Source organism: Pipistrellus hanaki (assembly GCF_964339955.1).
Source record: "Pipistrellus hanaki genome assembly, chromosome: 2".
Taxonomy (NCBI): Eukaryota; Metazoa; Chordata; class Mammalia; order Chiroptera; family Vespertilionidae; genus Pipistrellus; species Pipistrellus hanaki.
The window spans coordinates 136,438,026-136,569,539 of NC_140504.1; the positions used below are offsets into that span (position 1 = coordinate 136,438,026).

The window sequence follows — 131,514 nt, forward strand, 5'->3', positions numbered from 1 at the left end:
TGAGAGCATCACATTAGGGTTGAGGGTTAAGCGTTTTGTGGGGATGAACATTCTGTCCATAACGCTGACAATAACAGAATAATGTGTGCATACCGAGTGCGGCAAGGTTCACACCAGCCGCCTCAAGTGCCTCTCAGGGTTGTCACTGGTAAGTTGGCTGTGCTTGTTTTCCCCGTTTCACAGATGAGGAAGCTCAGCGGAGAAGGCGCCAGTGATTTCCCCAAGGTCACGCAGCTAGGAAGTGGCAGGGGGTGGAGTGCAAATTCTGGGTTTCTTATTAAAATCCCTGTTCTTTCAGCCGCATCAGGAATCAGGCCGTGCTGCCTCTAGTGTTAACAGCAGTGTTCCCCAAACAGGAAGAGCAACAAAAATTTATTTAGTGCTTTGCTATGTGCCAGTCTCCTTGAGCTCATTATCTCCTGGGGTGGGTACTGTTACTCTCCCTTGTGTGTCTCTGAGAGAACCTAAAATCATCAGGGTTAAGACACTTTCCAAGATCACACAGCTAGTCCATGATAGAACGAGTCCCGGAACCGGGTCTAGCTGATCCCCGAGATTATGTTATTAAATGCTGTGCTCAAGTGGCCTTTGAAATCCTCTTTGAAAGCAGTGTAAGACGTAGAGGGGCTACTTAAAGATGGAAAAAATAAAACAACAAAAGAAGAAAGGTGGCATGGAAGATGATAATATTTTGTTACACATATTTATTGAGATTTTTAGCCAGAAATGCATTTCTTGCCCTTTAAAAGCATCAGTGTCCTACAATGTACTCCATTGAAAGTCCTATTTTCGGGGCACGCAGATGGAGGACAGATGTTTCTTTATGCTCTGAAAGGTCCACTCTAAGTAGCTGACCATAATGAGATTGTATCTTGTTCTGAATGTTTCAGAAAAATGGCAACCGACAGATCATTCCAATTCAAAGCCAAATCAGAGCAGTTACTGCATGGATTTGATGAAAACAACAACAGGATGTTACTCAGTGGTTTGGGTGGGAACTTTTCATGTCAGACTTCATTCTGACACACACGGACATTTTCAGAGAGGCAAGCGTTCTACCCTAAATTCAGCCTGAAGTCAGAGAACTGCATGATTGAGACTGACATGATGGGGTTGGGGGGTGGGGGCGGCTATAGGCGCCAGAGCCATGGAGAGTGGGTGGGAACTTTGCTGTGGCCTGAGCATGACTTCAGATAAAAGACACTCTCTGTGTGTGCAGCAGTTGAACTTCAGTGACGCAGCATATTTTAAATGCCCATTTGGGAAGGAGGCTTAGAACTCAGAGAGTATTTCACAACCTTCCCTGTGTTTTGGAGTCATGATTACAACCTGCGAAAAAGTTTTTAGGGTCAATGCACAAGTGCATGTATGTTTTGACTGAGCTGATTTCCGGGTCAGGGAGTCTGTATTCTGCAGAGAACCATAGCACTGCTGAGCCTGGCATTGGCCTTGCCGTTACCTGGCTCACTGTTCATTTTGTTGAGGAGGAAACTGAGGTGGGCCCAGGGAGGGTTAGTGACATTCTGGAGGAACTCAGCCCGGTGGGGAGCATTCCTGCAGACCTAAAGGACCCTAGTTCTAAGCGGTGTTTGCAAATTCAGTTGTGTTTTTCAGAGTATCTAAGAACACACTCTCTGAGATCTGATCTGGATTCTAAACCAGCTTTCTTTGCTTATTAGCTGTGTTTTGGTAAGACACTTAACTTCGTAATGCTTCAGTTTTCTCATCTGTAGAATGGACACAAGATTTTCATCCTTCACCCTCATTACACCCATTAAACCCTCAGATAAGGTACCCGAATTCCTATTCCTCATGATGTTTCCTGCGCACAAGTCCCTAATAACTTCTCATTGTTTTAACAGTTTGCTCACAAAGGGTACCCTCTAGTAGTTCCTGGCACATGCACTGCCCCTTGGGCATTCTGGCTGACCCACTGTCCCACTGCACCATTTGCCAATGCCTGGTTTCCTGCTTTTTATTGGTTCTGCTCCTACAATGTGCTGGCCACTATGCTAGTTGGAGGGGATTAAAGCGATGGAAGATATGGTTTCTGTCATCCATTTAGTGAGGAGAAAATTTATAAATAACCTCATTACATTATTGTAAGGGCTGGGATAAAAGCACCTAACTCCTGCTTGGGAGAAAGTAGGTGATCAGAGGTATTAGAAACAACTATTTCATCTTAGTCTTAAAGAATAAAGAGAGGATAGATAGATAGATAGATAGATAGGTGATAGATCTTCCATATTTAAGCGGAAGGAAGGAACTTCTGACTGAGATCAGCATGGGCAGAGGCTGCCGGCCAGTTCCGTATGGTGGGCCTGCAGGAATGCACATGGAAGTCCAGCCCCGCCCAGAGATTGGATTCTGGCCAATAGAAAACCAATGGGGTCAGGCCCTATTGCTGCTTTGTTAAATCCCATGGGGACAAAAGAGCACAAGAACATTTAACATTCCCAGTGACTCACAAGTAAATGACTGTGTTTGATGAGGTTTCTTTTCTCAAGGTACGGAGGCACTTAGAGGCAGGGACATCTTTTATAGCAGGCGACAGAGTGAGAAATCAATATGGTGACATTTCTGCTGCTGGCATCATCCCAGTTATGTGGCACTGCATTTAATCTTCTTGAGCTTCTTCTCTGTACTGTTTCAAGAACAACTCCTTTTCCTTTAAGTCCTGCTCCCTGCCTCAGGGAGAAGAGACAAGGGTGTGACTGTGGCATGTGTTCTCCAAGAGACTCTTCCTGCCCTGCTCTCAGCAGTGCCCTGAGTGGGGATGGATAAATGCTTATCAGTGGGGAACAATCTGCCATCCCTGGTACCCTGACTTGGCTACCTGATCGCTTCCAGGGAGATGTGGGGCTGCCCAGGGCATGGCCAGTTTCTTCAATCATCTCTTGGCTGTCCCTTCTTTTTGGATTAGGAAAGGGGAAAGAGGAAGGAAATAAAGGGCCATGTGCTCCTGCTGGGCCTGATATTCATATTCTCTCTCTCTCTGTCTCTGTCTCTGTCTCTGTCTCTCTCTCTTTTTCTGGTCCAGTGCTCTTTTCTCATTCAGAAGGTAATATCCCCTTCACATGTCAGCCAGTTGGATGGTCAAATATTTAGGGAGAATCACAAAGCCAGGTGCCGAGACATCAGATAGACGTGGATGGTGTCTGCACCAGGTTTACAGTCTAGTCAGGAACACAGACGTTAAACAAGCAGTAATTACCAAAGTGATGGAGGACTCAGAGTAGAGTGCTGGTTGCCACGAGAATGCCCAACAGAAGAACCTAAATATGGACCTGGTCAGGGAGGTGCTGTCCTGAGGAAGCGACCTTGAACCTGAGAACTCTGACGCACAGGAGTTAGCTAAGCAAAGGGAGCAAGGAAGAGTCTCCCAGACAGAGAAATACATGTGCGAAGACTGGGGTGGGAAAGGGCATGTGCTAAAAGATTTTCTACCAATGTTGGAGGGAAACTCATTAGAGCTAACATGCGGTGAGCACTCACCAGGGTCAGACGAGATGCCAAGCATCTTACATATCATCATGGAATCCTCTTCAGATCCTGAGATGTTTGTTTCCATGAGGACAGGTTCCTGTTTGTCTTGTTCCCATTGACTCCACTGTGTTGCTATCGAAGATACCGTGGCATCAATGGGGGACAAGGACCTGTGTAGGAGCCGGCACCTGTGTAGGAGCAGGCACTTGATTTTCGTAGAATAGTTCACGTTTCACTGAAGAGGACATTGAGGCTCAGAGAGATAGGGTTACTCTCGTGTTACTCCTGGAGATAGGACTCCAACTCAGAGTAAAGATGAGTGCCTCCCCTGCCACCAAGCTGCCAGTCCAGCTTTGTCTAGGCCAGTGGTCGGCCAACTCATCAGTCAACAGAGCCAAATATCAACAGTACAACAATTGAAATTTTTTTGAGAGTCAAATTTTTTAAACTTAAACTTCTTCTAATGCTACTTCTTCAAAACAGACTCCCCCAAGCTGTGGTATTTTGTAGAAAAGTCACACTCAAGGGGCCAAAGAGCCGCATGTGGCTCGGCAGTTTGCCGACCATGGGTCTGGGACAATGTCTTGCTTTCTCTTGTAGACACAGCAGAGCCCAGGTCTAGGTCTAGAGCAGTCTTGGGCTGGGCACCAGAACACAGAGTTGGTGCCCAACACACAGCTCTAAGACAGCCCACTGTGGGTGAGCTGAGCCTCATGGTGCACAGTCAGCCCTGAGAGCTGGCTCCCAGGTGGGGCTGTACCCTCAGTGCAGGGAGGAGCTGACATCTCTCAGTGTATCTGAGCTGGAGGTGTGTCTCTCCCACTGGGAGCCTGCTAGCTGATTGGACAGTTAGGCCCAGAGGCCCATGGACCAGAAACCTGAGAACTGAGGACTTGGAGGCATCGGTTGGCTCAGGTCAGACTCTGGGCTGCATGTCAGTGGTGATGGATCAGCCTCAGATTTCAAGCTTTGGTGTTAAAGCTCAAGAGGGCCGAGCACCTCACCGGTCACCTCTTTACCTGCGCAACCTCAGGACACTTCTCCGTACTGGGAACTGTAATCTGAGCACGACGAAGGCTCTCCTGGGAATGCTCCTCTCTGCCCTGCCCTAGTTACTCCTCCCCGCCTCTGAGGCCGAGGTGCTGCAGCACAGACCTTAAGATCATTCCATCCTCCTCCTCCTGTTTGTATGCTTTAGGTGTTTTAATGAATAAAAAGGTCATGTTCACATGTCATAAAAGTGAGTCATTTCAAAAACTGAAAAATAAATGTACGACATGCTCAAGCTCTTAGGAACATTACTCAATATTATCCCCGATCAACACTTCCCACTCGCTGAGCATTCCATGTAGATCAGAATAATGGTGTTGGAAGGCACCTTAGGACACATCTAGGCTCTTATGAGGCTCAGGCCGGCGGGGCCCTGGGCACGCTGACATACACAGATCACATTGGAAATGGCAGCATCAGGAGTGCCGGTGCAGAGTCCCAGAAGTCACATGAATTTAGCCTGAACTGGGATTGGTAGTCATTTTGCAAGTCTAAACATCTGCCAGTATTCCCCTATAATAAATCTGGATTCTTGCTGAAACCGGTTTGGCTCAGTGGATAGAGCGGCAGTCTGTGGGCTGAAAGGTCCCAGGTTCGATTTCGGTCAAGGGCATGTACATTGGTTGCGGGCACATCCCCGGTAGGGAATGTGCAAGAGGCAGCTGGTCGATGTTTCTCTCTCATAGATGTTTCTAGCTCTCTATCTCTCTCCCTTCCTCTCTGTAAGAAAATCAATAAAATATATTTTTTTAAAAATGGATTCTCTGGGAGCTAAGCTGGACAATAACACCCGAGCTGACTCCAAGCCTCCTCTGGACTTTCAAACCAAAACCATGTTAATGACACAAGTTAATGACAAATGTTCATCTCAGAAGTAACAAGGACCCCTCATTTTCTCTTTTTGTGAGCTGGGGTCTCCAGCACCTTCAACACCGCCAGTTCCCGGAGCCACAGATCCCACTGAGAAGCATGTTCACTTCCCGCAGGCCCCTCTAGAACTGGGCTCAGCCGGGCCTCGGCTGGGGGTCTGAGGCAGCACCAAAGCCATTTGGCTCATTTCCAGCCTTGCATGACATCATGCTGGCGGGCACTCTTTTCTAGGCTGGAGGAATTAGACTCACCACCAGAAAGAAAAAGGGAAGGCCGGTTGTTTTCCTCTTCTAGAAGAATATAAAAAGCAGCGAGTGCGATTGTGCAAAGTCAGTTGGTAAGTCATCTTCCCTTCATTTGCAGTTTAGTGGGGGCGGGAGGGGAGGACACGTGAGAGTCGCACTCCCATGGTGTGAGCCGGACTTGGCGACCACCGATCAGGCTCGCAGCGGGCCTGACATGCCCTGGGCTTGAATGGCGGGCATTTTGAAGCATCCAAAGGGAAATGCCACGTGAACCAGTGCTTCGGAAGGGGGCCCTCTTAGATCCTGGGGAAGGCTTCCTCTAATCTCAGCCGTGTGTGTTCAGCCCAAAGACAATGCCAGGGAGAAACACTCGTCAGCTTGGGGTGAGGAAGGCAGCTTCTCATTCTCCAGAGCATGGCGTGAATTCCATAAGGGCAACTAAACCCGCCCCGCCTCACTCTGCAAACGTCTAAATCAGCAGAACGAATTTAGAATGCATTTAGCCTGAACTGGGATTTTGCAAGTCTAAAATGACGGCCAGCATTTCCCTATAATAAATCCACTCTCGGGGAGCTGAGCTAGCTGCACAATAACACCCAAGCTGACTGCAAGCCTCCTCCGTACTTTAAAACCAAAATCAAGGTGCTAATGACTCTCTTTACCAGGATGTGGTCTTTATTCAGCATCTCCCATAGAGTCTGAAATTCTGAACAGCACGCCATTCTTCTAATGAGAGCGCATGTGCTCACAGATTAGGCTACAGTATTAAAATTAGAACTATATTTTCAATAAATATCCATGAAGTTTAAAAGTACATTGGTCCTTTGAATGAAACGACTTATTTATACTAAAGGGTGCTTAAAACTGTTTGTGTATATGTGTGTCTGAATGTATATCAATCCTTTTTTAGCTTCTATAGCGTCTCCCATTATAAAGGACAGAGTACTGAATTCGATGTTGGAATCCTAAGCTGTGATCACAACCCGTCACTTTCTTGCCTTATGATCTTGGCAGCGGGCACGGTACAAAAACAGGGAGTCAGTGCTACAGTCTGTAGTTCCAAACCTGACCCTGCCATTTCCTGGAAATGTAATCTCATACGTAACCCAATATGCTATTTAACCTGCCCAGACCTATTTCTTTTTCTATGGAATAGAGATAATGCCTACACTAATATGTTTTCAGCATTGGTGATGCTTATAAAGTATATGACAGAAACTTGAGTCGGTTTTCAATAATGGTAATTATTGAAGATGGCTCTTTCAGACTCTACTTTCCTTTTATTTAAAAAGTTTAAAAAAAAATTGATTTCAGAGAGAGGCTGGGAGAGAGCAAAACATCAATGCGAGAGAGAAACATCAGTCGGCTGCCTCCTACATGTGCCCCAGCCGGAGATTAAACCTGCAGCCTGGGTATGTGCCCTCTGACTGAGAACTCGAACCCACCGCCTCTTGGTGTACGGGATGAGGCTCCACCTGATAACCGTGGCAATTTCACCTGGTTATGAATAACTGGAAAGAAGCAAAGGGAATGCCAGGTAGTGTAGGCATGCCATTTTGCAGGTTTGCCAGTAAGCCTCAGTTTAACACTCCCCAGAAGTCTGGGTGACATAGGGAAGGCACTTATCTGTTGGTCACACCTGGGAACAGATCATTGGCCAGAGTAGGCATGGTCACTTCCAGTGTGGGAAGATATGAGATATATAATCCCCTAAACAAAGGAGTTCGCTCTCTTGCCTCTTGCTTTCTTGTTCGCGCTTAACTCCTGATCTGTGGGGCGCCACGTGCCTGCATTTTCCCACACACATGGACTACTGGATTGCAACGAGGTGTTTTTTTTTTAAAATAAATATATTTTATTGATTTTTTTACAGATAGGAAGAGAGAGGGATAGAGTTAGAAACATCGATGAAAGAGAACCATCAATCAGCTGCCTCTTGCACACTCCCTACTGGGGATGTGCCCACAACCAAGGCACATGCCCTTGACCGGAATCAAACCTGGGACCTTTCAGTTGGCAGGCTGATGCTCCATCCGCTGAGCCAAAGCGGTTTCGGAATGGACTGCAACTAGTTTAATGCTAAACCAGGCCCAGCTACAATATGGAATGGAAACTGGACACTGGCTTTGTTTCTAGCGCTACTGAATCCCCAGCTGCACATCTTCCAGGACCGGATTAAGGGAAATGGGACTTTGCAAACTGGGGGATGTAATTCCATGCAAATAAAACTTTCTACCCCATCTCATCCTCTCACGGGGATCTCTGAAAATGCTTATCCCATCGGTATTCCAAAAACCTCTCTCCCGTGCATTTCTCTGATAACACAATGAACTCAGCCACACTGGCCAGGTACTAGTTTTCTTATAAGTGAAGTGGAGACAGGAGCTTGCAGTGCTCTGGGCCCAGCAATGCACTGTGCACAGGCAGGGGTCATTATCAGGTGCAGGACGGAATTAAAAGGAACCAGCTTGCTAGAGAATGCACAGGATGAGGAGCTAGGAAGAGGTCGTGGCTCCCCCACCAGGCTTTGGCTGCATGTAGGTGATCTGTGCTCCCGAGACCAGCCCAGAAGAATGAAAGTGATCTCACTGGGGCTGTGCAGACTTGCATGCCATCTTCAGACATGGGTTTTCGGTTGTCAACTAGTCACTTAGGCTTTCTCCTTCAGAAAAGTCCACGGTTCCTTCCGCTTGGAAAACTGCAATTCTAGAATGACATTAGGGGACGTGGGGAAGGGTGTGTGTGGAATGGATGGAGAGTGACTCACTGGCTCAGGAGATGACGAACTGGATAGATCCGGGGCAGGAGGAAGCACTGGGCTTATAGCTGACGGGAAGAGACCGATGAACAGTGTGTCACCTGTGAGTCTTCAGCGCCAGGAGGGTGAGAGGGAAGGAAGGGCTGATGTTGTTTCCCCAAACCTCTGCAGAAACAAACTTTGCAGACCTGTAGGTTGACTTCGATGCCACTTCTGAACAGTCACGAGGCCTTGGGAAAGCTAACCTTTTTAAATGTCTGAAAAACGGGAATAGCACATCAAACGAAGTTGTCGGTGGGCTGAGATACAAACAGAGAACCCAGTAGAGTGCCCAGCATGCAGCAGGTGCTAAATAGCATTATTGCTGTATTTGGCTCCACTGTGCTCTTTTCCCTGTGGTGACAGACTCCACGCCGAAGGAGCATGGACAAGCAATGATTAGATGTTTTATCTTTTTTCAGGTTAAAGCCATTAATGAGGCTCTGCTGAGCTATCACAAGCCCAGCAAATTTTCCTCAGGCCTCTTAATGGAGACGATCCGTTTTCCTTCCCTTAGTGAATTCTTCAGCCTTTCCCTTCCACTGAGCAATTGCCTGAGACTGGCTCAGTCTATTGTTAAAAAGATGATGGAACTGCTCTTTTCTCCCCATATGATCTGAGTAGTCCCTCTATGAAGTTCCCACAGAGGCAACAGGCAAGGATGGGAATACAAACCCAGTTCAGGGAAAGACTAGTTGGAAACCCCCTTCACTCAGTTGGCATTTGTTTAAACATTTGCATTTGCCGGGGTGGGTACTAATTTACAAGCAACACCCTATGTCACTGGAATAATTGGAAATAGGGAACCAGTTAACTCAGGTTCCCACATGAATGCAAATTGGTCCTGCTCCCAGTCAGCACATTGGAAATTGTGAAAAGAAACCACCTTGTAGAAAGGAAGAATCTTGGTAACTGAAAGACATTTTTGTGAGGAAAGCTAAAATCTCACCTTCAGTATGATGGGTACTTAATACTCTTGAAGTATGTGGTTAGGACAGCAATAATAAACGAGAGGGAGAAGGAGAGGGAGGAGAGGAAGGGAGGGAGAAAGGAAGAAAGGAAGGAAGGAAGGAAGGAAGGAAGGAAGGGAGGAAGGAAGGGAGGAAGGAAGGGAGGAAGGGAGGAAGGAAAGGAGGGAGGGAGAGAGATCCTAGGAAGGAAGTGGGACCAGGAGAATAGGGTGCATTTAGGGGAAAGAGGGGAGATCCAGCAGCTGACAGGCCTGCTCTTGATGCCTGGAGAAGAGATGGTCTATTGTGATGTTTGAAGAAAGGCTCTGAGCCATACTAACTTTCCTTTGCCCTACAGCTTCCACTTACCTCTGCTCAGTCATCTCTAAACTCGCACCCTTGTGGGAGTTTTTATATTGGAAAAGGAAATAACTAGACAGCTTATATCAAGGTTCATGGTTTTCAGCAATAGAAAACCAGTTCCCTCATCTCTAACAAATACACATTGAATAAATCAAAGAATGTTTTTTTAAGGGGTGCTAAATTCTTGCCTGCCCACCTCCTGTCTGGCCCTGCTGCCAGGCACTGCAGGGGGCTTCCTAAGGCATCTCATTTGAGATGGAGCCACTAGGATTAAGTGAGGCCCATTGAATTCTCAAGATCCTCCCGTGGAGGCTGCATTTGATAACGGCAAGGCAAAGAGACACTGAATAAAAGGGAGGGGAAGGAAGCTTCTATTTGGTTTGTTCTAATCTCAGCAGCAGAGGGAGACAGAGAGTAAAAAATAACGTGATGAGCTTTATACCAACAAATGCCTGTGCCAAAAGGCGAACAAACTTGAAGGTGTTTATTGTAAGTGTCGACGAAAAGGGGCCACATGCTGACCTGACTAACTCAGGGAATGCCTGCTTGGTGGCCTTGCAAACTCAGATACCTAAAGTAACTACAAAGGATGGGCTGAAATGAAAACTTTTAAAATTAAAAGCAGTTTATGGTGGTAGTAATGTCCTAGGCCATTATCTTCCCTGACAAAGGTAAAACCTTACTTATCTGAGCCTATTGTCTTTGTGAATGTATGATAACATATCGTTGGAATGTCAAAGTAATTTTCGTTTTTTTCTGGACCCTCTGAAAGCACAGGCACTGCTCTGGGGAGACCACAAATCCTCACTGAGTTAATTGACTGTTAACTATCTTGTACCCACTTAAGTAACAGAAGTGTATGTCACTTTATTTTTTATCCAATCCCAGAGGTTTCCCTGCTTTGCTTCCTCCCACCTCCCTAATCTATTACTAATGGAGTTCATGTAACTCACTTAATCTCCTCCTTTGACTGTAATGTATAAAACAAGGTGAAAAACCGCCATTCTCTGGACTATTAATTCATTAAGATTCTGCTTCCCAGCAATTGTCGACAGTTTGGCTCAAATAAACTCACAAATTATTTTATTTTTTACAGTTTGAATATTTCTTACGTCAACAAAAATCATTTGAAAAGCTCTTAGTAACACACAGTCCTATAGAATCATTGGTATTTATGAGGCAGGCCTTGATGATGAGATAACACAAGGTGAGAAGAGATTTGAATTTTAAAAAGGACTGCATACTTTTTCCTGATCTCCTTCTTTGGCCTATAGTTATATATTCCTCTGTAAACATGTGGCTTCAGTACCTTTGCACCTTTGGATGAACAGCTGGCCTCCGGACCTCGGAGATGAGGGGGACAGAGTTGACAAGCTAGGATTTCAGAGAATCCAGAGGAGAAAGAGGCAGAAGCCCCACAGAAGCTGAAGCTCCAGACTCACACTGTGCCCTCGACCACATCACAAAGGGCTCCCCCGTACAGGCAGCTCCTTCACCACGTTTTTGATAAGCCATTTTGCAATGTGAAAGTGAATGCTGAAGAACATACAAAGCCTCACTTAATATGGTGCTCGTGGGGCATGTCGCCGCCCTGCAGGCCGTTAGGACCAGCATCCCCAAACGCCCAGCAGTCCCTGGGTGGCTGCGAATGCCTTGGGTCTGGTGCAGAGTTTATTTTCTCAACATATAGGGAGGTAGAGGAAAGTCGTCTTGAAGAACCACTTTTCCAGGAAAAAATATGTCCATCTGGTTTCAGCAGTTAATTTCCTTCATAATCTGGCTCAGTACGTATCAAGTTCTGTCCTTCAGCAGAGAAAAGATCTGAGTATCAGCTTTCTGATGTGTTCTTGACGGTGTGTGTGTGTGTGTGTGTGTGTGTGTGTGTGTGTAAGCTAAATAGAGAGGTGGTGGTGGGGAGAGATATATCAAAATAATGATTTAAAAATAAAACAAACATAAAGGTCAAATGACTATGTGTCTATTTTCCCCAATAATTCTGTTTTTTCTCCCTTTACAAAATCTCCTGAAAATGTCATCTTGCAGCTCATTGTGTTTTTCTGAGAGGCAGAGATGGGCTGGCTGGTGATCTCAGGTCCTCTAGGAGGCACGCTGTTGGAAAGATGAACCTTTTAGGAGAGTGACAAGTTCCACCTTCCCCTCCCCCTCTGGCATTCATGGATCAATCCAGCTCTTTTAGGGGCTTGCTATTTTGTGACAATTGTAGCTTATTTTGAACACTCATGCGACTGTTATGAGATTCATGTGTAAACCTAAAATGATCATTTGGTGAGTTATGTAACCGTACAGCTGGCTGCACAGGGAGGTGTGGAAGGAGGGAGGGAATCACTTTGGGAACCTGGTCACTGACGGGCAGACACAGGTAAGAAACAGGACAGTCAACTTCTTTCAACTTTTAATCTGTTTTTATTTGCCATTTGTTATAAAAGTTGAATCTTCCTTTTACACAAAACATACTTTAAAAACAGTAAAGTGTACCAAAACTAATGGATCTCAGGCAAAGGGATTTACCACCAAAATGCAGGTTTTCATGGCAAACCTGAGGGCTGAAAACATTCAACTCAAGCCAAAGTCTTACATTTTCTAATAATTTATTGCCAGAGGCAAAAGCTGATTATGTATGTTTCAAAATATGGGACGAAGATAAAATAAGCAATGCTACCCTTCACTGGGATGCTAACAAGAAAATGGCTCTATTTCAGATTGGCCCAGTACTTTTCTGAAAGTGAAACATTTGATAAACATATTTAGTATTATACACAACACATATATGCACAGAGACATCCATTCTAATTTTATGCTCCTTTGTATTTTTTAAATTGCACCATCTCTGTTGATAATATATGACATGCAGGAGGCACTCATAATTGTTTTTCTCAGCAGTAGTGTATTATACAAGTCAAATGCAAAACTTGAGTATAATTAAGTTCAACTGGAAACCATCTCAATTCAGTGCTTTGGCTTACATTTTCTATGTTAATGCTTTCGTGGTGATGAAATTGTTCATGTAAAAAAAAAAGTTTAAGAGAATGTAGTACATTACCAACAAAGGAATTTAATAGGTAGTTCCAAGTGGATAGAGAGGTGATGGACCAGAAACAGGAAGAAAGCAATTAAATAGGACTGCCGTTTTTTCACTGCTTCGGCTTTCATATCCGGCTGAAGATGAGAACTATATTTAGGGCATTTTGCAAGTTTCATGTCTGTGTCATCATAATTCAAACAAGGGTACAAAATAACTCCTCCCCTCTCCCATCAGCCTTCCTCTTGTTTCCAGAAAAAATAAACAGATTCTGAAGCATTTATACAGCTTCTGAAAACAGACTTACACTTACATTCTCATGCTTTTGGGAGAGATGGGGAACCATTGGATTAGCTCTAACTACTGCAGGGTTGGGCAAAGTAGAACTACTCAGCTGGGCATGATTCTAGGCTCTGGATTCTTACCAGGCATCACTGCGAGCTCCCAAGCACAAATATACTGTTACTGTACAAGTGCTGATCAAATTTAAGGAGTTGAGTGTGAGTGGAGGGAGATAACAAAATACCTTATGTATATAGGACAATGATAAGAGAACAAAGATGGAAAGAGCATTTTATTGAAAATACAAGGAAATAAAGCTATAAATCCACAGAATTGTTTATTATAATAGTTTCTGAACCCATCAATATTATGCAATTTTAATAAACATATAAAATTTGAATCATGAAGCACTTGAAGAACAAAAACAAATATTTTCATCATCAAACAAAGGTCTGCAAATAGCTCACTGCAGTTCACCACAGCACACACATGCTGTGTATGCCACAGTGCTGAGATTCTGAGGATCTCTACCCTGTTTCACACAAACATGCGTTAAGGAACAGTGAAATATGGTGACATCCAGGGGGAAATTAAGACTGAGGGTGAAGAATGAAAACACACTATCTATGTGTCACATACAGGTACCCAGATGTAGGTTAGGAAATGAACACAAATATCTATAAATGCTTAAAACTGCTTAGGTTCTCAGGCTAAGGTTGAACAGTCAGTTTTTTAAAAAAATATATAACTAAGAGAAAAAACGCTCCATAACTACGAGAAATAAAAAATATCCTCTTGCAATTTTGGGAACAAATACTAAACGTATCCAACACTAATGTTACATTTTGCATATATAGGTAGCTGTGTGTGTCTATGTGTGTGCATGCAAATAAAATGAACCAATGCCATTAACTTTGTTCTGAATAACATCCATGTTTATTTTTTGGAAAATGTACTGCACAGTCTTGGAAATCAAATGCCAACTAAAGTCTCAAAATTTAAGTGAACCAACTTCATTTTCTCCACTTAAATTCCCCCTAAGTGAATATGAACACATGTAAAATGATCTGTTCCAACCACGCAGGAAAAGTGGCATTAAACCCCTTTTGTACGTCAGGTGGTGGTCTCAGAGTTCATTGCACTGGTGCAACGTCATTTCAAAAGCTACCTAAACTCTGGTGTGTAAGGATGAAAAAAGAAATCTGAGAACTTTTTAATGGCATCGAGAACAGAGTTTGCACCAGTTACTATACCCTTATGTTTGGAAAGAGGCTTACAATATTCACTCTTAATCCTGATAGTAACTCACTTCCAGAAATTGAGAGTGGTGATAAGGAAGATTCAGCCAATGCCTTTTGCATGTGAATACAACCAGTGACTAGCCAGGGAGAACTAGTTTGTCAGGAAAATAACAATTTAAAATTCATTTTGAAAACTCTTCTTTAGAAAAGAGGATGAAAATTTTCATACAAATTATGGCTAATTATTTGTCCCCAATCATTTAAGATTCTGAGAACATTTAAACACCTCTTCATGTATCTCATTCACATCCAAAACTTAAGATAATCCTATCTAACACGAGATCCACACACATGACAATTCTATTGTGAAATATGAAAATGACCATCAACTCACATTAAAAATAGGAAAATGACAAAAAGAACTCTAGATATAGTCAGAATCTGTTTTCTGAAGTCCTAGAAGAAAGTTTCATCAGTTATGCCTGGGTCCCTGAGAACTTGAATGTTCTGACTAAAGGCAAGTTTTGGTAAGAATTACATTTTTACACCATTCCTTCTCATTCAGAATAAACCATAAGGTTTAGGCAGCCTTTGGTGTTTTATAATTTTTATAGCTAATATTATTCAAATTCACTTGACGCAAACAATTCTTTCTCTGAGATTCAGTCCAGGTGTGTGTGGCAGGAGAGGGAAGCTACATTTTGTTATAAAGACGCACTTTAACCTTTTTGGAATGGGCAAAGCAAGAAAAACAGCAAACATCCCAACTCCATGTTTGCGGTACTCTTTACCCATAGTGTTTTCCAGTTTTGTCTAGGTGTGGTTAATCAATTACTTCATAGTCACACCAAAAATTGGATGACATCGTAATGCCTAGAGAAAAACACATTAAAAATGTAACATTTACCCAAAATGAGTCCGTTGATTTTCATGTTAACAATACGCACGGTAAAAGGCCAAACACAAAGGCTCTTTACATAAAAAGAGCAAACTGTATTCCAGAAAAGTTAACCAGAGGCATGAGATGAATTCCAGTTAAATGGGTTTATTTCTTTGTGAGCTCTGAGAACTCATTTTAAACAATGAATAGAGGCTGAGTGTTTTACATTATAATCATATCTACAGATCATGCAGATGGAGAAGAAAGTAAAGTGTTTTGGTTTAACTCTTAATTTCTACAAGATATTTTGTTGAAGTCAGTTTTAAAGATTTGAAATCTCTACCTCTCCCCTCCATCACAGTTTCTGAAGTTAGTAAGAATTGTACCCGTACGATAATAGCACAGCAACAAGGGAAGAGAGAGGTAGATGATGTGGCCATCCTTTTATAAGGAAACCCTTACATATTTTAGGGCATGAAACACAAGGCTTTTTGTTACCCAGAAGTAATTAGTTGCAGAGTACAAAAACATTTTGGAGAATGCACACAAACATGAGAATCATAAGCAGGCAAAAAAAACCCAAGCATGTTAATAGTAAATTCTTAGAGAAATGCATGTGTTCTCTGTACCTTACAAAAATGATTCCCACAGATTTTTGAATCCAAGATTATGCAATAAAAATATTTAAGTTTTACATTTAATATAAACACGAGCAAATAAAAAAAAAGCTTTGATGATGCACAAGAATAAATCTTGGAGAATACATGGATTTTCAGGATGTCCCAAGGGTGACACGTCCTAAGTACCCTGCTCCTGTCCTATGCAGAGGCCCAAAGCAGGCACTTTCTCAGGTTCATCATTGTTAAGAGAAAACCAGATGAAGGAAGGAAGACTCAATCAAGCTGACACAGGAAGTAAAAAACCAAGAAAAAATTCTGCCAAGCACCAGACACCCTGCCTAAAAATAATTAAGAACATAAATCAAAGACAGTGTTAAGTGTACATCAAGGACATTTATATTGATGAGTTTATGGTCTAGCTGATAAATAGCCAAACAAGACGTCAGTTAAAACAAGTGTGCAAATAAGTAATGGGGCTGGGGAGGGAGAGGAAAGAATCATCTTCAAGGTAATAACCGCAGGGTGGACATTCAATTATTTCATGTCCCCCATTCCACCCTTACAAGTCAATAAGTAAAAGATCGATTATTCACAAAACTCATTTCAGTGTTAACACCTTTTACCTGTTTACTTAGACACTGAGAGGCTTTAATAAAACATTTGATTATAGTTAGTCATAATTATTACCCATTTAAAAAATCTTTATAAGTTAGGAAATTTTAGTTCTCATTTAAAGCCCTGGGGCACACTTTTAGTTTTCTCTTTAGGTCAACATTTATCTAAGCATGTCTGCAAGCGTTCTGTGACGGGGGGAGGAAGAGTATTGAGCAAGTTCTCCTCGACAATCAGGCAGCTCCGCTTTAGGGACTGACACCCTTCCAGTTCAGGAGGAAGTGTTTCCAGGTAATTACCAATGAGCTCCAGATGAGTAAGGTTCGACAGCTCACCCACGAGAGGGGACAGACTCATCAGGCTGTTTTTCCCCAAAAGTAAACACTGCAGCTTTTTGCACTGAAACAGCCCATCTGGTAGCATCTCAATCTGGAAACGGAAAGAAAGAAGCCAGTAAGACCAGTTTGGGATGGCCTGTTAGAACACAATTACTTATGTATACCTCTACCCTTTTCCAAAAACATTTCTGAAGTTTACATGTAACACTGATGATAAATTTGAAGCAGATGGAAAATATAAAGGAAAAACAAGGACATCCCAACATGGAGTCAGAATTGAGGCTACCATAAACTTTTAAACCCTTGTTACACGTGGGTGGGCAACACATTTGGCTCCGAACATTCTAATAAGCAATTCTCAGAGAAAACCTAATCAGTTACATACTCATTGTCCCAAAGGGGTGGAGGTGGGGTCGGGGGGAGAGACAAGCTAGTAACTCAGGAAAATCATATTTTTTCTTGAGTCCTAGATCAGAAATAAATTGCTCTCAAGAGTTCTTGTGAAGAGTTTACTGTCTTATATAACAAGCAACACCCTAAAAAACATCCTGAGAACAGACATGAGGCTATTTCCTTAGGGTTTCACAGTACAGACTGAAAACATTATTCTGTTAAAAAAAAAAAAAAAAAAGTTGACAGAAGCAGAGACAAGAAGATGCGTATGATAACATATTTCATTGCCCTCTACATACGCACGAGTATATTCTTTACCCCTCTTCCTGTTTTCTGGCTGGTTCGATTAAATAATGTAGCACAGAGAAGTAATTTAAAATATGATAAATAGCCTGCAATTAAGTGAACTCCTGGAGCCACTCAACAGAACCGCTCCCCTACCTGGTGGGTAGGCTGCGTGTGAATTTCTACGAGAGCCGCCGGGTGTATATGAGGCAGGGTTTGATGGGGAAAGAGGTCCACAGGAGCGTGGAGCCTGCCCAGTGCCTTCAACTCTCACCCTGCCACTGAGGGGGAGTTTGGGCCAAGCAGAGCTGGGCTGCACACACCTCACTACTCTACAACACTCCACGTATTGATACAAGGTGGGGTCAGGGCATATTTGCTACCATGAAACATGGCTCTTGGTCCCGGAAGTGGCTGTGTTAGAAAGAAGGAGGATAGGAGCAGTCTGGAGGAGGATAGCCGCAAAAGATAAACATGTTCTATACAAACTAAAGAATTACCATACTACAATATATTCATAAATGCTCATTATGCTGGCACCTCCCCTCCATCCCCCACACGTACACTCAGTAAAAGAGTGCTGATAATAAACCTAACGACCACCGTCACTAAAACCAGCTTTCACTGTAGCTCATCACTGTCCATCAAAATATAATACTAGGTGCAAGCGATGAAAAAAAATCTACCCTTTTATTTCCACCTCTTCTCAAGAATGCAAATGCAGCACCGTGCATATGTAGATTTCAACACAGAGATATGACAGAGAGATGAGACAGAAGAAATGTCACTCCTTCAGAGACACTGGCAGCTGGAAGTGGAGTCAGTGAGACATGGGTAGAGGAAACATTAAGTCCTGTGCAATATGCTCAGGATAGTGCCTGCTGGTGCCTAAGCAATACGTAGCTTGTAAATGGGTGCTGAGAGCCTCCTTTTGTGCTTTGGTGTTGGGGATAAAGTGCTGAGTATGACAGATGTGTCTTTAAGAATCTTAGTCTAACGCAGGGTTTCTTAACCTTGCACTGTTGACATTTGGATAGGATAATACTTTGTGTGGTGGGTGCCCTAAACAGTATAAGATGTTTAGCAGCATCCTTGGCTTCCACCTGCTAGATGCTGGTGCCACTCCCCTCCCCAGGTGTGACAGCCAACAATGTCTCCAGGCAAATGTCTCTTGGGGGACAAAGTTGTCCCCGTTTGAGAAAGAGTAGTCTAATGGGAGAGAAAGATATTAAACAATTATTTATGTAAAGGGTGGTATGAAGAAGAGAGCCCTAACCAGAGGTGCATCTGGGTACCCACATCTCACTTCTTTGGTCTGCTTTCAGATGCCATTAAGAACCTTGCTCACTGGAACTGACTGCCTAGTGGTTGGATACCCTGAAGCCATGGCCCCCCACTCTCCTGTTGGGCTGTCAGCACTATCAGGTTTTCACCAATCTTGTTCCAAATCTCAGACGCTGTGATTTTAGCGACTTCCAGGAGAGGGATTTCACAAGGCAAAGGAAGTGAGCCTCTGAGGCCCGGCTGTCAACATGTCTGTGCTGCTGCCGTGACAGTGAGTCAGGGCTGTGGTTATGGAACCACTTCCCCAGAGCCAGTGTCCATCTCGGGCCTTTTCTCAGCATCAGCACCCGTGAAAGCACAAGCCCTAACTCATCTACTGGGATTCAATTTTGCTAAAGGAGGCTGGGCAGCTATGTTAGAGACCCAAGACCTCCTTTTAACTCTGCAATCTCATCCTGAAAAATCTACTTACACCTTTAAATAATAGTCTGCACGAAGCTTACAAGAACACCAAACATTTTTTTGACTGGGCCAATGAATTTTATTTATAAAAATTTTGTATAGCATTTACTTATACTAAATTCATTCAGCATATTCTTTCTTAGACTATATAATATGTGAACCAGAAAGAAAAGAATTACCTTGGTGGACCAGTGATTTCTTTTCAAAAAGAGAGGTAATAAAGTTCATAAACAGGAAGGTTTTATAGACTAAACTATAATATACACATATAATAAACTACAAAATGAACAACAAAACCAATGACTACAATATCACTCTATATCCTAGAATCCTCTAGCAACCAAATATTTTCAACAAAATTGAACTGATATCCCCAGGACATCCGAAGGAGGGTGATTCTATATCTATGGCTGACGTAGATAATGAAATACTCCACTGTTTCCCAGAGGCTGGGCCTTACTTCAGAATTCTAATCATTTCAAGAAACAAAGCTGAAGATTTCGTTTCTAAGTAGTGATGGTAAAAACAATAAGCCCTGCCACATAAGTGACCTTCCGCATCCTATCGCATTACTGTGTGAAATAAGGAGGGATTTCCATTGTTCACCTTTTGGCTAGACGTCTTTAAGTTAATTCAAGAAATGCTTTAAATGCAGAAAAGTAGAAGTCAGAAGACCTATGTTTACAAGATTTGAGTGAAGCTATTAATCCCCCCTGGCTCCCTTCCTTGTGCTTCTCCATCACGTTGCTTACGGATGAGCATCAGATGACACTTTAGCACAGGGACAGAGATGGATGCTGCTTTCCTCTCCTGTCTTCCACACACACCCTCTTCGTAGTAACGCCAGTTGGATCTAAGATGCACTAGAAAGCTCTAGAATAGGGGTTGAATCGCTTGGGTTCCATCTTCAGGTAGCTTCAGACCTCAGTTCAAATTACTAGGAGCCTAAGGTTTAGTACAGGAAAAGGAGGGCAGTGGACTAGAGCAGGGGCTGGATAGCAAATATCTTAGGTTTTGTGGGTGCTTATATAACCAGAGAGAAAAAAATTCATACAGATTTAAGTGATGAAAGTCAAAATATAGTAATAACAATTGAACATAAGTTTTTTTGTAATATAGGCCCACAAATGAGAATGGAATTTATTCATGAACTACTGAAATTTGAATTTCATATAATTTTTATGTGTGACAAATATCATTATTCTTTTGAGTTTTACTCCCAACTGTTTAAAAAAATGAAAACCATTCTTAGCTCAGATTTGGCACCCATATCTTTCAGATATGAGTCTATGTCTCTTCGTTTAGATCTGTATTCCTAATTGTAAATCATAACTGATTAAACCTTTTCATGGGGTCTTGTTTTTTGACTGTCCTTTCCCAACTCCTCGTTTTTTAAAAAGTTTTATTTGTTGATGAGAGAGAGAGAGAGAGAGAGAGAGAGAGAGAGAGAGAGAGAGAGAGAGAAACACTGATTTGTTTCCCTTATTTATGAATTCATAAATGGGATCAAATTCACAATCTTTTATGTTCTCTGACCTGGGATCAAATTTACAACCTTGGTATATTGTGACAACACTCTAACCATCTGAGCTTTCTGACCAGGGTCCAATCTTCTATGCACTATAATCAGAGTCACCTTTGAAACTACCAGTTCAAGCTAACTAGAACTAACTTTCTTTCTTTCTTTTTTTTAAAATATATTTTATTGATTTTGTATAGAGAGGAAGGGAGAGAGATAGAGAGTTAGAAACATCGATGAGAGAGAGTCATTGATCAGCTGCCTCTTGCACACCCCCTACTGGGGATATGCCCGCAACCAAGGTACATGCCCTTGACCGGAATCGAACCTGGGACTCTTCAGTCCCCAAGCCGATGCTCTATCCATTGAGCCAAACCGGTTTCGGCTCAAGCTAACTAGAACTTTCAAGCTCAAGTCTCACCACAGCTACTTTCCAATGAATCAAATATGAACTTGGCTTGCAGACCTCAAGGCACTCTCCATTCTGCCCACTTCATTAAATGTCCTCACTTCTTATTACATCTGGACATGTCTGTTGCAATCCTTTGTGCGTGATCTCTATCTTTTTTAGATTCCCTGCCTCCAGCGTTCTCAGGATATGTTCCATGAAACTCAGCGTTACTATGAAAAAAGTGTCTTGCTCAAGTAAGTTTGACAAACATTGCACACCATACCTCCCTCTCAGAGAAGCATAATGCATACTCATATTTTAAAAGCTCTGAAGTATCCTGCTGCAAAGCATGATAAAAAGAAATGATGAATACTTTGTGATAACCCCCATTACTATCCTGTGGAAGAAACTCTGGAGTGCCCTCCGGTTGAATGTCTATCATTTGGGGAACTGCCCGATAGCTTTGCTATCTAGATAATTCCCTATCTTATCTTGGTGCTCAAGTACAAGCATTCATAACTCTATCAGTCAATGCTCAGACTTGGACTTTGAATTGGGATAGTGTCACCAAGAAGCAGAACTCACTAAGAACCTACTTGGTGGAAGGGCAAGGGCTGCAGTGGCAGCAGAATGGAGTTTTCAGGGGCAGCCCTGTGCCCAGGGTTGGTCGGTGGCACGGTATCTCTACCATTTTGCTTTTGTACTATGATTTTGGCTGTGGTGCTTTTTGCTATCTAACTAACTTGGTGCTTGTTTTCCAAGTTTAATTCTTTTTCAGTGATAACATTAGCTACCCAACGTTCTTTAAAAAAAAAAGGTCTTTAATACCAAGGTTAGTATTTATTGCCTCATTTATGAATGTGATACATTTCTTAAGTCCTTTGAAGAATCTTTAAAACATCTTCTCTCAGGAATCTTTACCAACTTCTATTCCAAATACATGAATCAACTCACATTTCTGAGTATATGCATATGTAAATACTTATGCATCGAATTTGATATATTATTTTATTTTTTAAAAATATATATTTTTCTAATAGATTCCAGTGGCTATGCTTATGGGTAGATCAGCATTGCCATGATCTGAAGGGGGAGGATTTGTGTGTGTCCTCCTTCTATATGAAATGGCTAAAACAGAAAAAAAAAAAAGAAGAAGAAAAAAATATATATATATATTATTTATTTTAGTGAGGGAGGGGAGAGAAAAATAGGAACATCAATGATGTGAGAGAATCATTGATTGGCTGCCTCTTGCATGCCCCCCACTGGGGATCAACTCAGCAACCCAGGCATGTGCCCTTAATTGGAATCGAACCCAGGACTCTCTGGTCTGCAGGCCAATGCTCTATCCACTGAGCCAAATTGGCTAGGGCTATTTCTAATTTTTACATATATTTTGGTCTACTTTATAGAATCATGAGGATATCAAGATTAGAAGGAACCTTAAGATTAAATTCCACATGAAACCTGAATCTCTAATTCCCTTTAACAACCTTCCTACCAAGAGACTGATAATCTATATCTAGACAGTTTTATTAATAAGAAAATCACCTCTCCCTTCTTAATTGTTCAATCTTTAGACAGCTTTTTTGGGAAAGATGAGAAGTCTTTTGTTTGTTTTATTAATATTAATATTAGTTAACTGCATAATTTAACAACACTAATGATAAATCTCTAGAGCCATAGACTTCAAAGTATGGTCATAAAATTAACAGTATCAGCTTCACCTGGGACATTTTAAAAAGGACAACGCTTGGATCCTACACCAGACCTACTGAGATGGGAACCCCGGAGTGGGGCACAAGCCCTTCAGGTAATCCTGAAGTGAAGCACTATTAATATAAGTGAAGACTAAAGAGTTTTAAAATCTCCTTATCCTTTAAGACCTGAAGATTTCTTATCTAAGAATGGGCTCTAGCCTTTTATATATGTGTAAAGTCTTAAGAGCTCTAAAAATCAGAGCCCTCATTAAACTGAATGAATTTTGTGCCATGAATTTTGCCCTCACTCCCTGACTTTCTGGTATTCCTCTGGCAAGCCATGGTTTTCAAATATAATACCAGGTGATTAATATGTTTATTAGCAACACCATGATCACAGCTATATTTAGCATGAGATATGAATGATAAAAGGTCTAAGAGATAACGCATTTGTGAGTGGGATACAAGAAAACAGCTCCCATTTCCCACTAGAGGAAGACCCCTTTCCTCTCCTGGCAGACCTGAGTTCCAGGTTTCCCCGCCTCCCTCTTTTGGACATGACCATCACTTTCTTGCCGCGTTTGGATTTTTTTTTTTTCTTTTTCCTCCTCCTTCACATTTTAACCTAGGAAACTAGTCATTTATTTTGTTTTTTCTTGTTTCAGAGATGTTAAGTTTTCCTTAACTTGGCTTTACTGTTGCAAATTATGGTTCATTTGTAAAGCATGGGTGCTGGAAAAAGCTTCCAAGAAGCCCTAGTGTTGCATTATGGAACCAGGCCTTTCATTTCGCACTGCCTTTCTAGACATGCACGTAGATTTCAAATCTGCCTTACCGCATCACAAAAAAAGATTTATGAATAACTCATGCTCACAGCATATTTACCAAAAACTCCTATGACAGAGCGCTGAAAAGCTTTATGAAACTTTTCTAAGTAGTTAAGACCTTTCCAAAACGAAAAGTTAAGTTCTGTTATACCTAATTAGTTTAACATACTTCAACTGTGGTGTTTATGTAAAATATAGGAAAAGAGAATAAGGAAAACATGTTGAGCAACTACTACATATAAGGAACTGTGCCGAGTGCTTATATAGTTTTTCATAAAAATCTCCCTGACACTTGCAAGTTAGCTTAAAAACTGCTGCTCAGTGTTTTGGTAATTTGTCCAAGGCCACATGTCTAGTAAGTGCTGGTCAGGCTGTTCTCAGAGGATGCTTAGTGTGATTTAATGTCCATTTTCTCTATCTGCATTGCACACTGCAACAGCAGACACTCAAATGACTAAATAAAGAGAAGAAATTTACTTACATTGTTGTTGGTCACAGCAAAGTACTGCAAATTACTCAAATATTGGATTTCTTCTGGAATGAAGGTCAGGTGGTTATAGCTTAGATCCAAATAATGTAGTTTAGTGCATAGAAAAAGCTGCAGGGGTAGATTCTCAATATTATTATGGTCCAAAGACAGCTGCTCTAGATTAGATAATGCCCCAATTTGGGCAGGAATATAAGCAATGTTATTGTGCCACAATTTTAAGCAAGAAAGGTTCTGGAGATGCTGAAAGCTGATGATCTCCTCCACAGTTTTAAGGTTGTTTTCTTTTAGGTCTAACTCATGCAGATTGTTCAGGCTGAAAATGGAGTGTGGAATGCGTTCAAGGTCACAGCTGAGCAGCTCTAGGCTTTTCAGATTGACCATTTTTTTCAGGTTGTTCAGCACAACCAGTTTGCTTCCCTCGTTATTGAGGGACAGTTTCTGCAGGAAGGGCAGGAGGTCTGTGATGACTTGTGGGATCCGGGGCAGGTTGCTCTTCAAGTAGAGGGTCCTCAGGTTTTTTAAGTCCTGAAAGCCCTCCAATTGCATGGTGCTCAGCTGCTCAGGGAGGACACAGCCCGACAGATACAGTTCCTTGAGATTCTTCAGGTGAAATACCCAGCGTGGAATTTTCCCCATTTCGGTAAATTTCAGGCGGAGAACTTTTAAATTCTCCTCTAGGAAGGCCAGGGCGGGATGGTCTACCACCAGGGACGAATGGTACATATGGAGCTCCTTGAGGTTGACCAGCTGGGACACGGTGGAGGGCAGCTTGACTTCAGGAATCAGCTCCAGGCTGAGCACTTCAATTTCAGTCAGCTCAAACACATTGTCTGGAAGACCGTTCAGCATGAAGAGATGCAGTTCTACCTTGTCCTGGGCGTTCTTCACCAGCTTACTTTTCAGTTTCTCCACCGTCCACTCGTTATTGAGGTTGATCTGCTTCAGTTTGTTCTCGCTGACCTCTGACAGGAATATGGAGAAGCGCTTGGAATAAAGAGGATCGTACTGGTCAGCCAGATGGAGGATGAAGGCAAAGTCGTTCTTGACATCCGGTATGTCGCTGTAGTTGCTTTTCTCTCTCAAAGCCTCAAAGGAATATTGCTTGAGGGAGCTCCTCAGCATCCACCACAAGCTGTAGGAGGAGGTGAAGCCATAAAGTATAACCAGAATGACATAGAAGGAAGCCAGGACCTTAAATATTTCTGCCAAGGAGTAGACGCACTGGTAACGCTTATATCCCGTGAAAGCCTGCACGTCAACCGAACAGTCGATTTCAAGAGTGATGTAGGTTAAAAAATATGGAACGTAGCTAATGATGAAGACAAACAAGATGACTTTGACTATTATCTGCTTCAGATACACTCTGTAAATGATATCCTTCTGCTCCACGTGCATGCGGAACCTTTTCACCTTTTCAAAGATGGCTTTGGCCTGCTCGCCCTCCTTCTTGTCCAGGACGCTGGAGGTCGGGCTTTCTATGCCAGCCGACTCCATGCCGGGCTGCGGGTAGGGCAGTGACTGCTTATTGGTATCCACGTCGGCCGAACACCCTGAGGACGAAAGCAGAACCTTGGACTTGGAGTGCGTCAGCGGCCTCACCGACTGCTCGGCCACCGTTTCCGACAGGGCGCGGGTGGTCCACGGGGAGTCGAAGCACTTGTGCAGGATGGCCACAAAGTGCTCGAGCCTGGAGCTCGTGCTGGGGTAGTGAAGCCAAAAGTTGCTGCAGGCTGCGAAGATGAGCGTGTGCAAGAGCACCAGGTAGGGGAAGAACTTGGCGAACCAGTGGAGCTGCTTCTCGTAGCAGACGGCGTCGATGTAGGAGTACTGCTGGCGGTGGAGGTCGTTCTGGATTCGGAGGGGGAGCGGAAGCGGCGGCCCAAGGTCGGAGGAGGCGTTCGCGCTGGCTCTCAGGAGGTGCCAGGGCACGGTGCAGTGATTGTCGAATTCCACCTTACACGGAAGACAGCACAGAACCCGGCTCTGCGTCAGCTGCAGCGCGCCCGCCAGCACGGCCACCAGCAGCATGACCAGGGTGATGTAATACCAGAAGACGTCCCACCAGGGTTTTAGGATGTGATAAGATGACTGGGCGTCTGCTAAACATTTTAGCTCCGTTAGTGTGATCATGACTTTCCCTTGGAGGAGGAATACAGAAACTGGAAGAGAAAAATAAAAAGGGCTGAGCTAAAAGTATCCAAAATGAGCATTTAATTGCTAACGTTCATATACACATATCCTGCGTAGGATTCAGTTCAGGGGCAAACCCTTGAAGGCAGGACTGAGCAGGGAATACAGAAGTCACCTGGTTTCATTAGATCATGTCCACTTTAAAGCGCCATAGGTGAGATACTGTTTGGTGATAACCCAACCGGGGCAGGATGTGAAGCAACAGTCTCATTTCCTCCTGCATTTTGACTCCATGCTGAGCTATTAAAAACCGGATTTTCTTCAATCAACACTGGGACAACTTGTTCTTATGCTACTTGTTCCTAGCTACACTTTACAATCTCCCAAAAACGGTTTGAGTAAGCTTTGTTCCACGCCCTGTCCCCCACGCCTGGAGCATTGGCTTTAGCCTAAGAGTTGTGTTTCAGTTACTAAGAAGAACCTCTTTTGAGCAAGCACTGTCTTATAAAATTACCCCTTTTGAAAATCCTAGAGGGATCCGCCAATTCTATGTTCAAAACAAAATGTAATTTAATGCATTTGTTCCTCTCCTTCCTTTAGTCTCTCCCTCCCCCGCGCGCCCCCCCCCCCCAGCTCCTGTGATGTAATTAAAATTCATGTCCAACTCAGAGGGCTTAAAAGCTGACAAACAATAGTAATGGCTTAAAAAAGGATTGGGAATAAAAATCCAGTTAGAGCAATATTCTACTACAGAGACTCTCATGTTTAACGTTTCCATGCCAAAATACAATAGGATAAACGATGAAGGGCATAATCTATTCTTAAATTATCTTTGCCATCAGAAAAACAAGGTGGATTTTTCAGTTTCTTTAAAAGTACTCGATGTTCCTTATATAAATGGTTTATGTAAAGTTCAGGAGGCATTACATAAAACATTAAGTCATTTAAAAATATTTTTAAATCACTTTTAAAAATTGTTAATTAGTAAAATCCAGACTTTCTATAAGAGGGCACAGAGCAAGAGAGATAAAAGGACATTTTGAACCTAACAGTGCATTTGGCAAGAAAAAAGAAGAAAAACCATAGCAGGCATGGTTGTCTCTTGCTGGTGGTTCAGTTCTAACCTATGTTCATGGGCTTCTCTTGTAGTTTCTTGAATCTGAAGTCTTAGCATCTTTCCTAGGTCTGAGTTTCTCTTTCTAGATATCCTAGTATTGGTAGCACCCCCAAGGAAGCCTTTTTTGAGCTCATTCGTCCCCCTAGAGAGACGGACTGCCTCGAACCCCAGAATTCCATTACAAATGCTCTGTTATCTGTTAATCAGTGTGCTCTCTTTTGCTGGTCAGCTCCAACATACTCCTTATCCTCTGATCCTGAGCCCCATACCTTCTTGCTCTCCCACTTGTTAGGGCATCCATGACACTGATTTTAACTGCCGGACTGGAGCACCACTTTCTCCCTGCATCCTCGCTGAACATCATATTATATGGATGCGACTTCCTTTTAGGATGTGGGTCTTGATTATACAACTCGTCAGCCCTTCCCTCCTTTTGTTTAGTGGGTCTAATTCTAATTCTCAGTTCCTCTCATTCTGCCTCATCCAACTGCAGTCAGCCATAATTGTTTGTCAAGACAAGACAAAAACCAAAACCATGAGGAGTATATGAGACAAACAGAAAGTCCTGCACGTAGACCCCAAAATGCCATAAATGTGGTAGCAGGCTGGATGGTAGAACATATTAATGGATGATCATGAGAAAAATACTTAAGGTTTTTATTTGGCATGAATATATACTTTTAGCTAATAGTGTGATAGCTATTATGATGAATATAGCTATGTGCTATATTAGTGCCAACTACAGTTACGATATTACTATAATCTGGGGCCACATTGATAGGTGAACCCAGATAAAGGGACAACAGTCATTCTATACCTGCCTGGTGAGATCACACCTAGAATTCAATACTGAGTCATAGGTTAAAAATTAAGTGGGCAACAAAAAAAATCAGGAGCTACTTGTCTGCAAACCATTATCTACAGAGAAACACAGGTAACTGACGATATTCAGCTGAGATAAGGGCAGTGAAGTAGATGGAAACTACTCACCTCCTCCCAGGACTGATCGGAATTACAACAAATCATAGAACAATCATCCTGAAAAACCCACTGAAGACCGGTGGAAGATAAGCCTTATAATCAAGGATTTGCAGAAGAGACTGGTAGGAAGGGCCGAGATGTGAAAAGGGCTGTCAGATAAAAGTCTGGAGGGATCTCTTAGTTGCAAAGATCCTTCCTTAAGAGCAAGGGTTCTCAACCCTGTATTGGGATCCCCTGCCCTGAGCATCTGAGCCAGGAAGACGAGCCCAAATAAGATGTGGCTGTGAAAATCAGTGGCGATTCGGACCACCAGGGAGAGACAGCAGTTTGCTAGAAACCCGGGCACCCTCTTAAAGAGCCAGAGGAAAAAAATCTCATTCATGGCCACTCACTGTGGGTTCCGGTAGAAGGAAGATGGATCAGAGAGGACTGGAGTCATCCAGGGGGACACTGGGTCGTGTGCCTTAGGGAAGAGAGCTAAAGGGACAGCTGTACTAAATCCCTCCTGACACCATCCACAGGCACCGTCTTTCCTGGGTCCACCGTTCTCCATGCTGTCAGCCTGGGGAGTGCACTAGCCTCACCCACCTGACTTCCTGTGGCTCTACAAGGCTGAGCTCACGCCCGCACAGGAGCTGGCTGTCTGTGGTCAGTCTGGCAGCAGCACAGACTTCTTTGGGAAACTCTCAAGAAGATCTGAGCACATTCGAGGGGTGGAGAAGACAACGGGGAAGGATGGAGTTGTGTGACTCTAGGGCAAGGTCCCTCACACGCTGACCAGAGCCACCACCGACCCTGTGCAGAGCCCTCCTTCCACACACCCATATCTTGGTCTGTGTTCATCTGTTGAATTCTGCTGTCGTCACCCTCGCAACTCCCTGAGACTCCACCCACCACACAGATCTGCTGCTCCCAGGCAGGTGGTGGTTGGCCTTGGTGTACACTGAGGCTTTTGTTGAATGGCCTCAAACCTAGAAACTCGATGAATCCTACTTGCCCCTACCTGGTGATTCACTAAGAACCTACCTGACACAATTCGAATACTACCAGAGGCATTTTCAGTGACTGAACCTGGAAGGTAACCAGGAGGCAGAGGTGTGTCTTGAGCCTTTTACTCACCTGCCCCTAGGCTTGGTGCTGGTAGAAGCCAGGCTTAAAACACAGCTTGGCCCCTACCATGTACCCAGGCCTCACAGAGGCAGCCACAAACTGAATTGCTTTGGAGCTCCAAACTGGTCACAGGCAGCGCCTGACATTGACCTGCACTAGAGTCCCTCACAAGAGGCCCCAGAACTAGCACACCAGGTGACAGGCTTCAGGCCCCATCAGAGCATGACCAAATTAGTCCATAAGTGGCACAACCGAAGGGAGAGGTCAGCAGGCACCATACCCAGCTGGGGTGAATTGTGTGCTTTGTGGGGTTAGCCCCCAGACAGTAACTCGTACACTATGGTCAAGATTGATTCTCATAGTCAGCTAGACTGAGAATCAACACCATCAAGACAGGCCAATAGCACTCAAGACTCAAATACAACAAGAAGGCTCACATAAGCCAAACAAGAGACATGCCTGAAGCACTTAGCTCAGGTGACAAGGGAGAGTGTGTCACCAAGCCCCACAGAATACCTACTGAAAAAGGCCACCATACCAAGACTGGGAGGCACAGCAGATATGTAATACACAGAAACAAATACAGAGAGACAGCCAAAATGGGGAGCCAAAGAAACATGCTCCAAATGAAAGAATATGAGAAAAAAAAACACTAAAAGAAATGGAGGCAAGTGATCTAGAATTCAAAACAATGGCTGTAAAGATGCTCAAGAAAGCTAGGAGAAAATGAATGAGCTCAGTGAGAACCACAATAAAGAGATAGTAAACACACAAAAGGACCCTGAAATCATTAAAAAAAAAAAAAAAAAAAAAAAAACTACTCAGAGAAAGAGAGGTACCATATGATTTCACTCATATGTGGAAACTGATGAACAAAATGAACTAACAAGCAAAACAGAGACAGATTCATATAGAGAGAGCAGGAAAGTAAGCTGAATGAGGGCCGGGTGTTGGGGCGGGGGTAGTGGGGGGAGGGGGTGGGAAAGACAGAGAAAAAAACAAGAAGAGAAAAAAAACTCATGGATATGGACAAAAGTGTGGTGATGCCAGGGGGATAAATGGTATTGGAAGGAGACTTGACTTGGGGTGGTGAACAGACAATAGAATGTACAGATAATGTGTTGTGGAATTGTGCCACCAAAGCGTATATAATTTTGTTAATAAATTCAATAAAAAGGAAAAACAAACAGGAGTGACATATGTTATCTATATATATAAAAGCCTAATATGCTAGTGTCTGACTATTCGACCGGTTGCTATGACAGGGGGTAGATACTCTGACCAGTAGGTTGGCCTGCTGCTGGGATCCGGTGATCAGGACTGGGTGAGACAGGCCAGACATGCCCTGGAGCCAACCTCCCACAGTCCCTCCCCGGCCTCTAAAATATTTCTTCTAATTAATCTCCTTTCAGTTGCATGAATCTGTACACAGGGCCTCTAGTAATAAATAAAACAACAACAACAACAACAACAACAAAAACTAAAAAATACCTAAAATTTCCACATATTTCTCCAAAACATTTTAAATCCACAAAGCTTTTTTTTTATTTTAAATCCTAACAGTAATGCTCTTTGTTGTTGTTGTTAATTCTCACCCAAGGATATTCTTCCATTGATATTTATAGAGTGGAATGGAGGAGGAGAGTTAGAGAGACATGTTGGTTGCCTCCCGCACACGCCCTAACCAGGGCCAAGGATCAAGCTTGCAACCAAGGTACATACCCTTGACTGGGACCCTTCAGGCTGCAGGCCAACACTTTATCCCCTGAGCCAAACCAACTAGGGCTCAGATCCACAAAGCTTTTGGGCTGGTATCTGATTTTGCATTTCATTGATACAATGTTGTAAAAATGCTTTGGCTTTTTCTTCAGTGAAATGAAACAAAAGTCATAATTGAAGCATTCATGGCTTCAATAAAACTGTTATATATACAGCTGCAGTGATATTTAAATATGAAAGCATTTTAGTTGGATATGAAAAACACAAAGGATCAACAGGAAGCTGATTTTAATAGATGTGATGAATAATTTATAGAGGGCATGATTCCCAGGTTCATACTCCAAATCACAGCAGTAAATGGTTTCAGCAGTTGTCTAAGTTATGGTGTGTTACAAAACTAACAGTAAGATAATTTTATCTTGAAAATGTAAAGGCTATTTTCTACATTTGGGATGCAGTTATAAAAATGTTTTTGCTATCACTATTAAGTTGGCCTGGAAGACTGCAAATTAGACCAAAGTCCTGAAAAGCTGCCTTTTTAGGCAGCTTAATCAGTTTGGTTATTCTTTTAAACTAAGAGCTTGTTTACATTGAAAACTTGCAGTAGATTGATAAAAATAATAAAAGCACACATATAGACATCGAAACTTACACTCTTAAAAAAAAAAAAAAAGAAAATCAGTAACTAAAACTGGCAGATTTTTCTGTATAGCTTGCCTTTGATTTATATATTTCTATTTCCTGTCTCAGGGAGAATATGAAGGCTAGGTTATGGTGCTTTAGGTGCAAACTGTCTTCTGGATAATGCTAGGTGCTCAAGACCGTTTATTTAGCACAAACTATTCGTTTTTTGCTACAAAAGTTCAAAGATTTACAGAAGGCTGCTCTCTGGATATCTGTGGTTGTGATCACTAGTTCTTTTATTCAAAACCTTCACTATTCTTGATCAATGTTGAGAAATGGCATGTTCACAAACACAGTGAATTTATAATCTACTTCATTAAAAAAAAAATCATTACTAATATTGATGAAATCAGTCTTTTTCTAACACTTTGTTGGGTCAGCCGGAAAACCTTTCCTTTCCTGTCCCCTGGCACTGGAAGACCAGGTGAGGGGACGATTCCATCTGACGGGAACACCTCACATTGGGATTGGGATTGGCTCCAGTCACTGTTCACGTAAAACTGCTGCCCAATCCACAGATCCCACAGTCATGGCTCTCAGCGAGGTGATCAGGAACTCCTGTCCCTCAAAGTCCTCTCAAAGTGGAGAAGCAACAGTTAATGCTGGTTGTTTGTCTACGGCTTTGCCCCAGTTAAACTGAATTTCAGTGAAGTGTTATGATATAATCCTAGAGGAATGATCATTTGTTTGCTAGATCTTTGGATGCTGGAAAGAGGGAAGGAAGCAGGGAAGTCAACAGAGAAAAAGAAAGGGTAAAGAAGAGAACAAGACCTTACTGAGCACCTAATGTATTCCATTTACTGTGTTAAATCAGCTTGTTTAGTTTTATAGCTGCATTAAGAAATAAATATTTCACCCTGCTCTGACAGCTCAGTTGGTTAGAGCATTATCTCAAAATGCCAAGGTTGAGGGTTCAATCCCCAGTCAGGGCAGATACAAGGATCACCCAATGAATGTTTCAATAAGTGGAACAATAAATCTCTCAATCTCTCTCTCTCTCTCTCTAAAGTCCAATCAATAAATAAAAAGTTAAAAAGAAAATAGAGATCTCCATTTTATTGGTGAGGACATCAAGGCAAATAGTGGTTACTTGCCAAAACCACCCAGTTAATGGTTATCTTTCTGTGGCCTGAAGCCCCCCACCAATCCAAACTCCATGCCTTCCATTGCATTATGCAGAAACATCTAAGTGCAGCTGGAATAGAGGAAGAAGAGAGGGAAGGGAGAAAGTGGAAAAATAAAAAAAACAAAAATAAAAAGAATGTGAGAAAGCTCTGAAATCTGCCAATAGTTTTTTAAGATTAGTCCTATCTGTGGTGAGGGTAATCCTAAGCAGATAGTAAGGTAGGCAAACCTTGACCCATCATCTTCCAGTTTCTGGGTCACATGGCTCCATCTTTGTCATTTCTTAAGAAGCTATTTGGTAAATTCTCAACTTAATGCTCATCCCTCCCAGAGACATTGCCATGTAATAAAACATTTTGCTGCCTTGGATGGTGTGCTCAGTTGGTTACCAGGAGGTTGCCAGTTCAATTCTCAGTCCAGGGCACATGCTGGGGTTCTGGGCTCAACCCCCAGTACAGAGCATGCAAGAGGCAGCTAATCAATATTGTGCTTTCACACTGATGTTTCTTTCTCTGTGTCACTCCCTCTCCCTTCTAGTCTCTCTAAAAATCAATGAAAAAAATATCCTCGGGAGAAGATTAACACCAAAAATAATTGCCAAAAGTATAATGACAATTTTCTGCAAAATACATTTGAAAAGAGGACATTTATTTGCTTAGTAGGGTGATCCAGCTTCCAGGTTAGCTTTATAAGCAGGAGGTCTGGGTTTTATTTTGCAGAGACAACTTTCTTGAGTATTTATTTTGATTTCTAAAAAAACGCATTTTTAGATTCCTGATACTTTGTCACCTTTCACTGTTTTTTAAATGGAGAAGAATTCTTTTCACGGAGGAAGCCCTCTCCTATATCTATAGCAATCTGACTTGAGGTCCTGTAAATATGTTTTGTTTCTGTTTCAGTAGGAAAAAAATAAAACAAACAAACAAAAAAACAACAATCAGAAATGAATACACTAGAATAAATCAATAGCAGATTAGATGAAGCAGAGGATAGAATTTGTGATATGAAAGACAAGGTATCAGGAAACACCCAATCAGAGCAGCAAAAAACAAAACAAAACAAAAACCAACATTTTTTAAAGTGAGATAGTTTAAAGATCTGGGAAAACATGAAGAGCAACAACATCTGCATCATAGGGGTACCAGAATGAGAACAGTGTAAGCTAGGGATCAATAATCTATTTGAATAAATAATAACTGAAAACTTCTCTAACCTGGTGAAGAAAAGAGATATACAGGAGTCCCAAAGAAGATGAACCCAAAGAGGCCCATACCAAAACACAGCATAATAAAAATGTCAAAGGTAAAAGACAAAGAGAGAATCTTAAAAGCAACAAGAAAAAGACAGTTAGTTACATACAAAAGAGTTTCCATAAGACTGTCATCTGATTTATCAATAGAAACATTTCAAGCCAGAAGGGACTGAAACAAAATAATCAAAGTAATGAAAAGCAAGGATCTACAACCAAGACTATTCTTTCTGGCAAGGCTATCATTTAGAATTGAATTGAAAGAGAACTTCTCAGACAAGAAAGAGCTAAAGAAGTTCATTATAATCAAATCAGTATCACAAGAAATATTTAAGGGGCTTAAGAAGAAGATGGAGGGGAAAAAAAAAAGAAAGAAACATAATTGAAAAGAATGAAATGGCAATAAATAAGTGCCTATCAATAATCACCTTAAATCTACATGGATTGAATAGTTCATTGTAAGGACCTAGAGTAGTTGAATGAATAATAAAACAAGATACACACACACACACACACACACACACACACACACACACACACCCTGTATTTTCCGGCGTATAAGACGACCCTAATTTTACAGTTAAAATATAGGTTTAGGCCTATATTCGCTGTATAAGACTACCCCCCACTTCAAAGAAAAGACTTATTTTGCTGTCAAGATCTGCAGGTAATTTTTGTGCAATTTTGGTCTTTTGCCCCAGATTTTCGGTTGACTTTTTTTCGTTTCAAAAGTCGTCTTATATGCCGGAAAATACGGTGTGTGTGTGTGTGTGTGTGTATCTTATATAATAAAAGGCTAATATGCAAATCAACCTAACAGTGGCAAGACCAGATGCTATGATACACACTGACCACCAGGAAGCAGATGCTCAATGCAGGAGCTGCCCCTGGTGGTCAGTGTGCTCCACAGGGGGAGCACTGCTCAGTGAGAAGCCAGGTTCATGGCTGAGGAGCACAGTGGCAGTGGCAGGAGCCTCTCCTGCCTCTGCAGTAGCACTAAGTCTGACTGCCAGCTTAGGCCTATGGTGAGAGGGCCTAAGCTGACAGTCGGACATCCCCCCAAGGGCTCCCAGACTGTGGGAGGGCACAGGCCGGGCTGAGGGACACCCCCTCACAAGTACACGAATGTAGTGCACCAGGCCTCTAGTGTTGTAAGAGAGGCCTGGTGCACTACAGGCCTCAGCCTGTGAGTGTCTTTTGTTCTGACTCACCTCAGAACAAAAGACACTCACAGGCTGAAGGTAAAGAGATGGGGAAAAAATATCATGCAAATGGAAACCAAAAAAGGTGGGCTAGGACATTACATAATGATTAAGGGATTAATTCAACAAGCGATATAACCCTTACAAACATTTATATACCCAACATAAAAGGCCCTAAATATATAAAGTAAATATTGATGGACATATAAAGTAAATATTGATTGCTGATGTTCCCAGTGGTTAGAGAATCAGCCGGTGCACCGAAGGGTTGTGGGTTTGGGTTGCAGGTTTGATTCCTAGCCCTAAGCACGTGTGGGAGGCAACTAATCTGTCTGTCTCTCTCATCTCTCTCCCCCTTTCTCTCTTTTTCTTTCCTCCCTTCCTCCTTTAAACTCTCTCTAAAAGTCAAAGGAAAAAATATCCTCAGTTGAGGAATAACAAAATAAGTAATTTTTTTAAATTAAAAAGATACTCACCAATGTTACACCCGATAAAGGATTAATATCCAAAATTTGTATAGAACTCATATAACTCAACATCAAAAAAACAAACAATCCGGTTAAAAAATTGGCAGCATGCCTGAACAGATACCATCCAAAGAGGACATACACATGGCTAATAAACATATGAAAAGATACTCAATATTTCTAATCATCAGAGTATTGAAAATAAAAACCACATTTAGATACCATCTCACACCTGTCAGAATGGCTAGCATCAATAAAACAACAAATAACAAGTGTTGGTGTGGATGTGGAGCAAAAGGAACCCTCATGCACTGTTGGTAGGAATGTACATCGGTGCAGCCACTGAGAAATAGTATGAAGTTTCCCTAAAAATTAAATATAGAATTGCCTTATGACCCAGTGATTCCACTTCTGGGTATATATTTAAAGAAACCCCAAACACTAATTCGGAAGAATATATGCAACACTATGTTCACTGCAGCATTATTTACCAAAGCTAGCATATGTAATCACCCCAAGTGCCCAACTATAGATGAGTAGATACAAAAGCAGTAGTACATATAAGGGATGGAATATTACTCAATCATAAAGCATGACATCTTATCATTTCAGAGAAAGTGGATGGGCCTAGACAGTCTTATGCTAAGTAAAATGAGTGAGTCAGAGAAATACAAATACCATATGATTTCATTTACGCTGGAATGTAAAAACAGAATAAACAAACAAACAAAACAGAAACAGGTTTATAGATACAGAGAACAGACTGATGGCTGCCAGACAGGAAGGGGACTGGGGAACTGGGTAAAAAAAGGTAAAGGGATTAAGAAGTACAAATTGGTAGTTACAAAATAGTCTTGGGGATGTAAAATATAGCACAGGAAATATGGTCAATAATATTGTAATAACTAAATATGTTTCCAGGTGGGTACTGGAAATATCAGGGAGATCACTTTATAAAGTACATGGCTAACCACTATGCTGTACACCTGAAACCAAAGTAATATTGAATGTAAACTGTAATTGAAAAATAAAACAACAAAAATGAGTAGAGGGGAACCTGATAATTTCTTCACATTTTTGCATGACTATTTGATGAAAGAATAAGTGGATTTCCTCTAGAATCAGAACTAGGTGGGTGCCATTTCAGAAAGTCATATTTTGATTCAATTTGTGATGGAACAGCCACAGAACTGGGAATTGTGTGAAACAGTTCAGCCCTTCTCCCTACCAGGATCTCTAGATCAGGGGAGCACCTATTTCCTGCCGAGGGCTATTTTGATATTTATAACATTATTCATGAGCCATATAAAATTATCACCTTAAAAAGTAGCCTGTTGTATTTGGTCAAATAGTTAATTAACTCAAATAGTTAGTTAACATAGGGGTGACCAAATGATTTTGTGGGATTTACGTGGCCTGTGGGCTGGACATTCCCCATGTCTGGATTAGATGAGTAAGATGATCATCTGTTAGAGATATCACAAAGGAATTCCTTGTAATGGATGCACAGTATGAACCAGAGCATCTCTAAGGGCTCTTCTTGCTCACGTGTCATGACTTTGTTTTCTCAAGGGTCCTGAGTTAAATTAATTCAAGTATGTAACTGAAGTTGTAGGGGAAGATAAACAACTCTAACAATGACAATGGTATCTGACAGAGAATGAATATTTATTCAACAAAAAACACAAGCCAACATTGACCAAAATAACATATTTCAAATATTTATACTTACAACAATAAAAAAATGATTCCAATAATTTGACAATGCTTCAATCAGGAGGCCTACACCTTTTAAAATTTCTTAGAAACACCATCTCTGTGTGTGTCTTCATTCTATGAGAAAGCATAGATATCTTGAAATAGCTGCAATTACTTTAAAAAATTGAGATACTGTATTCACAGAACTTCTCCATCAAAAGATATAATATTAGAAGTAAATTTTCATAAATCAGTTCACTTCCCACACTGTGGCACATCTTGGCAAAGCTATATATACAGAACCTCACTCACAGATCAGATCATACTCACTCCCCAAACTTCCTTAAATGACAGAAAATTTTCTACAAAAATTTAGATATAGATTTTAAAATCCCAAGACTACAGTAAATTGATGAACACTTAGCTTTTCCCAAGCAATCTACAAATGTTAGTTTCCCTCACTCAGTCCTCATACAGTTGGTCTTGCTTGCATTTATCAGATGTCCTGTCAGACCTTGTAATTTCTGCATTCTGATTTAAAACCACACATCTGTCTAAATGAGAAGACTCAACACTCTTAAAACTTAGCCTGCTGATTTCATTACAAAATAGTCACAAGTAAATAACTTTTTAAGACACAGCTCAGAAATATGGCTGAAGTTCTCTGAAATTATGGTATTTATTAAATGTAATTACCCTTCTATTATATATTCTTTTTTTTATCTTTGAGGATTAATAAAAACCATTTTTAGTATATTCTTCAAATAATACTTTGCAATAGTTTAAATTACATATGCATTAATGAATTTGAGATATGACAACTTTCTAAAACAAAATTTTTTTTAAATTGAGCGTGAAAAATTTTAGTGCCTACGTAACCTCTGAATGTTGCTGGGAAGGTTAGTATACGTTTGATATTTGCCCTGAAGATATGATCCTCATTTAATATGGTTTATTAAGTACCTGAAATCCACTTACTGACCCCAAACTGTATTGCAGATATTTTTAGCAATAATCTTGCTTCCTTATCATTTTTCAAAGATAAAAAAAATTGGGCATATCTGAAAGTTACTTTGGATTTACAAATGTGTATGTGTAAAGCCTCCTTACTAATTACTAACCAGTATCAAATTATTTTGCAGGCCAGAGAGCACAGTTAGTGTGTATGACAAACGAGCTGTATACTCATTCATGTGTAGCACCACCGAGCCATGAGTTTCTCATTCACATTTTCCAAAGGCTTACGCATGCGATATACACCTGCAATTATGTGCAGCAAGCATGATAAAGACATTTGGTGTGTGAAACATTTTACATATTCTCCCATTGTGCTGCATCTGTAATGTGCCAGAAAAGAAATTAGTGCATCTTTCCAAAATGCTAGTCAGCCATGAGGAGATTTCTGGCATACAGTACAGCTTTTAAAAAATATTGCAAATACATTTTCTACTTTAAACATAATATTTCTATGAAGCAGAGAAATGCAAATCTCCACCTATGGTAACATTTTTAAATAATCATAGTGGGAAACTACTGTAACTAGTCTGTCAGAGAACGATAACTCACTTCAGGTTCACCATATTTTATTCTAACTGAAAATTATCTGTAAAGAACTTCTGTCTTTTTAAGAATTAGAAACTTCTCCTCGAATGCATATTTCCTTTGATGAGTCCCTTGTCAATAAAAGAGCAAATAAAAGTCTATTATTAATAATAATCTACTATCTAGTTTCAAATAACTTTCATTTATATTAATTTGTGTCATGCTTACAAGCCATTGAGATACATATTATTTTTATATTGAGATAAATATTATTTTTCATATTTTATAAAAATAGAAAGAAAAATACAGGCAGGCCCAAAAAAGTTACCATGTCCCAGTTGACAAAACCAGAAAGAAATAGATATAACAAGAACCTAGGTCCTCAGACTCAAATCTCAAGTCTTGTCCACTAGACCATACTGTCTCATTCAATCCCTTTACTATGCCAGACTTGGTTCTCTCAAATGCTAAGGGAAAAGCTGAATATTTAATTGCCTTCTTCAACTGTAATGGACTGGATGTATGTGGGAAACCTAGCCCCCAATGTGACAGTGGTAGGAGGTGATGCCTCTGGGAGGTACTAGTTAGGTCCAGAGGGGAAACCCTCCTGAGTGGGAGTATGTGCCTATAAAAGGAACCCTAGCGAGCTCTCTTGGCCTTCTACCATCTGAGGACAGAGCGAGAAGGTGGCTGTCTATGAACTAGGACGTGAGCTCTCATCAGACACAATGCACTTTGAACATGGACTTTCTAGCCTCCAGAACTGTGAGAAATACATGTTTGTAAGTCACCCAGTTTATATAGTAGTTTGTCACAGCAGCCCCAACTGATGAAGATATCTGTTTAACCCCACATCTGCACTGTAACTGGGTTCTATTACAATCTTTTGAAAAACAAGGATGCAAATGTACAGTTTTCTGCAATGTCTCCAATCACAGATTATATAATCTACTTTCTCAGCTAGCATTCCCCCCTACTAAACATTTTCCATTGACCTAAGAGTAAATACATAAACATATAACATCTGAATGTAATGATGCGTGGAAAGTCTCAAGCCTTCTGATATATTAACTGATGTTAATTTTTCTCATTGAAGTGTTTAACTGGAGAGCTGGAGGATGGCAGTCCTTTGTCATTACAGAATGCAATACCGTTTCTGTGTCTAGGAAATTTTTTCCAGACCATATTATTGCAAACAATGAGGATTCAATCCAAATCAGATCTCTATTTCTCATACACAAATGCACTAAATCAGTTCAAAGAAACAATGTTAAGAGTAAAAGATTTTATGGTCCTAATCCCATTCCTTTAACTTTTAAACTTTATTAAAAAATCATAAAAGCTTTTCAAAGCACGTGAATTTCATTTGACAATCTCACCCCAAAGTCTCCCAGACTGGAACAACAACACTCAAGTTAGGCATCTTTACTTTCCACCAGTCCTTACTTTACTTTGAAAGCATTTCCAAAATAACCAGTGACAAAATAAACAAATGATGATCAGATGGTATTTAGAGTCATTGTATGCTTAGAACTGGCAGGTACTTCAAAGATTCCTGTTCTCTGGCCCCAGGCAGGGATATAGCTAAACAATTCAAAATGGGGTTTTTGTCTTCTTACTCACTGAAAATTGATTTAAAAGACATTTTATACCCCTTCAAAATGTTTAGTACTACTTCAAGATGTTTCTTGGGCCGATCCTACAGCTAACTGATATTTAAATTCACCTATTTGAGTTCTCTCTCTGGGAAACAAAGCATCAGTATCCCTGAGAAGTTTGTTCCTTTATTTTAAATAACCCTTTGAGAGGGGGTTTAGGGGATAAGGTGAAAAAGGTGATGCGATTTAAGAAGCACTAATTGATAGTTACTGTTAGGTCTATCAACTGATGAAATCGATACCCCCTTTCCCTAGGAAACTGACCTTTAGATCATTTTGCAATCGACTTTCCCTTTCACTTAGACCACATTCCATTTACTAGGACTAGTAACTTTCCCCTTTGCACTTGCCCAGGATCTGGACGTGCCCGGAGAATTCCCTACTGAAAAAGCTCGCCTAGGATCCTTTAACATCTCTGACTCACTGTCCTTGGGTGCTGGCACTATTTGGGGGCTTAGCCCATCTGATTTCCAGATGACCTAATAAACTCATAATTCTTTACTCGTTTTGGCCTCGTGCACACCTCCTTTGGCGACCCTAACAGTTACAAAATAGTCCTGGGGATTTAAGGTAAAGTATAGGGAATGTATTTAATGATACTGTAAAAGCTACCTATGGTGCCTGGTGGGCACTTGAATTATTGAAAGAAACACTTCATAACCAAATGAATGTCTCTCTGCTCTATGGTACACTTGAAAGTAATGCAAAATACTGTTGAACCCAAACTGTAATTGAAAACTAAATAATAGCCGAAACCGGTTTGGCTCAGTGGTAGAGCATTGGTCTGTGGACTAAAAGGTCCCAGGTTCGGTTGTGGGCACATCCCCAGTAGGGGGTATGCAAGAGGCAGCTGGTCGATGTTTCTCTCTCATCAACATTTCTAGCTCTCTCTCTCCCTTCCTCTCTGTAAAAAATCAATAAAATATATATATATTTTAAAAACTAAATAATAAAGAGAGAATACCTTGAACTACTCTTTAGAGATCTGAGAAGTACCAAATAATCACTAGCAAGACACTTAGCATACCAGTTTATCTCTCTTACCAATTGTTTCAGGTCTGGTCAATATAGCAACTTTCAAATAACAAACACCCTTCCCAAATTTAGAGACCTGGAATGGAACTCAGACTTATCTAATAAAGCGTTTCTCTTTTATTAATATCCACAAAAGGCACTGGAGAGCTTATTAAGACACAAAGTGAGTGGCCCTTCCCTCAGAGTTTCTGATTCATTAAGTCTGAAGCAGGACCCACGAATGTCCATGTCTAACAAATTCCTAGCAAATGTGGCGGCTGCTGGTGCGGAGACCATTTATAAGAATCACAAATCGATGACAGCAGTTCTCAATTTTGGCTTCACATCAGAATCACCTGGAGCACAATAAAATGAAATCTAAACCTAGGCCCCACTCCCACAGAGCAAGTGGTCCAGGTAAGGCCAAATTATTATTACCATTTCTAAATCTCTGCAGGAGGAGAAAGCCCACAAGAAAGATTAGTAATAAAATATCTGGGAAAATGCCTGCCTTTTTAAGTCTTCTGGATGTTTCCTGTTTCCCTAGATGTCTAGGGTACCCCTCCTCGCCCCCACAGACTGTAATGGCACAGCTATCATCTCCCCCATGAGCCTCAGAGGCTCAGCTACGAGAGGCCGGGGAACATGAGTCACTGAGTCAAGATTTGCAGGACGGATTGAAGGGGGAGGGATTAGAAGCAAGGGGGCAGCTGAAAGGCTATTTCAACCATGTGGGCCAGAAATAATAAGGGAAATGTTTAATGCATTTGAAAAGAAAGCAAAGAATGAAATAGTCACTGCAAGTGAAAACTCAAGCCACTGGCCAACACCAGAGAGAGAAGCAGGAATCAAATAGATTCAGATTTTGATCTTATGCTATTGTAGTGCCTTCCACAGTTTCGAGCACACAGTGCACCATAAATATTGGTACAGTAAAGAGCTGACCCTACAAAAATGCAGAAGGAAGGAAACAGTATGTTCCAAGATGTTTAGGAAGCCTTTGCCAGAGAGAGGCTGCCACTCATCGCATACAGATGGCAAGGATGTTGGCTGGCTACTTTGCATATTCCAAACCATAAGGCTTAAAAAAACACACAACAGTTTTATTTCTCGTGATTCTGTGGGTGGTTCTCCACTTCATGGTGTTGGCTGGCACAAAGGTAGCTGGAAGATGCAAATGTCCTCATTCATCAGGCGGGGAGCTGGTGCTGACTGCTGGCTGGCAGTTCCCTCATGTGAGACTTCACGTGGCCGTTTGCTTGACCTCACACAGCCAGGCAGCTGGGGCCTAAGATGGTGCACTCCGAGCACAGAGGTGAAAGCTGCAGATCTGTTATGGCAGAGCCCTGGAAGCTAGTGTCACCACATCCAACACATTCTAGTGGCCAGAGGAGTCACACAGCCAGCCCAGGTTCGAGGAGAGAGGAAGCGACCACCTTTCAATGGGAAGAGTGCCAAGGAATTGCAGCCATGTTTAACCACCAGAGCCCATTCTTTGTCCCCAAATTTACATTCCCATGCATACCAGGTCTGCTCACCCTCCCCCAAGTCCCTGCCCCCCAAAGTTTTAGCCCACTATGGCCTCAAGTTCAGGCTTCAAATCCAGGATTGTGTTACCTAAGTCAGTTCCTCAATCCTCAATGTTATGAAACAATGTCCTTAAGTTTCTTAGAGACTCTTACATCTAGCTGAGATGATCTAGGAGGTTCTGCCTTAAATCTTTTTGAAATCTTAATATAAGGTCTTATAGCTATGCCCTGGCTTTTATTTTTAGCCCGAGACCAAGTTTTATGGCAGCAGTGTTCTGGACCTAATCTTTAGACCTGAGGACATTTCTTACTTGAAGTACCTTTTGCTGGGTAAGGAAGCTGGCCATGAGAAACAGTTTTATTTATGACCCTAGAAAATCATCATCCGGAAATATTTCCTCTAAAGTTGACTTAAAATCGGAATAGTCTCTTTTTAAATTCATCTCTGCAATACTTTGATTATAGGTGGTTAAAAAAACTTGAGGACATTGTTTCATAGCATTGAGGATTAGCACTATCGAATTAGCACTTCGATATTCTGCCGGAAAATCTCCCAAGTTAGACCCACAAATTCATTAGGTTCATTTTCAATCTTCCATGTAGGGGACAGTTTTGCTGATATTTTCTGCTATGATAAAAAAAAAAAAAAACACAAACACAACAGTACCATTTTATGTTCTCCAATAGCAGTTTCCTCACTGTTTTTCCGGGCAACATATATTTTTTTAATCCTTACCAGAGGATATGTTTTTATTGACCTTTAGAGAAAAGAGGAGGGGAGGGAGAAAGCGAAACATTGATGTGAGAGAGACACATTGATCCGTTGCCTCTTGCACACACCTGGACAGGGGATGGAACCCACAACCTAGGTATGTGCCCTGATCAGGAATCAAACCCGAAAGCTTTTGGTGTGTGGGGCCATGCTCCAACCAACCGAGTCACCCACTGAGGACCCAGCCAACATTTAATAGCCTTCTCACTGCCCTTCAGGTCTTCACTGCCATCTGGCCTCAAAGCTCATGCCAGATGTTTTGTTATGACAGCACCGCACTTCTAGGTACAGTCAGTTGTTAATTTGGCTCTTAATTGCTATGTAACAAACCATCCCAAAACTCAGCAGCTAAAATAGCAAAATCATTCTCATGATTCTGTGGGATGATGAGGCAATCTGTTTCACATGGTGCTGGCTTCAATCCTGGGATGGCTGGAAGGTCCAAAACGCCTCAATCACAGAGCTGGCACTTGGGCTGGCTGCTGGCCTGGAGCTCAGCTCAATCTGATGACCAGAGGCCTGGCTGCTCCTCCACAGGGCCGTGCAGGCTTCCTCACAGCAAGGTGGCTCAGTTCTAAGAAGGAACCTTTCAAGGACACGAATGCAGAAGCTACAATTCTCTTTAGTCCAGCCTTAGAAATAACCCCACACCATTTCTGTCCCATTGGGTTGCTTCAAAAAGGAAACGGGGCCAGCTCAGATCCAAAGGGAGGGGAAACAGAGAGTCTATCTCTTAATGGGAGAATCACAAAATATTCGCCGCCATCTTTGACCCCCTCCCGTCCCCCCCCAATAGGAAGTGGTGAGTATTTAAGTAGTAGATAGTGTCATAGAAATGAATAACTCTTCCATAGAGTAAATTTAGTGAGTGAATAACAGACCTTTCTCCCCAAGATAATACATTGGATGAAGGACTGCCAGACACAGAGCAATAAAGGGGGATACAGAAGCAGGGTCAATGAAATAAAGGAGAAGCACGGTATTTCTAGAACACTAAAATCAAACAGTTTCAAGGAGAGAAGCTGACATGATAGTCCAATAACACAGAGAAACTAAAGGAGAATAGAGACGTGTGATACTATTCTACAACCTCGTCCCCAAAGCAGGTGAGTGGTCTAAAAAACAATCATAAAACTATTCTAAATATTAAGAAAATAACCCTAATCATTTTAAAGCCCCAGGAGAAAGTTACTGAACTTGGCAATTAAAACCATGAGAACAACCCTAGATATCCCAATAAAAGCTGTCGCTCTCAGTTTTAAGGAACATCTTTTTTAAAATTATTTTATTTTATTGTTTAAAGTACTCCATATGTCTCCTTTTCTCCTGATTGACCACCTCTGACCCCTCCCAGCCCCCAGCACAAGCCCTTACTGCCCCAGTGCCCATGTCCATTGGTTTTGCTAATATGCATGCATCCAAATCCTTTGGTTGAACTCTTACTTCCCCACCCCCGCCTTCTCTTTGAGGTTAGATGGTCTATTCAGTGTTTCTTTGTCTCTGGATCTATTTTTCATCAATATGTGTTCATTATATCCCACATATGAGTGAGATCATGTGTGACTTATTTTACTTAGCATAATGTTCTCCAGGCCCATCCAGGTTGTTACAAATGGTAAGAGATCCTTCTTTTTTACAGTAGCATAGTATTCCATTGTGTAGGTATAGCATAGTTTTTTAATCCATTCGTCTGCTGATGGGCACTTAGGCTGTTTCCAGAACATTCTTTGTTTATCCTGGTTTTTCACAGTCATGGAATACATCATGTATTAATTAATTAATTAATTAATTAAAAAAAATTTAAAGGCAGACTGACTTCTGCGTGCAGTGGCTCATGTATATGTTTGGAGTCTTGAAAGCTTGACTACCCTCTGTTCTCCTACAAATGGACTTTGGAAGCTTGTTTGGAGGTTCTAGCAGCTACTCATATACCCTTGACTGAAGACTGGTCCTCTCCTCCAGGAGGAAAGTCATTTACTTTGGGAGGAATGCATGTGGACTAGCCAGCCAGATCAGCTGAATCAACCCTGGCGATCAATGGGGTGACAAATGTCAAAGCTAGATTGTCCTTCCATCCCATCATGTATTTAATTTAGATGGTGATCATCTTAGAGAAAAGACCTCTTAGTTCTTGGATACTTTTAGTGAACTACCAAATTAACTAGAACACATTTAAAGAAGTTGCAGCCACATTATTATAATACTAGTGGCCCAGTGCACAAAATTCGTGCACATTAAAAGAGAAGGGACCCAGACCCAGCTGACCCCACCCCCGTCAAGCTCTGCCAGTGGGGGACACAGCATCACATCCCTGGCCGGCACCAGGTGGGGATGCAGCGTCAAGTCCCCACCCACTCGCACCTGCCGTGCATGCAGCCTCCTGCTGATCTGTCCTTAGGCGTGAGGGCATCATGACCATTAGCATATTAGCTCTTTATTATATAGGATTATTTGTTGAGCATAAGCCACCAGTGGCTGCATAATTCTTAGAGAGAATGTGTAACTTTAAGCCCTTCTCCATTACCTTCATTGTTTACAAAAATGTCTCCCTGACACCCACCCCCACCTCACAGTAAGAAAGCCATAAAATAGAGCCAAACTCAGTGCCTCTGCAGTTTCCTGTGAATCATACATGCTCTCCTTTCAAATGACTTGTTAAAAGCAGAGATCATCATTCCAGTTGATTCTCCTAATTCTTCCATAGGTGACCTATCTTCACAAGAGCAGAAGCATATGGACTATATACTCAAGGAAGAAACCGGAGAGATCAAAGTCCAAGTCTTTACAAATAAGGAAATGAAAGTTCAGAGATGTTCAAGTGGCTTCTCGAGGGTCAAAGGGTAAAATATGGGCTTATGGCCAAGTTTCTTAATTTGAAAAGAATTGGATGGTTAGAGTACTGATTCTGGCCATGTAGCCTAATTAATAAGCTTCAAATATAGTCCAGAATAATGCTGTGTTACAATGTTTCAATTATAATTCAAAACGAGATTTTTGTTTTTAAACTTTGGAGCAGACAAAGCAGTGTATTATTGAAATCCTTAAAAATATGAGTAAGCGACTCATCTTAAACCTTTCTCTAAAGTTAACATTTATGTGCACTCAATTATGGAGGCTAGAACTCCAAAAGGATACCAAGGAGATATGAGGCCTTGTTCTGCTTTCATAGGATTTATATTCCTACTAGAGGCCTGGCGCACAAAATTTGTGCATGGGTATGGTCCCTAGGCCTGGCCTGTGATCAGGGCCATCTTTCCTGGCTACCGGCCTCACCCCCCACTGCCACCTGCCCCTGGTTCCCCCTTTACCATCGAATGATTGGAGCCTGCCAGCTGTGGGGAGAAACCAAGTGGTTGGCCAGCAGGCCCCAAGGAGGCCCCAATCAGCTCCTGCATTGAGTGTCTGCCCCCTGGTGGTCAGTGTGTGTCATAGTGACTGGTCATTCTGCTGTTCGGTTGACTTGCATATTTCCTTTTTATTATATAGGATTGTGGAGGGGAAATATGCATAGCTGAAAGCATCCCATCTTATAGCATCACTTCTGTGCCAAAATGGGTGCAATGAAGGCTAAACCTAAACAATACTACATTTGGTTCCATACAAACCAAATAATCCAAGAAAATGGCTGAAACATAACTGAGCAACAGCACTTGTAAGAGAGGGATCAGAACATTAATCTGTTCATGCGACGAATATTTACAATGCCTTCTATGTGCCAGGGGGAGTTCTAAGTGGTCGGGGAAATACAGGTATGTAAGATAGACAAGACCCCTGCTCTGAGTGACCTTACTGGGTAGTAAGGAAAGAGAGACGATAACCAAGTAGATAACACAATAAAGTCAGAAGCACTATGAAGACCATAAAGCTACTTTAGATTGGAGGGTTGGGGAAGGCCTCTTTAGAGGGACTGCCATTAAAGCACAGATCTAAATGGAGCCAGACATGTGATGATGCTGTGGAGGGGCATTCCATGAAGGAGTAAGAAGCTCAGGGTGTGTGAGGATCAGAAAGGAGGCTCCTCCGCTGGACCGTCAGGAGCCTGCGGAAAGAAGATGAGTGACAGAGGGCTTGCCGCCAAGGTAAAGAGTTTGGAAAATACACAGTTCGGGAGTGATGGAAAAGCCACCAAAGAGTCATAAGTGCAGGAGGAGTTGATGATATTAGCTTTTAAAAATTTGTAGTCAAATCATTGAATCAGCAGGGAAATGTGGCTATACTCAAGAAGTCAAAGGATCTGCATCTTCATCTATAAAAAGAAGGGTGTTCAGAATGCCAGGGAATAGGCCCACTGTACTCACCACTGCTCCGCTTCAATTCTACGTTCAGGGTGACACACTTTTAAGACATATGTTGTGCTCACGCTAGAAAGTCATGCTATTTCATACAGTGCATAAATCAAACTCAAAAGTTCTGCCACAGAGCTAATCTAAGATTAATCTTCTACAACTATAAAAGAAGAATGATGTTTGCAGGGAAGCAACAGAACATAGGACTTATTTATTTCTGACTTACCTACTCTAGGAAAGCATGGCCATCTATTACTTATGAAAACCTGGCAAACTAATGCTATGAATTAAAAATACCACCTTAAACAAAAATCAGAAAAATAAAGGCATGGAGTCATGCAGTCTAAGTCTATTGGAGACATTTATTATATTTTTTAAATTTTATTGTTAAAAATGAAAAATCTCTCTCTCTTTCTTATACACACACACACTTTCCTATATACAAAACTGATAAAGCACAGTAAGGTAACATTTTACCAAAATGTATATAGATTTAATTTTCTGTTTAACTTGTTTAAAACCATCAGGCTTTTACTCATGCCATCTATAAAAATATACTTTTTTTTGCATATTAAGTATTCATTATTTGTTTGCCCCAAGCTACCAATGTAACAGTAATTATCTTTACCATGTGTTCACAATTCAGAATGTTAATCTTACCCTATGAATGCTGGTCAACCGGAAACTTTGCAATTAGTTTCTATTTGAAAAATTCCTAAAGATAAATCATAAACATATTGTTATATTTTGTGCATCACAGGACTCCAACACAATTTGTCAATTTATATGGTACTAAAATTTTCAACATACAAAAAAGTAACTTTAAAAATAATTGAGTGTTGCCCTGGTCGGTTCAGCCCACAGACTGAGGGTTGAGGGTTTGATTCTGTAACTCAGTTGCAGGCTCAATCTCTGGCCCTGGTCAGGGCATGTGCGGAGACAACCAATCTATGTGTCTCTCTCACTTCGATGTTTTTCTCTCTCTCTCTGTCTCTCTCTAAAAATCAATGGAAAAGATCTCTTCAGGTGAGGATTAACAAAAAAATAAAAATAAATTAAAAAGTGAGTGCTGTTAAAGAGATCACCTTCTGACCTCTCATAAAAGGTGTTAACTAACACCCAGAGAAAGAAACAAATCACTATCAGAAATTACAGATTCAATCTCATCACCATGGCAACTTATAAAGTGTAAAATATGAACATTAAATTTTTAGTGAAAAATGAGATAAGCATTTTATCTAAGGCACCACTCATTTCATAAATAAAAGATAGAAACACCAATTGAAAATATTTACACTTCTTACAGAAAGAAGAAAAACATGGGGGAAGGAAGAAAGATTTAATATTTGAGATTGTTTTCTCATTCCAGGTTTTTTGGTTTTATTTTTGCTGGACTGCTAATTATACACAATTGTGCCATTGTAAAATTCAATGGCAAAACACAGATCTCCTTTGTTTGCTTCATCATTTATCACAGGCTTTCTCGATGTTGTTAATAGTTTCTCCAAACATAATTCATACGTGGGTATGTCATAGTTTACAAAACCATTTCGCTACAGAATATTAGATTTTTTTATTACTAATAATGTTGTAAACATTTCTGTACTCTGTTCGTATGATTTCTTTTGCATAGACTTTGAAAGTGAGAGTAATGAGTCAAAGAGCTTGAATATTTTAAGGCCTCTGATATGTAACATCAAATTATTTCCCGAGAAGATTATGCTAATTTTCTTTCCTTATAAACAATATATCAGCAGAACTCTCACCAGATGTTAGAATCATCATTTAAAAAAAGGCAAAAAACAAACCAACCCCAACAACAACAAATAAAAGACACTTCACTAATTCCATTAAAAAAAAAATGATCTTATTGCTTTATTTTGCATTGTTTTGATTAAGTGGGGTTGAATGCTTGCCAATGTTTTATTAATGAGTTTCATTCTTTTTTCTACTTATCTACCTAAACCAGAAGAATATATTGCTGAGAAGATATAAACGTAGAAGTTCAAAAAAGCTTTCTCAGAATGACAATTTGTCATCTCCGAGTGCAACCATTGCTGTCAGGTAAACACACACACACACACACACACACACACACACACACACACACAACACCACCACCACCACCACCACTACCACTACCACCACCACCAACACGATGTACTTCAGTTTCTTTATCCAGGCTAAAGCCAAATCACTCTAATTTTAGGAACCATAGCAGAAGTTACTGGCTTTCTTCCTCTCCAGCAACAAACAAAAGTACAAGTGGGAAGGATGAGCATGCAAAAATACTAAATGGCAATGCTTCTCAGAGCAGAATAAATAGTCCATGTTAGGCAGGATAAAAACAAGCCTGGGACTCTCAGTAATTCTGCAGACCCATCTGCCCAGAGACAGCATCTGTGGCTCCTCCAGTTTGCTATGCTAATGAATGTTACAAAACTAGCATGCCCTCCTCCCTCAGAAACATTTTCTTTCCCCAGCAGCAGGACACAAAGCCAATTCCAGAAAGTCATCTCCGAATCTGGAAGACAAGCAAAACACCGAGACTTCCTTTCTCAAGTAAGAGCTCTAAGGGAATACTCCCCAGTGACTGTGGCTTAAGGAACAATAGAGGCAACCAGCCTTCTGATAGAAAACAAAGGCCCAAGGTTTTTACTGTGAAAACTGGGAAGCCTGAATGCTCGTATTTCTTGCTTGTCACTAGAAAGAATGGAGATTATAAAACAAACTTGTTTGTAGCAAATCGAACTACTGTAACGTTTTGGAATCTGAGAAGGGCTTCCCATTTGGGTGAGTTTGTCTTGTAGTGAAAAGTTAAATAAAATTCTACAATACAATTAACCATTTAGCAAGAAGTCAAGAATCTCCTCATAGTCACTTGATGTCATTTTGCAGGCCATCAAATACGGCAAAATCACTGTAATATCCTAGTCACTTTGTGCAATTCCAAAAGTTTAAGACTTCCCGTGATATGAAATGAAAATATGCAATTTCATCAATTTGAAAGGAACATGTCGCTTTACCTTCTGTCCCACCCTGGGATCACGTCCATGAATCACTTCCCTGAGCCACCCTGACCTCCATAGGCTGTCTCCACTGCACTTCCATCTCTGTCCCTAGGACACTTCACTAATAGTTCTCTCACACTGTGTGATAGTCTACCATAAGCTATTGCCTTAAGTTCCCGGAGGACTGGGGCAGGACTCCTGGTACCTACCCAGAGTCTCTTCCCAGCGCTAGATTGAGAGCCTGGCTATCACAGTGGCTTCCATGCACCGATTCATCAAAGGGGTGTTGAAAACAACTCTGGAAACTGAATTAGGTTGAACAAAAATAGTATCTACCAGAACCTCTCACAGGGATTGCTCAGAATATGGTTGGAAGGGAAGATGAGGAATCTGCTGTTTTACTTCTGGTCTGTTGAGATCCTGAGAACGGGCAGAGCGGGAACCAGAGGGCCTCTTTGGCTGTGCTCTTCCCTGTCACAGAGTGCTTGCTTTCTGTGACATCTTAACAATGTCATGAACCAGGATTTAAAGAATAACAGTCTGAAGTGACATCAAATCATTAGCCTGCCCAGGGTAACCCATTACTAGCTCACCTAGAGCGACCCCATGTCTAGTACTGTCCCCACCATCGAGAAATTAGTAAGTAATTACTGAGTGAACAAATAACACCAGATCAGGATCAAACCCCATTAGGAACCAGGGTTCTGAAAGATTTGTGAACGCACTCGCACGATGGGCCTGGAACGGGGCAAACACGGTGGAAGGGACAGAGCCTCACGCATTTCCATCACCCCGGGGGCAAAAGCATATGCCAAGCCTTCACCCTAGAGGAAGAAAGGAGAAAAATTCGTAGCTGACAACTTCCCCACCACACATGACACCTAACAAATCAGAATGGAGAAGTGCTGTCAAACTCAGCATGACTGGCTGCTTTAGGATGATGGCCATTTTGAATTACAGATGGGTCACTGAATAAAATGCCGCAGCATTCCTGGGTGACCTTAAAATCTTACCCAATAACTTCACAGTTCTTCTTTTGTACAAGTTAACAGTATAATGCCATAGGAATAACGCCAGAACCAATGGAGTTATCAAGCTCTCACCCAAGCAAAGGATGGTGTGCATCCTGCCCTGTTCACCTTCCCCCAAGACCAGGGTGCCAGGATGGCAAAGACATTTCTTGTTTCCCCAGAGCCTGCCACGAAGCAGGTGCTCTGTATGTATGTAATTCCCCAACCCTGGGAGCTATGATCAAACTGACAGCTCTGCAGGTCCTTGGATGGTTTCAGTCTTATAAAACCAATAACTTCTCACAGTGATCACTGTAAAGATTGCTACATCTGGCGTAACATATTCTTTTTTTAAAAAAATATATGTTTTATTGATTTTCCACAAAAAGGAAGGGAGGGGAATAGAGAGTGAGAAACATCGATGAGAGAGAAACCGACCAGCTGCCTCCTGCACACTCCCTACTAGGGATGTGCCCGCAACCAAGGTACATGCCCTTGACCGGAATCGAACCTGGGACCCTTCAGTCCACAAGCTGACGCTCTATCCACTGAGCCAAACTGGTTTTGGCTGGCATAACATATTCTTAACCCAATGACAAAACTCAAATTTCCATGCATTGCAAATCAGCCTATTGTTTACATTGAACTCATTTCTGACCACGAAATACAAAGGTTTAATGTTCACCAAGTAGTAAATGACCACTAAACACAAAAGATGTTTCAAATGGACACTGCTGTCCACTGACCACCAGAACATGTAATTGCTCCATACCTCGTGCTTCTTCCACATCTAGGGAGTGTAGATAGTTCTAAGCACTTCCACTAAACTGCAGCACAAAGAGCTGGTTAGGTGCCTTCCTGCCTCTCACTTTGAGCTCTCAGAAGAGCTCCATGTATGGGACAGAACACAAGACACAAGAGATTCTCAATAATTACTTGTTGAATGGAAAAAGGTGGCAGGAGGTGGAAAGGGGAAGGCTTTCAATTTACTGTGTACTTAGTGAGGTAGGGATTATGATCTCAACCCTGAAGGTGAGAAAGCTGAGGACTGGAATTTGCTCAAGCTCACAAAACAAACCCAGAATTCACACAGGCTCTAAGAGCCATCTGCTACAGCCGCCTCTCTGAGGAGCTATACAAAATGGAGTTTTATATAGAACATGACATCCCTCTTTTAAAAATCTGCAATCTATCTTATAGAGAAACCACAAGGCACAATCTAAAAAAAACCACTGAGATCTATATAGTTTTTCCTTGCTCATTATTCAGTATTCCACTTAGTGGAACAGAATCAACAAGTGTTCCCTCTATCCTGCCTGCCTCTATTATGTAATTAAAATCAGCATGATAGATATCCAGAGCGAGGGTGCATCCTGCCCACACAACCTCTTACAGAGAAACAATTACCCACCAATTGAATGACAGGAGGAATAGCTGTACTTATGTTTAATCTGTACTTAAATAATGTTTTACACCTGGCTTTTCTTCTTGCCTTTCTATTAAAATGTGGTTCAAGCCGGGACCGGTTTAGCTCAATGGATAGAGCGTCGGCTTGGGAACTGAAGGGTCCCGGGTTCGATTCCGGTCAAGGGCATGTACCTTGGTTGCGGGCATATCCCTGGTAGAGGGTGTGCAAGAGGCAGCTGATCGATGACTCTCTCATCGATGTTTCTAACTCTCTATCTCTCTCCCTTCCTCGCTGTATAAAATCAATAAAATATATTTTAAAAAAAATGTGGTTCAAAAACCTTAATACCACATCATGGAAATATGACCTTCTTTCTGAATGACTTAGTAAAGGGGTACTACATGACCTCCATTTGTTTTTACTTTCAACATGCTACTTTGTTAGGCCTAGTTCTTTTCCTCAAATTGTTATGAATATTTGAGAGACCTGGAAGGGAATGAGGCAGAACGGTTGAGATCAAATTCTGACTTTGTCATTTACCATCTGCTTGCTTGACCTTAGATTAGTAGAAATAAGTATCAAATTTCTCATCTGTAAAATAGATATTAATGAAGTTGTTTCAAGAATTAAATGAGGTAACTATAAATCAAATGCTTAGCACAGCAGCAGGTACAAAATAAGTACTCAAAATGGTAAGTTATTAACAGAGTAGTAGCTATATCTAAAATTAATTCTTAAAGGTGGGCTTTAAAGTTCTTCTTAAGAGAAACTAGATGGGATGTTATGGGGTTTGGTTCTCTATCTAAATTAGTACTTTCCATGCCAAATTTTGCAATATGTCACATGACTCCAGTTACTACTCCAGTGTCATTAATTACAAATGCAAATTACCTCAATTATTTAATATATGGTCCCTAGAAAAGACAAAGTATTATGTAGCCAAAATAATACACAAGGATGCCCCCTTTTAAAAGATAAACCTGTGCAAATAACCTCCAGTTTTTGATGCAATGCCTATCTTCCCAATCTAGATCCATGTTGCAGACAAGACAGATAGAGCCAATGTCACCCAAGCAAAGGTCATGTTTTAAGTCTATAAACCTGTATGTTTAAATATGTAAATCTATATAATGAAACAATAATCATAGCTGCATGAGACTGTACATGATGCTACAGAATTGTACACTTTTATGATTAAAATGATAAATTTTGTTACATATATTTTACCACCAAAAATATCTATAATCATGTAAAACAGGAAAACTGTGTTCTAACTGCTTTAAAATGAACATAATAAATTACATAAATTAAAATATATAATAAGCCCCATTATACTAAAAACATGCCAACACACCAAAATATAATTTTCCGGTGTCAAATTTGCTTTGTTTATAATTTATAGGTTATTATAATAAAAACTAAATATTTAATTACCAATTTTGTTTGTTACCTTGAATTAGAAGGATTTGGATGGGAGACATACGATCCTACTAATTTTTCCCAAAAGGGCATAGATTTTTTTTTTTTTTTTTTTTTACACTAGAAGAAATAGCCATATATGAAATTAACACATTTAAAAATCTTCTAGTAACTACTAGGTAAACACATGAGATCTCCCCCCCCGCCCCCCCGCCCAAAAAAAAAAAAATAACCATGGAAGTACCAACCTGTTTACAAAAATCACAAATAAATTTAGATGGATTTGGAAAATATTTGATCCTCTTATTAATCTTATTAAGAGGTCAATCTATTAAGTCCGTCAACCTCCACAAGGTTTTCTACTCTCTGCATCTAATGGACAGTATAATGTTGGACAAGTCATTTCACCTCACTTGACCTGACTTTCCTCACTTGTGGTATTAGAGAGCCAGATGATGGATTGATCCTCCGCTTCCTGCATTCCACTGGGCTATGAGTTGATTGATTGCAGCTGGAGCGAGGGAACACCTAATCTGAAAAGACTCCTCTGGAGTGGCGAGAATTGCACAGGGCTTTAGAGGGGAAAAGTGACAGCCCAGGAAAAGCATTAACTCCAAGAAGAATGGTGTTGGTTTTCTTAGAAAGAGCACTGTATAGTCTTCAGTTGGCAACTAAGAAATCGGTCTTGCTAAAAAGAGACTAAAAGTGGGTCATAGCAAGAAAAGAAGGTCATCAGGTCAAGCATATAATTAATGAAAGCAATGATTTTAGTTGATGGTAAAACGGTAAGTGGGCCTGGCCAGTGTGGCTCAGTGGTTGAGTATTGACCCATGAAATAGGAGGTCACAGTTCAATTCCCAGTCAGGGCACATGCCCAGGTTGTGGACACAATCCCCAGTAGGGGGTGTGCAGGAGGCAGCCGATCAATGATTCTCTCTCATCATTGATGTTTCTCTCTTTCTCCCCCTCTCCCTTTCTCTCTCTGAAATCAATAAAAGCATACTTAAAAATAAAAGGTAACTGGGAACCATGGAAGGATCCTAATTCAAACCCATCCACTGAGAAACGGGGTTCACCACATTCAGTTCTTGGCCTGTAGATGCATATGCTCTTCTGGGGTGATATCCTCTATGGTTCAAGATCACCCACCACCTCTGTGTAGATGACTCCCAAACTATAAGGTGAGCCCAGCTCCCTAAGCCTAAGCTTCCAAATCACCTCCCCAACATCTTCCTGGCTATCTCCTGATGTGGGCGGAGGCAGTTCAAATGTGGCATGTCCCAAACTGAATCCGCCATTTCTGCTCTCATCCATGCCAAACCTGCAACATCAAGACCGAGAGCTCAATGATGCTGAAGAGAGAGAGCAGTATCAAGTGCGCAGGCACCCAACCGCTAAAAAACCTTCTTATCCTCGAATCCCTCAAATCAGTCAGGTCTGTCTTTTCTTAAACTAGCCCCTTCTTCTGCATCCCTGATTCCACTGCCCTGGGTGGGGCCTGGCCCCGCTCTGAGGAGGACAACTGAAATACCCTCCCCTCCTGCCCTTCTTAGTCCTGTTTCCAAATGGCAGCCAGAGAGCTCTTTCTAAAACACAGCACATCCCCATGTGCTCTTTGTTATTATAAAGACAAAATGATGCCTCCCGGGGGCGTGGGAGAGGCCTGGCAATGGAACTCCAGGGAAACGCGTGCTATCCAGCTCCTCTTGTTTTATTGGGTTTTGCTATTTCCTGCCCAGGAATGCTAGTCTGACCCCAAAGGGCTGGGCAGGCTGAATAACATATTCCATGATCACTGTGACGATCACTCACTTGAGAGGAGCTGGGAGAGAAAGGAAGGATGCTTCACCAGGTGACTCACGGGACACACCCTGAACCTCCCACGTTTGAACGGCTACCTCTGACCTCAGCAGCTCTCGCCGCCTAGGCCTTGGTTTCTGATAGTTTCAACCACAAGGGAAGCGGTTTTTCAAGCCTCTTGCTCTGTTTCTATCTACAAGTTACCAGTGTCTGTGTTCCCAGATACTGGCCTTTTCACAGACGTTTTCTTCTACTTCCTGGTCAGCAGCAGTCTATTCTGGGAATCCAGGGTGACTGCTCTTCCTGCTGGCGTGTTACCCAGGAAATGTTCTGTGCTGCTTTAGGCAAGTACAGACTGCCCGATTTTATTTTATGTAAATGTCTTTTGTTCCCCCTGAACCTAGGGGCCTCACTGTTGACTAAGTGAAGCCTCAGCTTCTCCACCATCACCCCCTACCCCCACGTTCCAGTGAGAGACAGAGGCTGGCTGCCCATGGTGGCAGTGTGAGAAAGGTGCCCTGCAGGAGTCCCAGGCCTGCCTCCACCACCGTCTGCGTGGGCTCCGGCAAACCACTCGCCCGATCCAGGCCTTCCTGTCCTCTGTTTTACAAAATGGGACAGTCATACTGGCCCCAAGAGCTGATATTAGTGGTAAGATAAATATTGTAGAAGTACTTTGGAATCATTAAAGTGGCACATTAAACGTAAAAGGGAACTCACAAAGAAAGCCAATTCTTTTGCTGGTAAAAATAATTTTAAAAGGAGCCGGGCCTTGGAACATTATCTTAAATTGAAACAAAATAACCCATGAAGTGAGCTCTCTTTACCCAAGGAGACAAAACCAGCAAGTGTTACAAGGTCACTGGCACCTCCTAGCATTTAAATCTCACTGCAAAGTCAAAAGAAACTTTGCAAAGAGCTCCCTGGCCCAAACTCAGAACTACAGGCTAAGGAAAAAAAAAAAAAAATGACTTGTCAAATTAACCTGGCAATAATGGATTGATAATGGGCCATTTACATTCCATCAACTGGGTGTTTAAAAAAGAAACACACAAACAAAAACACCTAAGACCTGTGGCTCACAGTGCCAAGGAAGTGAAGCCTGATAAGCCCAACCCAGAGAAGATCTCTTAAAACATTCCAGGCAGCCAGCACTGCTATCTCTTCAGGATCCTGTTTTCCCTGGAAAGAACGGGCGGGGAGTGGAGCACTGGGCAAGAATGCTATAAGAGAAAGCCAGTTTTGAAAGAACGGGTTCTTATGTCACCTATTATTTCAGGTAAAAAGTCCACTTTCACCTTGTGAAAGTTAAATCAATCCTGCAAATTTGCAACTTGGTAAATGGCTGCTGGCCAGACTCACTGGTTTCCATTTGCTCCTCTGCTGGAGCAGAACAAAGTTTGGTTTACATTTAGGATAAACACAGCGAGAGGTCTTTTTTTTCTGACACAATTTTCTCTCCCATGAACTGGGTGTCGTATAGTGTGACCCTATTCTGGCATGAGTTAGTGTCGGACTCCACAGGTTTAAAGGTTCAGTCCCATAAAGACTGTCCCCACTTCAGACACCAGTCACAAGTCCCCATACTCCGACTACCAACCCTTCTGTACGACTTGACAAATTCAGGGGTTCCCACAATCCCTCCTTAAGTTTAATAATTCACGGCTCACAGAACTCAGGACAACACTCTAGCATTACTGTTTCACTGTAAAGCATACAACTCAGGAAAAGCCAAATGGAAGAGATGCGTACATAGGGCAACATAGTTTGGGGAGGGGGAGGGGTGGAGCTTCCAGGCTCTCTCCTAGTATCGTGTTTCCTGGAAAATAAGACATCCTCCGAAAATAAGACCTACTTACAAGTTTCCTTCTGAGTGAAATATAAGGCATCCCCTGAAAATAAGCCTCCCCCCCCCCCCCAGGCTAAACATGAGAGATTTGGTCCACTGATTCTAAAAGAAATGGAGTCACAAGAAATTCACCAGGAAATTCAGGAATTGGATTGTTATGATGATGTTCCAGAAGATGATGACATGATTGTCATTGAATAAATGAGTAAATTCTTGATACTGTAGGATTCACAGTTTGTCTGGTTTGTGTTGACAACTACAGTACTACCGTACCGTATACCGGTAATAAATTTCCTTTATTTTCATTTAACAATAAATGTGTACTGTATTCTCCTTCATGGAAAAATAAGACATCCCCTGAAAATAAGACCTAGCGCATCTTTGGGAGAAAAAATTAATATAAGACACTGTCTTATTTTCGGGGAAACAGGGTACTACCCTCTTCCCACACCTCAATCTGTTCACCAACCTAGAAGCTCCCCAACTCTGTTATTTAGGGGTGTTTTGGGAAGTTTAATTACATAGGTATGATAGATCAAATTGCTGGCCATTGGTTATTGAAAATCTCCAGCCCCTCTCCACTTCTCAGAGGTCAGAGGTAGCCTAAAAGTTCTAATCCTCTAACCACTTGATTGGTTCCTCTGGAGACCAGCCGCCATTCTGCAGCTACTAGAGGCCCACCAAACATCAGCCTGCGGACTGAGGGGTCCCATGTTCGATTCCGGTCAAGGGCATGTACCTTGGTTGCGGGCACATCCCCAGTAGGGGGCATGCAGGAGGCAGCTGGTGGATGTTTCTCTGTCATCAATGTTTCTAGCTCTCTATCCCTCTCTCTTCCTCTCTGTAAAAATCAATAAAATATATTTTTTAAAAAAATTAGATTGCCTTGTTTGGAGTAAGCACCACAACACCTTCCAGTATAGATACATCAACTTGTCTTCAATGCACCAAATTCTACATGACATGGAAAGGTCCCCGAATCCTTTAGCAAGTAAAGACTTTATCTGAGCCCTATCAGCAGAGAAGGGGAATTAACTCAGCATTAAGAATACCTAGAGGCAGCTTGGGGCATACTGAAGTGACAGAGGAAGGTCAGGCTTCTTAAAAGAACCCACAAGCAACTGGTAAGAACCAGGAAGAACGCCCACATTCCAGAGAAGGTGACAGGTAGGATCTCTGCACACTGGGCTTCAGAACTCAGCAGGGTCCTGCAGCTTCCCTTGGTGTTAGCAAGAGAGAGACACCAGGTTCTTCCTGGGAATTTTAGAGTTCTGATTGCTTCCCAAAAGACAGAAGCCACATTCCCCTCTGGAAGCTTAACACATGACTTCTAAATCAGGGTGGGGCTTTGTCTGGCTTGGCGACACATTCAGCTAAACGACACGCATGATCTCTAGTCAAACTCAAGTTTCCCCTTTGTGCACAGCACATAAATCTACAGTCATTTCTCAGCAACCCAACTTGAAAGGCAGAAAGATCGTGCCAAGACAGCTAATGCATGTGTGTTTTTTTCTGTATCTATTTTTTCCTTACCCATCACAAGAAATAATATTTTTCTATTTATATTTGACAACACCATCTGTTTTCACTGCGGAAAGTTTTATCTATTCAAGGAAGGCAACAACGTAGTCATGTGAGCTGAACAGAGTTAGAAATGAAGAGGACTCCAGGTACCATCCATGTGTGTCATAGCCAGAGATGTAGTTTCCAAGAGGAAGTGTAAGAGGAATGTCTTATCCATCCATCCACTCTGACAGTAGGTGTAATTCAACAGTCACGGCCTAGCTTCTGCTCAATGCAAGGCATTGCCCAAGACACTATAGGGGGTAGAAAGGTATCAAACACAGACAGGACCCTCAAAAGAAGCATATGCTTCGGTGGTTTAGAGCATGAATATAAGAAAGATCAAACAAATGGATTACACAGTTGTGTCTTATGGCAATTCATGCCAAAGAAATAATAGTTGCAGCTTAGAATTTACGAGTTGGGCCAAGAAAGATGTATAGAATTTATATAGGTGGGAGGTGAAGGGTTAAGGGGTTAATAAGGCACATAATATTTTAATGTAGAGGAATGGAGAAACAAATAATGAAGGTAGGAGGAAGCCAAGATTAATTTAAGAAGTTAATGATGAGATATATATTTGGAATGGTATTTTTGATACAGAAATAATGAAGATAAGATCAGGAAGTTGATTAGGGTAAAATGTTAAAGAAAGTTTGGAATGTTAGGCTATGAACTTTTTTTTAATAAATATATTTTATTGATTTTTTACAGAGAGGAAGGGAGACAGAGAGAGAGCTAGAAACATCGATCAGCTGCCTACTGCACACCCCCTACTGGGGATGTGCCCACAACCAAGGTACATGCCCTTGACCGGAATCGAACCCGGGACCCTTCAGTCCACAGGCCAATGCTCTATCCACTGAGCCAAACTAGTTTTGGCTAGGATATGAACTTTTCAATAGATAACCCAGAAGTTAGCATACAACAGGCATCTGAGAAATGATTGTTTTGGAGTAAAAATATCACTTTTGGAATTAATAGACAAATATTCTAATGAGAGAAGAAAAGAATTTAGACTTGATCATACAAGCAGTAGGGAATCACTGCTGGTACCTGAGCAGGGGTACCATGGAAAAAAATATATTTAAGGGTATATTTAGGGAAATTAATTTGAAAGTGTCAGGGAGGGGGTTAGAGAATAATAGCAGGAAGCCTAATTCTACATTAGGATATGTATCAGATCACCTTGTAAAATAAAACATAAATAAAATTCACAATTAAAGTAGAAATTTTGCTGAAACAGGTTTGGCTCAGTGGTAGAGAGTCGGTCTGCGGACTGAAAGGTCCCAGGTTCGATTCCGGTCAGGGGCATATCCGTTAGTTGCGGGCACATCCCCAGTAGGGGGTGTGCAAGAGGCAGCTGGTCGGTGTTTCTCTCTCATCGACGTTTCTAGCTCTCTATCTCTCTCCCTTCCTCTCTGTAAAAAATCAATAAAAATATATTTTAAAAAAATAAAGTAGAAATTTTCAAGTAGAAAATAGTTATGCTTAAAATATTGGACTATTAGACTAGCCGGTAAAATGATGCAGCTAGATGAAACAGATTTTGAGAGAGCAGATTCTCCCAGAAAGTCTTTATTGATGTTTTTGAAAGAGAAATGGATTTCAGTAGGTGTTTTTGTTTGTTTGTTTGGTTGTTTTGGTTTGGTTTACACAGGATGGTACCTGAAGACTTAAGTAAAATTAGGTGCTTTGAGGTAGAAATATGACATTTAGAATTAATAGCCAAATATTTCACGCATTGCAATATCACACAAAAACAGTCTTTAAAACACATACACAGCTGAAACGGGTTTGGCTCAATGGATAGAGCATCGGCTTGGGGACTGAAAGGTCCCGGGTTCGATTCCGGTCAAGGGCATGTACCTTGGTTGCGGGCATGTCCCCAGTAGGGGTGTGCAAGAGGCAGCTGATCGATGACTCTCTCATCGATGTTTCTAACTCTCTATCTCTCACCCTTCCTCTCTGTACAAAATCAATAAAATATATTTAAAAAAAATAAAAATAAAAATAAATAAAACACATACACAAAGGGGTTCCAGATACTCTAGTGGCCGTGTGAAACACACCATTAACAAATCGTCATCTTAAGAATATACTGGGCCCTTCCTCTGGAAAAATCATTAGGCACTGTCACGCACCAGGCGATCAAACCTTTGTTTAGAATCAAGTTACAATTACTCTAAACATGGGCCAACATTTCATGTTTCATCACGGGTGCCTATTCAAACAGTTCTGTAGATGACTTCACCCCAAGGTAACTTAATCGAGTTCAGTGCCAAAGAGCTTTTTTTTCTTTTCTTTTTTCTTTTTTTAAGAGTTTTCTTTAAGCAACTGATTACAAATTTAGGTATCAGAAATCTTACTTCTATAAAAATTACTATCTGAACTATATCTAAATCAAACCAAATTATCTCACCCATTATAAAATAATATTCTTCTCTTATAAATAAATAATTTTATTGAAATATTTCCCAGCAACAGGCTTGTGAGAACAAACCAGGAAGTGAAACCAAATATGATCCCGCTGTGAAAGCCGAGTAAAATGAAAGAACACATTTGGAATCAGCTGAGGCACTATTAAAATTTCATTTAAAAACACATTCCCTTTAAAAACGTCAATTTAACGAAAGCAATGATGTGAGGAATTCCAAAAGCACACGTCTTCATTGTGTTGCTTGGAATGTCCCCAATCGCCTGTGCACTAGCTTTTCATATCCAGGCTGATTCATCTGAAATGCGAGCACTCTCCCAGCCTGCCTGGTGAGTGGAGAACAGAGGTAAGCTATCATTTTTATGCTGGCAAATTTACGCTTCAACAAAGCAATCGGAATCTTTAGTGATTTGCTTTGGAGAAATGTACCTTTTGCTTCCACGGTAACAAGCAAATGTCTCTTAGTTGTTTTGCTGGGGTTTCCATCACTCCCTTCATTCTACGGTAAATTAAAAACTCCCTGAAAACAGACACCAATTTTTCTGTTTGATTAATTTGTTTTTTAATGGAGTAGGAAGACTCAGTAACCAGAGATAGGAAGAGTTATGCAAAGCATCAAATGATTATTTTTATTGTCCAAGGATAATTTATCAACCAAGACTTGTCACAATTGATATTTCCCTTCTAAGATGGATACTGTGCAGAAGGGAATTGGACATTGTTGAATCTAATGGGCTGGGAGCTGAATCAGACAATAAGCTTGCTTCACCAGGAAGTTACAGCTTCACACACTCTCTAGGGCATCCTCTCCTCTCAGGACCTATTCCTCCCCCAGACCCAACTCCCCCTTTCAATCCCCCCAACACCCCTCCGGCAAGGGGGCAGGAAGGATTGTTATTGGTCATTACCAGGGGAGGAATAAAAACAGCAAAAGAAATTCCTCTGCTGGGAGTTTGCCTAGATGGTTCAGGTAGAGGTGCCTCTATGATGAGGCATGTGCAACAGGAACTAAGATGGTGACCTAGAAGGGGAGGTACCTAGCCTTGGATTGGATAAGGGACACAGAACTCCAGAAAATCTTGGAAATAGATTGGTTAGGGGTTGGGCCCCTCAGAAGCCCATGAAAGATTGGGAAGTTGACTAGTTGTTTTGAAAGGGTGCCTGACCCTTCCCAAGCCTGAGGTAATATATTCCAAGTTTAACAAAGCTCCATTATCTCTGGTGCCCATGACACTCCCTCCCCCATTCGCTCACACTTTCTCTCTTCATAGCAGCCATGCCACCCTAACAGCCACCTGGGTCCAGCAGCCTCACGGACTCCCAGCCTGGGCTCATGCACAGTGCTAGCCAGAGCGTGTAGCTGGGGATAGACTATGCCTGCCAGATGGTGACAGACATGGACCAGAACCAACGGCACAGAATTTCTGGTCTCCGGCCTTTGTATGGGGGTTTAATGAAAACAAGGTTGGACTTTTTTCACAGTGGGATGGTTGAAGATAAGACATTGGGAACCTGGGGGCAGCCTTCTGTTTCCACCCAAATAAATCTTACCACCTCATCCTCCCATATGGGTCCTTGAAAAATGCTTTTCTCCTGACACTGCAAAAACCCCATTTCCACCAGCAGCAGAATCATAAATTCCTGCATTCCACCACCATATCCTTTATTCCAAGTGGGTTGTGAGAGAGGGGCTAGAAGATACCCATGCAAAATTAAAATAAATTCTCAATCATTATTATTCTTTATTATTATTCTTAATTATAAGCAGAATTTGAGTAAGTTTAATATTGTATACAATATTTTAATAATTTCTTAGCAATCTAATAAATATCGTAGACCTTGTACTACCTAAGACTTTAGGAAATGATTAGGTGCCCCCATCAAACACTGGGCAAACACAGTGCAAATCTGAATATCAGTGCTATTCTGCAGACAGAGCAGACACACTGCTGCTCCACATGAGAATGAAATTTAAAAGGAAAAAAGAAACTATGAATAAATATCAGCAGTGACGGACAAATCCATTGGCACATACATGCGTGTATACACATTATGAGTATGTGCACACATAACAGTATAAAAATTAGGTGGACAGTGAATTCAACAAACATTTGAGAGTCTTCTCTGTCTAAGAACTGTGTTACTCCTAAGAAACGGAGTCAATTCTATTGCCATTGTCTAAAAAGGTTGAAGAATGTGGCTAGGTCTAAATCCGGAGTTTGTCTTTGGACACATTAAAGAAGTCAGTATTGAGACAGGCTAGTCCCCTAATCAGTCTACTTCTTTCTAGCTGCTTCTTTTTCTTCCTGTTACTCTCTCACTCCCTGTACCAAATGCTCTCCTCTCACTATAGCGCCTGATACTTTGTATGTGCATTTGATTCTCCAGACAGAACATTGGTTATGGTATGGGCTGAATAGGACAGAAAAAAATAATAATAAATAAAAGAGATTTTTTTAATTTCACCTTATATCTACCTTTAAAACACTCATAAAAGATGGGAGATATACACAAAATTAATAGGGAACAGGAAAATATATAATTGAAGATTACATGGCATAGTTGCGATAACAAGATACAGCTGCATAATGCTTCTTTAAAGTTTATGGAGCATTCTTCCCCCCTTCCCCCCCCCCCCCCCCCCAACTCATTTGAACCATGCACTTGACTTTATGACAGGGATACCAACTTAGAGGGGAAAAAATAAGCTGCCTAAGTCACATGCCTAGCAATCAGGAGCTTGCTCTCATAACTGACATGAAACGTTGCATTCTTTCCACCATACAAAGCTGCTCTCACAAAGGTCCACAGCTGTCGTTCAGGGAATGAGGAAAGCAGCGTGGGTGATGCGCACCCTGAGCCTCTGGGGAGATGAAAGAACTGGATCAGAAAGAAGAACTCCAGGTGAGGATGGGCAAGAGCAGAGAGGTCTTGAGTGAGGAAGAGCCATGAGGCAGCAGGTCCTGCTGAGGAGAGAATCTTTATAACCAGAGAAAGATGTCTTCATAATAAGTGAGGACATTCAGAGTTCAGAATGAAGTGCATGACTTGATTTGACTCACCAAAGGAAAAAATGATTGACTCTAAAACAGAATGAAAGCAATGTTTTGGGAAAATTAACCTGGTAGGGCATGAGAGATTCACCGGGGCAGCAGAAGGCCAGGGAACCAGGTAAGACCCAGCAGCAGTCATTTATTGTAGTAAGAAAACAGTGAGGACTTGCAGCAGTGAGGGGAATGTCCGTGAAAATGGCCAGGAATGAAGGAAATTCAGGAGTACTAACAGGTGAAGGGGACCAAAATTTTGCCACCCTGAAGCTGCCTTTTTGAGATATTGACGTTAAGTTGTTTATTAAGAAACAAGATTCAGAAAGAACCTTAGACACCCTCCCCCCTTTCCTACTCAAGAGATTCAGATAGACAAAAACTTGCTTTAGGAAGATCTTAGGATGTTAGCTTTAGCCTCATTTAAATTAAGTATGGTAAATAAGAGGGCTTCTGGGTATTGTTAGTTAGATACCTCATGTGTTTCATTGTTTCTCAGTCTCCTAGCATGAACTTGCCTGCCATGTATGTTAACTACCTGTAAATCACTCATTCTCAATTCTGAAATCTAATACTCCATTCCCACCCCCTTCTCCTTTATCCAAAAATGTCATATATATCCAATGTTGCCTCCAAATGAAAATTTGGAATTTTCATGCTTATGTGAATTCCCCATGCACGTCTTAAAAATTAATTTTGTCCAGTTAAATTTTTCTGCTCATTTGATTATTAACCCAAGTAGAAAACATTCTAAGGTGGCAGGAGAAGAATTAATATTTAGCCCCCACATAAGGAAAATATGAAATGTATTGGCCAATGGGAAAGATGGAGAGAGGAGAGAGGAACTAAGTTGGGCTGGTAAAAGGCTCTATCATAAAGTACTAGTTAATATTCCAAGATTCACTGGCAGACCAATGATCAATCTGGTTAATTCTGCTCTTTCACATTGAATCAAGGATGACTTACTAACATGATTAAGATTCCATACCCTTATTAGGGATTGGGCATAACTAAGTTCTGACTGAATATTACTCTTGAGAGTAAACCCAGTGGGATAGCTGAAGATGGGATAAAAAGATAATTTAGGTTCAGATCATACAGACACATGGGTACTGTACTATAGAATCAATGAAGGTTTTGATGCAAGGGAGTGACAGGAGTTGGTCAGTGTGAAATTTAAAATTCAGAAATTTAGAATTTGTCCCTTTGGGATAAAACAAGAAAGAAGGCTTGAACTAAGAAGTGACTGGGTGTGAGAAGAAGAGGGAATAAAAGCAAATACTTTTAAGCACTTGGAATTACTACACTTTTAGATACTCTGCTAAGTATCGTATGGGCACCAATTCTAGAGTTACTCAGGTATTAATCAGAAGGTTGAAGAATGTGCCTAAAAGGTATAGATGTTAATAAGAAGGAGAGCCAGGACTCAAGGACAAGGGGCCACCCTATTTTGGCCACAGGGTTATGGTGAACACTGGTCAGTGGAGGAGGGTGATGAGCGTGGTTTTTTAAATGCTGTCTTTGCAGTACCTTTGGGCCATTTAGGTGGTGAAATCTAGTAGCAGCTGGAAATACAAACTGGAGCCCTGGGGAGAGGAGAACATGTGAATGAGTTTTTTTGCTGCCAACCTTCGCCAATGCTGCATTTAAAGGCTTGGTAATTTGGGGAAAAACAAGTTATTTCAAATGAAGAACTAAATATAGCATGAGTCTATCTCCTATGTAAAGGAATTCACGTAATCCCTTCATTTTCCAAAATTTCCTTTTAAAGATGAGACAAGTTATTTACTTTTGCAATGGCAATCCAGTTGCCTCAGATAAAAAGTCTTATGTTATATAACACGTACACAATTTTTTGAGTGGCTTCTACCTGTCTTGCCCAACTGGAGGTGAACAGCATTGGAAGCAAAGATGCATTTACATAACTTCCAGCCTCCTTGTGGTAGGTGTTCACTGCCTTCCTGATCACGGCCAATTCTCTAACCAAACTGTGGGGCATATTTTTAAATTTTTACTTCAGTGTAATAAAGCTGCTCCCTCTCCCACACTGCTTCAACTTTCATTTGTGCTCTAAACTTAGCAATTGCAGAAATAGTGACTATATTTAGTTTAACAGAGTTAATAGATACACAAAGGAATTTCAGATGTGGTATGTTTTGCAGTTTTATAAATATCAATCTTTCCTTTGCTAGCTTTGATGAAGCTGGAAAATGAACCCTCGGGGAATCTAACAGGAAGGATACTTCCTGTTTTGTTTTTCTCTATGGAATTTATCTCCACTTAACGTACTATGTAATGATTATGCCTACATTCTGCGTCTCCCCATTAGGCAGTAAGCTTGACGAACACAGGGCTTTTATCTGTAGGGCTCACTGATGTATCCCCAGCACTCAGCCTAGAGAGTAGGGTCTCAATAAATAACTGAGAGTGAATAAATCAGGGTCCTGTGATTATTATATCTCAAGAAATTATCATGTGTTTTTCCTTAGCAATCATGACTCAGTCTCCATGCTCCAACTCAGTCCTGAACCATGATTTCTATTTATATACCCGAAGGAAATTCTTTCAGGACCCGTGTTGTGGTGGGACCCTGCAGGGCCTTGAAGGTTGTCAATACAAAGAAATTAACATGGGAAAAACTACAGCCAAGTGTCAAAACCTCCCAGGTTCTCCAGGTGATTCCTCTGCCTAGCTCTGTCCTGTGAGGAGGAGTTATGATTTCTCACCTACCCATCCTACTCTGACTTCTGGTTTCATGATCTCACTTCCTGTTTCAGCATATGTTTCAGCCTCGGCTTCCTTTCAGTGTTCTGACCCAGGGTTACTTGAGTGTGGCATCTGTTGTTTTCATTGTTGACAGTTTGACTTGTGTATGCGTGTGCACATGTGTGCACGTGTGTGTGTGTGCGTGTGCACGTGTGCGTGCGTGTGTGTGTGTGTGTGTGTGTGTGTGGTTAAACCTAGAGAATGGTCCCAGCCTGAATTTTCTAGACAGATTTCACAAAAGTTTAGAATTACAAGACAGATATTATGAACTACTTTTCCCCTCAAATTTCTTAATGTCCTTTGCTCTCCCTATTGTAAAACCTAGTAATTTCCTCATCACCCTGCTTGATGAGATAATCACTGTGACCATTTGTGTTCCTTACTCAACATGAAGTTTTTTCTCTGGTCAACTGGATTTAGTTAGTATGAATTATTATGCAATCAAAGACAAGAATAAATTATCATACTACAAATTCATGTTAAGAATGAAATTAAAAGGACTTTAAAATGAGAAAAGAGATGTTTTCTAAGTAATTTATGTGGCAACCTTTCCATTAGATATCTAGATACGGTAGGGGAAAAACTGAGTTTGTGCACTCTTTGTGAAAATGTAGCCATTGTATAACATAGGTTCTGGCTGTCTAAGTCATTGGATTGGTCTAATTTAATTCACAGAGCAACAATTCCAAACACATCAACTGTATCAGTGAGGCACTATTTCAAACGGCTCTCATCACCTGCACAGAAGACAATTCACTTGACAGCACTCTTTTCTTGGGCAATGACTCAAATCAGCTAGGCTGAAAAATAAATCTAAAGGGCACACAGCTGTCATATAGCCTGAAGTAGCCCTCTGAGCAATAACTTGATTCATTTTCCCTGGTTCTGCAAACAGGACTGCAATCCAAGAATCTATTTCCCCCTCAACGTGAAGAGAGCTGCTTAGGATCCTAGCGAGGGCTCTCTTTAAGTGAATTCCTTTGCCCTTCTGAGTATGGTAAACTGCACATAGTGATTTCTTGATTTTATTTAACAGGAAATAGGCATTTCACTTAATGAATGATGTGAATCAGTCACAAATAAGGGCTCTAAAATTAGAAAACAATATTTTATCAAAGTAATGTTAGCATCAGAGTCCGAGGAACAGACTGGTACCAAATTGAATTTCTATGTAGACTGGGAATAAGTGACTTATTTTCCTTGTAACAGTCCCTAATTATTTTTTTTTAACTTTTGGTTATGGAAAATTTTAAATATACACAACAGTAGAAGAGAGTGGTGTAATGAAGCCCATGTGCCCTTCTCTTGGATATAACAATTATGCCGAAAACCGGTTTGGCTCAGTGGATAGAACGTCAACCTGCGGACTGAAGGGTCCCGGGTTCGATTCCGGTCAAGGGCATGTACCTTGGTTGCGGGCACATCCCCAGTAGGGGGTGTGCAGCTGGTCGATGATTCTCATCGATGTTTCTGGCTATCTATCCCTCTCCCTACCTCTCTGTGAAAAATCAATAAAAAATATATATATATTAAAATATATATATATATATGTATATATATATAAAATAATAATCACGAGACCCACCCCCTGTAGATTATTTGAAATACATTCTATTGTCATTTTACCTGTCTTATCTCAGTATGTATCTCTAAAAGGTAAAGAGAGTCCTTAAAAAATATAGCTACAAAATCATACCCATACCAAGGAGTGTGCTGGCAGTTTTAACAACCAGTTCTCATGGGGGGAGGAGAGAAGGGGAAGAGAGGCCCTGATATGCAGCTTTTGCCCATTTCCATCTCATGGTGTAAGTATTCCCACCAAGGCCGATTTCAAGGTGCCAACATGCTGCGCCTGAATGTGGCACTGAGCAGGAAGGTGCAGCACACCATTTTACAGGACTTCCGCTAGGCAGATACATTAGACATAAAGAACCCTGAGGACATACATAACAGCAAATTAGAGTAAAATAATTAGGAAGTGATCCATTTGGAGCATTGATTTTATTTTAACACTTTAATTTCGAGTATGTATAATTTAATTTTTTAAATGGCTATGTTTAACGACTGGCTTGCAAAATTCCTGAAACATAACAATCAGCTCTCGTCAGCTCTGGCATTCCACTGAATCACATCCAAATATTTAACAATTCCTTAAAATTCCCAACCATCCAAAATCCCCTGACACACCTCCCGTCCCTCTTTTTCCTCACAGCAGAGAAGCCTCTCAAGCAGGGTGAAGAGGGAACTTAGCTTCAGGAAGCTACACCAAAGTGCTAGGCTTTCCAAATGGCTGCTCCGCCGTGAAAGTCTGCTTCCAGACAGTTAAATTAGATGCGGCGTGCACACATTCCTGTAGATTACTGGGAATCACAGGCATGTTTTTATTTCATTTTTACTGCCCATGCTCAAGCTCCTAATGAAAGAGTTTGAAAAGGGATAGGACAGGGACTTTTCAGAAGGAAAAATAAGTCCTTCCCAGGTAGACCACCTCGAGTTGATGAAGAGTTCCACAAGGAAGATTGCTAAGAAGATGCGAGATACCCTTCCGTGTCTGATCTGTCCCACCACTGACACGCTAGGTTAAAAAGCCCTCTTTAGCCAAAACCGGTTTGGCTCAGTGGATAGAGCGTCGGCCTGCAGACTGAAGGGTCCTGGGTTCAATTCCGGTCAAGGGCATATACCTTGGTTGCGGGCACATCCCCAGTAGGGGGGTGTGCAGGAGGCAGCTAATCGATGTTTCTCTCTCATTGATGTTTCCAACTTTCTATCCCTCTCTCTTCCTCTCTGTAAAAAATCAATAACAGAGTCTAGTAAAACTCGAGTCCAGTTAATGAACCAGTGTTTACCACTACTCAGCCCGACTCCACAGTGTGCGCTCAGGAACCCACTCCCACCACCAAATCAGTCCCCAAACTGCCTTTTCAACATCATTTCCCACTATGCCTTCGAACAAACCCTTTATTCCAGACAGGTCAGCCTACCCACCACCCAAAAAACAAATACCATCTTTATATTCCAAACTTTATCTTATGAAAAATTCCAAATACATACAAAAGTATAAATAATAGTCTACAGAAGCCTCGTGTACCCTTCACCCAGCTTCAGCAATTATCAACTCGTATCACACCAGCCTGAATGTACCATTTCACCCACAATTATTTCAGTACTACATACTTTCCTGCACACCTCAGCTCAGACATTTCCCTGATATCCCCTTCATCTTTCTTTTTTTAATATATTTTATTGATTTTCCACAGAGAGGAAGGAAGAGGGATAGAGAGTTAGAAACATCGATGAGAGAGAAACATCGACCAGCTGCCTCCTGCACACCCCCTGCCAGGGATGTGCCCGCAACCAACGTACATGCCCTTGACCGGAATTGAACCTGGGACCTTTCAGTCTGCAGGCTGACGCTCTATCCACTGAGCCAAACTGGTTTCGGCTACCCCCTTCATCTTTCCAAATTCTATCGCATCCTGCAAGGCCAAGCTCATGTCTTATTTCCCACATAGTTTCCATTGAACTTGTTCCTCAGTCATAAGTCTCCTTGAAGGGAGTTTATGCTTCCTAGGACATTTTCAAAGCCTTTGGCTTCTCAACTTTGCATTCTGTTTTGCCAAAGAACAATCATTAATATCAAACTGCAAACATTTATTATACCAAATACTACTTAAAATGAAATTGAGATCTCTTTCTTCTCCAATAGAAAAGGAGATAAAGCCCAGCAAATGTGGCTCAGTGGATGAGTGTCAACCTATGAACCAGGAGGTCATGGTTCAATTTCCGGTCAGGGTTGTGGCTCGATCCCCAGAATGGGGCATCCATCAGTGATTCTCTCCTATCATTGATTTTCTCTCTCTCTCTCTTCCTTTCTGTACCAATGAAATATATTTTAATTATATATATATGAGATAGATGGCTTTCCTGAATAAAATACTGTTCTACAAACCACACTACAATCTCTGAGAGGCAGGTTTAGCCTTTTTAAACCATCTACTGCAATATTAATAATATTATCATATTTTTCTTACAAGTCAATGAAAATTACAAGGGTTGGGGAAAGGCTTAAATTTTATAAAACTCTGGGTTGGAGTGGCCCAGTTGGTTGGACGTCATTCCATGCACCAGGCCGGGAATGGAATGGGCAAACACGTGGTAGGGGACGTGCAGGAGCACACAATCAATGTTTCACACTCACATTGATCTCTCCTCTCTCTCTCTCTCTCTCTCTCAAAATCAATAAAAAATCTGTTAAAACATTTTAAATAAAACTGAATAATTTAGAGCAACATAGAAAAGAGGGTTTTTCAACTTTGGACATTAATACAATTTAGCAATAGCAATTGGTAAAAACAACAGATGCCTGCCTGGTAAATCCAAATAAGATTACTGGGTCAAAATCACAGAAATACACAGAGAATACTTCAAAATTCCCAGCACACTAACAACAAAGCACCACAGCGGAATTTCATTAGGAAAGGAAATACTTTGTTTAGAAAGAATTTTTTTATAAGATTTCATCATGTGTGGTATCTCTGAGGACTTCACTAGAGAGGAAAAACACAAGAATCAAAGGGTAAACTTCAAAACAATTGTTTCCTTCCCCTCTCATAAACCCCATTGCACACACCAGGCAATTCTTCATATCCTTACATCTTGTTCTCTGTACACACATAGATACAGAGATTTTAGTTTTTCAAAAATGAGATATTAGAATATACTTGGTCTCTATAGATCACTTTAAGATTAAGAGAGTGCCAGTCACTGGTTCAGTTACTTTCATGACAACAGGAAAAGAAATAAAGAAGTTGTGAGACTTCTAACAAATAAAAATGAGGATTTTGTACCATCTAGACATATTACTTTGAGTATTATTACTTATGATGATCAATGATCATGAAAGACTTTTCAAGGATAAAAGTCTACATATCGCAATAAACTTTAAAATGTGAAGGACAATTAAAAAAAATTTTTTTTGCTTGTCCATTTGCTAAATAATTTAAGGTTGAATTTCAGTAGATGTAAAGAATGAACAAATTTTAGGCTATAACAGAAACTTAGAGATCTTTCTGATCTGGTCCTGGGACAGCTATAAATTCTTTTAATTTGTCTGCAGTGTTCCTTTTCCATCAATAATTATACAAGCCTAATTTGTCAGAATTAAGTAACCGGGCTATGCTTTAAAAATTAACCAAGAAAACGTCCATTTAGGCCTAGTTAACTGAAACAACAAATTATAAATCATCAAAAGACAAATCAAGTGGAGCTTTTCCTAATCATTTCTCCTCGGTGGATGACACAAAGAGCCTAGTGTGAGGACACAAAGACGGACCCTAATAAGTAGTTGATGTTAGGCTGACGTAGTTGAATATGCTCATTGTATTGCGACAGTCATGGGAGTGGATGTTCATCACAAGATAACTGTGTTCAATCTTCTTCTAACCCCTTAATGTCAGTTAATTAATGCTCCCACAACTCCATGAAGTTATTGCCACTTTACAGTTGAGGCAAATGAAACAGTTATGTCATTTACCTAAGCCTGCACAACCCATAACAGTAAAACTAGCATGATATGAATCATCATTAGAGTAAGGAGAATAAAAAGTAGCTTAGGGCACTGGAATGAACAGAGTAAATAGGCAGTCATTCATTCACCCATTCACCCAGTAACAAGTGGACAAGCCAGCACAACGCTGGAGGAGAGTGAATTCCCATCCTGCCGACTATCTGCCTAAACTTTAGCCAAGCTATGCAGTCTCTCAGAATGCCAGCTTCTCAATTGTACTAAAAATGAGAGCTAATTCTACCTGGCCTACTTTCTACCTTCACATGGATGATAACATCAAGTGCAATGGAAACTCCCTCCTCCCAGGAGGTATCAGAGAACAACTGCCCACGAAGGAGGGATCTCCTCACAAACACAAGCTCTGTTCTCCCCACAAAACCTACCCAACATGCCCACAGTTTGAAGCCTTCTGGAAGATAAGAAACTGTCCTGCATGGTTTCAGCGGACCCCTCCGGTGCAAACAAGTCATTATTCTTCCCATAGAACAAACACGACCTTTTCCCGTCTTTTCTCATTTCCGGTCAGAAGACATTCATGTTTAGAAGCTGCCTGAATCCATCTTCTATAACAAATTGCCATCGCCAGGGTGACTTAACCAACAAACATTTATTTCTCACAGTCCTAGAGGCTGAGAAGTTGAAAATCAAAATGCCAGAAGATTAAGTGTCTGGTGAGAGCTCGCTTCCCAATTCATAGAGCTGTTCTCGCTGTGTCCTCCCATGGTTGCAGGGGCAAGGAAGCTCTCTAGATTCTATTTACAAAGGACACTAACCCCCTGAAGAGGGCCCTATCCTCATGTCCTAATCACTTCCCAAAGGCCCCACTTCCCAAGACCATAATCTTGGGGATTAGGTTTCAACATAAGAACCTGGAAGGTTGGGGAGACAAAAACATTTAGTTTATAGCAGAAGTTATCGTTTCTAAAGTTGTGCTAATACAACTTATATTCACGGAAATTAGAGAATTTAAGGGGGGGCCAATAAATAATCAGGAGGAATTTAATCCATTCCTTACTTATAAAGTAAGCAAAGTTCGACTTAAGCAATTACCAGGGGATTGTTGTGATAAAAGTTAATGGGGCCCTAGCCAGTTTGCTCAGTGGAGAGAGCGTTGGCCTGCAGACCGAAGGGTCCCAGGTTTGATTCCGGCCAAGGGCACATGCCCAGATTGCAGCCTTGATCAATCCCCAGTGGGGTGCTTGCAGGAGGCAGCTAATCAATGATTCTCTCATCATTGATGTTTCTATTTCTCTATCTCTCTCCCTTCCTCTCTGAAAACAATAAAAAAAATTTTTTTAAGTTAATGAAACTATTTAATTCTATGACCTTTTCCTCAAATTCTTTTTATATTAGTCTCTTCTGTTCTATCCCCACTGCCTTATTTGGTCTCCCAATATAATCTCTGTCATCTCCAGCATGTCCTCCGTACAGATGCTAGCGTTACTTTCCAAAACAAATCGGATGTCATCTTCTGCTTCAAAACCTTCCTGTGGCACCTTGGCTCCTCCTGATGAAGCTATGTGCTATTTGCGAGGTTAAAAATGCATCTCCAAGCTCACCCCAGGCAGCAGCTGAGCCAGAGTCAGCGCTGGGCGGTCCAGCTCCCACTCCAGAGCTCTTATTCTTTCATTCATGCCACAACTGGAAAAGCTGACTTTGCTCGGGAGGGTTACACTGTATCTAAAAAACTCCAAGTATGAGGTTGGTTTCAAGCATTTTTTATATCATTGTAATAGCCATTATAGCAGATATCAAAACTGGCAAAATATGGGTCATCGAGCAGAGAGAAAGGAGCTACATTACCAAAAGAATAAAGAATGTAGAGCCAGAAGGAACTTCCGGCCCTCATGTCATGTCACAATGCAACAGGCAGCTACAACATTCAGTTTCTTAAGCTCCAAAAAATTTGATTCATGTCCCATGATTTTATGTTCTAAAACACTGTGCTAAAATATTTTATCCTGTATCTGCCCCTTAAACATAAAAACACAAGCAATGCAAATTTAAAATGTAATAAATTTAAAAATAATTGTCCAGAAGATGGAATCGATTAGCTGGAATATTTCATTTAATCTTTGGGTATTTCATTAGGGCTGTCAAAGAATATGATACATGAAGATGTAATCTATGAAAGCATGAGTAAGCATGTAAGGAGGTTAAAAACTACTTGTGGAACTTTTTCCCAGGTCTTATGGAAAAAACACACATTAATTTCCACAACACCTAGAGCATATTTAATTGTAATTCTAAAACAACCACAAAATAAGCATGCTATTAACAGTTTAATCATTTATTTATAACAATTCACACGAGCAAATACTGCAAGCTATAATCAATCAAGATAAATTTCATTATTTTAATTTTCACATAATACAGGCTAAGTACCTTGAAGGGTCGATTGGCAAATCTTCTCTATTGAGAGCTTAAGTTAAACAAGGTGAAATTGATGATGGACAAACCTAAAAACTAGCCCAATATCCCCTCCCATGACTATGCTTCAGGAGATCTGTCTTTTGCAGTGGGATGACTGTAGCACTAATTTTTGTACTCCATCCCCTCCACAGGCTCCCATGGCTCTTCCCCGGCTTCATGTCTCTGAGTGAGAAAGGTCTGAGGAGTGCAGAACAATGGGAATCAGCCTGCAACCCCAGGGCCCGCTCCCAGCTGGGCTGGTCCATTTCTACCACCAATAAAGAACAAGCCATGCCTGGAAAACCTCGATTCCCTTGTTAGCATTGGAAACCATGTAAGGAGATGCTCATTACATCCACTTTGTTCTCTATTTCTTTGGTGCCCATCACCATAGTAACAAGGCACACAGATGGAAAAGTAGGCTAGAAATATCCCAAAATGGGGGGTGGAGATGGGGAGCATGGAGGAAAGGGCCTTGCACTGACTTAGAGAGAAAAGCCTGGAATTTCTTCTCTTGAAGGTATCACAATATTGAGGGGCAATTCCAATGGAAAAAGTAGGTTTTATTTGTCTTTAAGAGCAACAATAGAAAGCAGCTTAAAATTCAATAAATATTAATGTTTATTGGAGGCAGACTGGCTCTGCTTTGGAGGTTTTAAAGCCAGATGTACTTTATTAGAAAATCTTGTATGCAAATAGAAATGCTTACATAGCATCCTATTTCAGGAATCAGGTACTCATTCCATGGTATGGGTTACTGCTACTTACACTTTTTGGTTAGTAAAGTACAGCACAGGAAATATAGTCAATAGGATTATAATAACGATGTATGGTGCCATGTGGACACTGAAAATATTGGGGAAACACTCTGTAAAGTATACATGATTGTCTAATCAAAAACTATAATATACAAAATGTTGAATATTAACTGTAATTGAAAAACAATTTAAAAATATTTTTTAAAAAAATGGAGTATAAAATTTTACCAAATGATTTTTGGCCATGGTGAGAATTTAATTTATTTATTTATTTTTTTTTGTCATGGTGAAAAATTTAAAAAAAATGTTTTTTGGTTATTTTTTAATGCTAAAAGTTGAAATATCTGTCAAGGAAGTGTGGCTAGAAAGATAAGTTGATATAATGGATATTTTCCTGAAAGTGACAAGTTTATCTTCCAAGTTTCTGTATAAAATGTCCCGAGAGGAAATTACTGGGTGGAGTGATGGGGTGACTGCTTTTTCACCCTAGGGAGTCACTGCCCCTGTGGGATCTAGAACAAAGCCCTTCACATCTCCAGCCCCTCTACTGCCCGCACATTTAGAGACCTTTACAGGCACTGTCAGTCCCTCTCCGCTCTTCAAAGCCATGATGTCCCAAGTCTCACTGTAAGAACAGAGAGATCTTCCCACACTCCAAGGTCTACATTCTTTGTTTTTATATTTTGTCCTTTCCTGCCATCAGCCTGAGTCCTCCTTGCTCAGAATTTTCTAGGACATTTGGAATCCTTGGGGTATTATTTATGCTGTTGCTGGTCAGGAAATAGGAAAAGGAACCACACTGGCCATATTTAGCTACTTGGGGAAGTTTTATTCTATGCAAATAAAAATGGCACATATACAAAAAAAAGCAGGAGATGCTTATGGATGGATGGTTGCTTTAGAAAATGTATCACTCTAGTGATGTAGATTTTAGTGGGAAAAGCAACAGACAACTTTGTGGGGATCTTTAGGTCACAAGCTAGTTGTGAAACTGTGGATCATTTTTACTTTGCCTTTCTCCACCTTAATGTCTTATCAGCGAAAAGAAAGGACTAGAATAGAACAAGGATATGAACTTGAGGTGATCCAAGGATGATTTCTAGGCGTGTTTAAATGTTATGCATGACATAAAAAAAGTTAAAAGCAATAGATAACCTGGAAGGTCCTTTCTAAATAACTATAGAATACCATGACTTGAATCAAGTTAGCCAAATAAACTCAAGGTTTTGAACTCTGACTCTGGTGACCATAATATTCAGGTCTTCTCAAAAGCCACAAACCCAAGGAATGTTGTCCCCGGTCATCTCCTCTAATCCGCATCACCAACCATTCTCTAACCCTTTATCTGCACTATGACATTTTATCTTGCATTTACTTATTGTCGAATTTCCCTCTTCCAGGTTGTATGTGCCATGCAAAACGCATTTTCTCTTTTCTGTCAACCCCCTCCCCCAAATATTGGATTTATTCCAAGAGCCTGGCATGATGGCTGACAAGTATTAAGTGCTCAAAAAAAAAAAAAAAAAAAAATCTCTTGAATGTATTAGTTTTTAAAAAATCCATAAAAGTCAGTACAAAAACTCAAGTATGTTGTTTTTCTTTTTAAAAAGTCTTTTAAAAGGCATTTTCTATCTATCTTACTTAATCTTCACATGGTCACTTTAAGTCAAATTTTCCAATCTTTAGAGCCTTTTATAAAAGCACATCTGGGAAAAGGAGCCAGGCAGTACATATACTGTAGAAAACAGTTGCTTTATCAAGTGCCAGATGTACCATTAACTTGGGGAGTTTGCCTGGATAAGCCACATATCCTACTGCAAACTTAGTTTCCACATTTGTATCATGGGGATCATACTTGCCTCATCTACTGCAGGTCATCAATAGAAGTGAATATAAATGCTTCTGAAGTTAGAAGTGAAGTACAAATGTATAATAGACCAAGTAATGTGGGGGCTCCTATAAAGTATTTCAGGAGAGATTTGCCATAAGCTGTTGGGAGAAGGTATGAAAACAGGGGACATCTGTACAGTATCCCTTCACACAGGGCCACAGCACCTAGGAGCCAGGAGGGCTCCGTAAAGGCTCCTCTCAGCAGGATGAGGGCTAGGCTAACTCCCCTCCCTCAGACTGCGATATCCATACAGAAAAAAGTCCAAAATCCAGCCTGGGGCCAACCTTTCCACATGCTGAAATTCATAACCTCCTCCTGGGGAGAAATTAGCATTTTTAAATAAAACATGAAATGACTCTTCTCCAATGTGATTGAGACTTATTTAGAAACCACTCACCCACTGACTTAGCTGACTATCAGTCAAGCATCTGGCGATTTTTTTTTAACCAGGGTTTTTTGTTTTTTTGTGGTTTTTTTTTTTTTTTTTTGTATTTAACAGTGGATATAAAAATTATGTAACTGTTCTAGGAGAGCTTGTTCGTGTATTCTTAAAACGGATGATGATTAAATTGCATTGCTATCAAGTTAGCTTCTGTTGGATACATATATAAAAGAGTGGCATGCATTAGCCAGGCTCTTTCCCTTTTGAATGTGACTACCCACCAAGAGGAAATCTTTAAATTGGTCTCATGGGAGGCTTTTGCTTTAAAGTCGACAGCTAATTTGATTGAAAAGTTTTCTTTGACTGAAACCGGTTTGGCTCAGTGGATAGAGTGTCGGCCTGTGGACTGAAAGCTCCCAGGTTGGATTCCGGGCAAGGGCATGTACCTTGGTTGCGGGCACATTCCCAGTGGGGGGTGTGCAAGAGGCAGCTGGTCGATGTTTCTCTCTCATCGACGTTTCTAGCTCTCTATCTCTCTCCCTTCCTCTCTGTAAAAAATCAATAAAATATATATATTTTTAAAATTAGCCTGGTATATTAAAAAAGAAAAGAAAAAAAGAGAAAAGTTTTCTTTGGCAGTCAAATCAATTCACCTTTACACAGGGCACTGAGGGTTAGGGACCCTTTTTGTGTTTTGTTTTGGTTTGTTTTTGTGGTGGTTGTTGTTGTTGTTGTTTGGAGGAAGACATATTCTGAAATCATTTATTTCCAGATCGTCAATTAACCTGTGTCTATTTGCTTCAAAACAACTGATGTCCTGTTGGTTCTTTCTAGCCATCCCCTTTCCTTCCTTTTCACATTTATTATTTTCCCACATTCAAAAAGAGAGGCCTGCATATCACTGGTTAGAAGTCTGCTTATAGCACACGGTCACCGTCATGGGGAGTAAAAACCCCCAGGACCCATGCAGAGGGCCATTTTGAGGTACCTGTAGGGTTATACATGTTAAGGAAGTGAGTGACTTACATGACTGAGAAACAAATCCTTTGGGGAGTCAGGGGAAAGTTTGTTTGTTTGGATAAACACTGGAGAAAGAGCTAATTAAGTTGTTAGTAAAAAACAAAATCACTTTTATGATCAATCACTACATAACTTTTGGCATAGAACTCAGGAGTTTAAAACATAGGGTTGGAATTATACTGCCTTTGTGCGAGAATTTCATCGGCAACTTATATTTTTAAAGCAGCATATGATTTAATATGAAGCCAAGCTTACCCGAGCAATAAGTAATATTTAGTTCTACATACATAAACTATTTTTAACTACCAGGTACCTCACTGAGAGCTAATTTTCCAATAAAATTTTACCTATGCCTAATAATGATTCATCAAAATTCTGATGTAATTAATTGTTCTAGTCAATTGTACACTAAAAACAAACCATAATTTAATCTAAAAATTTTTATTTAACAGGGACATCTTGTCACAAGAACTTAAAAAAATAAAAATGTAGTACGTGTAGTGTGTGTGTGACAAGAGTAGGATAAGATAATCAATGAAAGATTTTCAAACATTATAATGTTACTTTGGGATTAAGTTTAATAGGAGTATGATGTGAGTCCCATGAGGGAAACAAATATGTAAAATTCCCAACTTTTCTAGAAGAGCTTATTCATGTACTTTTAAAATAGATAATATGGTAAATAGGAAGTCATCTTGGTATTAATTTAGCTTCTACTGGGTACATTAACAAGAATTTTTTAAATCAATATTTATAATATTCGAAATGTCATCTTTAACAACTATTTAAAAATCATGATAAAAATTTAGACATTAAATTTTAAAATGTATGGGTAGAGCACATAGATTTTCTAAATACTCTTAGTGAGTCCTGGGGAAAAAACAAAACAAAACAAAAAACCATTAGGAGACACTGTTCTAAACTGTCTGAAAGCCAAGAGCTTGTGCTGACCATCTAACATTTTTATTTCCTATAGAAAAACAACAGAAGGATTATTTCAGAAAAGAGCAAAAGCAGTCTAAAGCATTCCCTGTAAATTGGCAAATGCAGAACTCTGAACACAGTATATGTTCAATAAACTCTAGCTCATAAACAAAATATTTTGGCCATTCAACTGTTATCTATTAACGGCATAAATACAATATGCCTTTCAACTTCTAAACTTCCAGGAGAGCTTTCAAATTTTAGTCAAATACCAGTCAAAGGTATGTTATTGAGACAAAGCCCTGGATTAGGTGATAAGTACTCTGAATTTTACTCCCTAATTCTTTCCCAGCTCTCCATTTACATGACAAGTATTATGGCTGGTCCAGGAAGAGCTGGTGATGAAGAAAATAATCTTTATCGTGAAGGAAGACGTAGGAGGAAGCACAGCTGTTCTCGGGCACAAGTATTGTAGTAGGAACCCAGGCCAGAGGCAGCAGAGGAGGGAAAGAGGAGCTCTTGGGGTTGGTAAGCAGAAGGAAAGTGTCGCGGATGACCTTTGAGAATAGGTGGGCATGCTTGAACTGATTCTTGAAAGGCAGGCAGGTGTGTGAAGCGGGGATACGAGCCTCCCAAATGGAGGGAAGGAAGAAAGCTGAGGAGAGCAGCCGCCTTCCTCCCTGCACTGTAAATAGTTTAGGCTGGTGTACGAGGCCGCGACTGTGCATGCTGCGTCCGTGGCACATGCTCTGCTGATTAAGAAATGACAGGTGGCAAGAGGTGAAGCTGGAGAGCTGCAGAAGCCAACAAAGGGAGACTTTATTATATGGCTCACCAAGGAGTTTGGACTTGATTCTGTGACAAAGCAAGTCATTAAAGGTTATTAAACTGGGCAGTTATGGTATAAGATTTGCCTTTCAGAAATGTTACATTGGTGTGGACAACAAATGGGAGGAGGGATAGAAGACAGGAAAGTCTACAAACTGAACTATGGGTTGGAAGACAATTAGCAGTGATCCTGGAAAAGACAGCAAAGGGGGAAGGTGCTGATGGGAGGATCCTTAAGAATATTGTCTCTGGGCAAGTTGCTTAGCAACTGAAGGAGGAGCAGTTTAAGGGGGAATGGGACAGGGACAAGCCTAGGATGAGTTCTACATTCCTCTGGGTCATGTAATTGGGTAAAAAACATTGTTATTTAAAAGTATGGAATCTAAAGATGAATAGCCTGTTAGGGGAAAAGAAAGAATCTTCAGTCTGCTAACTTCAGGCCTTCATTATTTGTTCTACGTGGCAGGTACCATAGGTCTTACTGGCCCCATTTTATTCTCAAAGGGGTAAAATTATTTGCCAACATCACCTGTAGCAGTTTGAGAAGCTTACTGAAAACCAGGCTTAAGAATAGGAACACAGGGAGACAGGGTCACGCTTTCACAGAACTTATATTTTAATTAATGGGGGGTATAGGGAATAGAAGACAAACCAGCAAGCTAACAAAAAGCCAAGGTCTGAGAGGCAATGGGGGCAGGTATGGGGTAGTCAGGGAAGGTATCTCAGAGGTGACTTCTGAGTTGACTCCTCACAGAGGAGAAGGAAACAGTCATGCAAATTCCTAAGGAAAAAGCATTCCATGTAGAGAACATCAATGAGAAGTCCCCGAGGTAGGAGCAAGCCTGGTGTGCCACTGAGCGAGGAATTCCAAATGCATGGCAAGTGGGGAGCAAGAGCGAGTCCCAGGTGCAAGGGCGTTTCTGGGAGGGGGAAGGAGCGAGGCTGGGGGCACCCTCAGGGGGGTGCAGGCACAGCACAGACTCTCTCTTGGGCAAGCCCGGGAACCTGAGCCCATGCACAACACTGCGTCTGAGAACCTGCATCATGACTCACAAGGCTTTTGGAAGACAGATCACTGCTCGGTTGAGGACTGCCTATTTCGGCACTTGAAACAGGGCCAGGAACAAACTCATTTAGTTTTGCCTTGAGAGATGAACTTTAAAATCTTCAGATGCACAGGATTTATTCGTCTTAAATTTATCTGCTCAGAGCAAGAAGCAACCTGCCGTCCAATGGCAGGCAGCTCTGCCCCTGAGGCTCATCATGCCCCACCACCTCCACGGCTCTCACAGGGATTAAAGAGACAACACTGCTCCCAATTAGCTCAGCCGGACAGGGCAAGGAGAAAGGGTGGCCTGCTGTCCATGCGTGGAGCTGGGCTCCTGCACGCAAACCTGAGAGCCTAGAGGGGACTGGATGCTGGTGCTGCCCGCTGGCCCTGAGAGGCCATCCTGGCACAGCAGTCCAGCCAGTTCTCTGGAGCACACTGCCCCTACCTCCCATCCTCCGGTCATTTTCTCACTACTGCTTTAGATAAAGAGCTGCCAATTCTGCCAACCGTCTTTCCCACGGCCCCCATCCAGCCAAATGGCTTCAAACTCCATGTGCGAAGGGCGAAGCCGATCAAGCCTCTGACCTCCTCTGAACAGATCTTACTTTACTGCCAACTCTCTCCGATGCATCTGCCTGTTGTATCTAAAGTATCTATATTTAAAGTTTGCCAAGGTAGCCCCTTTCATTAGAGTATCACACCGAGAAGATACATATTATATACACTTATTTCAAAGAAGGCTCCAAACATTATGAAATGCCTTCTTTGTAATGGTGTTGGAAACCCGTGGCACATTCTGGTTCTTGCCTAAGGGCAGGCACAGGTCATGTCTGAGCTCATTTCAAACCACACGCCTGAGCTTTGCAGCTCACTGGCCAATGTTTTGTTCCTACAGACTCTAGTCAACCTCCAACCATAAGGCATTTGCACGTGCTTTCACAGTAGCTGTATGTCTCTTTCCTGATAACTGTCATAGTGGCACTTTATATATATATATATATATATATATATATATATATATATATATATATATATATATGTGTGTGTGTGTTGATTTTAGAGAGGGAGAGGGAGAGAGGGATAGAAACATCAATGATAAAAATAATTAATCAGTTGCCTCCTGCACCAACCTCCCACCCACCCCATCCCCACTGGGGATGAGCCACAACCTGGGCATGTGTCCTTAGCTGGAATCTAACAGTAATCTCCTGGTTCATAGGTAAATGTTTAACCACTGAATCATGCCAGTCAGGATGTAGTGGCATTTTTACAATTTATTTGCTGACTCCGCCAGTAATCTGCAACTTGCATGATGGCAGGGAATACATTTGTGCTTGCCACTATTGTCCCAGAACCTAGCATAGTGTCTGGCACACAGTAGGCAGGTAATAAATAGCTGCTGAAAAGAATACTATGAAATATATGCAATCATGGAAATGTTTTAGCTTCTGAGAGTGAAACAGCCCCAAATTGTCAAAGCAAGGCTGATAAAGCTTAAGGCTGAGCCATTCTGTTATTTATTTTTAAAATGTAGGAAAGATTTTGCTGTTATTTAGGTTTAAACTGATTATGGAGACAATTCTAAAAAAAGTTTGACTAATAATTTAATAACACTCATTTGGATATATATGGAAATGACCACTATTAATATATTTTTTTTAATGGAATGAGTTCATTTTCAAAAAGCTTCACCCAGATTAAGCCAAATTAAAATAAAATTAAAAAAAGCTCCTGCTAACTTTATCAGGTACAGTATTAAGCATTCTATATACATGTTCTTCATTTAATTCTCATATCTGATTATCACTCCCAGGTCACAGATGAGGAAATTGAGGGTGCGGAGAGGCTGAGGTTACACACTAAGTGGCATAGCCAGGATTCACATCTGGGTCTATTTGATTCCAAGAGCTCTGTTTTTCCTCTAAGCCATGTTTTAAGCTAAGAAATAAATGCTGACATTGAGTAATAATGTGTTGCTCTCTCCTATGAAAAGGTACAAGCATACAATCTGATACCACCGACTGGGCAGATGCCTAACTACTTAAAATAGGGTTTGGATGCCAATGATGTTGCAACAGGGAAAAGAGGCAATTCCTGAAAGAGGAATAAGGAGGAATATGAACTAACGCTGACTGAAAACTTGTGTTAGGCCAGACACTGTATTAGATGGTTTCATGTATAAATATTTCTTTTAATTGTAAGAATCCTGTGTGATGGGTAATAAAGAGTTGAAGAGGAAATGTGGTGTTTGGCTGCCCAATGTTCATCCTCTCCTTTTTCCTAAGGGGTTGAACCTCCCACATTTTAGCTGGGCATAAGGCTCTCTAAAATAAGGACAATACTAGTATTATAACATCTCTATTCCCGCTAGGTGAGGCCACATCACTAAGTTCTGGCCAATGAGATGTAACAAGAATGACAGCCTTGGAAATGTTCCTTAAGAGACCTTCCTGAAGAAAGGCTTTGCCTTTCCTGTCTCCTTCCCTTACTTCTTCCTACTACTTGGAACCTGGACGTGATGGCTGAAGCTCCACCTAGGATGGTGAAGTTGAGGGCTTCGCCTGAGGTATATCATAGATCTAAAAGGTGGAACTGCCTAGGCCTCAGAAGACTAAAACCATCATGTCAGCCCTGGATTGTTCCTCTGTAAAGTATTTTTTTTCTTTTTTAGTGTGAAAGAGAAACAAATGTCACTTTGTTTAAGCCATTGTTCTCTGCAGTCTCTGTAATTGGCAGCTAATCTTAACTAATCCAGTCATTCATCCAAACTCAGACCTGCAAAGTCCATGCTCTTAGGCAGAAACCTGAAAAACTCCTCCTTACAATTTGCAATAGACTGGGGGTGGGGATGGTATGAAAATGCTGCAGGGGAGTTTGACCCAAGAAGGGAAGTTTGAATATGCTCTCAAATTGGCACACTTGAGAAACGATAAGAAGGAATATGCTACTGGACAGTGAAGAATTTAGCCTCCCTCAGAGATGGGCAGAGGAAGAGCGCAGGTACCTGCACGGAGCTGCAACCAGAAGGGAAACAGAAGCTGTGCAGCTGGTAGCTTCTGGGAAAGATGCTGCTGGCTGAGGAGTAGGCATGGTAGAATGGAGCTCTGGAAATGGCCACAGGATAAGAGAGGCAAGGAGAGTTGTAAGAAACTCTGAGGTTGAAGAAGTAGGAGATGAAGTTCAAAGTCTGGAAAAGCACAAGCAGAATGGCCCATATCAAAGGCAGTGTAAAGGTCAAAAGGCAAAAGGAAAGATCAAGGTTGAAACTCTGACAACTTGTTCATTTCCTTTACACAATTCACAACACTGACGTGAATTTAAATTATGTTGGAGTTGAGTAGAATCCTGAATTAAAGGCAGTTGTAGAACAGGGGGTTTATTATTACCCTTTGTTAAATTTCTAAATCAACAGCAGTATGAAGATCTTAGAAGAGAGATTCAGTGACTGCAATTAGGCCTACTTTTATTTAAGATCTTATTGACCCAGAAAAGCAAAAGCAAAAAAAAAAAAAAAAAAAAAAAAAAAAAAAAAAAAAAGCTATGTCTGCCAAAGACAGTATTTTAATTACTAGAAAAAAAAGGTCATAAAGGTATGTAGGAAATTTAGAAGATACAGATGGGAAAGAAAATGGAAATAGTCAATGGCAATGAAAGAAAAAGCAGCAATATGAAAACAGGGCACAAATTAGAAGGCATTTTATAATTGGTTAAATAAATTCTGTGCTATAATTGGGCCTCTCAAATTCGTTCTGGTTGGTCACAAGTCTAAACTGCTGCAGGATCCTGTGCTCTGGAGGCAGGACAACAGGGAGAGACATGCTTCCTACATGGAAAGCAACGCAAATCATTCCACCAAGTCAGGAGTAACACCTCAGATTCAGCACACATTAGTTACTGAAATATATCAGTGTAGGCTAGAAGCATGTTGAAAAGGAGAACAAAAATAAAATCCAGGCCCTAGCTGGTTTGGCTCAGTGGATAGAGCATCGGCCTGTGGACTGAAGGGTCTCAAGTTCGGTTTCAGTCAAGGGGTTGTGGCCTGGATTCCCAGTAGGGAGTGCAGGAGGCAGCTGCTCAATGATTCTCTCTTATCATTGATGTTTCTTTCTCTATCTCCCTCTCCCTTCCTCTCTGAAATCAATAAAAATATACTAAAGAAAAAAAAATAAAATAAAATTCAGGCTCTGGCTGGGTGGCTCAGTTGGTTGGAGCATGGTCGCATAAACCAAAAGATTGTTGGTTCAATTTCCAGCCAGGAACATTTGGAGTTTGAGGGTTTGATCCTTGGTCAGGGCACATTTGGGAGGCAGCTAATCCATGTTTCTCTCATCTCTCTCCCTCCTACCCTCCCTCCCTCTCATTCTAAGGAAACAAAAAAATCAATAATGAACATAATGTCAGATGAGATATAAAAAAAAAAAAAAAAATCATACAGGCAATGGTTAGGGATCCTCCCATCTTCCCTCAGAGGACTTTCAGAGGAAACACACTTTTAAATGGCATAATAATAAATAAAATTCAGAAATTCAATCTTGAGAGACTAAATGGAAATCGGGGATTAGATCGAATAGATTTTTTTATATGGGCAGCAAAATCAAAAAGAAACATAAAAATACTCATATGCCATCAAAAAGGGATTGAAAATTAAAAAAATAAAAACTTGTTTACAAATAAAAACTTTGGTTAAAGCAAGAATCTTCTAAATATTATAATATTTGCCCCTCTCAACCTCAGAAAACGAAACAAAAAAATTACAAATTTCAGACCAATGCAGGAAAATACCCACACAGTATATTATAAAAAAAAATCTTGGCGGGAAAATGGAATATTATTCAGTACTCAAAAGAAATGAGTTATCAAACCACAAAAAGGCATAGAGGAAACTTAAATGCATATTACTAAGTAGAAGAAGGCAACAGACTCTAATGATTTCAGCTCTTTGACATTCTGGAAAAGGCAGCACTGTGGCTATGGTAAAAATATCAGTGGTTGCTAGGGGTTGGAGAGAGTAAGGGATGATTAGTGGAAAATGGGATTTTTTTTCCCCAGAGAAGTGATACTATCATACCCTGATGATACTACAATGGTAAATACATGTTATTACACATTTATCCAAACTCATTAAGTGTATAACATCAAAAGCGAACCCTAATGTGTAGCATGGACTCTGGGTAATGACAATGTTGTCAGTATAGGTTCATCCACTGTAACAAATGAACCACTCCGGTGGGGCATGTTGATATTGGGAGTTGGAGGATTATAAATGAGTAGCGGCAGGGAGTATATGTGAAATCTCTGCACTTTAGTCTCTTTTTTTTATTTTTAAAAATATATTTTATTGATTTTTTCAGAGAGGAAGAGAGAGGAATAAAGAGTTAGAAACATCGATGAGAGAGAAACATCAATCAGCTGCCTCTTGCACGCCCCCCACTGGGGATGTGCCCACAACCAAGATACATGCCCTTGACTGGAATCGAACCTGGGGCCTTTCAGTCCAAAGGTTGACGCTCTATCCACTGAGCCAAACCCTGCCTCTTGCACCCCCCCCACTGGGGATGTGCCCGCAACCAAGGTACATGCCCTTGACTGGAATCGAACCTGGGACCTTTTAGTCCGAAGGCTGACGCTCTATCCACTGAGCCAAACCAGTTTCGGCTGCACTTTACTCTCAATTTTGCTGTGAATCTACAACTACCCTAAAGAATAAAGTCTATTAAATAAAAACCTTGGACAACCTGGTACCTTTTCATTTTAATGAATGTTGCTTTCATTATGAGGATTCTGAATAATACTGCCAACAATAAAATCAAATTAAAGAATATAAAGAAGAAAACATCAAAGGGGATGGTCTTCAAAAAGCAGTTTTAACTAGTCAAATGAAATCACTCCAGATGAGAAAATATGCCTGTTGGGCTGGACATGATAGAATACCTTTCCAATCGAAGAAACACAGTAAGTTTCAAAGAACAGCAAATTTAATTCTAACATTTCAATTTTTTAAAAATATATTTTTATTGATTTTTTTTACAGAGAGGAAGGGAGAGAGATAGAGAGCTAGAAACGTTGATGAGAGAAACATCGACCAGCTGCTTCTTGCACACCCCCTACCCGGGATGTGCCCGCAACCAATGTACATGCCCTTGACCGGAAACGAACCCAGGACCTTTCAGTCCGCAGGCGACGCTCTACCACTGAGCCAAACCGGTTTCGGCTCAATTTTTTTTTTTTTTTCTATAAGAAAAACATTTTGTGGGGATAGTAGGTATAAGATAAGTGCACGATTCAACTGTGGATTCAGTGACACCTCGGCCCACTTCATTGCCTGAACTAAGAGAACAGCAGACTGTTAGGGCTTACATTCTCCCATCTCACCGGCCCAATTACATCAGAGATTAGCTGTTATTTGCCTTCAAGAGTGAAGCTTCGGATTAGGAATGCCAAAGGCAAAAGAAAGTCACCTTGGCCCCCTCAACTCAAAGAGCATTGGGGGTTCTCAGGGAGAAGTAACCTGAACACACCCCGGGCACAGGAACTGTTAGATAATTATCCTGCCGTTTGGTTTGGATTCTTCTGTGCGCTTCAACCCTACACTTGCGTATGGGAGACGGGACAGTCTGATAAAGACACATGCTATTTAACTTCTTAGAAAGAGGTGAGCAAAGTTCCCATTTTAAGTTGGCTGTGCGTTCGCACACTTAGAAGTTTCATAGCGGTATCTTCTTACAAAGTTTTTTTTTTAGTGTTTTTTAAAAAAGATTTTAGGCAAGGCAAATGTACTGAAGGAAGTCCACGTATAAGTTGCTTTTACATTTAATTTTGCTCTTGGGGGGGAGGGCAGAGGGGGAAATGGGAAGGGGTGCTCACAGGGTGTCTTTCTGACCCCAAAGAAAGGTCTTCCACAGAAGTCGTTTAAGGGCAACCTATGGACTTTGGGAAGTCGGCTGAGGACACAGAGTCATGAAGAAACCCCGTGCCTCCTCCCTTCTGACCTCTCGGCACCTGCTCAACTGCCCCTCTCTCCCCCCAGCCCCCCCCTCTCCCCCCCCATCCCATCCCATCCCATCCCATCCACACCCCCGGGAGGAGGAAACTCTTAGCTTCTCTCTTAGGTTGCCCCCTTCTCCAGCCAACAATCGAATGCCACCACCACCATCAAACTGCAGGGGAACAATGAGTAGCCATCCAGTGAGCACCAAATGTCTGTCAACAGCGCCAGGGCAGGGGGCAGAGGAGAGCGACCCACCGCGACCTCCCAGGGGAGATGTCTCAGCTCCGCGAGGCCAGACCCCCGCCGGCAGCGCCAGCACCTCCCTCCCACTCCGCCCGGGGCTCCCGTTCAGGTGCAGCAGCCGGGACGCCCGGGCGGGGAGCGGACCGCCGCGCTGCGGACGGGGACGGGGACCGGGACGGGGACCGGGGACGGGGACGGGGACGGGGAGCAGCGAGGCCGGGACTCTCCTCTCCTGCGCCGCCCGCCGCCCGCACGCCCAGCCCGCAGGTGAGGCTGGACAGGTGACCGCACCTGCGCGGCCACCCCACCTGCTGCGCCCCCCGCACCCCGTCCCCCGCCTCCGCCCCCCGGGTCCGAGCGGCACCCCTTCCCAGAGCAGGGGCGCCCGCCCCGACCTCCTTACCTGCGTGAATCCAGCCGCCCGCGCCCGCGCCCCGCGGCGAACCCTGCGCCTCCCGGGCGCGCAGGCGGCGCCGGCCCGCTCTCCGGGCTGCGGGGCCCGGGCTCAGCGGGAAGCCCCAGCGCCGGCCGGCCCGCCGCCTCCCGCCGGCTCCATTGTGACGCGGCGCCCGCCGCCGGCCAATCGCGGCGCCGCGGCGCGAACCGCTGACTAAGTTCGCGGCGGAGGAGGAGGGACTGGGCGGGGCGGGGCGGGGGCGCGGCGCGGCGCCGCGGGCGGCGGGTCAGCGTCCGAGGAGGAGCCGGAGGAGCAGGAGGAGGAGGAGGAGGAGGCGGAGGAGGAGGAGGAAGGAGAGGGAAGAGAGCTAGCGGCTGCTCCGGTGGCTGCTCCTGCCCTTTAATGTACGGTCGCCTCGGCCCCGGGCTGCTGGCGCCGGTGGAGACAAAGCGCAGCTGCCGCCGCCCGGGAGCGCGCCATGTGGCCTCCCGCCGGCTGGCTCTCTAGTTGGCACCGGCCACACATCGCCTGGTGGGACAGAGGGGGTACCTACAAAGAGCTGTTTTCTAAAGCTGGGAGGGAGAGGCACCCCGTGTGGGGGACTTGGGAAGTACCGTCTGTAGGTGTGTGCCCCGCCTTCTCCCGGGTGCACCCCGAGTCACTTGGGATTTACATAACGCGCTGTGGGCCCCAAGGGCAGGCTCTGTTGGAGCGCGCGGGAACCTACCTCTGACACCCACGAGGCAAGTTCCTTTGCCTTTGCCTTGGCCCTGCGTGCTTGGCGAGGCTGCAGGGCTGAGCGTGTGCGGGAGAGTTTACAGCTGTAGCAAAAGGAACGGCTTAAGTTAGGATTCTGGGCCTCCAGGACCATCCGCCTCTCAAATGCTCTCATCTTGGGCATGGAGAGGGAACAACGTGGTTAGAGGGGCCACCCTAGACTCCTCACCGGCGTTGAATGGCTAACAGACTGCAGGACCGCCCCATCTATTGTCCCGCCCCCTTCCCCCTGCAGTTGTGGCCCTGGATTTATATAACAGCAAAACCAGGAGTTTGCGAGGCTTAATATTTTATCCACATTCAACCCCCACTCTCATCGCCACCCCCAGTTTAAGTCAGAGTTTTTGCAGGGACTTGTTTCAACAGTGATTGAGTTCAGACTACATTTGTATCTCTGAGTTGCTATGGCGACCACATCCCCATTTATTTTAAAAAAAAAAAAATGTTTGTACAGGGACCTCCTGAGACTCAGTAAATGAAGAATTACATAAAAACGCTCAGCGTTTTGGGACCTCTCTGATCAGTTTGTGTAAATGGGAGTGCGGAGAGTGGCACAGCTGAGCTTTGTGAGACTGAGTTGTGTCCCAGGAAGAATGTTCAGATTAGGACCACAATTTGAATTACCCTGAAAGGGAAGAAGGCTGTCTGCTTGACGCTGCTCTATTCTTTTCTTGCCCCTGCCATTCTGGGTTGGCAGCTGTCTTCTTACTGAAGCTTAGAGGAAGGGCTGAGAGAAGCTTCTTTGATTTGGTCATTCACAGAGTTTTTAATCACTTTTATGTGTGAGAAGCACTGTGTATGTATAGATCTATTAAGCTAATTTAGAATTGGTTTTGGTCCTCAAACAGCTTATCACTCGGAGAGGAAGATTTAAAAAAAAAAAACACACAGAGAATCAAACAGGAAACAAGGAAAAAAGTGAATGCTAGAAGAGATGCTGATTATAAAATCATGACATTAAAATTTGAGAATGTCTAGTTTTCTATATCTATTATGTGTCCATCAATATACTAGACATCAGGCATGATACCAAAGAAGCATCAAAGTTGGTCCCAGTCCCTGAGCTCAGTCACTCACAACTTAGACAAGCACACAGAAAACAATCAAGTATAACTTAATGCTCAGATGAAGAGATTGAACAATGCAGGTGGTGGTAGAAAAAGCCTCATAAAAAGGGGGAAGTTCAACAAATAATGAAAAAGAAGACTAAGGAAATTAAATTCTGTAGTTTTGCTTTATCTACCCCAAATATTGTCTTAAAATGATCAACCCAACCTCAAGGTTCAATCTCTTTCTTGTGGGCTGAGAAGCTCTAGAAGAATCAGAAGTAAAAATATTCTACTTTCTACGCATCCCATTAAGTAGAAAAAGAGCTACTTGTAGGGCCTTCACATTCATGTGACAAAGGGATAACTGAAGAGCAAATATGGCCAGTTTCTCTACCCAAGAAACAAGCAAAGTCACAAATAATAGAAATGAAAGGATCACTGCAATTCCATGACTCTCATGAAGTAATCAACTAACACTGGGGTTTGGCAGATCCCTTCTGAGTTGATTCCCTGGGGAAAAAGCAAAAAAGCCCTCTGAGTGACATGAGCATTAATCTATGCTTCATGTGGTTGCCTTACTAAGAGTTTAGTTTTCTCTGAGTCTTAAGAAAATTTTTATGATTAATGAGTACAATATGATTTAATATTAACAGTTCTTTCCCAATTCATTATCCTAAAATTATGATAATGAAAAATCCTCTCTTTTAATTAATTAAACATTTCATGTCTATAGTGTATAACAAAAAGCCCTGGGGATCTGACAATTCGAAGGGCATATGTCAAAATAAGTAATTTCTTTACTTAAAAATATAGTATGCTCTAGTGGGGAAAGTATATCCAGCAAACATACATCATCTTAAAGGGGAGAGGAAGATGAGGTTGGTGGGTCATGTAGTGTTGAAGAAGAATCATACTGAACATGGGTCTGAGGAAGTTTGCCTAGCTTTAAGGTTCTAAATTAAAATATGTCTCAGAGTCATGCATAATTAACCCTAGATGTCATTTCAGAAGAAAACTAGAGTCCTGAGGCACAAAATTCATGCACAAGTAGGCCTTCCTTCTCCCAGCTGCCAGCACCGACTTCCCTCTAGCGCTTGGGTTTCCCTTGAAGAAGGAGGCCCCACCCAACCACTGCAGCCCACTGGTCCGTGGCCTGGGTCTCCCTCTATGGGGCAATCATGGGGTGATGCCTGGGCCCCCAGCCAATCACATCACACCAGCCTTGGCTGGCCTGACACCAGTGGGTGTCATAGTGTGGTCCCAGATGGTCGTCCGGATGGTCGTTCCGCTGTTTGGCCATTCAGTTGATTTGCATATCATGCTTTTATTGTATAGGATAACAAATTTTAGAAACCATTCACAATTTTGCATTCTCAGAAAGTTTGTCAGAATCTCCCTGGCTCAGCTGTGTATGATTGAGCATATTGTCACTGATAAAAAATTTTATTTATTTTTGACCACTTGACCATGTTTTTCTAACCTTTTCAATCTCTTAATTACAGATGTTTAACATGGGCCTGGGGGAAAATTCTGAGAATGATCCCTGAGCATGAGCTCAGTGGTGAGAATTCTGAGAACAGGATGATTGGGACATTTCACATGTGTTTGGAATAATGTACTTGACCTAGAAATCCAAACTGTAATCGTGCAAGGCTGACTGTGCCTTTCTGTGTGAGTTGAACCCTTCTCATGGGTCCAGTCTGAAATATTCATGACTGGTTACTCTGTACTCTCTTCTCCCACTCTGCTTTAACTATCCACTGCTCCTTCCTCATGAGACAGGTGCTAAAGAGATGACCTTCAGCTTCTTTTCTGAAGGAAAAACACCAATTCCTGGGGCAGGGTGCTTGACATCCCCAGTTGATCTGTCTTCTGGGAAGTTGTCCAAATATTTCTTTGAAAGTTTCCCATGAATCTCATTAGAAGAATATATATTGTCATCAGGGTCACATATTGGAATCCACCACACAGCAGCCAGCCATTATTGACTCGTGTCCATAAAAAGACAGTGACTTCTAAGAAAATATCTGTGAGTGAAGCCAGGCTTAAAGCAGAGCTGGTATTCCTCAGCTTCTGCAAAGTGGTCTGATGAGTTCTGCTAGTGACTGAGAAATGCTTGCTGGGGTCCCTATGAGGATTCAATCTGTGTTCCCCAAACCATGTTGAAATCTGGGTAAGAGGTTTTGCAGAGCTGTAAAAGCAGCTGGTTTCTGAGGCTTCTCATAGTTAACCCTTCCATTTCTTTGGTTTTGAATAACCCAGATCCAGCAGCAGCCAGATCTTGATTTCCCTCTCAAAACCTGTGTGTGTGTGTGTGTGTGTGTGTGTGTGTGTGTGTGTCTTGGCCTATTATAAGGCCATCTGTTCATTATAATTACACACTGAATACTGGACTTCAATTCTTATCTAACCTGATTTGCTAAGAGCAGGAGCTAATACATCTGTAGTTTATTATGGATTTTTAAAAATCAAAATGCTTTAAAAGAATAAGACCTAGAATACGTTAGGGTTGGAGAAGAAAGAGATTTGTGCCAGAAAGAGCATTGGACTTGCAGTCTTGAGTTCTACTGATGGCTCCTTTGACCATGAGACCCAGGGTAAGCCACTAACAATATAAGCAGGAGTTTCTATTTTTCAATGTTTTTATTGTATCAATCCTGGACTAGATAAGGGAAGAAGATGGGTATAGTTCATGTTTCAGAAGTCTCAGACTTCATTTTATTTCATTCATTCACTTATCATCTGAAAATATTTATCCTGTGTGTACCATGTGCAAAACACTAGTTTTTGAGAATACACTGGTCCCTGTGATGGATGTGGCATTTGCCCTTCTGAGGCCCACAGTCGGTCAGCATGCCTCCAGAAGATGTTAGGCTGGATGTGATAAATCACTGAGGACTAACTAACCAAATTTCAGTGTGTCGCACAACACCATCCTCTTTGGCTTTGTCTCCTGAACCCTACAAACTCAAACTCAAACTCACTCCTTCCAATTATTATACCTTCTTAATCTTCTGCTAACTTATCTCTGCAAACTTCCTTACATTACAATTCACTAGCCACCAAATTGTGGTTTAGGGAGCATTTAAAACTTGCCTCAAGAAGCTTAAAGTTTTTGAAACTCAAAAATATAGAGGCAAATATGTAGCCAGATATGTGAGTGAATATTGAGCCCAGTAGAATCTTCTAACACATGATATTTACATGGCTCAGAACCCATGACTGGAATTTGCTTTATGATAGCTGAATATAACCTGATTATTTTATGAAAAGGAGCAGTAAAATAATGAACCAGATGTTCTTTATCTCATTACAAAATTGAGGGCAAAGGTAGTTGGGTCTTTTATTGATAGAGGAGAGAGTGGGTTCAAGTGGCTAAGATTCCTCAGAGAAATTGAGACCTGATGAGTGAATTAAAGAATTTAGGGCCTGAAAGAAAGCCTGTTGTTACAGTGAGTAGAATAGCTTTTGGTGGCTGACAAAGGCCTCAATGTAGGTGGGGGAGTTACAGAGAGTCTGGTTATAAATAAAGATAAGGGAGGAAGTATACTGAAGGATGAAAACAGATATATAGGTGGGTGGAAATTTTACAATTTTATCTTTATTTTGAGTGAGCTCAATTGTCAAATAAAATTCCTGGATGTATTTAATTGACTTAGCAATTCAATAAGGAGATAGAATGTTTTGCTCTTCAGGGTCCCCAAGGACAAAAAGGATGTATACATTCTGACAAAATGCATTGATAATACATATGATTTCTCTTTGTAAACTATAGTTCACAGAACTCATTCAAATGACATATTATAGTCATTTCTAAACGATGTATTTACCTCTATAGTGTGTGTATCAAAGAGTGATGTCATCTGTTGGCAGTTCCTAGCCTTATGGGAGTTACTCTGTTAAACTTCCTGCAGCTCAGCCATCATTCAGAGGCCTAATAGGTTGCAAGAAGGTAATTGGTTAACTGCAGATCCCTAACATCCTCGGAGGAATGCTGTGAGAGTGTGGATTTAGGAGGGCAAAGGCCACGTCCATCACATGGACTTGTGCATCTCCAGAAAGCAGGCAGTATGTTGCACATAGTAGCATGGAATAAATGTTTGTCAAATGATGAATGAAGAAATGAAATAAAACCAAATCTCTGAGCCTTTTGAAACACACATCTTCTCCATGTTGTATATTCTGGTGTCATCTCAGGATTGATGTTGACTTAAGGTCTCACAGTTTAACATGTTCTACTTGATTGAAGAATTAACAAATTTAAAAGACTAGGATTTGCAAGTGGGAAGAAGTACATGGTGGTGATTAGAGAAGACAAGAGGAGTATATTCAAGTGGCAACATTTGTTAACATTAGCTAAAAAATTTATTACAAGGTTACTTACTGTATTTCTTATGGCTGTGGATGTCTTAATCTCTTCCTTCTGGTAACATATACATCCACATTGGAATTGGGCCTTTCCCCCCAAGTGGAGTGTCTTGTGACTTTGAAGTATTCCAATATCTTGAGATTTCTTTAATAATTATTTATTTTAATTTAATTTTTAATTACAGATTATGTTTAATAGTAATTTTCATTAGTTTCAGGTATATAGCTTAGTGGTCACATACTTTACAAAGTGTCCCTCCACTCTGCTATTTCAAGTACCCACTTGGCACCACACATAGTTAATACAATATTATTGACTTTATTCCCTATATCATACTTTACATTCCCATGACTATTTTGTAATTACCAATCTGTACTTTTTAATCACTTCACATTTTTCTACCAATCCCTCAAGCTCCTTCCCTTCTGGCTAACATCAGTCTATTCTCTATATCTATGAATCTGTTTCAATTTTGTTTATTTATTTTGTTCTTTAAATTCCATATATAAGTAAAACAATATGTGTTTGTGTTTCTCTTACTTACTTATTTCACTTAGCATAATACCCTTTAGGCTGTCATAAATGGTAAAATTTAATTCACTTTTAAGGTCGAATAATTATTCATTGTATATATGTAATACCTCTTCTTTATCCACTCATCTATTAATGGGCACTTGCTTGCTTCTATATCTTGGTTATTGCAAATAAGGCTGTAGTGTGAACCACATCCAGCACGGCCAAGGGTGAACCTGAGGAGTGGCAGTGAAGGATTAAAGAAGACAGACAAGAGAATACAGTTGGGGCCAGGTAGGACACTGTTCTCAGATGGAGAGACAGTGCCACAGCCTGTAAGTGAGTCTTTATTTTATAGTCAGATCCCCAGAGGCAAAACAAGGGCATGGTCAAGATGTTTAAAATGTTTTCCTGTGTTTCAAATCTATTTAATTACATGCACCTGAGAACTCTATCAAGCCTACATCACTCAGCCACCTGGGACCACAGGTTGGACCATAGGTCAAGCTTATAACCATAGCCTTTGGCTATAATTGTGCTGGGAGCGGTTTGTCCTCCAAGCAGGGACCTGCACATGGCTTTGCCATGAGAGGATCATGCCCACTCATTAGTCTGAGGCTTGAACCTGTCCAAACGCTATAGCCGCTCTCCATAGTAGTGAAAATATGAGTGCATATATTCTTTTGAGTTAATGTTTTGGGTTTCTTTAAATATATACCCAGAGTGAAATTTTGGGTTGTAAGGCAGTTCCATTTTAATTTTTTTTTTAAATCTCCATACTGTTTTTCACAGTAGCTGCACCAATCTGCATGCCCACCAAATTGCACAAGGGTTCCTTTTATTCCACATTCTCACCACACTTTTTATTTGTTGATTTATTGGTGCTAGCCATTCTGACAAATGTGAGGTGATTTCTCATTGTGGTTCTAATTTGCATTTCTCTGAGGATTAGTGATGTTGAGCATTTTTTCAAGTCAATTTGTTATCTGTATGTCCTCATTAGAGAATTGTCTATTCAGGTCCTCTGTCTATTTATTAATTGGATTGTTTGTTTGTTTTTAGAGTTGAGCTGTATGTGTTATTCATAAATTTTGGATATTAACCCCCTATTGGATGTATCATTGGTGAATATGCTCTCTCATTCAGTGGGTTGCATTTTCATTTTCTTGATAACTTTTTATTTTTGCTGTGCAAAAACTTATAGTTTGATGTAGTTCCATTAGTTTAATTTTCTTTTGCTTCTCTTGCCTGAGGAGATATATCAGAAAGAAAATATTACTAAAAGAAATGTAAGCGATGTTACTGCCTATGTTTTTTCTAGGAGCTTTATGACTTTTGAGTCTTACATTTAAATCTTTAATCAATTTTAAAAATATTTTAAATTGATTTTTAGAGAGAAAAGAAGGGAGAATGGGAGAGAGAAATATTAATATGAGAGCAATACATCCATCTGCTGCCTCTTGCATGCCCCTTCTGGGGACTGAGCCCACAAACTTTCATTGCATGGGAGGATGCCCAACCAATTGAGCTACTCTGCAAATAAACCCAACCAAGATGGCTGGGGCCACAGAGAGCAAGAGGGAGGCTTGGGTTTCTCTTGCAATGGAGAAAAACAAGCTTTCCACTTGCCCTTGCCAGCCCAGGCCTTCACTCAATGCTACAAAGTTTCAATGATAGAAGATAAATAAATCCCAACAAAAATGACGGCAGCCACAGAGCTGGAGAGAGCAGGAGGCTTGACTTGCCCCCAGAGATAGAGGAAGCCAAGCTTTCTGCCTGCCCTGGACAGCCGAGGCCTCTACACCAGGCTACAAAGTTTCAATTGTAGAAGATAAATAAATCCCAGATACCAGGGCCTCTGCTTGGGTCCCGTGTGTGTGTGTGTGTGTGTGTGTGTGTGTGTGTGTGTGGCCAGCCTGCAAACGACCACAGGCCCCTCACCCAGGCCACCCCATGCCCCAAGGGAACCCCCACCCTGATCCAGGACACCCTTCAGAGCAAACCAGCCAGCTCCCACCCATGTACCAGGCTTCTATCCTATCTAATAAAAGAGTCTAGGGTCGAATCTAAATGGGCAGTCGAGCATCCCTCTCACAATCCAGGACTGCTGGCTCCCAACTGCTCGCCTGCCTCCTTTGCAGGGCATGAGCTCAGCAGGATGGGGTGACAGAGAGTTGGGAGGTGTGCACTGGGGAAAAAATGGCTCTCCCTCTAGAGCCCTACAATGCAATTTTATCTGTGCAACTCTGATAGTCTCTGAGTCTGACTGGCCCTCCTCAAGAGTCTTCCAATAAGAATGCACTGGGTGCCCAGGCTGGTGATAACCAGCAGATTCCTCTGTAGCGTGACTTAGGAGGACAGGGCCACAGAGAGTCTGGAGGGTGGAGCTAGTGCATTCCTACATGAGTGGGAGTGCTGGACCCAGGACAGATGATGTCTGTGGGTGGTGTGGGAGAGGGACTCAGAATGGGAACATTGGTGACTGTTCATCTAGCCTTCTCCCAGAAGTCACACTACTCAGTCTCTCCCTGTATGACTTCAGTCCACTCTGAGCTCCTTCCCTCTGCTGGAGCTCAGGGTGATTGGCTACAAACAAGATTTTGTGCACTGGCTTTTTAATAGGGCAATTGAGTATCCAGCAGTCTCCTGTCTCACCCTGGCAAATGGAATTCATGCTGACTTTCACAGCCTGTTGGTATGCTGGCTCCTTTCCCTGGCACTGCTGTGTCTAGCTGATGAGCCAGTGTGGGGTTAAGACACCTCACACTTCAGGGTCTGCAGCTGAGATAGTTCTCTGGTTTCTTAACTAGTGCATGTGGGTTCGGGGTGAGCCCTTTTCATGTCTCCACTCTTTTCATGTCTCCACTGGAATTGAACCTGGGATGTTTCAGTCTGCAGGCAGGTGCTCTATCTACTGAGTCAAACCAGTTAGGGGTCTTTGATGATTTTTGACCAGAGCATTCTCTTTGGAGATGCTAGAAACCATGATGATTAGCATAAAATAACAAGAAAGCATAAAGACAAGAGTTCAAAAATTATGACTACCTTTATTAATAGTTACCTAAATAGTATAGCATAGTTCTACAAGCATGGATTGTGGAACAAGACTACTTGGGTTTAAACCTTGGCTTTACCCTTATGTGGAATCCTTTTGTTTTATTTTTGTTAATTTCTCTGTGCCTTAGTTTTCTATTTGAAAAATGGGTGTAGTGAGAATTAAATGAATAATATGGTTAGAACCCAGCCAGTGTGTCTCAGTTGGTTATGCATCATCCTGTGCACCAAGAGGTCACGGTTTTGATTCCCCATCAGGACACATGCTCAGGTTGTGGGCTTGATCCCCAGTAGGGGGTGTGCAGGCAGTAGCTAATTGATGTTTCTCATTGATGTTTCCCTCTCTCTCTATCTCTCTCTCTCTCTCTTTCTCTCTCTCTCTCTCTCTCTCTCTCTAAATATCAATTAAATCTATCTATTATCTATCTATCTATCTATCTATCTATCTATCTATCTATCTATCATCTGTATATATTTAAAAAATATATGCTTAGAGCAATTCCTGGCATATAGTAAATCCCATATTAATCTTAATTCTTATTATAATCTTGGGTAAATTACTTGCCCAGTCTGGGTTTAGAGTTTCCATGTATAAAATGAGAGGCTTTGACTAGATTATGTCTAAATCACTTCTGAATTTACTATTTCCAACCAAGGGCAGTTACTCCCTGTGTGTGTGTGTGTGTGGTGTGTGTGTGTGTGTGTGTGTGTGTGTGTGTGTGTGTGTGATAGAGATAAGGAAGTGGATGATTAGTTATTAAATGCTTTCCTTGATTAATGGAAGATTAGGCTATTGGGAGATGGAGGTAAACATCTTTGCTAAACTCTAAATTTCTTGAGGGTAAGAAGTAAATCTTTTCTTTTTCAGCTCACCAAGGATTAACATGGTACCTGTAATAGTGTGTGCTCAATACACTATTAGTTGATTTGGAATAAATGCCCTTGTGTCTTATGTTCCCAGATGTGTGGGAATGAGATAGGGTGGTACCTGGTCCTTAAGCCCTTTCTAGCTACTTACGCTAAATATTCAAAAGACATTAGTGCTCTCTGCTGGAGATATTCATAGTGCAAGAATTTATAGTTGATTGGGTTTTTGATGACAGACTCTGATTTGAGATTGGAAGTCCTGGATTTTAGAAATAAGATATGGCAGATATACTTTTCTGTGTTGAAAGTACAGATTTGGTGTTATAGCATTGAGAATGATGTGATTCACACTCAAGTGCTAAGTCTCATCTCTTTCTTTTTCTTATTCTTTATTGTTGAAAGTATTACAGATGTCTCTCCTTTTTTCCCCCCATTGACCACTTTCTCCCAACTCCTGCCTCTTCTCCAGGTACTAATTGTTTGTGCCCATGGGATATGCATATGCATTTAATTTCTTTGGTTAATCTCTTTCCTGTTTCCCTACCTCCATCCCCCTGCATTCCTTCAGTCTTTCTTCTATTTCTGCCCTTCCTTCAGAGCACTTATATTTGTTCACTTGCTCAAAGTTTATATTCTTTTTTATTCATTGTAAATAAAAAGAGAGGAACAGCATTAATTAAGATATCGATGTTAAGAAAGTGAAAAGACAAATCACAGAATGATAGAAAATACTTGTAAATCATAAAACTGATAAGGGACTTGTATCTTAATGTATAAAATTATTACTTAACAACGAAAAGGAAATAACCTAATTTTAAAATGGGCAAAATATTTGAATTGGTAGTTCACACACAAACACACACACACACACACACACACGCACACACGCACACACGCACACACTAAGCACATGAAAAGATGCTCAACGGCAGTCATTAAAGAAATGGAAATCAAAACTGCAGGAGATACTACTTCAAATTCATTAGGATGATTAAAATAAAAAGACAATGATAAGGCTCAGTTGAGACCATGGAGATGTTGGAAGTCTTACCACATTGTTGATGGGTATATCCATTGTAATATGGTATATCCACTTTAAAAACAGACGGGCAGTTTCCTAAAGTGTTGAACATAGAATTACTATATAACCGTTAATTCTACTTCTAAGTATGTATTCAAGATAATTAACATGGTGTATGCACAAAAAATCCCTGTACACAAATGTTCATGGAAGTATTACTCATTATAACCAAAGGTAAAAGACTAAATGTCCATCAACTGACAAGTGGGTAAACAAATTGTGATCTGTACAATGGAACATACTTTGGCCATGAAAATGTAATGAAGTATGGATCAGTGTTATTATTGGGGGCAAAATAGAATTTTGGGAACTAGCTATGGTTATAGGAAATATAATCATGCTCTGTTAATTGTGATTGCCTTATTCTTGTTAAAGAAAGGACATTCTAACCTGGCTGGGAGTTGTACGCACCCTTCTCTCCCAACTGGGAGTCAACTTTGGACCTGAGAGTCCACCTTGGAACAAGGTCCATTTTCATTCAAGAACTGCTTATTATCATGGAAATTTCAGTATGCCCAAATCGAGTCCCACCCCGTCTACATTGCCTACCTCCCCATACCGGTAATCCCTATTTCCCCAAGTAATCTTTGTCCTATTCCATATAAGCAGCTGGCTTTATGGGGGGCTGCAGAGCAGATTTCTGTGGATGACCTGCTGCTCTCCCATATTGCCCGCATTATTGGAATAAATGCTCACATATGATTCAACCCTGTCTCTGGTGAGTTGGCTCAAGTAGTGATGGGCAGCCCAGACTCCTTGGTTGTCCGGTTTCACTACAACATAGATGAACCTTGCAAATATGCTAAGTGAGAGAAACCAGTCACAAAAGGTCACATATTATGTAATCCTATTTATGTGAAATATCCAGAATAGGAAAATTTAGACACAAAAACCCAAATAGGGGCTTCTGCAATTGGAAATGAAGGGGCAGAGAGGAACTGCTAATGGATACAGTTTTCTTTTCTGGTGATAAACATATTTTAATATTAGATAATGATTCTAATTGCATAACTCTGAATATATTTTTTGGAAAAAAACCCCACTGAGTTGTACACTTTAAAAGGGTGAATATTGTTCATCTTAGTGTAGCTGCTATTAAACAAAATCAAACCTCTAAAAACAATCAATTTCAATAGCCATTGGACAAAATTCAGGCTTTGGTAAATCTTTTGAACCTGGATTTTCCCAAGTAAATATTTCTGGATTTTTTTTTTTTTGAACTGAAGAAGTAATGAGTTTGTATTTGTATAACATCAAAAGAACTAAGAAGTGAATGAGCAGTCTTGTTATTTTGGTTTAATTGAGTTTATATATTTTTTTTGCCTTTTATTAGACAAACTATTAAGTATATTAATTTTTTAAAAATAAAAAGTATGAAAGAATAATCCTGCCTCAAATATTTTTCATTTAGGTTCTTATAATAAATGCTGTCCAGGGCTTCAGGATGATATGGGAGGGGGAACGTTTATATTTTTTTCTCTTCATTCTGTCAGTTTTTGTGTCATATTTTTGGTGCTCTGTCGGTAGGTGCACATATGTTTATTTGTTATAGCTTCCTGATGGGTTGATAGTTTCATCATTATGTCCCTCTGCTGCAGGTGTTCTGGCAGTCTGGGGAACTGAGTGTCTGAGACTCACTGTGTGGTTTCTTGGCTTCTTACAGCAGAGTTCAAATGCCAGCAGGCATAGACTTTAAAGTGAAAGAGTTTATCAGTGAAGCAGTGGACAGAGAGAAGGTACTCCACAGGCAGAGCTTATCCTCCCTCATGGGATTTACTTCTTTAAAAAAAATAAATAAATAAATATATATATATATATAATCAGCTGCCTCCTGCACAACCCCTATTAAGGAGCCAGCCCACAACCTGGGTGCGTGCTCTGACCAGGAATGGAACTGTGACCTCCTGGTTCATGGGCTGATGCTCAGCCACTGTGCCACACTAGCTGGGCAAGATTTACTTCTTTTATTGAGGCTCTTTTAATGAAGGAATATGGTATTCAATAAGGGGGAGGAATATTCAGGATCTTTCGGGGGAGGAGGGGAACAGCGGAGACTTCTGGGAAGAGCTCCATTGGCCATTTTGGGTCCTTATATGGGCTTTTTGTTTCTCATCAGGCAGCTCAGGGTATGTCATTTAGTATGCTAATGTATTATAATGAGTGTATAATGAGAATTTAGGATTATATTAACAATTCCAGTGAGATTATAGAAACATCACTACCAATAGCTCTGTTCTTTCCCCCCTCTTATTTCAGCTTTATTGTTACATGTATTATTATCTCTGTACATGTTATAACCTCAGTAATACATTGTTAACATGATTATTTTACACAATTTTATGTCTTTTAAGAAAGCTGAGAGAAGAGAGGAGACCGGGTGTCTATTTGTAGCTTTCGTTATATTAGCCACCTTAGTTATTGTTTCAGGTTCTCTGCACCTGTTCCTATATATTCAGTCAACATCTGAAGTCAATTCTTAGCCCACTACAGCTTTGTTCCCACCAGCTTCCTTTGCTATTACGGTAAATATATTTTAGTGAAGTCTCTTTCTCCCCCAACCCCCCATTGTCCCAAACACACTCACAGTGAAGAAGCCTCTGACATTGCTCCTCAGGGATGCATCCTTGGAGATACAGGAAGCCTAGGTCATTGGGGAGGACAGTTATTTCGATAAGGTTCTAGGTCTTTCTGGTTACCTGACCACACCCACCTGTGAAATTCCATTAATTGCTGGTTGATTGCTCTATTGCTTGTAAAAACGCCTTGGGAAACAAATTGCTGCACACGTTTATCTAATCGAATTCAGGCTCCTTTGATGGGATCGTCCTTGAATTTTTTTTGGGGGTTTATTCAGACCTTAGAAAAGCTCTTTCAGTTGCACATTTTTCTACAGCAACTAGAAAGTTGGCTTATTGTTTGGCTTATATCTTCAATGAATCTATTAATCTCCTCCCAATTGCCTTTTACCAAAACTTCCTTTGGTTTTGAAAGCACCTGTAGGCTTGAACTTTATACTCTGGGTCCATTTCCCACTCAATATGCTTTAATTGTTTGGTTTAGCTATTTCTCTAAGTGAGAATCCTGTATGGAAAATATTTCTTTCAACTTAATTGGCCGTCGAGAGACTTCAAGTGGTGTTACATACCCTCTAAACCTCATTGTGGTTCAAGTGCTAAATATTAAGGTGCTACATGAATATCTTTTTAAGCATCACTCTGAAGCAATTTCTTCAGAAGTAGCTATATTTTTGTAAATAGCGTATGCATGCACCTGGTTGCTCTTTAATAGGTGACAATGTGATATTTCTTCATAAGAACAGAGTGAAAGAGGACATTCAGACTGATATATACTTGTTATGCATGTTTTCTTCTGTCATTGAAGATGTTTCGTGAAGTAGATCATAGATACCATTTCAAAATTTTTAGGTTAAAGAGAAATTTCCATTCATTAAAAATAAGATTCCACTAAATGATAAGTTAGGCGACTAATAAATAGTTTGACATCACTTTCTCACTCTGTCTTGCTAATTTAAAATATATTAGCAGATTAATAACTCTCCCAAATAGCACCTGTGTCTCCAAATGGCATGCTATTGGGATACCATTGAAATATTTGAAAGTGCTGATTTTAATCACAGTAGTAACTCGTATTCTCCTAAAACAAAAGTTATGATTTTAGATGCAAAGAAGCAGTGCAGTCTGACAAATTAATAATTCCAAAAATAAAACCACAAAGATCTCATTGGCATATGAATAGTGTGAGAGTTATAACAAAAACATTTGAGAAAAATTTAGAGCTATTATATTCAAATAGAATACTTTCTATAGTTTCCTCTAACATCTGCTTTTTCAATGCCAGCCAAGATTGGTGATATGATTGTACCATATTTTTAATCTCTTGGTTTGCACATTGTTTAAATTTGTCATGCCAGAATATTTTTTAGCAGATGGCATTTCAATAGTTTTAAAAAGGTTCCTTATAGCAGTGTCTAGGAGACCTTACAGCTGGGTTAAGCAGAATGTGTGAAGCAATGGTACTAATGATTGGTATCTGTTGACAGATGACCACTTTTAGTATTTAGTTCCTTACAAAATTAGACAGATCTGTAATTCACCATTATTTTATTAATATTTTGATTATATGGTACAGCTAGAATAATAGACAGTTCTTTAGGACAATAACAATATAATAGGACAATAACCTCTACTTTGCATACACCAATTTTTAACATTTCTATGTGTTTTCCCTCATATATATTCTATTTGCAATGTATTTTTTATCTCCAGTAGCCCTATGTTTCCCCTTCAATGCCCCACAATCCAGACAAAGTCAACTCTTGATGGAGAGGCTCATACTTTCTCCATACTTTTAAAAATTTTATTTATTGATTGATGTTTTTATTTAAAATATATTTAAATATATTTTTATTGATTTCAGAGAGGAAGGGAGAGATATAGATAGAAATATCAATGATGAGGGAGAACCATTGATCTGCCACCTCCTGCACACTCCCTAACAGGGACAGAGCTGCAACCCAGGCATGTGTCCTGACTGGGAGTAGAATTGCAAGGTCCTGGTTCATAGGTCAGTGCTCAAGCACTGAGCCAGGCTTAAATATATATTTTTTATTGTTGATAATATTACAGATTTCTCCCATTTTCTCCTCTCCTCTACCCCATCCTCCCAGTCCCCCGTCCCCTCTTTCCCCCGCCCCCCCCGCCCCCGCCCCACAACCCTTAAGTCTTCATTCCTCTATTGCCTGTGTCCCTGGGCTATACATAACTAACCTAATAATAGAGTAATATGCAAATTAGCCATCACTCCACCACACAAAACACACCCACCAGCCAATCAGAGCAAGTATGCAAATTAACCCAACAAAGATGTTGGTTAATTTGCATAAGTGGAAGGATGGTGGTTAATTTGCATAAGTGGAGTGGAGTGAAGGCTGAAGACAGCATAGAAGGAAGAGGGAGACAAAGTGGAAAGTAAGGCAGCTATGGCTGCTGGAGGGAAAGCACTGGCAGCACGTGTGGGGTGGGGCAGGGTGCACAGCAGTGGCCCCAGAGGCAGTGACAGCAAGCACGGCTGTGGAAACGGTGGCAGAGGTGGCTGTGGGCATGGCCAGCTCCCTGCCCTGCTCACCACAGTGGGAGAGGTGGGGGTGGTGGGAGGGATTAAGCTTGGGAAGGGGTCCAACCTGTGATCAGAGGGGGAAGGGGTCCCCTTCCCAAGCCTAAACCTGGGGCAGAGGCTTTAGGCTTGGGAAGGGGCTGAGCCTTGAATAAGGAGGTGCGGGTGGGGAACTCCTTCCCTAGCATAAAGCCTTGGGCGGAGACTTTTGGCTTGGGAAGGGGCTGAGCTTGGGATTGGGGAGGGAAGGGGAAAATATCAATGGAAACATATCCTCAGTGAGGATATAAAGAAAAGGAAAGAAAGAAATGTCATATCCACCTTAACTGTTTGGTTCATTGGATAGAGTATCGGCCTGCAGACTCAAGGGTCCCAGGTTCGATTCTGATCAAGGGCATGTACCTTGGTTGTGGGCACGTACCCAGTAGGGTGTGTGCAGGAGGCAGCTGATTGATGTTTCTTCTTTCATTGATGTTTCTAACTCTCTATCCCTCTCCCTTCCTCTCTGTAAAAAAAAAAAAAAAAAAAATCAATAAAATATATTTTTAAAAAAGAAAAAGAAATGTCATATCCTATGAAAGACACTTCTTGAAAATGCTTAAAGAAAGTTGTCATTTTTTCATGGTGAAGAGACTGGAGTACATATTGATGAAAATATCTTGGCTGCTGTGGTGACTGGCAGCAGCTGCAGCAGTGGGGTGATGGGACTGGTGCCTTCCCCTGATCAGCCTGGTCACCTCAAGCGAAGGGAGGCCAGACTGCGGCTTAGGTCCATTCCCAATGGGTGGAGGGCTTAAGCCATCTGTAGGACATCCCCTAAGGGCTCCCAGTATGTGAGAGGGGGCCGGCTGGGCTGAGGGACCTCTCCCAGTGCACGAATTTCGTGCACTGGGCCCCTAGTATATATAATAAAAGCCTAACCGACCTTTATGGCAGAACAACCGGAATGAGCAGTGGCTATGATATGCACTGACTACTAGGAGGCAGACACTCAACACAGAAGCTGCCCCCTGGTGGTCAGTACATTCCCACAGAGGGAGTGCCATTTAACCAAAAGCCATGCTCATGGTTGGCAAGTGCAGAGGCAGTGACAGGAATGCTAAGGAGGATCAAGCCCAGCAGTAAGGAACCTGCTGCTAAGGAGCAGCAAGCCAAGCAGTCAGGAGTGAGCAGGTAGGCAGTAAGGAATGAAGGGTCCTAGATTGCAAGAGGGATGTCCAGGAAGCTGGAGGGATTGGGGGAGGATAAGGCCTAAGCAAGCAGTTGGACATCCCCCGAGGGGTCCCAGACTATGAGAGGGCACAGGCTGGGCTGAGGGACCCCTCTCCAGATCATGTATTTTGTGCACCGGGCCTCTAGTAAATATATAACTTCTTTGGTTTATCTCTTCTCGCCCGCCCAATCCTCACTCTGGGAAATGTCAATCCGTTCCATGCCTCCATGCTTTGGGTCTTATTTTGTTAGTCAATTCATTTTGTTCATTAGATTTCACAAATAAGTGAGATCATGTGGTATTTTTATTTCTCTAACTGACTTACTTTGCTTAACATAATATTCTCCAGGTTGTTCCATGCTGTATCAAAGGGTAAAAGATTATTCTGTTTTATATCAGTGTAGTATTCCAGTGTGTAAATATACCGCATCTGTTTTATCCACTCATCTGCTGATGGGCTCTTACGCTGTTTCCAAATCTTAGCTATTGTAAATTGTGCTGCTATGAACATAGAGGTGCATATATTCTTTCTGATTGGTGTTTTGGGGTTTTTAGGATATATCCCCAGAAGTGAGATTGCTAGGTCAAACGGAAGTTCCATTTTTAATTTTTTGAGAAACCCCCATACAGCTTTCCATAGTGGCTGCATCAGTTTGCGTTCCCACAAGCAGTGAACTAGTGTTTCTCCTCTCGCTAACCTTTGGGACTGTGTCCTACATCAATTCAAGAAGTGTCTGCCAGTGGCTGATAATACTCAATATTTGCTAAAATCCTCAAACTGCCACAATAAGTCATTAAGCTTATGCTATGTACTAGACATAGTATATGTCCATATTTCATTTTATAACACGCACTAACACACACACACACACACACACACACACTAACACAGCAATTTTACCACAGATCGAAGTGTAGCAATGGTTTCATGATTCTAAATATAATAAATAAAATATTATAATCTTTCTGACAGTAGTATGTTTTAAGATATGAAATATAATCAACATTATACAATACTTTTTTCAAAGTCCACTATTGAATAAATATGTAATTATTGGCTCACAAAGAACTAAGAATACATCCCATTTTAGGCAAAGTATTCATATAGTATTCAAAGAATTAATTTTGCAAAACATTAATTAGGGTTGGTTACTTATTTTAAGCTAGGGTACTTCACATGATTTTTAAAAGTGAACGCTGACTTTACTACCATTATTACTAATTAGATATTAACAATTCAATTTGTACACTGACTTTCAGGTCATACTTGTTATAGCTGCATAGATTTACCTATCTGAGCTACTTTCTGAAAAATATATTCATTTGGACAGACGGATAAATTTAGGTCAAATTACTTTTCAAAGTTTTAAAAACATTGTGTTTAATTATCTTGTAACATTGAGGATAGAGAAGAAAGAAGCAGAGGTAACTGATAATTATTTAACATTTAATTTTCCAGACTCTTTGCTAGGTATTCTCTGTGTGTTCCATTTAGCATCAGAACAATCTTTTGAGTATTCCTGCCCTTAGTTTGTAGATTAGGAAGAGAGGACCACAAATAACTGTGGTTAAACAGCTAGTAAGTACTGAAAAGAAGTTTAGAATTCAGGTCTTTAAAATATGTGCCTTAAACATAAACACATACACAAAAGCACAATTTATCAACCATAAAAAAGCAACTAAAAAAGAACCCTTGCTTTTAAAATGAAATAATAAATACATATTTTTGAGTACAAAGGGCCAGATTGTTACCCTTCAACTATATGTAAAATAACTTTTCTTGTTAGCTAGCTTTAAGATAAAACCCTGTAAATTGTGGGTTTAGCCTCTTGGACAACACTGGAAATTTACCAAAAATGAAGGAAACAATTCAATGGACCAATTATAGCTTTCTGGCCTATTAAGTGCTCAGCTTTTATGAGTAAGCCATGCCAAATATAAAGTCATTTTGGCCGTTGGAGTCTGCCTTTATGTATATAGATGTTTGCTCTCATTGGTGCCATCCCCAGCAATACAGATGAGCTATTTGCTGCATGCTGCCAGGCTTAGAAAGATCTGAGAATACCACACATTGGTCTGCTGTTTGAGCTGGAACTGAACCAACGACCATATGGCTCCAGTCACCCATTTGGTTAGTCAGTACTCTGCATTAGTGTTCATTTTTGCTCTGGGGAGTCCATCCCACATAAAGGGCGGGTCCCTAAAAGCATCTGGTTTCCCCCTTCCATATCACTGGCCTTGGATATTTTATTAATTGCAGTACGAGTTGGCATCATTTACTAGTTTCAACTACTCTTCAAATGCCATTAGTATAAATACATCTTTGTTCTCTCTTTATGAATAGATCATGAGGCTAAACATCCCTGGGCCGTTGTGATGCTGTATTTTATTTCACTCTCAATATGGAGTAAGCATAGCTCATCTCAGAGTGTGGTGAAAGATTTTTGCGGCATCATGAGGCATTTTTCTTATAACATTTCATTCTGCAGTGACTTCCCTTTAATTTACTCTGCCTACTCCTGGAACCCCCCCCCCCATTCCTTCTCTTCAGCATTCAATTCTTTTTCAATGTAATGATGTTATCAGATAATCAAATTCCTCTGCTGCTCGTGGGAGTGAGGTTCTTGGGTACTGCTGAAATGAGAAGCCCCCATGGGAGAATGAGATGTGGTAAAAGGCTTCCTTTGTGTGGAGTTTCATTTCCTGGGTTTCAAAGTCCCATGTGTGTCCCTGAAACCAGTCCTGAAAGAGGTGCAGCTGGGGTTCCAGTAGAACCAAAAGCAAGGCCAGAGTCCAGAGTTCTGTTCCATGTTGCAACTGGGAGTAGTTCAGCATCCAAGCTAATTCAAGTTCATTAGGCCATCATGAAGTTCCACATGGCCATGTGGGCACAGGGGAGCATGCCCCCTGCAACAGGAGAGCCAGGAACCGAGGAGAGAGAGTGCTTCTTTGTTTAGAAATTTAAATACTCAGCTTTCATACACTTGTAGTGGCCACGCCCATTCTGGCCACTACTTTGTTCCCCTGTGTGACAGACAGACAAGCACCTTTCCACATCACTCAGGCCTTACTGGGCATGTGTCTCAGCTGCCTCTGTCCAGTCCCTTCCCCCATCGGTCATCGGGGAACAGACTTAGAGAATGTTAAATGCAGCTTTTTGGCAAAGCTGTATAAATGGCATGTCTGTGTTTTCTTGTCTCCGCTTTATTCCTTTCCTGTAAATAATAACTAGTCTATTACAATAGCATCATTAGATGTCACATCTATGCCACTTCAGAATTTTCTTATGTCAACATTCAATTAATGCCTTTTTTTCCACCCTTTTACCACTCAGTGAATATGGACCAAGCGGTTACTCAGGCAACCAAGCCATCTAGGCTATAAAGTGATCTTTTTCTTGACCCATTCTTTCTTTAGGGTAGAGCCTGGAAAAATACTCATTAGATACATGAACTTTCTGAAATGGCAGATGTGACATCTGTTACTGTGAATGAATCCTATATGCCAGGGGTCCTCAAGCTTTTTAAAGTGGGGGCCAGATCACGGTCCCTCAGAGAGCTGGAGGGCCGGACTATATGAACTACTAATTCCTACTGTAACACCTTAGCTGCGCTCACTGCCCAAAAAACCTGGCGGGCAGGATCAGACTCCCCTGGGGGCTGCATGTGGCCCGAGGGCCGTAGTTTGAAGACCCCTGCAAAGAAAAGCATTAAAGCATCCTGCAACATCCCAGTGTGGCAGCAGTCCCAGATCCATGCTTCAGAGCTTGCAAGACCTAGAGGCCCCTTGAAACATAAAGAATGACACATATGGGTGATATATCAGATGTCAGTACAGATGCTGCTCTCTCTAAGCAAGCAACTACCAGTATATGCTAGGCCTTGGGATGGTATCTCTAGGATTCATTCATTCCATATTTTAGTCCTTCATTTACTCAACAAATATTTATTGATTGCCTGGTATGTGCCAGGAACTAGACTAGAAGCTAAGTGCATTGCTCACAATCATTTCTTGGCATCTGGTGGTCTTTCCATTTCCCCCCAAATCATAATGGTACCATAAAGCATTTGCCAAGCATTTGTACTGGGCTAAGCACCATGGTGGTTATGTACATAAGAATCTCTCATCAACATTGTAATGCTCCATGGTAGATACTAATATTCCCATTTTATAACTGAGAAAAATGGAAACTCAGAAAACCTAATTGATTATTTCAAAGTAAGTGGTGGAGCCTTGATGCTATGAACCCTAGTTCTGTTGGACTTCAAGTTCAACCATATTTTTTTCCCCTTCATGAGTGGAAGAAAACCCTCCTGAATAGAGTTCAAATGCTTGGTGTGCCAGACCCACAGCCTCCCACAGCACTTTGGAGCTGTTCCAGCTCTTGTCCAAACAGGACTAAGTTCAGGCTTCCTTCTCTCTCCAGGGTTTTGGCTCCTGAAGGTTATTCTCCAGAAACCAGTCTTTTTCTCCTGTGTCTCTTGCAAAACATTGTCTATTGCCCAGTTAGCAGATTCAATATTTTTCTCTCGTCTTACCCATGTGCCAACAAATTTAATATTACTAAACTTATTAGTTAATTACTAATATTATTAGTTCTCACTTGTTTTTCCTTTTCACAAAATAGACTTAGCCTTCTTCGTATATACATGTCTTAACGTTTTATATGTCATTTCCTGGTGAATGTGTGTGAATTAAATTATCAATTGTCCTGTAAACTTCTACATGACTGGGTCAAGTCTGTTCTCTTCTACCTGAAACCAATTAATATTGGGCAAGTTATCTAACAAGTATATGCACCAATTTCTTCATTCCTTTAGGAAATTAGTACCTACCGTATTTTTCGGACCATAAGACACACCGGACCATAAGACGCACCAGTTTTTAGAGAAGGGAAATGAAGAAAAAAAGATTCTGAAACAAATAGTGTCCTAAAATGTTTTATGTGCATTAAAACCCAACATCACAGTCATAAACACATGTAATCAACCCTGTAAGTAAACAGCAGCATTTAGAACCATTTTAGAGCCGGGCAAGCACACAGAGACCACACAGAGCCGGGCAAGTAAAAAAACTTTTTTTTTACAGTATATGTGTAGGCTATATTTGGACCATAAGACGCAGGGACTTTCCCCCCCCACTTCTGGGGGAAAAAAAGTGCGTCTTATGGTCCGAAACTTCATGGGATATTGCAAGAACCAAATAAAATAACATAATACTTCACTGGAACTTAACAGCATATTAATAAATGTTAATTTATTAATATTGTGATTTGATAGAGCATGTCAGTTACTTCCATAAGAACTGGCTCACAGGAGGGGCTGGACCTGATGCAAGAGTGGGGCTGGAGGTATAGGCTGTGAGGTGAGCACACTTTCCGAGGTCTACAGTCAGGTCCAACCAGGCAAGTAGCTGGCAATAGGATTGACAATGAAATAGTAGGGAGTTCTGGCATTTGAGGAAGACACAGCAAAGAAGACAAGAGGAAGATTTGTCAAGAGATATGAAGGCTTAGTTGACTAGGCCTCCACATTTCTAAGATAGGCCTCCAATAATTTGGAAATGACCTTGGAAGATGTCCTGGGAAGGAACAAGAATATAGGCAAGTTATTAAAGACTTGAGGATGGGCAGAAACCAACTGTAAGCCACAAAGGTTGACGCCAAAACTTGGACATTCAGTGAAGGCCCAGATACCAGGAGTGGAGGCTAGTGCCAGAGTCAGAATGAGAATATGAGGAGCAACATAGAACCCTAGTATGTGGGGCTGGGGCAGTCCCAGCCCAGCCTAGGGACCCAGCCAGCTGGGGAGGACCTGGATCCAGATCCAGTGATTCCGGGTGGTAGAAATATGTAGAGAGATGAGGAACCAGGTCGGTGGGGTGCTTAATTAACATATGCTGCAACTACTGTGGAGGGTTGTAAATATAACAACACATAGATTTATGAATTTAAAAAGCTTTTTAATTATACAGTATTGTGGCTATTGTTTATCATCATACTTTTTCATGATAGCAATGCAACTTTCCATTTAAATTCTTGTGTTTCTTCATAATTTAGCCTGAATAACATTTCCATTATAATAAATAGAACGGGCATATTGAATAAGCATAGGTTGAGAGACTTAATAAGAGAAGCAATTTCATTTTCACCTCCTGCTGTCACTTTAAAGTATATTCAGTAAGACAAATGTTTTTCTTGCTGCTGAAAAAGTTCAAGAGGACTTAATGACAAAGTCCCACTGTGGCTTTAACTTGCAAAACAGAGCTTGATTAAAAATTAGCATGTCCAGTCTAAATTTTGAGTTTTAGTTAAAGGTAAGATCTTCTTCTCTCCTGTCCCCTCCTATCTCATGCTGCTTCCTATCAACCTTGACAGGGAGGGTCTGTGGGGTGCTTCTCCTACCTAAGCAACCTCAGGTCTCTCCTGAATATTATACTATTAAGTATAGAGCTCAGGAAGGGACAGAGGGAAAAGAGCCAGCAAGTTCTTACTTGACTGATGATACTTTGGTTCTGTCTTTTTAGAACACTCCCTGGACGGCTGATGTTTAAAGCTGACTTTTTTTCTCTGGGACCATCTTGGATTCTTTGACAGCTCACCTGCTGGGCCCCTCTGACCTAAACTCCCACAAGGTGAGCCGTGCCCCCCATTCTGCTGACTATGAGGATCCCTTAGCTCTTAGATTTCTACCAGTCCAGCCCAGGCCCAGACTCTGTTGGACCTCTTGCCTTCTGGCCAAGCCCCTGGTTGAGCAGGTGGGATTTCTTGTAAAATGAGTCCAGGATAAGATTCTAGCAGCTCTCATTCTCTGTTGAGGAGCCAAATCAGAAAATCTTTTAGGTATCTCTCTCTGTTCCTATCCTCAGACCAATGGTACAGAATCCTGCTGCAGTCCTCAAACCCTATGCCAGTTGTAGGTCTGAAGGATGGGCTTGGCAGATAGCTATGGTTGTTGGAAGGAAGCTTTAGTTCCTGTCCATATGGAACACTCTATGGGAATGCTCATGTCATTCCTCCTTCCAGAGTGAAAGAGGGAAAAAGAAAGTGATGAGGAGAGGGGGCGGGGGTTTCTCGAAATAGAAGCATTAACCTTTTATAATCTAACTAGAGGCCCAGTGCACAAAATTCGTGCACAGGAGTATGGGGGGTATCCCTCAGTCCAGCCTGCACCTTCTCCAATCTGGGACCCCTCGAGGGGTGTCTAACTGCCTGTTTAGGCTCCATCCTGGTGGGATCAGGCCTAAACTGGCAGTTGGACATCCCTCTCACAATCCAGGACTGCTAGTTCCCAACTGCTCACTTGCTTGCCTTCCTGATTGCCCCTAACCGCCTCTGCCTGCCAGCATGATCACCCCCTAACTACTCCCATGCCAGCCTGATTGATGTCTAACTGCTCTCCTGCCAGTCTGTTTGTCCCCAACTTCCCTCCTCTGTCAGCCACCCATAAATGCCCTCCCTTGCAGGGTTGATCGGCTCCAACTGACTTCTCTGGCAGGCCTGATGCCTCCCAACTGCCCTCCCCTGCTGGACATCTTGTGGTGAACATCTTGTGTCCACGTGGGGGCAGCCATCTTGTGTGTTGGAATGATGGTCAATCTGAATATTACTCTTTTATTAGATAGGATAGAGGCCTGGTGCATGGGTGGAGGCCAGCTGGTTTGCTCTGAAGGGTGTCCCGGATCAGGGTGGGGGTTCCCTTGGGGTGTGGGGTGGCCTGAGTGAAGGGTCTGTGGTGTTTTGCAGGCCAGCCACACCCCCTGGTGATCCAAGCAGAGGCCCTGGTATCTGGAATTTATTTACCTTCTACAATTGAAACTTTGTGGCCTGGAGCAGAGCCAAGCTCCCTGCTCCCTCTGTGGCGGCAGCCATTTCTGTTGGGGTTCATTCACCTTCTATAATTGAAACTTTGTAGCCTGGAGTTGAGGCCTAGGCCTGCCAGGGTGTGTGGACAGCTTGGCTTCCTCTGTTGCTGAGGAAACCCAAGCCTCCTTCCTGCTCTCTGTGGCTATAGCCATCTTGGTTGGGTTTATTTGCATACCTGTTCTGATGGACTGGTGGGCGTGACTAGTGGGTGTGGCTTGTGGATATAGTGGAGTGATGGTTAATTTGCATATTACTTTTGTATTAGGTAGGATTAGTCTAATTTTGGAGAGAATACACCATGACTTTTGTCATATGCTTTTGGTGACAGACCTACCCTGGTACATAATGGGATGAGACTACAAAAGATCTGAGTGCCATGAGATAGAAATGGTCATTGGGGATTCTAGGAAGTGATTCACCTTCTCTCCTACTCTTAGATCCTCTTATAACCCCATTCCAGTATCAGACCAAAGTCCAGAATCCCATTGTGTAAGTCAAGTCCAGGCTCCTAGGGTGTATTTCCTTAGGTACGGCAGCTTAGTTATAGTGCTCTTGATCTGTACATTTGAGAACAAAAGGGAGCAGTACCTGTCCTTCTTAAAAAACACATAAGTAATGGTGAAAAGGGCCCAGGATGTTCTGTCGACATTCCTGTACAAAAAGTGGGAAAGGTGACTCAGTGTTCAGAGCAGTTATGCAATTCGGGCAGACATGTTTTGGAAAGTCCTTTAATACATCTCTTGACCTAGGAATAATTCTTCATGGTTCTCAGAGACTTCTTCTGGGATATTGGCATTGTTTTGAGTAATCCTTCCTTTTAATGGATGATAGCGTGTGTTACAGCTGAACAGGTTTGCCAGCTTGCTTCATTCTAGTGGAATTTGCTAGTCCAAAGGCCACTTTTCTTTAAGCAAATTCTTATATTAACAGCAAAAAAAAAAAAAAAGGACAACTCCTACTGATGGCTTTATCTTGTGGTTTTTCTCTCTCAGATTGTGGTTAAATACTATGTGGTCAAAGGGTTTACATCACCTACCTTGTATTATAAATACTTATTCTTTGTTGACTTATAGATAACTGAACAATTAGTTTAATAAGTCTTCTATAGAGAAAATTCATGAATTTGAAAATATATATAAAAATGACAAAAAGCTACAATCTATACTAATAAAAGGCTAATATGCTAATTAGACTGGGTCAACTGGACATCTTCAGATCCTCTGGTCCTCCTCTGGACAAAGACACACTGGGGGGGAAAAGGGGGGGAGAGGCAGTTAGGGGCAATCAGGCCGGCAAGGAAGTGGCAGGGGAGGCTGGCTAGAGGTGATCAGGCTGGCAGGCAGAGTGGTTAGGGATGATCAGGCATGCAGGCAGGTGAGTGGTTAGGAGCCAGAGGTCCCTGATTGTGAGAGGGATGTCCGACTTCCAGTTTAGGCCCTATCCCACAGGGGCCATCTCCTGAGGGGCCCTGATTAGAGAGGGTGCAGGCCAGGCTGAGGGGACCCCCGCCCCCCCCCCCCCCCCCGCACAAATTTTATGTACCAGGCCTCTAGTTAAATATTATTACAGACATGGCATAGACATGAATAGTTAGTTGTATCTCTAAGAAAGGTACAGCATTATTATAGAATCTTGTCAATTTTGTAATTTTTGTTCACATCTACGTTTTTAAAATAAATGCAGAGCAAGGTAGTGTCAGTTCAATAAATACAGATGACATTCAATGATCATAAAAGTTTGGAGTGATTCTAGAGCATTTCTGTTGCCATATTGTTCTGGTAGGAAATGGAGTTCACTAGGAGAACTGAGGATAAAAGAAAGAAGCTTATTCCATTCTTCCCTAAAAGCCACAGGAGCTATTTGAACTGAGTACAGTGGTGCCTCACACAACGAACTTAATTTGTTCCAGGAGCAAGCTTGTTATGCAAAAAGTTCGTTATGTGAAAAGCGTTTTCCCATAACAATACATGTTAAAAAAATAATTCGTTCTGTAGTATAAAATATGCTAAGATGACATAAAAAAAAATATGCTAAGATGACATATTTTTATTTAGATACATCTAAAAACATAATTTTTTTTAAAAAAAACACACATTTTTTAAATTTTAAGACAGACTAAGTAGAGTCTACCGAATCTTGCACATCTTCATCCATTTTCTGCTTTTTGGCCGATGGTTTCATGAAAAACCTGTCCAAAGTTCGCTGTGCGAGGCATTCGTTATGCGAGGCACCACTGTATTCAAAATCAGGTCCTCTAAGAGGTCTATTTACTAGTAGAGTTAACAAACAGGAAACGTACTGCTATTGATTGACTTTTAAAAATTAATTTACCATTCTTGGTCTATTCAAGGTTTGTAATGAAGGAAGCCGGTGATGTAAGTGTTTTCTCTTTCAGCACTTGGCGGCCATGGATCTCCCAGCCTTGGACTCAGCTATTTTGCATCTCTCACAACGCCCTCTTGTGGCCAGAGCTCAATCTTCTTAGAGAACTGCTCCCTGATTTCTCACAGATCCCTCTTCTTGAGTTACATAAAAATAAAGGATTATTTCTCAGTCCTTACTTACTCATTAGAAGCGGGAACCTAATTATTATGAATTCGAATACTTTATGTGTTTAACAGTTGTAGGAATGAAGACATCCTGGCAACACTGACTAGTTGGACTGTTCTGTTGCTCTCTTGTACCTGGAGTCCACACAAGAATTCAGGACTTGCTTTCTTTTGTTTTCTTCAATGAATGATAATTATAAGCAGCAATGTAAGAAATTGAAATATATGTATGTTGACAAAATCATAATCTCATAGGAGGTTTTAAAATTAACAATCTCTAATTTTCACAAATCATTCAATCATCATGATATTGGGATATATGAAACAACCTACAGCCAGCAGGAATAAATATTGTCATTAGATAGGTAAAGATATTTGATGGTGATTTGTAATGATAATGAAAGAGAGACTTACTAAACATCACATTTAAAAGTCTTTTATGTGCTCATTTGCTAATAGGGTCCTATGATTGTCAGAGAAATAGCATTGTGAATTCATACTTTCCACAGGGAACTGTAAGAAACAAAAGCAAAGGAATGCCTTTTTTTTCTGTATTTCACCCACATTTAAATTTATTTAAATTTAAAATATTAGGATTAAGTATTTTGAGTAAATTATTTGTTCAGCTCAGTAAACCATTACAAAGTATACTGGCCTATGTAATCACCACACAGGCTAAGAAGACAAATGATCTTCATTCATCTCTCAATAGATGCCTCTGCCCTTCTTTCCCAGTAGTATACATTAGTCTGATTTCTAGCATCATTTTGACTCATTTAAAACTTTACATGAAAGGAATCACACGGAATGTACTCTTTAGTGTTTGACTTACTTTGCTCAACATTATATTTGTGAGAGTAATCTGTGCTGTAGTGAGCTGTAGTGAGAGGGGTTCACATTTTATTCCCATGAAAAATTCTTCATTTACTTAACTAAATGCTTCTGCTATGCTTGCAATACTTTGTAAATAAATGTATTTCAATTGTACTGATGTGTTTAAGTTGTTCCTATTGTACTTGTAGTTCAAGGCTTGACACAAAGACCACTTCTACCATAAAACCTTGTTTGATATTTCAAGGCAAAAATAGTTGCATTCTTTTTAGGACCTTCATAGTAACTTGCATAGCTGTAAAATCACACTGGAACATTCTATTTTATATAAATCTTTTTTATCTCCACTATTCAATTTAAGTTCTTGGGAAGAAGAAATTGTTTCTCACTAAAATATATGGACTGCAAAACACCTAACATAATATTTTGCATGGAATAGGAGCTTATTATATATCTGCAAAACAAATGGAGTGATGAATGAATAAATAAGAATATTGAAGTACAGTAAAAAGAATGTTGATTGAAATAAAAAGAGCAAGGTTATGTGCTATCTCTGCCTTGGGCAAGTTTTTTTTTTTTTTTTTTTTTTTTTTTTAAGTGTTTTCTCAGTGTCCTCATTTGTAAAATCAAAATAATTGCCCATGGAATTTTGAGGCCTAAGTGCTTAATTTTTATTTTTACTTGACCTGCGATGGTGAACATACAATACAATATACAGATGATATATTATAAAATTATATACATGAAACCTATATAATTTTATTAACTAATGTCACCCCCAAAATTCAATAAAATAAAAGATATTTTGAAGAACCCCCCTCCCAAAGAAACATAAGTTATTTTTATGTGCATTGTAGAAAATGTACAAATATAAGGTAGCCATTTTTATTTTGAAAACATGTGGGAAGGAAAAAGATATGTCTATAAAACCATAAAATATCTTTTGATGAATATACAAGAGACTCTAGGTAGGGGAACTGGATGGTGGGGATGACAGAATAGGAATGTGACTTTTAATATTATACTCATTTGAATTTTGAACCATATGAATATTTAACTATTAAAAATAAAAGTAACATAATTTAAGGAAAAAGATAATGTATTGTTATTTTATTTTGTATTGGAGAACTTGGTTCAGCAAAAACACTTTTTGAGCTGATAGTAATGCTCAAGGTTGAGAGCCTTATCTGAACAACTTTATAGATGTTTAAATAATTTGTGAGTTAATTACTTTGCTTTTATTTATTTATTAGAAAGTTCTTACTTTTATTATTTATTTTCTAGCTCAGAGCCTGGAGCATATATTGATTACTTCTGAGATTTATTATATACTTTGAGTTTGTTAGGTTGTTACATGAGTAGATTTAGAAGGTTCAAATGATAGAACTTTCAGAAATGTGAGGTTCCTTGCCATTCTATCTAATAAAAGGGTAATATGCAAATTAACTGTCACTCCATTCCAAAGATGGCAGCAACCATAACCACAAGATGGTGGCACCCAGTCTTCTCAGCTCCGCTGGAGTTCCCAGTCCCTGGGGGGTGCAGCCACTGAGAGCAGGCAGTGTGAGTGGGCTGGCAGAATGCTTGCTTTGTTGCTGTGGTAACGAGGAAAGCGTTCCACACCCAGCTTTGGATGGGCCTCTGGCCAGGCTGGGACACAGATGGGCTTCTGGGCCATGGAGAGCCTCTGGGCATCGGGTGCAGAGTGACCGGGCCCTGCAGAGAGCTACTGGTGCACGAATTTGTGCGCAGGGCTAATGGTTTAATATAATTTAGAAAGGTTTCTTGAATATTCTGTTACCAATAGAATTTTTAAGGTCATCCGGAAGGGAGGCACATACTCAGGTATCTAGGTGAGTAGGTGAGGAATAATGTCCTCATGGAGTGACCTTGAAGCATTGGTCTGGAAACAGGTGACTTAATGAAAAGGACTGGGACCCTTAATCACCTCACTCAGCTGTCAACCTTGGTGATAAATGTGGCAGCCATGTGGCCTGTACCTCCGTAATTTTCTAAGTCAACTTTTCAGTCATGTAAAATATTTATTAATTATCTAGAAACCTTTCCTAGCCTTTGGTTTTGTTTACGTTCTGGTCATTTCCAATTCCAATAGATGACCAGGGAAGGCACATTGAGATTCAAAATTCAGTCCCAGGAAATACAGTTCTCTTTAAATTGTTCTTGTTGAACCTGAGCAGGGTGGCATTTGAACCTAACGCCTTGTGTGAGGATAGTGGTGGCTCTGAATCTCATTTATCTATGTCTTTCCCAGGTTAGCAGGAATGAAAACACATATATATTAACTTCTCTCTGTTTCCAGCTATTTTAAAATGATTTCTGCCTTTTAAAAAATCTTCTTTATTTTCATTTAAAACTCTCCAGGTTCAATAAATTTAATTTATGATGTTTTTATTTTTATTTATTTATTTTCAATTTAAGATGTTTTTAAACAAAATAAACTGAAAGAGTCCTTGGGAGGAATATTTTTTATTTATAATTTGCTTAAGGTATCCCAGTTTCTTAATCATATCTTTCAAAAGACTTGGGTTTTTAAGATTAACCTTTCAAAATCTGTTATATTACCCTTGAGAGGTAAATGGGATGTTTGCCCAGAGCCCTGCAATTTCTAAATTTGAACAACAAAAATAAGTCATTACTGGCATTATATTTACAAAAGATTTATAGCTACCACTAAGCTTCCAGTAATAAAAACTTACTTGCCTTCAGCTTGATTAAAAACCCTAGCAAGTCACTACATATTCATGACTTTTGGGTCTGTTGCTCAGTTTAGAATATAATATAAACCATTTTAAAGGTGTTTAAGTTGCATGTTGCATATTATTTGGGGTAGCTTATTATAGAGCTATAGGTAACTTAACAGGCAATGACAACTATTCATTTCTCATGATTCTGCAACTTGGGGATGGGATGCCTTGTTAGCTGTGATGGTTCAATTGGAGCTGGAAGATCTATAAGCTTCACTTACATGTCTAGTGCTTCACCTGGGGTGGCTGGACCAACTGGGGGTTGACCAGTTTTCTCTCTTTTCCTTCAAAGTCTTTTATTATCCAGGGCTTCTCTCTATACAAATGGTTATCTATCTATCTATCTATCTATCTATCTATCTATCTATCTCTCTCTCTCTCTCTCTATCTATCTATTTATCTATCTATCTATCTATCTATCTATCTATCTATCTATCTATCTAGTAGCTTCCCTCTCTCTAAATGATGTTTACATGGCTTCCACCTTCCAACAGAATGAAAATGGGAACCACCATTTAAGGGATAAGCCTGTAACTGTCAGAGAGTCACTTCTGCCATGTACTTTTTGACAAAACAAGTGACAAGAACATCCCAGATTCAAAAGTAGGAGAAATGGACCCCAGCTTTCAGGATGAAGTGGCCTGAGTATCCAGAAGTGAGAAGATGGTGGCCATCTTTGGAAACAACTTAACAAAATAGTAAAATCAGTTCATTAAATTATCTCTTTGATAAGATCCTTTATTTCTGAAAAGGAATTAGTTCATTTCCCCTGAGGTGTGTCCTTTTATGGAATCTGTCCTTTTAATATTTATTTAATTACTTGTGGCCCAGTGCACGGATTCATGCATATTGAAAGGAAATTAATTAGAAAGTGGCTGGCCAGGCAGGACTGGGCAAGATAGGCTGGACACACCCTGGTGCCAACCTCCCATGGACCATCCCCAGCCAGCCACACTTGAGGCTGCACTATAGCTTGAAGGGCATCTGAGGTCACTGCAGCTCAGCAGTAAACCAGATTCAGGGCAGACAGTGACCCAGCAATAACATAAACCATGGCTGAAGGTGGAATCACATAATCCTGTGTGGAACCAGGCTCCCCTCCTCTCTGGTTCCAGGGTACATCATTCAAGAATCAATGCACCACGGCCAAGTCATTGCAACTTGGCAGCTCCTGCATTGAGTGTCTGCCCCCTTAAGGTCAGTGCACATCATACCTACTGGCCGGTCAGATGGTCACTTAGCCTTTTATATATATAGATCATCATATGCACAGAAGGTTTCTTGTAATTTCACATTACAGATTAGATCTTTATGTTTGTCTTCCTTATTATATTTTTGTAATAATTACACATACTTTCATGAACACCATACACACACACATATATACTATCAATAGTATACACACACACATGCAAAAATAGTTTCTACAATAAAAGAAATGTAGGTTTTAATTCCAAGTCTTATCACACATAACCTGTATGTCCTTGGACAATCTACTAAAACTACAATTCTCAGTTTTCTCATCTGCAAATTGGGTTGACAGAAATATCTATTTTATAGCATAGTTCTGAGATTTAAATGAGATGGGTAGATAGATATATAAGTAGATGGGTAGATAGATAATTTGATAGATAAGCCTTCAATCATTTTAACTGTTATCATATCTCCTCTTATGATTTTAAAGTCATTTGTAAAATAGTATTTATTTTCACTAATTTTTCAAGGCTCCCTATAATTTGAGCAAGCATGTGAATGGTGGGAAAGAATGAGATAATGTTTGGGATAAGTAATTCTGTGGGTAAAAAATGATCCTAGAGACTATTAACATGATATATGAATATAAGCTCAATTGTGCACATACAAATACATATGTTTGAGTGTATATAGACACATAGCAAGAAGGAAAGGAGGAGGAGGCAGAGGGGGAGTGGGCCAGAGAGGAAGAGAGAGAGTGAGTGAACTCTGGGGGGAATAATTTTGGAACAATTATCCCAATTGATGACTAAGGACTATTCATTATTCTTTGCTCTTGAAGGCAGAGTTTCACCTTATTTATCTTTCTAGTCCCCATAACAAACACAGCTATATATCATCTCTATGTAGTATTCATATAATTTTTTCGGAGTTGTATTAATACTTTCTCTGTAGAATGAGTTTGAGAAATAGCCTGAAGACAACTCTTAGAGTTTCTCAGTATCCCACAGATTCAGTTATACCTGTGTCAAATCATGCCTTTTATTTGCTGAGTGTTTTAAATACCTTTCTTTGCTTTCTCAATATTGTAATAGAACTAAGGAGTACTTAATATATCAGTATTCTCTTCTAAGGACAATAACTTCTATTAGAAATTGAACAAATATGTTTTGTTATTTATTAATATTCAATACTAGTTAATATTTATGATTTGTAAAACATTTTCGTAGTCATTACAGGATTTGACAAAGATAAACCCTTGAAGTATCATCATTATGCCCATATGACAGATAAAGAAAGACACCCAGAAAGTCTAAGCATGCAGCTAGTGTGGGGCAGTGTTAGGACTTGAGTACCTTCGACCTTCAGAATTTATGTAATGATAAAAGGGTTGATGGAAAAAGCAGCTTTTGGAATGTACATGAATTTAAATTGTTCCCGTTTTCTATTACCATGAATAATTTGAAATGGCTTCACATACATATTTTGAAATTTCTTTTTTAATATTTAATGTTTTTACTGATTTCAGAGAGAGAAAGAGAGAGGAAGAGAGATAGAGAAGTATCAATGGTGATAGAAAATCATGGATCGGCGGTCTCTTGCATATACTGCATTGAATATTGAGCCTGCAACAAGGGTATGTACCCTGATCTCCTGGTTCATGGGTTGATGCTCAACCATTGAACAACATCAGCCAGGCCAACATTTCTAATTAAAATATTTTGGAAACATTCTTTTCAAAAGTTGCTGTAATTCTTCAGCAACTTTTCACAGTGGATCTGTGGTTTATTTTAAATATGTCATTAATTCATAAAGTGAACTACAATGCCAGTCAAAGAAGTTCATCACCAGATAACCTATTATTACAAAAGAATTTTTAAAAGTTGTTCTTTGGACAGTTCTTGATCAGACTTTCGAAATTAAAATGGATACCCACAGAAGCAAGCTGATACTTAATATGTCAGGTTGAGCTTATTTTGACTAGCATATTGTCTTTACTCGTGAACTGACATATTTAAGGTGTACAGAAAATCACATTGAGGAGACCTTTTTCCCTTCAGCAACTTGACACCCACGGTACAAAGCTAGAATAAAGTAATTGGATCTATATGTTCTTCCATTGTTATTTAAAAATATAAACCTTGCTTCTAGCCAAGGAGAACTAACTTGAGACAGAGTGGGAGGTTACTAACGTCAAGCAAATAGAGATTCAGTCCTGAGCCTCAGAATGTGTTTCTACAAAGCAAGGAATTACATCTAGTGTGAAAGCACCATGCTGGGTTTCCCCAGCTGAGTGTAAACATGCCCTGCGTTTCACATGGTCGAAAACAGATCCGGAGGCAGTCACTCCCAGCAAGAAAGCATATACCATTTGTCATTACAAAGAAGGGCTCAAAATACATTCTAATTCTCACTGTCGCTTCTTTTTGACCTATGCATTATTTAAATATATGAATATTTTTCTAATTACTTTTTATTTTTGATTACTACCAGCTTAAAGTATTGAGGCCAAAGATATAGCCTATAGTGGTTTCAACCCTTTGAAATGTGTTGGGAACTGATTCTGAGGCTCTGTTATTATATGTATAAAGTCTAAGAAATATTTTTCTCCATGAACTAAAATGTTTCTCTTTGTGAATAGATCTCCCCTGATCTCCTTTCTTTTCTCCTTCCCTATGTCTTCCCCTCCTGCTCCTCCTTTCCTTCCCTTTCTTCCTTCTTCTTCCACACACTAGACATGCATTGCTTAAGACAAAGCAAAAGAAGTTGCCTCTTTACTTACAGAAAAAGTAATGCAATTGCTCTGAAAGATAATGTATAAAGATTCACAAGAACCAGGTCAATGTCATAAAAACCAAATGCTTGGTTATATCTCTCTTGGGTCCCTATGAGGGTGTGTTCATATAGGAATTGGCTGATAGGGATGGTCTGCATGACATACAGCTCACTCTTTGTGGCTGACAATACACAATATCTGCTAACCACCTTCATTTACCAACCTGGCATGAGAAACCACTTTGTATGACCTGTCCGAATACAACTTTTTTTTTTTAATGTTAATTTGGTTTAGTGTTTAACATCCATAGCAAGCTCAGTATTATATTTGTGAGAGTGAACCAGCAATCTCCAGCAATCTTTTTAAAAAAAATATATTTTATTGATTTTTTCACAGAGAGAAGAGAGAGGGATAGAGAGTGAGAAACATCAATGAGAGAGAATCATCAATCAGCTGCCTCTTGCACACCCCCTACTGGGCATGTGCCTGCAACCAAGGTACATGCCCTTGACCCGTATCGAACCTGGGACCCTTCAGTCCACAGGCCGATGCTCTATTCACTGAGCCAAACCGGTTTTGGCAAGTGAACCAGCAATCTTTTCTGTCAAAGAAAGGAGTTCGCTGCCTTCTTAGGCTCTGCCATACCCCTCCCCTTCCTCTGAAATAGCCAATTGTGCAATAATGTGAATCTGAGCTCTGACCAGTCAGAGTCAGAGTGAGGGGCAGGGCAGACTGCATCAGGGAATAAAATCCAGGGGACTTCCCCTTCCCGTATGCTTTACCCGTGATTTTCAGCTGGCTCTACAGCACCCATCTGCACAAGAGTAAACTTACCTTGCCCACCCAGTTTTGAGTGTTTGTCTCATTCCCAAGACACTGTTGGTGAGCATGTCTACTAGTTACATACTGAAGTTCATTCTTGGCAAATGGATTCTTTCCTAGCATGGAAGGGAAGCACACATAGCTGAGCCAATTTTCTCATCTGCCTTGGCTTTGTCACAGAGCCCTTGATAGGATTGAATGAGCGAATGGGTGTGGAAGTGTCTGTAACCTGAAGGGTGTGAGTGTTAGTGACAACATTTAACCTTTGGGGAGGAGATCGAAGGTGACCCAGGGTTGTAAACCACAACATTTCAAGTCAGAGAGGAAGTGGTTCTAACTATAGCTTGTTATGTGAACTCCACTGTGTCACTTGAGCTCCCTGGGTCTCTGCTCTTCTGCTGTAAATTATAGATCATAACATGACCTTGTGAGCACAGCACCTGGCTCTCAGAAGGCATGCATTGAACCTCAGGGCTCCTTGCTTAGCTCTTGAGCCACATGCCTGTGTCAGGATGGCGCTGTCTCCTTAGAGAGCACTGAATGACTTAGTCCAGTGGTCAGCAAACTCATTAGTCAACAGAGCCAAATATCAACAGTATAACGATTAAAATTCCTTTTGAGAGCCAAAAACTGACTTCTGTGCATGGGCCATGAAGTTTCAATCGCACTATATGTGTGCACCTGCATGTGGTATTTTGTGGAAGAGCCGCACTCAAAGGGCCAAAGAGCCACATGTGGCTCATGAGCAGAGGTTTGCCGACTACTGACTTGTCTAGTGTAGAAGAGCATTAATGACCCATGCAGGTCATTTCATGGAGGAGAAAGCTGAGACCCAGAGAGGCAGCTGACTTACCCAAGGGACAGAGCTAAGGGCAGAATTGGAAGTGAAATCCAACTCTGATTTCAACTCCTGCAGTATTGTTCTTTAAAAAAAAACAATATTATAGTAACCTTCATACCTGTCCTCACCTTGTGAAGTAATCTTTATTAAGAACCTATCGTATGTGTAGGTAGTATTGCTAGTACAATTCAGTCAAGCTTGAGTTGTTCTATTTCACAAGTAGCCAAGCACAAGACGTTAGGCAAAGAAAGGTTTCCCTGTGTATCTTGGGCTGTTCTCTGTAACAAAACCACAGGGTGTTATTTGGTCTCTGTGTCTGGATTTAAACCTGTGCTCCCTTGTCTACATTAAAAAAAAAATAATAATAATATATATATATTTCAGAGAGGAATGGAGAGGGAGAGAGAGATAGAAACATCAATGATGAGAGATAGTCATTGATCAGCTACTTCCTGTACCCCCATGCTCTCCCACCCCTCAAGGGGATCAGGCCTACAACCCAGGCATGTGCAGGACTGGAATCGAACCTGGGACCCTTCAATCCACAGGCCAATGCTCTGTCTACTGAACAAAACTAGCTAGGGACCTTGTCTACATTTTATTTGACTTCAAATTTCCTCTTGTTATTACTCCAGAGACATCTGCGTGTCTACTGAACCATGTAGTGGGAAGAGCCTAGCACTAAGGCCTCAAGAGACTCAGATTCCAGTTCCACAATGTGGTATTAACTAGTTGTCAGACCTTGTGGGAAACATACCTACTACCTCTCTAACAGCTCAGAAGATCTTGACGTGAGTCTGAAATAATTCTAACGGTATTGGTTTCCTATGTTGACTGTAACAAATTACCACAAACTTCATGGCTTTAAACAGCACACATTTCTGTTCTTATGGTTCTGGAGGTCAAAAGTCAGAAGTGGGTTTCATACAACTTAAATCAAGATGTGGGCTCCTTCTGGAGGGTCCCAGGAAACTCTACTTCCTTGTCCTTTTCAGCTTCCAGAGGCTCTCAGCCTCTCCCCAACACCACTTCCATCCTACTCTCACCAACCCATATCCTACCCCTCTCTCTGACTCCTCCAGTGCCCCTATTGTAAGTACCCTTGCAAGTACATGGGACCCACCCGAATAATAAGCACAAGCTTCCCATCTCCAGATCCCTGACGAGATCATATCTGCACAGTCCTCTTTTCCCAAATTCAGGAAATATTCAGAGGTTTGAGGGATTAGGACACAGACATAGCTGGGGGGATGGAGTTTGTTTAGCCTACTATGGTAACCAAAGTGGTCATTGACACAGGACTGGGGAATGAAGTAGAAAAGAATAAACTTATTTTTGGTAATTTCACTTATATCTTCAAATTGTGAGCAGATGGCAAGGAATATAGTGCATGAACTCCAGAATCATGTAGACCTAGATTCAAATCCCAGCGGCACCACTTACTAGCTGTAAGGCCTCAGGCAAGTAACATAATCTCTCTGAGTTGTTGCTTCCTCATCCGTAAAATAGAAATAATAATATGGACTTTATTTTTCATTTTGAGGATTAAATTAGATAATGTATGCCACGCTATTAGCTTGACTATTTCAGGTCAAGGTCTCAGTGAATGAATGAGACTATCAACACTGCTAATACTCAGGTCTTTGCAAGTTTCCCTATTTATTTATTTATTTATTTTAAAATATATTTTTATTGATTACGGAGAGAGGAAAGGAGAGGGGAAAAAAGACAGGAACATTGATGGGAGAGAAAACATTGATTGGCTGCCTTCTACACACCCCTACTGGAGATCAAGTCTGCAACCCAGGCAGGTTCCTTGACTGGGAATTGAACCAGTGATCTTCTGGTGTATGGACAATGCTCAACCAGCTGAGCCACATCAACCAGAGCAACATGTAATCTTTGATTCTTGGCACTGGATGAGGCATGAGGAACAATGTCTATTTATACTAGAGAGCTATTTCTAGCATTTACTAGTACTTATTGAGAGATAAATAGTGCATTTACATATAGGAACGGGGAATTACTTTTGAAATATAAACTGAGGCTTTTTGCCTACCCTACAATTACAGCAAAAGGTGAAAGGTTATAATACTGTTTTGATAGTTATAAAATTATAGCACTCAAACAGCACTTCATAAAGTCCTTTCACACACAGACACAATTCCAGAGTCTCCGAACTGCAGGGATTTTATGGCTATGATTCTTTCTACACAATGTGAGCCCTGTGGGCTATTAGGTTCTTTCTTATGTGTTTTCAGTCCTAAGCCTTTATTCTTCAGCAAGGGATTGCATGTACACTTTTTGGGCTGTGTACCTACAGTCATCTAAACATTGACTTCACTCTGGTGGCACAGCTCTTCAACTATTACCAGGCTGCACAGGGGTCCTGACTCTCCCACGAAGCAGGTCTCTGTCTCTAGGAGCACTCATTCTGAAAATCAATGCTGCCATGGGAAGGTTTCAGCCAGAAAATATTGGCTCTATTCTAATAGAGTTGCCAAGTATAAGGTTTGCAGGAGTCCCATCTGCCTTCAGTACACACCTTTGTACAGATCTGAGTCCATTTCCCTTTTAGGTGCTCACTCTCCCAGCTCCTCTGACTCTTAGTCTTTCCGGCCCTTATCAGTAGCTCTCAGGA

At 41.0% G+C, this 131,514-nt stretch overlaps 1 protein-coding gene and 1 long non-coding RNA gene across 8 annotated transcripts; one reads left to right on the forward strand and one right to left on the reverse strand.

Moving 5' to 3' along the window:
- Positions 1-13,357: 13,357 nt before the first annotated feature.
- On the reverse strand, positions 13,358-91,366 carry LRRC8B (leucine rich repeat containing 8 VRAC subunit B). Of its 7 annotated transcripts, XM_084872320.1 has the most exons (6): positions 91,182-91,365; positions 52,149-52,243; positions 49,069-49,123; positions 37,642-37,742; positions 24,117-26,284; positions 13,358-16,865 (listed from the first exon to the last, which is right to left on the reverse strand). In XM_084872320.1, exons 5-6 carry the CDS (start codon positions 26,253-26,255, stop codon positions 16,593-16,595), a joined length of 2,412 nt encoding a protein of 803 aa, XP_084728446.1. In that variant the 5' UTR covers positions 26,256-26,284; positions 37,642-37,742; positions 49,069-49,123; positions 52,149-52,243; positions 91,182-91,365; the 3' UTR covers positions 13,358-16,592. The 7 variants fall into 7 exon arrangements, with proteins under 7 accessions (XP_084728446.1, XP_084728449.1, XP_084728445.1 ...); XM_084872323.1 differs by lacking the exon at positions 37,642-37,742 and having other exon boundaries at positions 91,182-91,366; XM_084872319.1 differs by lacking the exon at positions 52,149-52,243.
- LOC311616682 lies at positions 73,795-84,504 on the forward strand. The gene is made up of 3 exons (XR_014793971.1): positions 73,795-75,982; positions 76,846-77,027; positions 82,021-84,504. It is a non-coding gene; the product is annotated as an uncharacterized lncRNA (long non-coding RNA).
- Positions 91,367-131,514: the final 40,148 nt, after the last annotated feature.

What these genes read in the sequence shown, in the direction of transcription:
- LRRC8B (XM_084872325.1), bottom strand. Translation starts at nt 26,255, where the DNA reads ATGATCACACTAACGGAGCTAAAATGTTTAGCAGACGCCCAGTCATCT. An exon ending in TTGCTGTGACCAACAACAAT is followed by an intron (nt 16,866 to 24,116) that starts GTAAGTAAATTT and finishes TTCCGTTTCCAG; the next exon opens with ATTGAGATGCTACCAGATGG.